General features: G+C 50.2%; 5 protein-coding genes across 5 annotated transcripts in view; 3 read left to right on the plus strand and 2 right to left on the minus strand.

Annotated features, from left to right (window-relative positions):
- Positions 1–3,837: 3,837 nt before the first annotated feature.
- HELZ2 (helicase with zinc finger 2) lies at positions 3,838–33,990 on the plus strand. The gene is made up of 19 exons (XM_038750016.1): positions 3,838–4,874; positions 6,429–6,612; positions 6,800–6,907; positions 7,141–7,661; positions 9,647–10,285; positions 11,611–12,394; positions 13,103–13,178; positions 17,286–20,853; positions 25,137–25,219; positions 25,551–25,685; positions 25,991–26,161; positions 26,941–27,085; positions 27,283–27,399; positions 28,078–28,270; positions 29,174–29,308; positions 29,773–29,991; positions 30,674–30,830; positions 31,606–31,773; positions 33,090–33,990. The coding sequence occupies exons 1-19, from the start codon at positions 3,838–3,840 to the stop codon at positions 33,212–33,214; spliced, it is 8,565 nt and encodes a 2,854-aa protein (XP_038605944.1). The 3' UTR covers positions 33,215–33,990.
- A 14,117-nt stretch (positions 33,991–48,107) lies between these two features.
- Positions 48,108–68,484, plus strand: LOC119931393 (Golgi-resident adenosine 3',5'-bisphosphate 3'-phosphatase-like). The gene is made up of 6 exons (XM_038750038.1): positions 48,108–48,137; positions 54,978–54,986; positions 55,729–55,897; positions 62,275–62,370; positions 63,086–63,327; positions 68,356–68,484. Exons 1-6 carry the CDS (start codon positions 48,108–48,110, stop codon positions 68,482–68,484), a joined length of 675 nt encoding a protein of 224 aa, XP_038605966.1.
- Positions 68,485–68,557: 73 nt separating this feature from the next.
- On the minus strand, positions 68,558–74,459 carry FNDC11 (fibronectin type III domain containing 11). The gene is made up of 2 exons (XM_038750039.1): positions 74,399–74,459; positions 68,558–69,554 (listed from the first exon to the last, which is right to left on the minus strand). The coding sequence occupies exon 2, from the start codon at positions 69,545–69,547 to the stop codon at positions 68,558–68,560; it is 990 nt and encodes a 329-aa protein (XP_038605967.1). The 5' UTR covers positions 69,548–69,554; positions 74,399–74,459.
- A 4,497-nt stretch (positions 74,460–78,956) lies between these two features.
- On the minus strand, positions 78,957–104,497 carry RAB5IF (RAB5 interacting factor). Its single transcript, XM_038750455.1, has 4 exons — positions 104,348–104,497; positions 86,209–86,312; positions 83,341–83,470; positions 78,957–81,469 (listed from the first exon to the last, which is right to left on the minus strand). The coding sequence occupies exons 1-4, from the start codon at positions 104,459–104,461 to the stop codon at positions 81,428–81,430; spliced, it is 390 nt and encodes a 129-aa protein (XP_038606383.1). The 5' UTR covers positions 104,462–104,497; the 3' UTR covers positions 78,957–81,427.
- A 10,988-nt stretch (positions 104,498–115,485) lies between these two features.
- The window catches only part of MYL9 (myosin light chain 9), a 22,290-nt gene continuing 6,299 nt past the window's right edge, over positions 115,486–131,476 (plus strand). The window contains exons 1-2 of the mRNA XM_038750496.1: positions 115,486–115,586; positions 130,499–130,703. Coding sequence (XP_038606424.1) covers positions 130,520–130,703 — 184 coding nt within the window. The 5' untranslated portion in view covers positions 115,486–115,586; positions 130,499–130,519. The remainder of the gene's footprint in view (positions 115,587–130,498; positions 130,704–131,476) is intronic.

Consider the following 131,476-nt stretch of genomic DNA (forward strand, 5'->3'; position numbering starts at 1 on the left):
CTCAATAAATAATAATAATGATAATAATAATAATGGCATTTGTTAAGCGCTTACTATGTGCCAAGCACTGTTCTAAGTGCTGGGGGGGAGGGGGATACAGGGTAATCAGGTTGTCCCACATGGGACTCACAGTCTTAATTCCCATTTTACAGATGAGGTAACTGAGGCCCATTCATTCATTCAATCGTATTTATTGAGCGCTTACTGTGTGCAGAGCACTGTACTAAGCACTTGGGAAGTACAAGTGGCAACATATAAGTGGCCCAGAGAAGTTAAGTGACTTGTCCAAAGTCACACAACTGACAAGTGGCGGAGCTGGGATTAGAACCCGTGACCTCTGACTCCCAAACCCATGCTCTGTACTGAATGGAGGAATGAAGAGGTGCCAGAGCTCACTTTCTCTTTTTTATGGTATTTGTTAAGCGCTTACTATGTGTCAAACACTGTCCTGAGTGCTGGAGTCATTAGTTTAATTAGGGCGGACACAGTCCCTGTCCCTCAAGGTGCTCACGGTGTAATTAGGAGGGAGAACAGGTATCCCCATTTTACAGTTGAGGAAACTGAGGCCCAGAGAAGTAAAGTGACTGGCCCAAGGTCACACCGCCGGCAAGGGGCAGAGCTGGGATTAGAACCCAGGTCCTTCTGACTTCCAGGCTGGTGCTTTCTCCCCTAGGCCAGGCTGTTTCTCTCTTGGGTTGCCGTCCCTTCCTTTGTCAAAGGTTCACCTCTCCAGCACACCGGGGAGTTGTGGGAGGCCGAGATCAGGAGACTAAGCGTTTGTTCCATCGGCCTGAGCTACTACCCTTTAATTTACAGCCGGGCTGAGGGATGGAATGTGCCATGGCATCGCTCTCCTCCTCCTCTTCCTCCACCTCCTCCTCGTCTTCCTTCTCCTCCCACAGAGAGGAACTCCAGGGCACAGGTGTCTCCATAGGAACCTTTCTCTCCACACACTGGGGCTTTCCGGATTCCCCGGAGAGAAAGTCAGGAGAGCCAGAGGAGCAGTTTCAGGACACCGGGCGGGATTTAGGGTTCCAGTCTCCCCCAGACCCCGGCCGCCTCCTCTGATGGGGTTCTCTGCAAGAAGGCAGGGAGTGAATGAGGTGGTGGAGAGGTGGTAGAGAGCCACCCCCCAGGGCTGGCAAATTGATTTCAAATTGAAAGTGGCCACCACTTGGGGTGAAGGGTTGATGGCTGGCATCTGAAGATTGAGTGCCAAGGCAGAGGACTTTTTTTTTTTTAATGGTATTTGTTAAGCATTTATTAGGTGCCGTCTAGACTGGAGTATAGGGATTCCTTCATTTTCATTCATTCATTCATTCAATCGTATTTATTGAGCGCTTACTGTGTGCAGAGCACTGTGCTAAGCGCTTGGGAAGTACAAGTTGGCAACATATAGAGACGGTCCCTACCCCACAACTGGCTCACAGTCTAGAATTAGGAGACAGACAACAAAACATATTATTATTATTGTAACCTCCCCAGTGCTTAGAACAGTGCTCTGCACATAGTAAATGCTTAATAAATGCCATTGTTATTATTATTATTATTATTGTAACCTCCCCAGTGCTTAGAACAGTGCTCTGCACATAGTAAGCGCTTAATAAATGCCATTACTCCCCAGCGCTTAGAACAGTGCTCTGCACATAGTAAGCACTTAATAAATGCCATTATTATTATCATTATTGTAACCTCCCCAGTGCTTAGAACAGTGCTCTGCACATGGAAAGCGCTTAATAAATGCCATTATTATTATCATTATTGTAACCTCCCCAGCGCTTAGAACAGTGCTCTGCACATAGTAAGCGCTTAATAAATGCCATTATTATTAACAAAATAAAATAGATAGAATAAATACATCCAAATAAAATAAATAAATAAATAAACCGGATTGTAAGATCCTTAAGGCAGAGCACTGTACTAAGCGCTTGGGAAGTACAAGTTGGCAACATATTGCAGTTGGCAACATTCCTTCATTCAGTTGTATTTGTTGAGCATTTCTTGTGGGCAAAACGCTGAACTAAGAGCTTGGAAGAGCGCAATAAAGCAATAAATAGGTACATTCCCTACCCACGAAGAGCTTCCAGTCTCCAGAGGGCAGGATCTGGGCTGCTCTTAAGGCTGTGTGACATGGCAGCCAGGCCCAGAGAAAGACAGAGAGAAAGACACACACATGCTCTTGTGCCGCCTGTGGCCTCCATCCGACGCTTGGCACAGGTACTCTGCACGCAGTAAGCGCTCAATAAATACGATTGAATGAATGAATGAATGCGGGAAGGCTCTGGAAGCGATCCCTGGCTAACCACGTCAAACCTCCAAGGCCAGGTCCACCGGAGATGAGTATTTTAGGAAGAGGGTTGTTTCGAGAGTCGAAATTCCTCTTCCGATCCGTCCGCAGGAGGAAAATCTCCCCCCTCGGGGTTCACCCACCCCTCCCCGGTGGGATCCCCAAACAGGGCGAGCGACTCTGAAATCAGTCAATCAAGCAACTGTACTTAAGAACAGTGCTTTGCACATAGTAAGAGACAGTGAGCCCACTGTTGGGTAGGGATTGTCTCTATATGTTGCCAACTTGTACTTCCCAAGCGCTTAGTACAGTGCTTTGCACACAGTAAGCGCTCAATAAATGCAATTGATTGATTAATAAATGCCATCATTATTATTATTATCATTACTGAGCACTTACCCTATGTGGAACGTTGTACTGAGCGCCTGGGAGAGTCCATTAGACAGAGTCGCTTAGACATAGCCACTTGTCAGCTGTGTGACTTTGGGCAAGCCACTTAACTTCTCTGTGCCTCAGTTACCTCATCTGTAAAATGGGGATGAAGACCTTGAGCCCCACCTGGGACAACCTGATCGCCTTGCATCTATCCCAGCGCTTAGAACAGTGCTTGCATAGTAAGCGCTTAACAGAAACCATCATTATTATTAAGAATAATAATTGAGGTGTTTGTTCGACGCTTAGTATGTACCAAACGCCTGGACAGACAAGTCAGTCGGTTGTATTTGTGGAGTGCTCATGCTGTCCTGTGGAGGACAATATAACATAAGAGACACATTCGCTGCCCACAATGAGCTTACGGTTTGGGGGAGGGTTTCAACTTCATCTGGAGCAGCCTGGCTCAGTGGAAATCAATCAATCAATCAATCAATCGTATTTATTGAGAGCTTACTATGTGCAGAGCACTGTACTAAGCGCTTGGGAAGTACAAATTGGCAACACATAGAGACAGTCCCTACCCAACAGTGGGCTCACAGTCTAAAAGGGGGAGACAGAGAACAGAACCAAACATACCAACGAAATAAAATAAATAGGATAGAAATGTACAAGTAAAATAAATAAATAAATAAATAAATAGAGTAATAAATGTGTACAACCATATATACATATATACAGGTGCTGTGGGGAAGGGAAGGAGGTAAGATGGGGGGATGGAGAGGGGGACGAGGGGGAAAGAGCATGGGCTTTGGAGTCAGAGGTCGTGGGTTCAAATCCCAGCCCCGCCAATTGTCAGCTGGGTGACTTTGGGCATGTCACTTCGCTTCTCTGGGCCTCAGTTCCCTCATCTGTAAAATGGGGATGAAGACTGTGAGCCCCCCGTGGGACAACCTGATCACCTTGTAACCACCCCAGCGCTTGGAACAGTGGTTTGCACATAGTAAGCGCTTAACAAATTATTATCATCATCTCTTGACTTTGACTTTCCTTTCCTCTTCAGGTTTCTGAAGTCGGGACCGCAGCCGGGAAGGACCAGCTGAAACCGGTGTGGGAAATCCTCCTCCTCCTCCCGAGGTCTCCCGTCCGGCCGAGTGCGGCCGGCGGTCGGAGGGGCGATGCCGCCGGCCAACGGGCCGGCCTCCGGGCCCCTGGGCGGGCTCCTCAGCCAGGTGGAGCTCTGCCTGGTATGCACCCGCTGCAGCGAGCGGGTGAACGAGAGCACGTACACCCTGCGGGAGGTGGAGCACGCCTGCCCGCGGGAGATCCTGCTGGCCCGGGCCAGGAAAGCCAAGAAGCAGGAGGAGTGGAGGAAGGTGGGCCGGAGGCCGGACTTCCCCCGGCCGGCCCGTTACGAGGTCTGCCGGTACTACAGCCCCCGGGACGGGTGCCGGAAACATCGCAACCAGTGCACATTTGCCCGCAGCCCCGAGGAGGCTCTGGTCTGGACCTTCGAGAGGGAGCACAACGTCAAGAGGCTGTGGCTCAAAGCCGAGGTGGCGGGAGCGCAGAGCCAGGCGGCCCGCGCCCCGGCCAGGGCCTCCGGCACGGGGGAGGAGATCCGCACTGAGTTCGGGGGGCGCTTCCAGGAGGTCTGCAAGCCCTGCTTCTACCAGCGCCCGGCCCGGATCTTCGCCGTGGGCCCCGGGGAGCAGTGCCCCGAGCACAAGACCCGACTGCCCGTCCTGGTGCACGTGACGGGCGAGAGCCGGAAGAAGAGGCGCTACACGGAGATCAGGCCCCTGCCCAAGGCCGGCCAGCAGCTGGACTTCTGCATGTACGTCTCGCGGGGCCAGCCGTGCCGTCACGGCGCCTCCCGCTGCCACTACGCCCACAGCGACGTGGAGATGGCGGTGTGGGAGGCCGAGCGAGCCCGGAGGCTCGTGCGCTCGGCTCTGCTCCGGCCCGAGGGGACGGCGGCCCCGGAGGCGGCGGGGGACCCGAAGGCGGCCCACGGGGCCGGCGGAGGCCCGGTCACCGGGCCCAAGGTGCAGCTCTATTGCCCCGCTTGCCTGGTGACCTGCAGCTCTCAGGAAAACTTTGAGAACCACTGTGCCACCCTGGAGCACACGCAGATGGTCTCCTACGACCAAGTCCCGCAGTGGCGCCACCGGGCACCGCCCTTTGGGTTGACCAAGTTCAAGCTCTGCAGCAGGTGAGGGGCTTCGGCTGGCAGCGGCCCCCGCGGGGCGAGGAGCGGGGCGGAAGGGGACGGGCCGTTGGATTCCCTTCCCGCGGTGCCCCCCAGATAATAATAATAATAATGATGGCATTTCTTAAGCGCTTACTATGTGCGAAGCACTGTCCTAAGCGCTGGGGTAGATACAGGATAACCAAGTTGTCCCACGTGGGGCTCACAGACGTAGTCCCCATTTTCCAGATGAGGGAACTGAGGACCAGAGAAGTGAAGTGACTTGCCCAAAGTCACACAGCTGACAAGTGGCGGAGCCGGGATTCGAACCCATGACCTCTGACTCCAAAGCCCGGGCTCTTTCCACTGAGCCACGCTGCTTCTCGCTGAGCCACGCTGCTTCTCAGATCTCTCGGTGTTCGGTCTGCCCTCCCCCGCTGACCTCTTCTTTCATTCATTCATCCATCCATTCATTCAACCGTATTTATTGAGCGCTTGCTGTGTGCAGAGCACTGTACTAAGCACTTGCGATGTACAAGTTGGCAACGTATAGAGACGGTCCCTACCCAACAGCGGGCTCACGGTCTAGAAGGGGGAGACAGACAACAAAACAAAACATATTAACAAAATAAAATAAACAGAATAAATATGTACAAGTAAAATAAATAATAAATATGTACAAACATATATACGTATATACAGGTATTCTTGACCTTATTAATTTAAATTTATATTTAATATATCTGTTAAGCACCTACTATGTGCCAGGCATCTGGGGTGGACACAAGATAATCAGGATGGACACAGTCCCCATCCCACATGGGCCTCACAGTCTTAATCGTGAGGCCAGTTGTCAGCTGTGTGACTTTGGGCAAGTCACTTAACTTCTCTGTGCCTCAGTTCCCTCATCTGTAAAATGGGGATTAAGACTGTGAGCCCCACGTGGGACAACCTGATCACCTTGTATCCCCCCAGCGCTTAGAACAGTGCTTTGCACATAGTAAGCGCTGAACAAGTACCATCATTATTATTATTAATTCCCATTTTATAGATGAGGCCCAGAGAAGTGAAGTGACTGGCCCGGGGTCATCACAATCAATCAATCAATCAATCGTATTTATTGAGCGCTTACTGTGTGCAAAGCACTGTACTAAGCGCTTGGGAAGTACAAATTGGCAACATATATCGCACAGCAGACAAGCTGGGATTGGGAGGAGCTGGGATTAGGACCCACGTCCTTCCGATTCCCAGGCCCGTAAGCCACGCCGCTTCTTGGCCCCTCTAGGTCTGATGCGGCTTCCTCGCAAGGCGTCCCTACAGGAGGAGGTGCCGGCCCCTGGAAGGGGCCTGCTGAACCTAGAGGGGAAGGAGGGTTAATGGGGAATAGCGTTCCCTTCCTCTCTAGCCTCCCGGAGCGTACGGGGTCCCTCCTCCACTCCCACTTCCCGCACCGCGTCCCAGATCTTCCTGGCGGCCAACCTGTCCCAGCCCCCACTCCCTTAGCCTGAGGCCAGAGCTAGGCTCCTCGAGTCCCCTGGGTCAGGTCCGGAGGCTCCTCTGACTTCCTTGACCGTGCAGGCCGGACATCTGCGTCTACGGAACGGGCTGTACGCAGGCCCACTCCCCGGAGGAGCTGCAGGAGTGGATCCAGCGGGCCCAGGCCACCAGGACCAAAGCCGAGTCGGCCCGGCAGGACGGGCTGCTCTCCTACTCAGACCGGCTCATCTTCGACTACCAGCACTGCAGCAACGAAGTCCTCGTTGTGAGTGGCTGCGTACGGCGGGCGGGAGGGGTGCCTGGGGTGCCCAACTGGAGGTGGTCCCCAATGTCATTCATTCATTCATTCGTATTTATTGAGCGTTGTCGCGGAGGCCGGGAGGCGGGGGGACGTCCGGGCGGGACGCGTGTTTCGGCGAGCTACCGGTTGACCCGTTGACCGTCTCCCCCAGATATCCGAGAAGGTGGAGAACGTGGTGGTTCTCTGCAAGCAGCCCCTGAGGGTCCATTCGGAAGACAGGAGGCTGAAGTACAAGTGGACGTTTATCATCAGCTCCATGGTGAGTTGGAGGGGCCTCCCCAAAACGTGCCTCTCGGACTGGTTCCCGTCAGCTCCGGGCGGCTCTCGGGGGGACACCTCGGTCCCTAGACCGTAAGCTCACTGTGGACCGTGATCACATCTCCCAACTCTGTTGTACTGTATCCTCCCCAGTGCTTAGTACAGCCCATTGATCGCTGACCGGCTCCCGCCCATGCCTGCAGCTGACCCCCAAGGCCTCCCTTCTCTCTGCAGGACCCTCTGTTGCACGTGGCTCTTCTGAAGAGGTTGACCGGGGCCACCTTCTCCCTGGTGGCCGAAGGGCTCCAGCGGGGAGTGAGCTATGCTCAGGGGGAGCGGTTCCACGTGCCGGGCACCGCGCTGACCTCCCAGGTAGAGGTCCGGATGGACTGCGTGACCTTCGGCGCCTACGAGCAGTGGGTGGTCTTTGATTTCGGCCACCGCCCCGTCCTGCTGCAGAAGTTACAGGTGACGGTGGGCCGGCGGGACAGCCCCTCGCCCCAGGCCCCGCCGCGGGATGAGGGTCGCTTCGTGGACTTGGCCCGCTGGCACGGGGGAAACCGACACATCATTCCCAGCGTGAAGAGGAGCAGCGACGACCTGCAGCTGCTGGCCAAATACAAGGTGCCCGCGCTTGCCCTGGAGTTCCGGCCGGGCGGCCTGGCCCAGGGCCCAGCCACCCGCTTCAACTATCGTGAGAAGATGCATCACTTCTTGTATCTGGAAGAGGAGACCCAGCAGCGGCTTGTGGCCAAGTGAGCCCGGCGAGACCGGGGATTCCGGATGGGCAGTGGGATGCTGGCTCTTAGGTGGGAAGGATGAGAGCGGGTCGCTGGGAGACCCAGGGACTCTGGCTATTCGGGAGCTGGGTTTGATTAAGCGCAAAGGTAGGCAGCTCGGCGGTCCTCATCGAGAATTAGGCACTTGTGGTTAGGCGAGTCCGAGAAAACCTATAAATTTCTGGGTCGCTCTCCGGCAAGGGGCTCACAGTCTAAAGGAGACCCTTAGAGGAGGCTGTCTGCAGAGAGGGAAAGCGGGAGGGGGACAAGCAGCGGCCTGTAATCATAATAACAGCAATAATAATCATTGTGGTATTTATTAATAATAACGATGGTATTTGTTAAGCGCTTACCATGTGCAAAGCACCGTTCTAAGCGCTGGGGAGGTTACAAAGTGATCAGGTTGTCCCATGGGGGGCTCACAGTTTTAATCCCCATTTTAGAGACGAGGGAACTGAGGCCCAGAGAGCTGAAGTGACTTGCCCCAAGTCACACAGCCACTGACGAGTGGCGGAGCGGGGATTTGAACCCATGACCTCTGACTCCAAAGCCCGGGCTCTGTCCGCTGAGCCACGCTGCTTCTCAGGCACTTACCCCGTGGCAGCACTTACCCTGTGCCGAGTGTTATGCTAAGCACTAGGGTAATGCAAGCGGATCAGACCCAATCCATGTCCTCCATGGGGCTCACAGTCCAATGGGGAGGGAAAACTGGAATGTTATCCCTTTTTTCCAGATGGGGAAACTGAGACCCGGGGCAGTTAAGGGAATTGCCCAGGGTCACACCACAGGCAAGTGTATATATACACTTATATATATATATATATACCTGTATATATGTTTGTACATATTTATTACTCTATTTATTTTACTTGTACATATCTATTCTATTTATTTTATTTTGTTAGTATGTTTGGTTTTGTTCTCTGTCTCCCCCTTTTAGACTGTGAGCCCACTGTTGGGTAGGGACTGTCTCTATGTTGCAAACTTGTACTTCCCAAGCGCTTAGCACAATGCTCTGCACACAGTAAGTACTCAATAAATATGATTGATGATGATGATGATGAAGTGGGGAGCCGGGATTAGAACCCAGGTCTCCTGATTCCCAGCCCTAGGCCCTTCCCATTAGGCCATCGTAGAGAGTGCTGCTTCTCCCCTGAGGGATTTAGCTGGCACGGGGAATGGGGAGGCGAGATTCCCAGAAGCAGGCACCATCCCTGGGAGATCCAGTTGGGGAGTGCAAGCCCACCGGGCTGCTTGGACAAGGGGAATTGTCCCAGGCCAGTTTGGTCATTGTTTACCAGCATTTATTAAGCGTTTACTACATGCCAGGCTACGTGCTAAGCGATGGGGTAGATCTAAGGTAATCAGGTTGGACCCGATCCATGCCCGACACGGGGCTCCCGGTCTTAATTGTACAGATGAGGTCACTGAGGCCTCGAGAAGTAAAGTGACTTGTCCAAGGTCCAACAGCAGACCCGGGGCAGGGCTGAGACTAGAATTCACTCATTCATTCAGCGATATTTACTGAGCGCTCACTGGGTGCCAAGCACTGTACTAAGCGCTTGGGAGAGTACGGTATAACAAGAAGCAGGCACAAGAAGCATCGTGGCTCAGTGGAAAGAGCACGGGCTTTGGAGTCAGAGGTCATGGGTTCAAATCCCTACTCCGCCACTTGTCAGCTGTGTGACTTTGGGCAAGTCACGTAACTTCTCTGGGCCTCAGTGACCTCATCTGTAAAATGGGGATTAAGACTGTGAGCCCGCTGTGGGACAACCTGATCACCTTGTAACCTCCCCAGCCTTAGAACAGTGCTTTGCACATAGTAAGCACTTAATAAATGCCATCGTTATTATTATTATTATTTCCTACCCTCAGTGGACCCATAGTGTAGGTGGACCTGGGCTCCGTCCACTAGGCCACCCCGTCCGTGGCCCGCTAACCCTCTCGTCTCCTTGCCCCAGGCTCAACCTCCAGGTCACGGTCTCGCTCATGTCGATGCTGCAGACGCTCGCCGTGGGCATGAAGTTCGCGCCCCCTGGGGAGCTGTATGCCGAGGTGCCCATCCCCTGCGCTCTGACGCCGGACACGGACCAGGGCTACCTGTTGAGCCGGGCGGTCAACACGGCCTACTTGGCGCCCGTCCCTGCGCCAGACAACCTGGTGTATGAGGTCTGCGTGGAGGGCAAGGCCACGAGCGAGCGCAGCGTGTGGCTGCAGCTGCCCGCCCGTTGCTGCGCGAAAATGGACCTGCGGGCGGGGACCACCTCCCAGGTGGAGGTCCAGTTCCAGATCGACCGGCTCCTGTTCCGCCGGTGGCACCAGGCCGTGGACACCCTGATGGACGAGAGGCTGGTGGTGCCCGACGTGCCCGCCTGCTCCCTGCCCCGACTGAAGCCGCCCCCCGCGACCCTCAATGGCAACCGGAAACAGAAGCTGGCCATCTCGTTCATCACCGGGGAGGCCGCTGGCATCCGCCAGGTGCCCCCTCTTCTCATCTACGGTCCTTTCGGAACGGGCAAGACCTACACCCTGGCCATGGCCACCCTGGAGATTATTAAACAGCCCCAGACCAAGGTGCTGATTTGTACCCACACCAACAGGTGAGGATTTCCTCTAGGCTGGTAGGGAGGGCGGGGACCCGGCCGATGCCACCGTTGACTAGGAAGGGCCTGGCCCGCCGTTGTCCTGATACCCTGGTAAGCTTCCCCTCTGAACGCCAAGCTCATCGCAGCCGTCACTTCTGGACTCTTAATAATAAGAAGAATTGTGGTATTCGTTAAGCACTCACTATGCGCCAGGCACTGCACAAATTGCTGGGGTGGATGCCAGCTAATCAGATCAGACCCAATCCCCATCCCATAAGGGGCTCACCCGTCTCTGTCCCCATTTTGCAGGTGAGGTAACCGAGGCACGGAGAAGTGAAGGGACTTGCCCGAGATCACACAGCAGACAAGTAAATGTCAGCCTAGTGAACAGTAGCTAAAACACATCAGGGAAACTCCTGATTTGTACTCAGGGATCGTTTGCTGTGAGTTCTTTGTACGTGAGGTCTGCAGTGAGTTTTTTTGTCCCGGTCCCCCCTCAACGCCAGCGCCCTACCTCCTTCCCCTCCCCACAGCACCTGTATATATGTTTGTACAGATTTATTACTCTATTTATTTGACTTGTACATATTTACCATTCTATTTATTTTATTTTGTTAATATGTGTTGTTTTGTTGTCTGTCTCCCCCTTCTAGACTGTGAGCCCATTACTGGGTAGGGACCGTCTCTATATGTTACCAACTTGTACTTCCCAAGCGCTTCGTACAGTGCTCTGCACACCGTAAGCGCTCAATAAATACGATTGAGTGAATGAAAAGTGGTGGAGCCGGGATTGGAACCCGTGACCTTCTGATTCCCGGGCCCGTGCTGTAGCCACTAGGCCACGTTGTTTCCTTCGCCTCTGTCGCTCTTCGGAGCAGGGCGTCTCATGTTGGCTTCTGGTTTCGGCAGTTGCCTAATACTTCCCCTTTCCTCTTGTTGGCCATTGGGACCGCTCTGTCCTCACGGTGTCATCTCATCCAGTCACCAGAGTTGCCCAATCTCCTGTCCCTGGAATATTACCTGACATGCCAACACATACCTGTTAAGGAATGTCCCTCCCCAAAGCCAACTCTCTCCAATCACACTCGGATGGGTCGCCTTCCAGTGCCTCTGATTTCCAGTTAACCCAGCCCAAAGCACCCATCTACCTTAATCAGCAAAGCCGCTTTCAGGCTCGTGTTTGCCTTGGCGCGTGCAGACCACCGAACTGAGGTTTTTCTTCGACAAGGGGTGGGGAGAGGGGGAGCGGGAGAGCCCCATTTCGCCCCGCCCCGCGCTTCCACTCTCCCCGCAGCCCTTCCCCGACCTCACCCTTCTTCATTTCTCCCTCGGGCCTCCAGCGCGGCCGACATCTACATCCGGGAGTACTTCCACGCCCACGTCACGGACGGGCACCCCGAGGCCGTCCCGCTGAGGGTCATTCCCAGCGACCGCTCCATCAGCCAGACCGACCCGATCACCCTGCAGTACTGCTGCCTCGCCGAGAACCAACTCTGTTTCCGCCAGCCCTCCCCGGCCGAGCTCGACCAGCACCGGGTCATCATCTCCACCACGACCCACTCCCGGGACCTCCGCGTGCCCGCCGGTTACTTCTCTCACATCCTTATCGACGAGGCGGCGCAGATGCTGGAGTGCGAGGCGCTGATCCCCCTGGCCTACGCCAACCTGGACACCCGCGTCGTGTTGGCCGGAGACCACATGCAGGTGACCCCCAAACTCTTCTCCGTGGGAAACGGGCAGTCGGCGGATCACACCCTGCTGAACCGGCTCTTCCAGTATTACCAGCGAGAGAAGCACGAGGTGGCTGTCCAGAGCCGGGTCATCTTCCACGAGAACTACCGCTCCACTGAGGGCATCGTCTCCTTCGTCTCCCGGCACTTCTACGTGGTGAAGGGCAACGCCATCCAGGCCAGCGGCCGCATCCCTCCCCACCCCGAGATGTACCCGCTGGCGTTCTGCCACGTGGCCGGCACGCCGGAGCGGGACATGTCCATGACCTCGTGGTTCAATGCCGCCGAGATCCTGCAGGTCATCGAGAAGGTGCAGGAGGTGTACCGGACGTGGCCCTGTGAGTGGGGGACCCCGGAGTTCAAGCGGATCTGCGTGGTGTCCCACGGGATGCAGGTAACCCTTCTCACTCCCGAGCGGCAGCGGGGCCTGGGAGGAGCGGTCCCTTCCCCTCGGCTCGACGGGGCCCTGGCCGGCTCAGAGGTCCGTTACGGGGGACTTCTCGGAGGACCCACTGGGGCGTGCCGTCCCGGGGCCGGTGCTCCTCGGGGCTTATAATAATATTAATATTTGTTAAGCGCTTACTATGTGCCAAGCATTGTTCTAAACCCTGGGGTAGGTACAGGGTAATCAGGTTGTCCCGCTCAGGGCTCACAACCTTAATCCCCATTTTACAGATGGGGTAACTGAGACCCAGAGAGGTTAAGTGACTTGTCCAAAGTCACGCAGCTGATAAGTGGTGGAGCCGGGATTAGGACCCACGACCGGAGCTTATCATCATCATCATCAATCGTATTTATTGAGTGCTTACTATGTGCAGAGCACTGTACTAAGCGCTTGGGAAGTACAAATTGGCAACATATAGAGACAGTCCCTACCCAACAGTGGACTCACAGTCTAAAAGGGGGAGACAGAGAACAAAACCAAACATACTAACAAAATAAAATAAATAGAATAGATATGTACAAATAAAATAGAGTAATAAATATGTACAAACATATATACATATATGTGCTAATGTGCTCAGAAGGGCGGGGGAGATCGCTGGCCAGAACCTTCCCTCTCCTCCGCCTGCCTCGCTGACTCCGCTGGCCTTTTCTCCAGGTGAATGTGATCCGGCAGGAGCTGAGGAAGAAATATTTGGGAGAAGTGGCGGTGGAGAACTTCGAGAACCTGCCAGGTGGGTCTCCCTTTGGACGGCGGGCGAAGCCTTCCGCTCTCTGCTCTTTACGATCCTCTGGGCCGGAAGCTCCTGGTCGGCGGGGAGCCTGTCTTCCGGCACTTAGCACGGTGCCCAGCCCACTGTGAGTGCTCAGCGAGGGCCACTGATTGGTCGATTTGCCGACCCTGGCCTCTGAGCGGTGTTCATAGAATAATAGTAATGATAATGATGATGGTATTTATTAAGTGCTTACTATGTGCCAAGCACTGTTCTAAGAGCTGGGGTAGATGCAAGGTAATCAGGTTGTCCCATGTGGGACTCACAGTCTGAATCCCCATTTTACGGATGAGGGAACTGAGGCCCAGAGAAGTGAAGTGACTTGCGACTTGCTGTGTGACTCTGGGCAAGTCACTTGACTTCTCTGGGCCTCAGTTACCTCACCTGTAAAATGGGGATTAAGACTGTGAGCCCGCTGTGGGACAACCTGATCACCTTCTATCCACCCCCCCAGCGCTTAGAACGGTGCTTTGCACATAGTAAGCGCTTAATAAATGCTATCATTATTATTATTACTTGCCGCGGGTCACACAGCTGACAATTGGCGGGGCCGGGATTAGCGCCCACGACCTCTGACTCCGAAGCCCGGGCTCTTTCCCCTAAACCACGCTGCTTCTCTACGTGCCAGGCACCGTTCTAAGCCCTGAGGGAGACATAAGATCATTGGGTTGGACACAGTCCCTGTCCCACGTGGGGCTCACAGTCATTCATTCGGTCATTCAGTCGTATTTATTGAGCGCTTACTGTGTGCAGAGCACTGTACTAAGCGCTTGGGAAGTACAAGTTGGCAACATAGACGGTCCCTACCCAACAGCAGGCTCACAGTCTAGAAGGAGGAGACAGAGAACAAAACATATTAACAAAATAAAATAAATAGAATAAATGTGTACAAATAAAATAAATAAATAAATAGCATTTATTAAGCACGTACTATTCATTCATTCATTCAATCGTATTTATTGAGCGCTTACTGTGTGCAGAGCACTGTACTAAGCGCTTGGGAAGTACAAGTGGGCAACATCTAGAGACAGTCCCTACCCAACAGTGGGCTCACAGTCTAAAAGGGGGAGACAGAGAACAAAACCAAACATACTAACAAAATAAAATAGATAGAATAAATAGAATAGATATGTAAGGATCTGGGTTCTAATGCCGGCTCCACCGTGTGTCTGCTGTGAGACCTTGGGCAAGTCACTTCACTTCTCCGGGCCTCAGTTACCTCATCTGTAAAACGGGGATTGAGACTGTGGAGCCCCACGTGGGACAGGGACTGTGTCCAACCCCGTTTCCTTGCCCCCACCCCAGCGCTTAGTACAGTGCCTGGCCCAAAGTAAGTGCTTAACAAATACCACAATTATTACTATTATTATTGATATGATTGATAAATATCATTGATTGATTGATTTTAACTGGCTGGGGCTCAGGCCGGGCTGGGACCACGGGCTGGATATTGGTCTTTTTGGCCAGTATCCTAACAGTAATAATAATAATAATGATGATGGCAATAATAAATATCGTTGATTGATTGATTTTAAGTGGTTGGGGCTCAGGCCGGGCTGGAACCACGGGCTGGATATTGGTCTTTTTGGCCAGTATCCTAACGGTAATAATAATGATGATGGCATATGTTAAGCGCTTACTATGTGCAAAGCACTGTTCCAAGTGCTGGAGGTGGGGAATACAAGGTGATCAGGATCATCATCATCATCATCATCAATCGTATTTATTGAGCGCTTACTATGTGCAGAGCACTGTACTAAGTGCTTGGGAAGTGCAAATTGGCAGCATATAGAGACAGTCCCTACCCAACAGTGGGCTCACAGTCTAAAAGGGGGAGACAGAGAACAAAACCAAACATACTAACAAAATAAAATAAATAGGATAGATATGTACAAGTAAAATAAATAAATGGAGTAATAAATATGTACAAACATATATACATATATACAGGTGCTGTGGGGAAGGGAAGGAGGTAAGATGGGGGGATGGAGGGGGAACGAGGGGGAGAGGAAGGAAGGGGCTCAGTCTGGGAAGGCCTCCTGGAGGAGGTGAGCTCTCAGCAGGGCCTTGAAGGGAGGAAGAGAGCTAGCTTGGCGGATGGGCAGAGGGAGGGCATTCCAGGCCCGGGGGATGACGTGGGCCGGGGGTCGATGGCGGGACAGGCGAGAACGAGGTAGGGTGAGGATGTCCCACGTGGGACAAATCCCCATCAGATGAGGTAACTGAGGCACAGAGAAGTTAAGTAACTTGCCCAAAGTCACACAGCTGACAAATGGGGGGTGTGTGGATTTGAACCCATGACCTCTGGCTCCCAAGCCCGGGCTCTTTCCACTGAGCCATGCAGCTTCTCTTACTGACCCAGTGCTTCTGGGTCAGTCAGGAGATATTTCAGAGGAGGAGCCTGGCCGTGCAGCCAACTCAGACTCCATTTGCGATTTACCTCAGGGATCGCTCGGGGATGGACCGGAGGGTCGGAGACGGGGAGAGGCCGGGCCCTTCCTGGCCAGATACCGGCCACCTGTGGTCAAATGTGATAGCCTCAGTTCAGCACCGTGCACCGCAGAGGGCCAGGGGGCCAACAGGCCGGTTTAGCCGTCCAACCCTCAGATCTCTCATTCAGCTCGGCCGGGGGCTTGAACCGAGGGAGGCGGCTAGCTCGGTTCTGCTTGCGGGGGAGGCTGTAGAAAGTGAATCCATGGCAACGGCAAATTAGCTGTCTGTGATTCCCCGGGACACCCCGAAGCTGTAAGAAAGGAGCCCTCTCCGAAATCCAGAGTGGCCTCCGGGCTTCGGGGCCTTGAGGGACCCACTGTCACACTGGGATTCCTAATCCGGGAGCTATTTTGGGGACCCCCGCCCCCTCACGTTCCCAAGGATGGCCTCGGGATGAGGAATGGCTCTGTCTGCACTTTGAGCCCAGTGGAGAAGGAAAGCCAGGTACTGTCTCCGGCTCCTGGGGTTCTCCGGCTTGTGGGGGTGGGTGGGAGCAGCCCCGCCTGGGGTGGGGGCTGCAGCGTGGCCGACCCCACATCGGATCCCATTCGGAACCAACGGAGCGTGGTTCTGGAGGCAGCGTGTTCCCTGAACGCCCCCTTGTTCGATCACTCATCCCCTCCCCGCCACCCGTCTGCTGTGTGATCTTGGGCAAGTCACTTCACTCCTCTGTGCCTCAGTTACCTCACCTGTAAAATGGGGATTGAGACCGTGAGCCCCACGTGAGATGGGGACTGTGTCCAACCCAATTACCTCGTATCCACCCCAGTGCTTAGTACAGTGCCTGGCCCATGGTAAGCGCTTCACAAATACCACAGTTGTTATAATAATAATAATGGTATTTGTTAAGCGCTTACTAGGTGCCAAGCACTGTTCTAAGTTCTAAATACAAGGTAATCAGGTGGTTCTGCGTGGGGCTCACAGTCTTAATCCCCATTGAGGTAACTGAGGCACAGAGAAGTTAAGTGACTTGCCTAAAGGCCCAAAGCTGATTAGTTGGAGCCAGTGTTAGAACCCACGACCTCTGACTCCCAAGCCTGTGCTCTTTCCACTGAGCCGCGCTGCTTATTATTAGTAGTAGTAGTAATAGTAGTAGTATCGTGAGTGGATGTCTGGACAAAACAGATCCCGCTTGCTGCTTGGAAGTCGTCCCTTTAAGGCCCCTGGGTAGCATGGGCCCTTACTGGCCCTCTCTGGAATCCCATCTCCTCCAGGAGGCCTCCCCAGATTAATTTCTCACCTTCCCACCTTATGCCATCCCCCCAACTCACTCGCCGCTGCCAAGCCACATAAGGGCTCAGGTACCCTCTCCCTTCGCCCCTGGTAATACTCGGGCACGTAACTTTATTCGCAGTCACGCCCTCCTGTGCGGAATTCACCTCGGCGCGTGTCTCTCCCGTTAGTTGGGAAGCTCCTTGAGGGCAGGAGTCGCGTCCGCTAAGTCTTCGGACCTCTCCCCAAGGGGCTCCCCGTTCAGGGGCCGCGCGCCCGAGAGGCGTCCAGGAAATTCCCCCCGATCAGTCGATCGACCTGCCCGGGGCCGGCTTCTCACGTCTGTTGCTTGGCTCCGGACAGGGCGGGAGTTCCGGGTGATCATCGTGAGCACCGTCCACAACCGAGACAGCCTCCTCAGCACCTCCGCTCCCAACCTGGAGTTCTTCAGCGAAGCCCGCGTGCTCAACACGGTGATGACCCGGGCTCAGTCCCAGGTCATCGCCGTGGGGGACGCCGTGGCCCTCTGCTCCTTCGGCCAGTGCAGCAGGGTGTGGAAGCACTTCATCCAGGAGTGTATCGAGAAGGGCAGCGTGTCTCCGGAAGGCCTGACCCTGGAGCAGATCAAGCAGGACGTAGCCGACAAGCAGCGCTGGGCCAGGGGCCCCGGGGAGCAGGCGGAGGAGCAGGAAGACGAGGACGACAGCGACGCCGTCTCCTGGTCGTCGGACGCCGAGCTCAACACGGACGACCCCATCCTCCGGGAGCTGCTGGATGAGAGCAAGAACGTGGCGGTGACCGTGACCGAGGACGGCCTGCTGGACGTGAAGGCGGGGACCTCCTCCCGCCTGTCGGGCCGGCAGGAGTACGTCAGCTTCCCCGCTTCGACGCTGAACCGGTACCTGCGCATGCACCCCAAGATGTACAAGAGGTGCGAGCTGGTCAAAGAGGCCTTCGAGAAGGCGTCCGCCTTCAGCCTGGACGACTCCCCGCCCCTGAACATTCAGATCAAAGGCCGGGTCAACTGCGGCACGGCCTTCACCGGGGACCGGGTCCTGGTGGAGCTGCTGAGCCCCGGCTCGGAAGACGGGGCGTCGCCCCGCCCCCACGGCCGCGTGGTGGGCGTCCTGGAGAAGGCGGAGAGGGCGCGCACCTTCATCTGCAAGATGGACGAGTTCGACCACCGCGTGATGATCCCCATCGACCCCTCGGTCACCAAGATCTTCGTGCCCGTGGTTAAGGCCAAGCCCCACCTGGTCCCCATCCGCCGCTTCAGCCGCGGGAAGATCCAGCTGGTCAGCTACGAGAGGATCACCGAGGAGACCAAGAGGAACCAGCTGTTCCACGTCCAGATCATCTCCTGGCGGGAGAGGTTCTACTACCCCCTGGGCATCATTCTGGAGATCCTGCCCCTGGCGCTGACCCTGGACCAGGGCTTGAAGATCCTGGACATGGAATACTGCCTGGCCCCCGGCCAGAAGTACCCGGCTCCGGTGACTAAGGAGGTGGCCAAGTTCCAGTCCGGCAAAGCCGCCGTCCCCCTGGGGCCCCGGCAGGACTTCCGCCCGTACCTGACCTTTACCGTGGACCCCCGGGGCTCGCGGGACCTAGACGACGCCATCAGCGTGCGGGACCTGGGCGGCCACTACGAGATCGGGATCCACATCGCCGACGTGGCCAGCTTCGTGCCCCAAGACGGGGCCTTGGACCGGGAGGCGAAGAAGCGGGGGGCCACCTACTACGCCCCAAGCAGGGAGCCCGTGGGCATGCTCCCCCCACAGCTGAGCCAGGACTTCTGCAGCCTCCTGCCCCAGCGGGACCGCCAGGCCGTCTCCCTGCTGCTCACCGTGGAGAAGAGCGGGGACAGGTTGGCGAAGCAGGACCTCGCCTCTTCCGTGATCCGCTCGGACCGGCAGCTGTCCTACGAGGAAGCCGAGGCGCTCATCAAGGGCCGCCCCGGCGACGCCCCGCTCCGGTTCGACACCTTGGAGGACTGCGTTTTCGTGGCCTACCACTTCTCCCACGTGTCCCGCAGGGCCCGCCTCCAGGGCGACTGCTACTACGAGCAGCTGGACGAAGAGAACTCCCTGGGGAATCGGGGCTCCCACCAGATGATCCAGGAGTACATGATCACGTTCAACAGCTTTGTGGCCGAGTTCCTGACCAACAAGGAGAACACCAGGAACATCACCCCTCTGCGGTGCCAGGCCCGGCCCAACCCGCAGCAGGCGGGGCAGCTGAGGAACAAGTACAGCCACCTGTTGCCCATGTCCATCCACCTCTCCCACCACCTCCGGGCCCCGGCGGGCGGGCCGGCCCCGGCGGCCGGCCCCGGGTTCGGCCTCCTCACCCCGCTGTGGGAGCACCTGCAGCTCGCCGCCCGCGCCCGGGACTACCACAAGATGGTGGACCTCATCGCCACCGACGACGTCCACCCGCAGCTGGCCCCGGCCAGCCTGGAGTTTCGCAAGCTGCTGAGCCGCTCCTACTTCAGCCGCTCCAACTCCACGGCCCTGGCCCAGGTGGGCCACTACTCCCTGCAGGTGGACTGGTACACCTGGGCCTCGTCCCCCATCCGCCGCTACATCGACCTGGTGCTCCAGCGGCAGCTCCTCGCCGCCCTGGGCTGGGCGCCTCTCGGCTACTCCTCCGACGACATCGACTTCCTGTGCCACGACTTCAACAGGAAGAACGGGCGGGCCCTGGCCTACGAGCGGCGGGCCCACTCCCTGCAGCTGGCCACGCAGCTCAAGGGCCAGGTGCTCCAGAAGCTGGCCTTCGTGGTCGGCGTGGAGCCGGAAAACCGCTTCTTCAAGGTGGTCTTCCCCATGAACCGGGACACCTTGCCGGACCCTCACCTGATCTACTACCGGGCGCTGCAGCTGGTCGAGCAGCCGGCCTTCGCCTCCGGCGACCGGGGCATCAGGCTGATGTGGAAGAGGAGGGTCTACTCCGCGGAGACCGGCAAGGAGTGCGCCCCGCTCCCCGGGAGGCTGCTGGACGACCAGACCACCCCCGTGAGCCCGTCCGTCTGGACCGACGTCCTCTCGGCCGTCCGGGCCGAGGAGTTCGGGCGGGCGGCCTCGCTGCTCCAGGGGAAGCAGGCGCCGCCTCCCCGGACGGTCGGGCTCGTGGCCCGGAGCAAGTGCTTCCACTACCTGGAACTGGCCCTGGAGCTGTGCGCCGGGGACGCCTTGACCATGCAGCTGACCGCCGACGTCCAGCGGGGCTTCCTGGTGCCCTCCATCCAGCTCTGGAGCCTCACCCCGGGGTTCGCCGTGTGTCTGGAGCACGCCGAGAAGCCCGTGGACTGCTTCACCCGCTACGCCACCCAGGCCACCAGGGACGCCTACAAGGACGCCCGGGAGTACTCCAGGGTGTGGGACCCTCTCTGCGCCATGGAGTCGGCCACCAGCGCCGTGGCCGAGAACGACCCCATCGTCCTGCGGGACGTCTGGATCGCCTGGGAGCGGAAGAGGAATCGCCAGGGGCAGCTGCAGGGCACCTTTTCCCTGGAGGACGACTTCCTGGAGGCCTGCGCCATCGACGTCAACTTCTCTTCTTGCTACCTCTGCGTCCGGCTGGAGGGGCTGAAGCTCGGGACCCCGTCGGAGGAGGAGGAGGAGGAGGAAGAGGGGGGCCTGAGCGGCCGGCTCCGGGAGCTCAGTTTGTCCGGGGGGGCCGCCGCCGCCGCCACCGCCGCCCCGACGGCCGACTCCGGGCTCCGCATCGACCCCGACACCTACACCTGGGTGGCCCACGGCCAGACGGAGGAGACGGACGGGGACGAATCCAAAGCCGACCGGAGGGAACGGAAGTACAAGGTGCAGTTCTACTTGAACCACGTGTCCATGGAGCACATGCCGCCGGAGGTCACCCGGCCCAGGGCCAAATTCACCATTGAGCTCATCCCCAAACTCCTCCCTGATGTGTAAGTCTTGGGGCAGGGGAGGGGCGGGAGGGCCGGGGGTCCAGCCGCCGACCCCGCCTGGACGGGGTGACGGGGAGCCAGGTGCGGCCTCATTCTCTCGGTCGCGTTTGTTGAGCGCTTACTAAGCGCAGAGCGCCGTACTGAGCGCTTGGAAAGTACGATGCGGCAACAAATAATAATAGTGGTGTTACGTGCTTACGACGTGCGTAGCACTGTTCTAAGCGCTGGGGGATACAAGGTGATTAGATTGTCCCACGTGGGGCTCACAGTCTTAATCCCCGTTTTCCAGATGAGGGAACTGAGGCACAGAGAATAATAATAATAATAATGATGGTATTTGTTAAGCGCTTACTATGTGCAAAGCACTGTTCTAAGCGCTGGGGGATACAAGGTGATTAGATTGTCCCACGTGGGGCTCACAGTCTTAATCCCCGTTTTCCAGATGAGGGAACTGAGGCACAGAGAATAATAATAATAATAATGATGGTATTTGTTAAGCGCTTACTATGTGCAAAGCACTGTTCTAAGCGCTGGGGGATACAAGGTGATTAGATTGTCCCACGTGGGGCTCACAGCCTTAATCCCCGTTCTCCAGATGAGGGAACTGAGGAACAGAGAATAATAATAATAATAATGATGGTATTTGTTAAGTGCTTACTATGTGCAAAGCACCGTTCTAAGTGCTGGGGGATACAAGGTGATTAGATTGTCCCACGTGGGGCTCACAGTATTAATCCCCGTTCTCCAGATGAGGGAACTGAGGCACAGAGAATAATAATAATAATGATGGTATTTGTTAAGTGCTTACTATGTGCAAAGCACCGTTCTAAGCACTGGAGGGATACAAGGTGATTAGATTGTCCCACGTGGGGCTCACAGCCTTAATCCCCATTCTCCAGATGAGGGAACTGAGGCACAGAGAATAATAATAATAATGATGGTATTTGTTAAGCGCTTACTGTGTGCAAAGCACTGTTCGAAGCGCTGGGGGATACAAGGTGAATAGATTGTCCCACGTGGGGCTCACAGCCTTAATCCCCATTTTCCAGATGAGGGAACTGAGGTACAGAGAATAATAATAATAATAATGATGGTATTTGTTAAGCGCTTACTGTGTGCAAAGCACTGTTCTAAGTGCTGGGGGATACAAGGTGATTAGATTGTCCCACGTGGGGTTTACAGCCTTAATCCCTGTTTTCCAGATGAAGGAACTGAGGCACAGGGAATAATAATAATAATGATGATGGTATTTGTTAAGCGCTTACTATATGCAAAGCACTGCTCTAAGCGCTGGGGGATACAAGGTGAATAGATTGTCCCACGTGGGGCTCACAGCCTTAATCCCCATTTTCCAGATGAGGGAACTGAGGCACAGAGAATAATAATAATAATAATGATGGTATTTGTTAAGCGCTTACTATGTGAAAAGCACTGTTCTAAGCGCTGGGGGATACAAGGTGATTAGATTGTCCCACGTGGGGCTCACAGTCTTAATCCCCGTTTTCCAGATGAGGGAACTGAGGCACAGAGAATAATAATAATAATAATGATGGTATTTGTTAAGCGCTTACTATATGCAAAGCACTGCTCTAAGCGCTGGGGGATACAAGGTGATTAGATTGTCCCACTTGGGGCTCACAGTCTTAATCCCCATTCTCCAGATGAGGGAACTGAGGCACAGAGAATAATAATAATAATAATAATGATGGTATTTGTTAAGCGCTTACTATGTGCAAAGCACTGTTCTAAGCGCTGGGGGATACAAGGTGATTAGATTGTCCCACGTGGGGCTCACAGTCTTAATCCCCATTCTCCAGATGAGGGAACTGAGGCACAGAGAATAATAATAATAATGATGGTATTTGTTAAGCGCTTACTGTGTGCAAAGCACTGTTCTAAGCGCCGGGGGATACAAGGTGATTAGATTGTCCCATGTGGGGCTCTTAATCCCCATTTTCCAGATGAGGTAACTGAGGGACAGAGAAGTTAAGTGACTTGCCCAAGTGAAGTGACTTGCCCAGAGTCACACAGCCGATAAGCGGCGGAGCCGGGATGAGAACCCATGACCTCTGACTCCCAAGCCCGGGCTCTTTAGACCAGGCCACGCTGCTTCTCTAAAAAAGAGAGACAATCCCTGCCCTCAACGGGTTTACGGTCTAGAAGGGGGGAGGCAGACATCACAACGAGAAACGGGCCTCAAAATGAACAAATAGGATCCGGAGGCTGGGTCCGGTTGGGATCGGTGCCCCAGGAGACCCCCGGCCCTGGCGGGGCGGTTCTGGGCTGGGTTCTGAGGAGGGTCGTTCTCGGTTCCCGTCCTCAGAAGCGGTCGGAAGCGCGGCCCTTCAGGGTAATGGGAGAGTCATTCATTCATTCAATCGTATGTACTGAGCGCTTACGGTGTGCAGAGCACTGGACCAAGCGCTTGGGAAGAACAAGTTGGCAAGGCTACCCCAGCAGGGCTGGGAAAAGCAGCGTGGCTTAGTGGATCCATCACCGGCCTGGGAGTGAGAAGGAACCTGGGTTCTAATTTCATTCATTCATTCGATCGTATTTATTGAGCGCTTACTGTGTGCAGAGCACTGGACTAAGCGCTTGGGAAGAACAAGTTGGCAAGGCTACCCCAGCAGGGCTGGGAAAAGCAGCGGGGCTTAGTGGATCCATCACCGGCTTGGGAGTGAGAAGGAACCTGAGTTCTAATTTCATTTATTCATTCAATCGTATTTATTGAGCGCTTACTGTGTGCAGAGCACTGGACTAAGCGCTTGGGAAGAACAAGTTGGCAAGGCTACCCCAGCAGGGCTGAGAAAAGCAGCGTGGCTTAGTGGATCCATCACCGGCCTGGGAGTGAGAAGGAACCTGGGTTCTAATTTCATTCATTCAGTCGTATTTATTGAGCGCTTACTGTGTGCAGAGCACTGTACTAAGCTCTTGGGAAGTACAAGTTGGCAACATATGCCGCGTGTCTGCTGTGTGACCTTGGGCAAGTCACTTCACTGGGCAAGTCACTGGGGAAGCAGCTTGGCTCGGTGGAAAGAGCATGGGCTTTGGAGTCCGAGGTCATGGGTTCTAATCCCGGCTCCACCAACTGTCAGCTGTGTGACTTTGGGCAAGTCACTTCACTTCTCTGGGACTCAGTTACCTCATCTGTAAAATGGGGATTAAGATTGTGAGCCCCCTGTGGGACAACCTGATCACCTTGTAACCTCCCCAGCGCTTAGAACAGTGCTTTGCACATAGTAAGTGCTTAGTAAATGCCATTATTATTATTATTATCTGTCTCCTTCTCTAGACCATAAACCCCCTGTGGGCAGGGATCTTGTCTACAAACACTGTTGTACTTTACCCAGCACTTAGAACAGTGCTTTGCACATAGTAAGCACTTAATAAATGCCATTGTTATTATTATTATTACTTCACTCCTCTGGGCCTCAGTTGCCTCATCTGTAAAGTGGGGATTAAGACCAGGAGCCCCGTGTGGGACCAGGGACTGTGTCCAACCTGTTTAACTTGTATATACCCCAGCACTTAGAACAGTGCACTCCTCTGGGCCTCAGTTGCCTCATCTGTAAAGTGGGGATGAAGACCGGGAGCCCCATCTGGGACCAGGGACTGTGTCCAACCTGATTAACTTGTATCTACCCCAGCGCTTAAAACAGTGCTTGGCGGAGAGTGAGCACTTAAGTACCATAATAATAATAATAATGATAATTATTATTACCGTTATCCCGGCCCGCTTGAACCGGGATCTGAGCCCTTGTGGGAACCGGGATCCTCGGGCCTGTGACTCCCTGAGGTTCCCGGTGACTGGATCCGACTCTCCCGGCAGGAGAGCTGCAGATCAGACTGTTCTTAGCTCAAGGACTCGTCTCCGGAAAGCAACAAGATCAACAGCTAGCCAAATTACAGCATACGGCTACTAGAAGGTCGGCCTCAGAGGCGGCTGACGGCTCCCGTTCCCCGGCAAACGCTGGAACCGTCGGGAGCCTGGGCAACGCGCCCTCTTATCCTGACCCCTCGGTGACAGTTGGGTCTGGGCCAGCGAAGCCACAGAGGTCCAACTTCCGTCTTGGAGCCCAACCCCGTGACCTCGCGGGGCATGAGCCTTGGGCTGGTGTTCCAAGAATTCTCCGGGTAGACTGATAAGATCACAGGCCGGAGCCTCTCCTGAGGGAACAACGTTGTTTCCTTACAAACGCTTCCCAGAATTGGTACTAAGTGTCTTCCTCGCCCTTTGCCGGAGTGGGCTCTGTGCTAAATGTCATCCGTTTCCTTCCAACCAGCCGGAGGGAAGAGGCCATTTGGAAACTGCAGTGGTCATCTTCCCTTGTCACCAGTATCGCCCTGGGCCAGCCACTTCAGGAAGGTAGGTGACCGGCTGTGTGTTCGTGACCCAGCGCCCGAGGGCTCTCTGGGCTCGGTCAAGGCGCTGGAAGCGGTCGATGGGGAGGGCCCTGAGGGCAGCTCTCCAATCGGTCTGAGTTCAGACCGAGGGAAGGACGTAGGGGGAAGTGCTTGGGACTCCTTAGGGAGCCTACTGGGAGCGGAGCACTGTACTAAGCGCCTGGGAGCCCAATAAAAGTTGGGTTCCCTGCCCTTGAGGAGCGCCCAGTGGAATCGGTGGAAGCAGCAGGCTTAACTGAATAGGGGTGTCCTCTCACGGGACTCCTCTCTTTGCTCTCTTTCTCGGACGTTAGCGGTGACCAAGTCGAGCCTCCTGAAACAGAAGATCTTTGATGTACCCCGGGGCCAGCACAGGCTCAACAAGAGCCAGAACCGCGCCGTGCTGGAGGCTCTGCAGAAACCCTTCACCCTCATCCAGGGCCCTCCAGGTAAAAGCCGAGAGCCTCTCTGCCGGCGACGGGCGGCTGTTTGAACGGTGGCCGCGATTCCCCCGCGCCCGCTTCCAGGAATTGTCTTTCCAAGGACCCCGCTCAGTGCAGGAACCCCGACGAGGGACTCCGTGTGGAATGAACGACGTGGAAGGGCACTCACTGCATTCTCCTCAGTCCTCTGCCCACCACCTTGGGATGCCAGGGGAGGGAGAGGAGAGCCGGGAATCGGGGCCGGGCTGCCTCTTTGGCCCCCGACTCAGCTCCCCTGAGGGCCGGCTCACTTCCCTTTCCCGGCTCTGTAGGCACTGGGAAGACTGTGGTTGGAGTCCACATTGTGTACTGGTTTCACCAGCTGAACCAGGAGAAGCAGCAAGATTGGCAGCCCCTGGAAGGCGAGAAGAAGAAGAAGGAGACAAAGGAGAAATGCATCCTGTACTGTGGGCCTTCTAACAAGTCTGTTGACGTCGTCGCCGGTAAGTCCTTCCGGCTTATGTTCAGGGGTTAAGGTTTAGGGGTGAGGGGACGTTTTCCCCTCATGGTGCCTCCCTTCCCTCCCCTCTCAGATGAGGATCAGGGAAGTAAAATCTCTATCTAGAATGAACCAGATCCTGAGTGTTCTTTGTTATTATTACTAATAACGATGATAGTAAGACTAATGGTACTGGTTAAGCACTGCTCTGAGTGCTGGGGTAGATACAAGTTAACCAGCTGGGACTCAGTCCCTGTCCCACGTGGGGTTTAGAGTCTAAGTAGAAGGGAATAGGATTTAATCCTCATTTTTTTCAAAAAAAAAAAAAGATGAAGTAACTGAACCATAGAGAAGTGAAGTGACTTGCCCAAGGTCACCCCGCAGACACGTGGCAGAGCGGGGATTAGAACCCAGCTCCTCTGACTCACATGCTCTTTCCACCAGGCCACACTGCTTCTCAGAGGGATGGGGAGCGGCAGATTACAGATGGTGCCCCTCATAAGGGAAAGGAATAATTTCCTTTCCTTTGGGCCAGGGAGAGGCCTGACCCCCTCATCTTCCCCCGCATCCGTCAGTCGCCCCGGGAGAGCCTACGGGTCTTGTATCCCACCCTGCGGGGCCCGGGTGCTTGGGTGTTATGGGAAGCAGCTTGGTCTAGTGGACAGAGCACAGGCTTGGGAGTCCGAAGGACCTGAGTTCTGATCCCGGCTCTGCCACTTGTCTCCAGGTTGACCTTGGTCAAGTCATTGAACTTCCTCTGAGACCCGACTGCTTTCTCCCTAGAAATCCTGTTGAGAATGAGGGGTTCCCTGCGGCCTCTCCGGGTGTACAGCGAGCAGGTGGAAGCCATGGAGTTCCCTCCTCCCGGAAGCTGCCGGAACTTATCCCGGAAACACATTCGGGAAGGGAAGCCAAAGCCAGAGCTCAGGTAAGGGGACCGGTTGGTGATGGCGAGTGGGGCTGGGGTGAGACCCTTCCGCCTCCCTCCTGGTGGGAGAAGGAGGGGGACGGACAGCACCCCCCGCCAAGCCCCCGGGGGGGACCTTCTGGCTGCTCGACATGGAGCAGGAGGGGGGCCTCGGCCCGCTTGCGGCTGTAGTGAGGCTGGACTCTCCCCCCTCGCAGGGAAATCATCCTTCACCATCGCATCCGGCTGCCGTCCAACCCGTGTTTTCATGAGCTCATCGAGTTTGACAAGAGAGTGAAGAAAGGAGATCTGTTTACGAGTAACGAAATTGAGATGTGAGTCATGCCGGATGCCGAGGGTCAGCGTGGCCCGGGTGCCTCCGCCGAGGCCCGCGGGGGGTCGGCAGGGACTCGAAGGGAGCCTCCTCATCGGCCGGTCAGAGTTCGGGGACCCGGCAGCTCGGACGAGGCTCAGTGGAGAGGTGGAGTGACCTCTCCAGCTCTCCTGTTTCCTCCTCTCTCTGCTTCTCAGAATCTGCTCTATTATTATTATTATTCATTTTTTAATGGTATTTGTTAAGCACTTACTATGTTCCAGGTGCTGTACTAAGCTCTGTGGTAGATGCTGGCTAATCAGGGTGGACATAGTTCATGTTCCACCCAGAGCTCACAGTCTTAATCCTCTCTTTACAGATGAGGTCACCGAGGCACAGAGAAGTTCAGTGACTTGCCCAGGGTCACCCTGGAGACAAGTGGTGGAGCCGGGTTCTTCTGATTCCCAGACCCGTGCTCTGTCCGTTAGGCCATAATGCCCAGGCGCCCCAGCCCCATGGGTTGGGGCACAAATGGGGGGACCCGCACGCTCTCCCGGGGCGACCGACAGATAGGGGAAGACCTTGAAGTCAGGCCTCTCCCTCGCCCAAAGGAAAGGAAATTATTCCTTTCTCTTCTGAGGGACACCGTCCGGGAGATGGGGGTTTGGGTTTTGACCATCTCCTCTGCCTGGTCCTGCAGATTTAAGACAGTTCTCTCAAAGGCCAAAAGCTACGAGCTGTCCAGACACGATGTCATCCTCTGCACCTGCTCCTGTGCGGCCTCCAACATCCTGACCAAGCTGAACACCAAGCAGATCCTCATCGATGAGTGCAGCATGTCCACGGAACCCGAGACGCTCATCCCCCTGGTCAACCATTCCCGGGCTGAGAAGGTCAGTGGGGAGGCACGGATGGAGGGTGACCCTGCTTGTAAAGTCAAATTCCAGTAAGCCCAGTCCCATTTTATTCTGATGACTGGACACCTGCCCACATGTTTTGTTTTGTTGTCTGTCTCCCCCTTCTAGACTCTGAGCCCGTTGTTGGGTAGAGACCGTCTCTCTATGTTGCCAACTTGTACTTCCCAAGCGCTTAGTACAGTGCTCTGCACACAGTAAGCGCTTAATAAATACGATTGAATGAATGAATGAATCGCCGGTAGGGTTGGGATGAATTATTAGTGTTATTATTATTGTATTTGTTATCTACTTACTATGTATTAAACATTGTTCTAAGCCCTGGGGTAGATACAAGTTAATCAGGTTGGACACATTACCCACCCCACATGGGGCTCATGGTCTAAGTACGAGGGAGGAAGATTGAATCCCCATTTTACAGTTGAGGAAACTGAGGTACAGAGAAGTTAAGCGACTTGCCCAAAGTCACACAGAAGGCGCGTGGACGAGCTGGAATTCGAACCCCAGGTCCTCTAATTTTCTGGCCCGTGAATGGAAAGGGGACATACTTAATAGCACTGGAAGGGGAAGCGGGGGGAGAGGAGGAGGAAGAGAGAGAGAGAGAGATACAGTGAGGGTCTTTGAAACACGAAAAAACAGTCAGTACAGTCACAATAACCCAGGTTCAGTCACTGGCTGGAAATCTGGATGGCAAATTGTGCCCAGGGGCTCACAGTTCAGTTGGAGTGAATTTTCAGCCGTCAGTGGAGGAATCCTTGTGGCCTTTCTCTAAAGAATCTTAGGTGGCCAGCATGCCTAGGGCCCTGCTGGGTGCTTGGGGGTGGGGAGGGCGGGGTTAGGCTAGGCGGAGGACTGATTGGCCTGAATCCCGGTGTGTTTCAGGTGGTGTTACTGGGGGATCACAAACAGCTGCGGCCCGTAGTCAACAACGACGCCTGCCGGAGCCTGGGAATGGAAAAGTCCCTGTTTGAGCGCTATCAGAGCCAAGCCCTGATGCTGGACACACAGTACCGGATGGTAAGGGTGCTGCCCCCCTGCCCCTTGGACCCTGTTGGGACAGGAAGAGAGAGGATCCCTGACTGGGTCTGGTTTTTGCAGACTTGGCAGTGTGGGGATTGATTATTTGGGGTGCTCCGTCCCACCCTAGGCTTCTGGGGAGAGGACTTCTTGGAGGGCAAGAATGGGACATTCTGGGGAGCCCACAGGCTGTGGATGAGGAGGCTATTAAATGGCAGTTGGGAGATAATAGTAAAGGGCGGAGAGAGGGATCGCAGAAGAGCAGGGGGTGGAATAGAGGGAAATAGGACATTTGAGAAAGGCCTCAGGGGTTGTGAAAAGTTTCCCCAAACCTTAGTACTGAGGTGAGCGTATCACTTTTTCTGAACCAGAGCCTCAGGAGAAGAAGAAGCCCACAGAACTCGACATTACCCCCGATTTCCCACTCCTCCAGTTCACTCCTGACGTCTTTCCCTTCTCCACAGCACAAGGATATCTGCAGGTTTCCTTCGAAGGAGTTTTATAACAACAGGCTTCAGACCTGCCCTGATCTGAAATGGCCCCCAAGTGTCTTTTTCCACAAAGAGAAAGCCTGCTGCCCCATCATCTTTGGTTACATCGAGGGGAAGGAGCAGAGCCTCCTCGTCTCCACGGACGAGGGGAATGAGAATTCTAGAGCCAACCTGGAGGAGGTGGAGCAGGTGGTAAGTGCTCTGGGGGAATAATAATAATAATGATAATTGTGGTATTTGTTAAGCGCTCACTATGTGCCAGACACCGTTTTAAGCTCTGGGGTAAATATAAGATAATCGGGTTGGATACAGTCCCTGTCCCACATAGGGCTTACAGTCTTAATCTCCATTTTATAGATGAGGGAACTGTGGCCTAAAGAAGTGAAGTAGATACGGGTTAATCAAGTCCCACATGGGGCTTGCAATCTAAGTTGGGGGGAGCACAGGTGTCAAATTCCCATTTTGCAGATGAGAGAACTGAGGCACAGAGAAGGTAATGCCTTGCCCAAAGTCACATAGCAGACGCGTGGCAGAGCCGGGACTAGAAACTAGGTCCTCAGATTCCCAGGCCCGTGCTCTTTTCACGTGTGCATGCCTCCTGCCCATCCTAACAATTGTGCTATTTTTTAGGCATTTACTATGTGACAACTTAGAGCCATACTAAGTGATGGGGTAAGAGACGAGATAATCAGGTCAGACACAGTGTAAGTGGGAGGGAAAACAGGTATTAAATCCCTGTTTTATTGCCACTGATTCTACCTCTGTGCTCTGTTTGGAGGAGTCTTTCCATCCACCCAAAGCTAGGTTTTGGTTTAGCGCTCTAGGGGAGAGAGCAGAGGCCTTGAATTTACCAGTGCCTCTCTCTCCCCTCAAGGTGCGGATAGCGAAACAGCTAACTCTGGATGGCACCATTAAGCCCAAGAATATTGCCATCCTAAGCCCCTACAATGCCCAGGTGGCCGAAATCAACAAGCGTCTCCTGAAGGAGGGGATGGTTGGAGTCACCGTCTCTTCCATCATGAAGAGCCAAGGTAAGGCTCCCTCCCCCAGCCGAATCCCAGTAGACTGGGGAGTGGGTGAAGAGATTGTTGCTTTTCTGAGTGTATTTGAGAGTCTTTGGAGATGATACCATTGCGTGATAGGTGGGGAGCAATCCTCGCCTTCACATAAGCAGGGAAGGCTTTCTGGAAGAGGTGGGATTGGAGAAGCTAGAAAGAGGTGAAGGAGCGAGGTTGCTGAGTGGAGCGGGAGGTCATTCTAAGTGTTAGCCATGGCAGGGGAGAGGCTGTGGAGATGGGAATGCTGGTCGGGGCGATGGGTGGAAGGCTAGGATGGTTGCTTCCTTGGGAATAGAACAGGCTCACACGCTGTCTTTAGCTCCAGGTCCTAGTCAGGCATCACCTGTGGCATAATAATAATTATTGTGATATTTAAGTGCTCACTATGTGCCAAACCATATGCTCAGTGCTGGGGTAGATGCGAGATAATTAGATTGAACGCAGTTCCTGTCCCACATGGGGCTCACAGTCTAATTGGGAGGGAGAACAGGTCAGTTATCCCCTTTGTACAGCTGAGGAAACGGAGGCTCAGAAAAGGTAAATGACTTACCCCACAGCAAGTCTTGACTTGTTCACACAGCAGGCAGATGATGGAGCCGGGATTAGAGCCCAGGTCTCCCGACTCCCGGGCTCTTTCCCCTAGGCCACACTGCTTCTCCACCTGGCCAGCTAGGGCAGTTTGGGATTCTGAGGGAGGTGAGAGGGTTCAGTGGTCCCCCGACCGGTGTCCTCGCTGTCCATCTTCCAGGGAGCGAGTGGAAGTACGTGATTCTCAGCATTGTGCGGTCCTGCCCCCGCTCGGACATTGACAGGAAGCCCACCAAGAGCTGGCTGAAGAAGCACCTGGGATTTGTCACCGATCCCAACCAGGTCAACGTAGGCATCACCCGAGCACAGGAGGGATTGTGCATCATTGGTGAGTGAGGGGAGTCTGGGGAGGGAGAGTGGGGTGGTGGAAGGTGCGAAAGGGGACCAGAGACCAGCCTTCTCTTTCCACCCAGGCCTCCCAAGCAGGGATTTGTTTTTTAATGGTATTTTGGTATTTGTTAAATGCTTATTATGTGCCAGGCACCATACTAAGCACTGGGGTAGATATAAGCTAATCAGGTTGGAGATGGTCCTTGTCCCACCTAATAATAATTATGGTATTTGTTAAGCACTTACTGTGTGCCAAGCACTGTTCTAAGCGCTGAGGTAGATACAGGGTAATCAGGTTGTCCCACGTGGAGCTCACAGTTTTAATCCCCATTTTCCAGATGAGTAACTGAGGCACAAAGAAGTTAAGTGACTTGCCCAAGGTGATACAGCAGACAAGTGGCGGGGCCGGGATTAGAATCCATGTCCCCTGACTCCCAAGCCCGGGCTCTTTCCACTAAGCCACGCTGCGTGGGGCTCACGGCTTAATCCCCATTTTACAGATGAGGTAACTCAGGCCCAGAGAAGTGAAGTGACTTGCCCAAGGTCACACAGCAGATAAGCGGCAGAGCTGGGATTAGAACCCAGGTCCTTCTGACGCCCAGGCCCGGGCTCTATCGACTAGGCCACACCGCTTTTCAGCATGGCTCAGGCCCTGGCTGACAGTTGAGATGAGAGCCCCAGTGTATAGCTAGGGGATCTGTGTTTCTGTAGGTTCGTGGGGAGGAGAAGCAGGGTGGTCTAGTGGATAGAGCACAGGCTTGGGAGTCAAAAGGATCTGGGTTCTAATTCCAGCTCTGCCGCATACCTGTTGTGTGACCTTGGGCAAGTCACCTCACTTCTCTGTGCCTCAGTCCCCTCATAATAATAATAATAATAATGGCATTTATTAAGCGCTTACTATGTGCAAAGCACTGTTCTAAGCGCCGGGGAGGTTACAAGGTGATCAGGCTGTCCCACGTGGGGCTCACGGTCTTAATCTCCATTGTACAGATGAGGTAACTGAGGCCCAGAGAAGTGAAGTGTCTTGCCCAAAGTCACACGGCTGACAAGTGGCAGAGCCGGGATTTGAACCCAAGACCTCTGACCCCAAAGCCCGGGCTCTTTCCACTGAGCCACGCTGCTTCTGCATCTGTAAAATGGGGATGAAGATTGTGAGCCCCATGTGGGACAGAAACTGCGTTCCACCTAATTTGATTGTATCCACCCCACCGCTGGGCTCATAGTAGGCGCTTAACAAAGGCCACAGTTATTATTATTATTATTATGTCTGATGGTCGTTCTCCCATTCTCCCTTGGCTTCCCGTTCTCCCACAGGAAACCACTGCCTCTTGAAGTGCTGCCCGCTTTGGAAGCGGCTGCTGGATTTCTATCACCAGGAAGGTTGCTGTGTCCCAGCTCCTAACGTGTGCGTTAGAAAGAGGCCGGCCTTCCTCCCGTAAGGCTGGGCTCGCAGCCAGGACAGCAGGTGGGAAGACCAGGACCGGCCTTGAAGCCAGGCGACCTCTCCTCTCCTCGAGCCACTGGATCATTACAGTGCCCTCCCCCCAGCATCTCCTGATTCCCCTCAGTACATCTATCGAAGTTTTCGCCTTGGACGCTCTAAGCTCCAACATTTTACACTTTTCTTATGAAAACAAACAGAAAAAACAACCAAAAAAAGTTTTATGGAAACTGCCCCCACCGCGGGAGCCTCCCTCAGTTGCTCCCCAGGTGCCTTCCGGGACGGTGGCTTTGCCTCAAGGACCAAAAGGACGCGCCCCAGCTCAGCAGAGCCACCCGACCGCTTTGGCCCACAGGGCTTCGGCCCTCCTGTCAGGGACCAGCCTTCCGAGAACCAGCAATCCCTTCGAACGCCTATGTAAAGTCTCTCCCCTGGCCCCGAGAGAAGGACACCGGGCGCTGGAAGGCCATTTTATTTATTAAAGCAGAAGGACCATTTGGTTTTAACCTGAAGGGAGAAGCAGGAAGAGATTGTGATCCTCTTGGCCCTTTTTTTTGGTTTGTTTTTTAAGTGCTCTTAATTGAAATTGTAAATATCCATTTGTGAGCAAGGGGACTGGAGGCGCACTGAACTCCTCCCAACCTGGGCGACAAAGAGGAATTCTGAGAGAAGTGGATTTCCATCGCAGACTGCGTGTCCAAGCCCTGTCCTGTGCGCTTTACTTGAAAGATCCAAGAAAGAGATAATTTTTATAAATGCTTTTTTTTTAACTTATTATCTCTGGACCTCTTTTGGTTTCTGATCTGTGGCCCTGATGTTCCTCTCGTGTCGTACGTCAGATGTGTTCTCTCTGTGTTCTTTTTAAACAGCCAAATTCCGGCCGGAGGAAGGGGAGCACGAGATGGATTCGGGGCTGGTGAGGCCCCACCTGACCGAGGGGTTTTGCTTTCTGCGGGGCCGAAGCGCTCCGCTGGAGGAGGGGGAACATTGTCCAGGATTCCACTGCCGACAGTGTTCCACCAGATTCAAAACCTCACACATCCTGGCCGGCTTAAACCCTTCTTCGCAGATACCTCCTGAGATGGAGGTGAGGCTTCTGGGGCAGCAATTTTAAACCAAATTCAAAGAAAACTCGCGGTGTTTGCACTAGTAACTTCAGGAGCGCTCCTGTGGTAATGTGAAGGAATCGTGCAATAAACCCTCTCCCCGAGGGGAAGCCACTGGCCTCCAGGCAGCTGCACCGGGGCGCTCGGGGCTGGAATTCCTCACAGGTGGAACGGGCGGCCCAGCGGGACCAGTCCAAGTTCGAGTGGCGACAGACGGCAAGGAACCTTGGGGACCAAACTTTTTCAGCTTCCCTCGCCGCCGCTGTAAGAGCCGCCACTTCCTTCATCCGCAACCGAACTCCGAGACCCTCGGGCACCTCACCGGGGAGGGTTGGGGTCGAGAGGTGAGATGAGGAGAAGACACCGAGCCCCGCAGTTCCCTCAGCGGGGAGGGGAGCGGATTTAGAGTTCCGACCCGGCCACGAGTCAGTGGTTTCCGAGCCTGCTGTGCCCAGGGAGTTGGCAGCTATCCCACTGCAGAATTTCTCTCTCTGTCGCTCTCTCTGTCTCACCTTCAACGCTCTCCTGCCCAGTCCTCTGTGCGCGTACTGTATGTAGGCACCTGTGGGATTCTGTTACCTGTGAGAAAGCACCCAACTTGCCCTTCGCTCGGGGTGAAAGTCAGAGTCGTTAGTACATGAGCCAGGATTCGGGGTTTCGTTGAGCGTGCGTATTCACCCTCCGGGTTCCATTTCAAGCATTTTGGGGCGGGGGCATCTGTTCGTGCAAAGTTATTGTAATACCTGCTGCTTTTCTAAAACAAATCTGGCACTTACTACCTACCTATGCATTCTTCATAGTGCCTGGCACCCTGGACCCTCAGTGAACGAGTGAGGCGGGAATGGTCAAAGTTACTGGGCACCGTCTATTTACGAGGAGATCCGTTGGCATCTGGTTGCGGTTTTTGTCATTTGGTTTACCTGGGTCACGAGGGCCCGAAATCCTCCCTCCTACCTAAGGCAGAGACAGCTCTCCCTTTCAGGCTCTCTCTCTCTCTTATTCTTGCCCTCTCTCTTTCCCTCTCCCCCGGCAATCTGGGGTTCTTGTGGTTTTGGCTGGAAAAAGCCCTCAGCGTTGTGGCTGCAGTTATTTCCCAGATAGCAACCGGCTAGCATCTTTCCTGCTCAGGAGGGAATGTGTCTCCGCGCCCCGGCCAGCGTAGTGAGCCCCATTCTCCTAGTCGGAGATAAAAACCTCAGCCTTCCGTTGGCATTGCCTTCTCGTGACTTCTCTCCCCTCCCTAACCACTTCCCCCGGCCCCCCGCCCTGGCCTACCAGCTAGTTTCCCCCCCCCCCCCCCCCCCCGGGGAATCCGGGTTTTCCCTCGAGGGGCTCTGCACTGTGGAGAGGAGGGAGCCATAGCCTGCCTGAGGGGAAGTCCGGGCAAGGTGGCACACAGCCCTGGGTAGCGGGGGGCAGGTGGGCTGGTCCTGATGTCTCTCCTCCGGGACTTCCCCTCGCCGCGCCCGTGCAATAATAATGGATTCCGAACAGTCTCTGAGATGCAAACCGAGGCCCCTGGACGGGAACAGGTTTGATATATACGTATTTTAGAGTCTTTGTATACTTCCCCCCCACCCCCCCACCTCCCGATTTGTGACTTCTACTGGCTTTAGGACCCTTTTGGAAAACGGTGTATTCTGGCTGATTCTCTTGTTTTTTTAAATCAAGGACGCGCAGGCTTCCTCATCCCTTTTGATACCCGAAACGTGACTGTATGGACTGCTCTGATTGGACATTAAATTAATTTTATTACAAAGACAATACCCGGGTGCTTTTTTCGTGCCCCCTTCAGTGTGGTTTGGGGTGTTTTTGTGACCTCTGGGGGTGGCAGGGAAGCTTTAAAGAGCTGGGCGGGTCCTCCCGACTGAAAAGAAGTTTTGATGTGAAGAGGCAGGGACCAAAGAAAGAACCATCCCAGCTATTTCCCTGTTCAGTCAGTCAAGGATTTTCCTCGAGAGCGTACTGCCAGCAGAACACTGCTGAGGGAAGGTACAGCGCAGGCTCTGGGCTGGAGGGGTACAGTGCTCAGCGCTTAGATCAGTGCTTGGCACGTAGTAAGTGCTTAACAAATACCATCGTTATTATTACAGTCCCGACACTCTGCTCCAAGTTTGGGGATCCCAGCTATCAGGGGAGGAAGGGCAGAGGGGCTTGAGGACACAGCCCAGACGCTTTCTACATTCACAGCTGCCTTCCCTGTAGACTAGGGGCAGCTGAGGGCAGGACAATGTGACTACACAGTAGCAAGCAGGACTGGGGCAGACCCTTAGAACAGTGCTTCGCACATAGTAAGTGCTTAACAAATGCTATTATTATTATTGTTAATAATAATAATCTCTGTTACCTCTCTAGCCCACCAAGCATTTCCCATGTAGAGCACTGAGAAGCTGTGTGGCCTAGCGGAAAGAGCACGAGCCTGGGAAACAGAAGGACCTGGGTTCTAATCCCTACTCCACCACTTCTCCGCTGGATGACCTTGGGCAATTCATTTACCTTCTCTGTTCCTCAGATACCTCTTCTGTAAAATGGGGTTTAAGACTTTGAGCCCCATGTGAGACGTGGACTGTGTGTCCAAACTGTTTATATTGTATCTGCTCCAGCGCTTAGCACAGTGCCTGGCACATAGTAAGCATTTGACAAATACCATTTTAAAAATCAGGATGCCTTGCCCATTGGAATCAATCCCTGACCCAACTACCCCATGCACTTCACCACAGCCCTGTCTGATTTAATAATAATGATAATTATGGTATTTATTGAGCACTTTCTATGTGCCAGGCACTGTACTAACCACTGGGTGGATACCAGCAAATTGGACTGGACACGGTCCCTGTCCCAGGTGGGGCTCGCTCTCAATCAATAGAGAAGCAGCGTGGCTCAGTGGAAAGAGCACGGGTTTGGGAGTCAGGGGTGATGGGTTCAAATCCCACCTCCACCAACTGTCAGCTTAACTTCTCTGTGCCTCAGTTACCTCATCTGTAAAATGGGGATTAAGACTGTGAGCCCCACGTGGGACAACCTAATCACCTTGTATCCTCAACAGTGCTTTGAACACAATAAGCGCTTAACAAATGCCATTGTTATTATTATTAATCCCCATTTTACAGAAGAGGTAACCGAGGCTCTGTGAAGTGAATTGGTCACACAGCAGATAAGTGGCGGAGCTGGGATTAGAACCCATGACCTTCTTTCTCCGGGGCCTGAGCTCTTTCCATAATGCCACACTGCTTCTCAGGGCCAATGTGGACAGGTAGGTGGACAGAGAGGGCAGGGATAGCTCTTCCTGCAGAACTGGAGAAGGAAACCTGGGGCTTCTCTGCTGCCCTATAGTTCCACCTCGATGCCCGCGGACCAGGAAGCTGGACCTAGCGTTGGTGTGTAAAATGGAGATTTTAAAGAGCCCGGCAACAAGGTTTGCCAGCTGACCACTAAATTTTCCAGGAAGGTGGCCAGATTTGGGTGGGAGAGAGGGGAATAAGTGTAATCTAGTGGAAAGAGAGCACATATTAGGGAGGTGGAGGACTTGTATCTTAATTCCCGCCCCGACACTGGCCTGCTTTGAGACCTTGGGCAATCTCAGCTGTGCATCTCGGTTTCTTCATCTGTAAAATGGGAAGAATAATGCCCATTCCTCACTACCTCCCGGGGGTCTTTTAAGGATACAAATCAGATAGGTAATATGAAAGCACTTTGTAAAATGAGAGTGCCAAGACTGTGAGCCCACTGTTGGGTAGGGACTGTCTCTATATATTGCCAACTTGTACTTCCCAAGCGCTTAGTACAGTGCTCTGCACACAGTAAGCGCTCAGTAAATACGATTGATGATGATGCAGCTATTATTTTGGGGAGCTCAAAGTAGGCTGAAGGGAAGGAAGGTGGGAGATACAAAATGAGAGACAGAGATGTGTAGAGAAAACAAAAGTTGAGGGTAGGACACATCAGGAGGACAACAGATGGAGAAGACACACTCCCTGCCCTCCAGGAGTTTACAATCTAAAGGAAAAGAGAAGAAAGCACAGATCAACAAACAATAGGCAAAAGGGTAAGGAAACATAGGACTGTTAAAAAAAAATAAGCGTTTAAACATGTGAATTAAGGGTGTGATGGCAGGGAGGTAAGTTATCTGTGTTTCTTTTCCCTTAATCTGCTTCTAGAGAAGTATGGTGGTTGAGTGGAAAAAGCACAGGCCTGGGAATCAGAAGACCTGGGTTCTAATCAGCGTGGCTCAGTGGAAAGAGCTCGGGCTTTGGAGTCAGAGGTTATGGGTTCGAATCCTGGGTCCGCCACATGTCTGCTGTGTGACCTTGGGCAAGTCATTTAACTTCTCTGAGCCTGTTACCTCATCTATAAAATGGGGATGAAGACTGTGAGCCCCCCGTGGGACAATCTGATCACCTTGTAATCTTCCCCAGCGCTTAGAACAGTGCTTTGCACATAGTAAGCGCTTAATAAATGCCATTATTATTATTATTATTAATCCCTGCTCCACCCCTTGTCTGCTGGTGAGCTTGGGCAAATCACTTAATTTCTCTGTGCCTCAATTCCCTCCTCTGTAAAATGAGGATTGACGGTGAGCCCCACATGGGACATGGATTGGGTCCCACCTGATTATCTTGTACCTACCCCAGTGCTTAGTACAGTGCCTGGCATACGGCTGAGGGAACTGAGATTTGTATTAGGTAGAGTGTTAGTTCTGCTTTTGTGAGACCCGTTGGCAAGAAGAGTAGTCGGCTTGCTCCCCGCATGCAAACTATAAAAGTGTTCTCTAGAGATTATAGAGTGCTGCTCGGGTAGCGGCCTGCACAGGTGTTGAGGGACGGATTGCCCTGTATCAGAATTGGTTCTGAAGGAAGGTTGGAAAATGGAAATCTGGATGAGTGAAATTTGGTGGAGAGGATTAAAAGGAACACCCAGATTTTCACTTCATGGAGAATCCATGGTGTGGCATAACATTGACCATCCCCAATCAATCAATCGTATTTATTGAGCGCTTACTGTGTGCAGAGCACTGTACTAAGCGCTTGGGAAGCACAAGTTGGCAACATCTAGAGACGGTCCCTACCCAACAGTGGGCTCACAGTCGAGAAGTCTAGTTTAGTCTGTATCTAAATGTATAGTTACAGGAAAACACTAGTAAAACATTCAAACCCTAAAGCCAAAGAGCATGAGCATTTTTTCCCCAATTGGTCGGGAGTATACCCAACCTCATCTGAGCATATAATTGCACATTTAAATAAACATACATTCCACATTTATTATAGTGTGCTTACTTTCATTCATTCATTCATTCAATCGTATTGAATGCTTACTGTGTGCAGAGCACTGTACTAAGCGCTTGGGAAGTACAAATTGGCAACATATAGAGACGGTCCCTACCCAACAGTGGGCTTACACATATCACACATTTCATAAGTTTATTTTTGCTAATTATAACAATTTCTATATAGATATCTACATTTAGAGGCTGTATATTCATTCAGTCGAATTTATTGAGCACTTACTATGTGCAGAGCACCGTACAAGAATAAACACACTCCTTGCCCACAAATGTACATGGCAATATATTTCTGTTAAATGGATCTATCTAATATTTTGAGTGCCATGCTAGGAAAATCTATATATATATATATATTTTTTTTTGTCCAGGTTTTGATAGCTCTGGAAGCTTTCTCCTATGTGAAAAACATTAAGGAAATAACTAATGATTAAAATAGTCCTGATTTAAACTGGACTATTTAAACATAGTCCTGATTTAAACAGAAAAGCTCTGTGGCCTAAGTAGATAGAGCACGGGCTTGGGAGTCGGAAGGACCTGGTTTCTAATCCCACTCTGCCACTTGTCGGCTGTGTGACCTTGGACAAGTCACTTCTCTGTACCTGTTACCTCATCTGTAAAATAATAATAAGTGCCAAGCACTGTTCTAAGCACTGGGTGGGGATTAAGACTGTGAGCCCTATGTGGGATGCAGACTGTGTCCAAGCCAAGTAACTTGTACCTATCCCAGCGCTTAGTACAGTGCCTGGCAAATAGTAAGCGCTTAACAAACACCATAAAAAAATATTGGAAAATTACAAAATAACTTCATTTTAGCCCGAAACCTGGGTAGGTCTGTTAGCACTCTGTTGGATGAGAAGCACAGAAATATGCTATTCACAGGGGCTACTGGGCCTTGAAACCCTGGTGTGGAAGTAGAAGTTTCTGGCAACAGCCACTGTGATTTCTGTGGGCCACAGTGCTGTTTGTTTTTCCCTTCCTTTATTCATTCAATCGTATTTATTGAGCGCTTACTGTGTGCAGAGCACTTTACTTTTCCCCATTCTTACCTCAGGTTACCCTAAATTGGACCTGTGTGTTGGACTGTGTGGACGTTCTTGGACGGGCCCTGCGCTCCTCCCTTTGGTCACAGGTTATTCATTGTTTAACAGTACAATGTAAGCTGGGAGAGGGCGGGATAGCCCTTTTTTTGAAGTATGAGGGAATGTGTAGAAAAGCCAAATCTTTTCCTCCTACAGTGAAAAATTAATTGAGAGAACAGGCTTTGTTAAAGAGGTACCGCCCAGCGGCTGGTCCGCAGCACAGTAAAGCTTCGTGAAATTATTTTCAGGTCCTGTAAGTGCAAAGGACGCAGGAGTACGAAGAAGCAGCGTGGCTCAGTAGAAAGAGCACGGGCTTGGGAATCATCATCATCAATCGTATTTACTGAGCGCTTACTATGTGCAGAGCACTGTACTAAGCGCTTGGGAAGTACAAATTGGCAACATATAGAGACAGTCCCTACCCAACAGTGGGCTCACAGTCTAAAAGGGGGAGACAGAGAACAAAACCAAACATACTAACAAAATAAAATAAATAGAATAGATATGTACAAGTAAAATAAATAAATAGGGTAATAAATATGTACAAACATATATACATATATACAGGTGCTGTGGGGAAGGGAAGGAGGTAAGATGGGGGGATGGAGAGGGGGACGAGGGGGAGAGGAAGGAAGGGGCTCAGTCTGGGAAGGCCTCCTGGAGGAGGTGAGCTCTCAGCAGAGGTCATGGGTTCTAATCCCGGCTCCGCCACATTCATTCATTTATTCAATTGTATTTATTGAGCGCTTACTGTGTGCAGAGAACTGTACTAAGCGCTTGGGAAGTACAAGTTGGCAACGTATGTCATGTCAGCAACATGTCTGTTGGGTGACCTTGGGCAAGTCACTTAACTTCTCTGAGCCTCAGTTACCTCACCTGTAAAATGGGGATTAAGAGTGTGAGCCTCATGTGGGACAGAGACTGTGTCCAACCTGATAACCTTGTATCTACTCCAGCGTTTAGAACAAGGCTTGGCACATAGTAAGTGCTTAGCAAATAACATAATTGTTATTATTATTACCCAAGTACTTAGTACGTGGCTTGACACATAGTAAGTGCTTAACAAATACCACAACTATTATTATTATTATTGTTATGATATGACCCAGAGAATGAAGGGGAGATGAAAGAGCTATAGAAGAAAGAAGAGTGATGTTTTGCCAGGGCAGAGCTGGAAAGGAGCTCCATAGAGGAGGAAAGAAATGAGACAGGGGAGTCGGGAGGGATTCAAATGTTCTGATTATCATTTTGTAATAACAAAGCAGTAATGGCTTTAGCATATGTCCTCTAGACTGTGAGTCCACTGTTGGGTAGGGACCGTCTCTATATGTTGCCAACTTGTACTTCCCAAGCGCTTAGTACAGTGCTCTGCACACAGTAAGCGCTCAAATACGATTGAATGAATGTACTGGGCCAGAGATGATGGTTATTTACAAAGAAAATCAAACCATTCGTTCATTCAATCCTATTTACTGTATGCAGAGCACTGTACTAAGTGCTTGAGAAGTACAAGTCGGCAACAAATAGAGACGGTCCCTACCCAACAACGGGCTCACAGTCTAGAAGGAGGAGACAGACAACAAAACAAAACATGTAGACAGGGGTCAAAACCGTCAGAATAAAAGATGGAGAGACAGGGAGACGGAGAGAGACAGAGACAAATAGGGAGACGGAGAGATGGGGAGAGACACAGAGGAAGACAGGGAGATGAAGAGAGACAGATACAGCGGGAGACAGGGAGATGGAGAGAGACAGAAACAAATAGAGACAGAGAGAGACAGGGAGACGGAGAGAGACAGAGACAAATAGAGAGACAGAGAGATGGGGAGAGACACAGAGGGAGACAGGGAGATGGAGAGAGACAGAAACAAATAGAGACAGAGAGAGACAGGGAGATGGAGAGAGAGACACGGAGACAGGGAGATCAATCAATCAATCGTATTGAGCGCTTACTATGTGCAGAGCACTGTACTAAGCGCTTGGGAAGTACAAATTGGCAACATATAGAGACAGTCCCTACCCAACAGTGGGCTCACAGTCTAAAAGGGGGAGATGGAAAGAGTCAGAGACAAATAGAGATACAGAGACAGACAGGGAGACGGAGAGAGAGACAGAGAGACATAGAGACAGGGAGATTCAGACACCAAAGTTAAAGAAAAACTCTGAATCCTCTGCAGGATTCAGTTGGCAGAAATCTGGCTGAGTTTCCAATGCTCCTGTTCGTCAGAATTGACTTCTTCCCAGAAACCTTCAAATCCATAAGGGATTCTGGGAAACGTAATTCCCAGTCAAGGCCTGAATGGGCTTCTAGGAATAGGCTTCGTATTTCCTAGGCCTCTGGTCAAAAGTTGCCCACAACCAAGATGATGATGATAATAATGGTATTTGTTAAGCATTTACTACGTGCCAGGCACTGTACTAAGCGCTGAGGTGGACACAAGCAAATCAGGTTGGACACAAATAAAAATAAGAATAATTTTGGTATTTGTTAAGCGCTTACCATGTGCCAAGCACTGTTCTAAGCGCTGGGGGAGATACGTGGTGCTCACAGTCTTAATCCCCATTTTCCAGATGAGGTCACTGAGGCCCAGAGAGGTTAAGTGACTTGCCCAAAGTCACGCAGCTGATAAGCGGTGGAGCTGGGATTAGAACCCATGACCTCTGACTCCCAAGCCCGGGCTCTTTCCACTGAGCCACGCTGCTTTTCAAAGCCAGCAGTATTTGAACTCTGATCCTTTTAGATCCTGTACCTTCCTTTTGGGTATCACAACCCAAACTGCGGAGTTTCCCCTACTTGGACTGTGAACCCCATGCAGGAAAGGGACTGTGTCCAACCTAATAATTAATTTGTATCTACCCTAGCGCTTAAAACAGGGTTTGACACACAGTAAGCGCTTAACAAATACCCAATAAAGACAAAAAACTCAAAACTTGGGCAAATACTATCGTCTCTAATTTCCATTCATTCAATCAATTGTATTTATTGAGCGCTTAATGTGTGCAGAGCACTGGACTAAGCGCTTGGGAAGTACAAGTTGGTAACATATAGAGACGGTCCCTACCCAATAGCGGTCTCACAGTCTAGAAGGGGGAGACAGACAACAAAACAACACATATTAACAAAATAAAATAATTAGAATAGTAAATATGTACAAGTAAAATAAATGGAGTAATAAACCTGTACAAATATATATGTATATGCATTCGGTAGGTGCCCGGTAAATGCCCTGGTTGCTTGATTCTCTACGTTCTGCCGATTTCGGAAAAGATTCTGTACGATGTCATTACGTTATGCTGTGGTACCTGAGTAATTCGCGTGATGGGATGTTTGCCCGGTACTTCCAGGTTGGAAAATCAGGGCCATCAGTTGCCATTCTTGCCGAGGAGCATGTAGGCTGGCCAATTGCCCCGTTTTATGCTAGACGGTCCCTTTCAGGCACCTTTATAGTAATAATAGTGGTGATGATAATAATAAGAATAATAATAACATTTAAAAATCTCAAATAGGTACTTAATTCTTGGCCTTGGGCACCCCCTTGCCTCTGATCTGATCCTAGTGATTCGGGGGATAATGGCTCTCCCCCTCATCCCCCTTTCCATCCCCCCCCATCTTACCTCCTTCCCTTCCCCACAGCACCTGTATAAATGTATATATGTTTGTACATATTTATTACTCTATTTTACTTGTACGTATCTATTCTATTTATTTTATTTTGTTAGTATGTTTGGTTTTGTTGTCTGTCTCCCCCTTCTAGACTGTGAGCCCACTGTTGGGTAGGGACTGTCTCTATATGTTGCCAACTTGTACTTCCCAAGCGCTTAGTCCAGTGCTCTGCACACATTAAGCGCTCAATAAATACAATTGATTGATTGATTGATTGATGGCTTCTTTAAAGAGCTGGTCCATCGCAAGCTCTCCACAAACAATATGGTGGCCAGCCCTCCCTCCACCAAATACCCGCGATGTCATATGTGTTGGGCCGGGCAAACAGCGCAACATGATGGCAACATAGGCACTCTGTGGCTCAGTGGAAAGAGCATGGGCTTGGGAGTCAGAGGTCATGGGTTCAAATCCCAGCCCCGCCACTTGTCAGCTGTGTGACTTTGGCCAAGTCACTTCACATCTCTGGGCCTCAGTTACCTCACCTGTCAAATGGGGATGAAGGCTGTGAGCCCCCTGAGGGACAACCTGATCACCTTGTAACCTCCCCAGCGCTTAGAACAGTGCTAAGCGCTTAATAAATGCCATCATCATTATTTAATGGAAGTTTGTACAAGGCCGCCCGAAGCTAGGGTGTGGGGGTTGGGGGGTGGGGACCCTGATCCCCCTCCCCACTTGGCTCCAGAGCTGTTGTGTTCCCCTCCGTGTTCCCCTGGACGCAGGCGTGGCTTCTGAACCACAAAAGTGGTCTCTTAAAATAGAAACCCTGGATAGAAAAAGGATTTAAGAGAAGCTACATGGCCTAGTGGAAGAGCGCAGGCTTGGGAGACAGAGGACACCCCCCTGCCTTACCTCCTTTCCTTCCCCACAGCACCTGTATATATGTATATATGTTTGTAAGTATTTATTACTCTATTTATTTTACTCGTACATATCTATTTTATTTATTTTGTTTGGTTTTGTTCTCTGTCTCCCCCTTCTAGACTGTGAGCCCACTGTTGGGTAGGGACCGTCTCTATATGTTGCCAACTTGGACTTCCCAAGCGCTTAGTACAGTGCTCTGCACACAGTAAGTGCTCAATAAATACGATTGATTGATTGACATGGGTTCTTGTCCTCTAGAGGACAACAGGACATGTCCTCTTGAGAACATGTCTCTTGTCTTCTGTTAGAGGTCACACAGCAGACATGTGGTGGAGCCGGGATTAGAACCCATGACTTCTGACTCCCAAGCCCGTGATCTTGCCACTGAGCCACGCTGCTCCTCATTGTTTGAATTTATTTATTACTCTATTTTATTTGTGCATATTTATTCTATTTATTTTATTTTGTTAATATGTTTTGTTTTGTTCTCTGTCTCCCCCTTCTAGACTGTGAGCCCACTGTTGGGTAGGGACCGTCTCTATAATGTTGCCAACTTGTACTTCCCAAGCGCTTAGTATGGTGCTCTGCACACAGTAAGCACTCAATAAATACAATTGAATGAATGAATGAATTGTTAAAGTGCTTACTATGTGTCAGGCACTACGCTAAGGTGGGTACAAGCGAATTCTAGCCTGTGAGACCACTGTTGGGTAGGGACCGTCTCTAGATGTTGCCAACTTGTACTTCCCAAGTGCTTAGTACAGTGCTCCGCACACAGTAAGCGCTCAATAAATATGACTGAATGAATGATTAAAGTGCTTACTATGTGCCAGGCACTACGCTAAGGTGGATCCAAGCAAATTCTAGACTGTGAGCCCACTGTTGGGTAGGGACCGTCTCTATAGGTTGCCAACTTGTACTTCCCAAGTGCTTCGTACAGTGCTCTGCACACAGTAAGTGCTCAATAAATACGATTTATACGATAAATAAAGTGCTTATGAATGAATTGTTAAAGTGCTTACTATGTGCCAGGCACTACGCTAAGGTGGATCCAAGCAAATTCTAGCCTGTGAGCCCACTGTTGGGTAGGGGCCGTCTCTAGATGTTGCCAACTTGGACTTCCCCAGCGCTTGAGCACAGTAAGTGAAGCAGCGTGGCTCAGTGGATAAAGCCCGGACTTTGGAGTCGGAGGTCATGGGTTCAAATCCCTGCTCCGCCACATGTCTGCTGTGTGACCTTGGGCAAGTCACTTCTCTGAGCCTCAGTTCCCTCATCTGTAAAATGGGGATTAAGACCGTGAGCTCCCCGTGGGACAACCTGATCACTTTGTATCTCCACCCCCAGCGCTTAGAACAGGTGCTTGGCACATAGTAAGCGCTTAACAAATGCCATAATCATCATCAATCGTATTTATTGAGCGCTTACTATGTGCAGAGCACTGTACTGAGCGCTTGGGAAGTACAAATTGGCAACATATAGAGACAGTCCCTACCCAACAGTGGGCTCACAGTCTAAAAGGGGGAGACAGAGAACAAAACCAAACGTACTAATGAAATAAAATTCGCCCTTTCGTCTCCATCCAAACTGCTACCCTGCTCATTCAAGTTCTCATCCTATCCCGTCTGGACTACTGCACCAGCCTTCTCTCTGATCTCCCATCCTCGTGTCTCTCTCCACTTCAATCCATACTTCATGCTGCTGCCTGGATTATCTTTGTCCAGAAACGCTCTGGGCATATTACTCCCCTCCTCAAAAATCTCCAGTGGCTACCAATCAATCTGCGCATCAGGCAGAAACTCCTCACCCTGGGCTTCAAGGCTGTCCATCCCCTCGCCCCCTCCTACCTCACCTCCCTTCTCTCCTTCTACTGCCCAGCCCGCACCCTCCGCTCCTCCACCACTAATCTCCTCACTGTCCCTCGCTCTCGCCTGTCCCGCCATCGACCCCCGGCCCACGTCATCCCCCGGGCCTGGAATGCCCTCCCTCTGCCCATCCGCCAAGCTAGCTCTCTTCCTCCCTTCAAGGCCCTGCTGAGAGCTCACCTCCTCCAGGAGGCCTTCCCAGACTGAGCCCCTTCCTTCCTCTCCCCCTCGTCCCCCTCTCCATCCCCCATCTTACCTCCTTCCCTTCCCCACAGCACCTGTATATATGTATATATGGTTGTACATATTTATTACTCTATTTATTTATTTATTTATTTTACTTGTACATTTCTATCCTATTTATTTTATTTTGTTGGTATGTTTGGTTCTGTTCTCTGTCTCCCCCTTTTAGACTGTGAGCCCACTGTTGGGTAGGGACTGTCTCTATGTGTTGCCAATTTGTACTTCCCAAGCGCTTAGTACAGTGCTCTGCACATAGTAAGCGCTCAATAAATACGATTGATTGATTGATTGATAAAATAAATAGAATAGATATGTACAAATCTGTACAATGATGATTATTATTAGTAGTAGTAAGTGCTCAATAAATACGATTGGAGGAATGAATGAAATCAGGTGGGGCACAGTCCCCGGCCCACCGGAAGCCACTTTGCCGCTGTTGGCTGGCGAGGAGGGGGAGAAAGGGAGGAGGGGGCCGAGAGAGGAGAAAAGGAAGGAGGAGGAAGTGTCAGGGTTGGCGTTTGTCCCGGCGGCTCTCTGCGACGATGGCCGTCCTCCTGGGCGGCCCCGCTCCCGCTCCTGGCCTTGGCCCTGCTGGGCTGCGGCCTCCTGGTCCTGCTGTCCGGGGGTCCGGCCGGCGGGGCCCGGGTGCAGCTGCGGCAGCCGCTGGCCCTGGCGGTGGCGGCGGCCGAGGCGGGCGGCCGGGAGGTGTGGGCGGTCAGGCACGCGGCCGGCGAGGGCACCGCCGGGGACTTTCTGAAGGCCGGGGCCCCGCGGTCCCACCGCTGCATGGCCGGCATGTGGGCCCACGCCTTTCCCGCCATCCCGGTGAGGGGGCCGCCCGGGCCCTGAGGAGAGGCGGGGGGCGATCCCTCCATCAGCCGCACTTATTGAGCGCTTCCTGGGAGCCGAGCGAGCAGCAGCGTGGCTCAGTGGTTGGAGCGAGGGCCCGCGAGTCTGTCCTCCTGGATAGAGCACGGCCTTGGGAGTCAGAAAGACCCGGGTTCTAACGCCTCGTGATAATAATAATAATAATGGCATAGTGTTCGAGCAGCCCTATTTGAGGACACCCTAAACAGGAAAGGGGCTAAAAAGACACCTGAAGCGTCACCTGAGTCGCCGGCAGCTTGGTGAACTTTAATCTTGTGGTGCAGTAACAAAACAGATTGATCCTTACTCGCAGAGGCTTGGCTTACTACATAATACGGATGGCGTTTGTTAAGCACTTACTATGTCATAATGATGGCATTGGTTACGCTCTTACTATGTAATAATGATGGCATTGGTTACGCTCTTACTATGTGATGATGGCATTTGTTAAGCGCTTACTATGTAATAATGATGGCGTTTGTTAAGTGCTTACTATGTAATAATGATCAATCAATCAATCGTATTTATTGAGCGCTTACTGTGTGCAGAGCACTGGACTAAGCGCTTGGGAAGTCCAAGTTGGCAACATAGAGAGATGGTCCCTGCCCAACAGTGGGCTCACAGTCTAAAGGGGGAGACAGAGAACAAAACCAAACGTACTAACAAAATAAAATAAGTAGAATAGATATGTACAAGTAAAATAAATAAATCAATAGAGTAATAAATCAATAGAGTAATAAATCAATAGAGTAATGATGGCATGTTACGCTCTTACTATGTAATAATGATGGCATTTGTTAAACGCTTACTATGTAATAATGATAGCATTTGTTAAGCGCTTACTATGTAATAATGATGGCATTTGTTAAGCACTTACTATGTAATAACGATGGCATTTGTTAAGCGCTTACTATGTAATAATGATGGCATTGGTTACACTCTTACTAAGTAATAATGATGGCATTTGTTAAGCGCTTACTATGTAATAACGATGGCATTGGTTACGCTCTTACTACATAATAATGATGGCATTTGTTAAGCACTTACTATGTAATAATGATGGCATTGGTTACGCTCTTACTATGTAATAATGATGGCATTTGTTAAGCGCTTACTATGTAATAATGATGGCATTTGTTAAGCGCTTACTATGTAATAATGATGGCATTTGTTAAGCTCTTACTATGTAATAATGATGGCATTTGTTAAGCGCTTACCATGTATTAATGATGGCATTTGTTACGCTCTTACTATGTAATAATGATGACATTTGTTAAGCGCTTACTATGTAATAATGATGGCATTTGTTAAGCTCTTACTATGTAATAATGATGGCATTTGTTAAGCGCTTACCATGTATTAATGATGGCATTTGTTACGCTCTTACTATGTAATAATGATGGCATTTGTTAAGCTCTTACTATGTAGTAATGATGGCATTTGTTAAGCTCTTACTATGTAGTAATGATGGCATTTGTTAAGCTCTTACTATGTAGTAATGATGACATTTGTTAAGCTCTTACTATGTAGTAGTGATGGCATTTGTTAAGCTCTTACTATGTAGTAATGATGGCATTTGTTAAGCTCATACTATGTAGTAATGATGACATTTGTTAAGCTCTTACTATGTAGTAATGATGGCATTTGTTAAGCTCTTACTATGTAGTAATGATGGCATTTGTTAAGCTCTTACTATGTAGTAATGATGGCATTTGTTAAGCTCTTACTATGTAGTAATGATGGCATTTGTTAAGCTCTTACTATGTAGTAATGATGGCATTTGTTAAGCTCTTACTATGTAATAATGATGGCATTTGTTAAGCACTTACTATGTAATAATGATGACATTTGTTAAGCGCTTACTATGTAATAATGATGGCATTTGTTAAGCTCTTACTATGTAATAATGATGGCATTTGTTAAGCGCTTACCATGTATTAATGATGGCATTTGTTACGCTCTTAGTATGTAATAATGATGGCATTTGTTAAGCGCTTACTATGTAATAATGATGGCATTTGTTAAGCGCTTACTATGTAATAATGATGGCATTTGTTAAGCTCTTACTATGTAATAATGATGGCATTTGTTAAGCGCTTACCATGTATTAATGATGGCATTTGTTACGCTCTTACTATGTAATAATGATGACATTTGTTAAGCGCTTACTATGTAATAATGATGGCATTTGTTAAGCTCTTACTATGTAATAATGATGGCATTTGTTAAGCGCTTACCATGTATTAATGATGGCATTTGTTACGCTCTTACTATGTAATAATGATGGCATTTGTTAAGCTCTTACTATGTAGTAATGATGACATTTGTTAAGCTCTTACTATGTAGTAGTGATGGCATTTGTTAAGCTCTTACTATGTAGTAATGATGGCATTTGTTAAGCTCTTACTATGTAGTAATGATGACATTTGTTAAGCTCTTACTATGTAGTAATGATGGCATTTGTTAAGCTCTTACTATGTAGTAATGATGGCATTTGTTAAGCTCTTACTATGTAGTAATGATGGCATTTGTTAAGCTCTTACTATGTAGTAATGATGGCATTTGTTAAGCTCTTACTATGTAGTAATGATGGCATTTGTTAAGCTCTTACTATGTAATAATGATGGCATTTGTTAAGCACTTACTATGTAATAATGATGACATTTGTTAAGCGCTTACTATGTAATAATGATGGCATTTGTTAAGCTCTTACTATGTAATAATGATGGCATTTGTTAAGCGCTTACCATGTATTAATGATGGCATTTGTTACGCTCTTACTATGTAATAATGGTGACATTTGTTAAGCGCTTACTATGTAATAATGATGGCATTTGTTAAGCTCTTACTATGTAATAATGATGGCATTTGTTAAGCGCTTACCATGTATTAATGATGGCATTTGTTACGCTCTTACTATGTAATAATGATGGCATTTGTTAAGCTCTTACTATGTAGTAATGATGGCATTTGTTAAGCTCTTACTATGTAGTAATGATGGCATTTGTTAAGCTCTTACTATGTAGTAATGATGGCATTTGTTAAGCTCTTACTATGTAGTAATGATGGCATTTGTTAAGCTCTTACTATGTAGTAATGATGGCATTTGTTAAGCTCTTACTATGTAGTAATGATGGCATTTGTTAAGCTCTTACTATGTAGTAATGATGGCATTTGTTAAGCTCTTACTATGTAGTAATGATGGCATTTGTTAAGCTCTTACTATGTAGTAATGATGGCATTTGTTAAGTGCTTACTACGTGCAAAGCACTGTTCTAAGCACTGGGAGGGATACAAGGTGATCAGGTTGTCCTACGTGGGGCTCACAGTCTTAATCCCCATTTTCCAGATGAGGGAACTGAGGCCCAGAGAAGTGAAGTGACTTGCCCAAAGTCACGCAGCTGACAATTAGCGGAGCCGGGATTTGAACCCATGACCTCTGACTCCCAAGCCCGGGCTCTTTCCACTGAGCCACGCTGTGTGAAGCACTGTCCTAAGTGCCGGGGGGATACAAGGTGATCAGGTTGTCCCATGTGGGGCTCAGAGTCTTAATTCCCATTTTACAGATGAGGTAGCTGAGGCTCAGAGAAGTTAAGTGACTTGCCCAAGGCCACGCAGCAGACACGTGGTGGAGCCAGGATTAGAACCCATGACCTCCTATTCCCATGCCTGGGCTCTTTCCACTGAGCCACTGCTGTGTGACTTTGGGCAAGTCACTTCCCTTCTCTGGGCCTCAGTTAACTCATCTGGAAAACGGGGATTAAGAGTGGGAGCCCCAGGTAGGACAGGGACCGTATCCAATCTGATTAACTTGTATCAGCCCCAGTGCTTAGAACACGGCTTGTCACATAGTAGGCGCTTAATAAGTACCATCATTGTTATCATTATTACTAAGTCCTCGGAGGGTAGGGTACAACCATGTTGCCAGCTTGTACTTGCCAAGCGCTTAGTACAGTGCTCTGCACACAGTAAGTGCTCAATAAATATGATTGATTGATTACAACAGAGTTGGTGGACATGTTCCCTGCCCATAAGGAGAAATCAAGGGCTGTGTGAGACAGGAGCATTCGTGTGGGGCTCAGGGGGCTGGTGTGATTTCCCTCTTATCTGTTTAGGGACTGTCTCTATATGTTGCCGACTTGTACTTCCCAAGCGCTTAGTACAGTACTCTGCACACAGTAAGCGCTCAATAAATACAATTGATTGAATGAATGAATCTGTTGCTCATGGAGATATAATAATAATCATAACGATGGTACTTGTTAAGCATTTGCTATGTGCCAAGCATTGTTCTAAGCGCTTGAGTAAACACAAGTTAATCGGGTTGGACACAGTCCCTGTCCCACCTGGAGCTAACACTTTTAATCTCCATTTTACAGATGAGGGAACTGAGGCCCCGAGAAGGAAAGTGACTTGTCCAAGGTCATACAGCAGACAAGTCCGAGAAGTGAAGTGACTTGTCCAAGGTCATACAGCAGGCAAGTGGCAGAGCCGGGATTAGAACCCAGGTCCTTCTCACTCCCGGGCCTTTGCTCTATCCACTAAACCATGCTGTTTGCACTCCGGAACCAGCTCTCAGGCAGGCGTCGAGGGACACTGAGGCGCAGAGAATAATAATGATAATGATGGCATTTATTAAGCGCTTACTATGTGCAAAGCACTGTTCTAAGCGCTGGGGAGGTTACAAGGTGATCAGATTGTCCCAAAGGGGGCTCACAGTCTTAATCCTCATTTTACAGATGAGGTAACTGAGGCCCAGAGAAGTTAAGTGACTTGCCCAAAGCCACACAGCTGACAATTGGCGGAGCCAGGATTTGAACCTATTCATTCAATTGTATTTATTGAGCGCTTACTGTGTGCAGAGCACTGTACTAAGCGCTTAGTAACTATGACCTCTGACTCCAAAGCCCGGGCTCTTTCCACTGAGCCATGCTGTGCAGGTGGTTCATTCAGCACAGCACAGCAGTGGCCGATCAGGGATCAAAATCCAGACCCCTTAATGCCCAGCTTTTAGCCTTTTTTAATGATGATTATTAAGGTGCTTGTCATTCATCCAGTCATTCATTCATTCAATCGTATTTATTGAGTGCTTACTGTGTGCTAAGCGCTTGGGTAGTACAATTTGGCAACATTCATTCATTCAATCGTATTGAGCGCTTACTGTGTGCTTGTATCCAGACCCCTTAATGCCCAGCTTTTAGCCTTTTTTAATAATGATGATTAAGGTGCTTGTCATTCATCCAGTCATTCATTCATTCAATCGTATTTATTGAGCGCTTACTGTGTGCTAAGCGCTTGGGTAGTGCAATTTGGCAACATTCATTCAATCGAATTTATTGAGCACTTACTGTGTGCAGAGCACTGTACTAACCGCTTGGGAAGTCCAAGTTGGCAACATATAGAGACGGTCCCTGCCCAACAGTGGGCTCATAGTCTAGAAGAGGGAGACAGAGAACAAAACAAAACATAGTAATAAAATAAATAGAATAAACGTACAAATAAAATAGAGTAATAAATACGTACAAACATATTTACATATATACAGGTGCTGTGGAGAGACAATCCCTACCCAACAGCAGGCTCAAGCACTTACTATGTGCCAAGCACTGTTCTAAGCACTGGGGTAGATAGAGGTTAATCAGGTATGCAAGATTCATTCATTCATTCTATCGGATTTATTGGGCGCTTACTGTGTGCAGAGCACTGTACTAAGCGCTTGGGAAGTACAAGTCGGCAACATATAGAGATGGTCCCTACCCAGTCACCTGTGCAGTAGGCCCTTGCTGGCCGCAGGGTGATCAGGAAAGTGTGTGGATGAGTCTGTGTAAACCATCACCACCATTGGAAAAACAAGTCATATTCTGGGAAGGAGGCCTTCCCAGACTGAGCCCCTTCCTTCCTCTCCCCCTCGTCCCCCTCTCCATCCCCCCATCTTACCTCCTTCCCTTCCCCACAGCACCTGTATATATGTATATATGTTTGTACATATTTATTACTCTATTTATTTTACTTGTACATATCTATTCTATTTTATTTTGTTAGTATGTTTGGTTTTGTTCTCTGTCTCCCCCTTTTAGACTGTGAGCCCACTGTTGGGTAGGGTCTCTAGATGTTGCCAACTTGTACTTCCCAAGCGCTTAGTACAGTGCTCTGCACACAGTAAGTGCTCAATAAATACGATTGATGATGATGATGATGAAGTCAAGCCCATTTCCCGCCCCTGATGGTAGGAGCCCCCTTCATGCCTCACGCGGCTCAGGATATTGGTCGTTCGATCGCTGATGTGGTAGACTTGGTGCTTGGAGACAATTCTGAGTGTTTGCGCAGCCCTATTTGAGGACACCCTAAACAGGAAAGGGGCTAAAAAGACACTTGAAACGTCACCTGAGTCACCAAATGCAAAACTGGCTCGCCGGAGCTTGATGAACTTTAATCCTGTGGTGCAATAACAAAACAGGTTTATCCTTACTTGTAAATATTGTGGGAGAGTGTGACAATCCCCCATCAATAAACCAATCAATGGTATTCATTGAGCGCTTACAGTGTGCAGAGCACTGTACTAAGCACTTGGGAGAATACGACAGTTAGTAGACTCATCCCCTGCCCACAACGAGCACGGATTTTTCTAGCCACGTTCGCCCCTAAGGCTACGATTTCACCTCCAGTGGTGCCATTTTAAGATACGAGGAAGAGTTACGTTGTACTTGCCCTAACTCCTGTCAGCCGAAAGGACTGTCACCTCTCCTTTGAGGATTTTTTCTGAAATTCCAGGACACCCGGTTTCCCGCATCTTCTCAGGCTTTGGGGGTAAGACACCCACTCACCCAATTCTTTCCTCCCCGACATTTCAGGATCTGCTCCTCACTCTACATTCAAATGGCCGCCACACTGGTCCAAAGTGCTTGTACTATCTCTCCCCGTGACCCAGTGGGAGTAAACTGAGGCAAGGGGAGGAGCAGAAGAGCACACTCACAGTAATCCCCGACCCTGGAAGCCACTAGTTTTTTGTGTACTTGTTTTTAATCGTACTTGTCAATCAATTGCATTTGAGCACTTACGATTACTGCATCACCCTTTCTTTTTAATGGTATTTTTTAGGTGCCTTCTATGCATCAAGTACTGTTCTAAGCACTTTGTATAATCAGTTTGGTCCCAATCCCTGTCCCCCATGAGGCTCGCAGTCTTAATCCCCATTTTACAGGTGAGGGAACTCGCCCAAGGTCACACAACAGACGAGTGGCGGAGGTGGGATTAGAACCCAGTTCCTTTCGACTCTCAGGCCCATCCACTAGACTTCTGGCTTCTTGCTGTGTGACCCTGGACAGGTCACTTAACTTCTCTATGCTTCAGTTCTTCCTCCTACTTGGATTGTGAGCCCCATGTGTCCAACCTAATTCATTTGCAGCTACCCCAGACACTCAGAACAGTTGGACACACATAAACGCTTAACAAATACCATAAAAAAAAATATGGTATTCAATGAGTGTTTACTCTGGGCCAAGCTAAGCGTTTGGAGGGGTTCCAGCGACAAACTTCTCTTCCACCGCAGGTCATTTCTGGAGAACGTGAAAACAGCAGTGGGGACAGGGATTCCTCCGAGCCGTGGAACCACGAAATCCCGGCTGACATCCAGGAGAGAATCTCCCACCTCAGGACGGTGCCTGCGGACAAAGTGACTGTCTGGATCGATCCCCTGGATGCCATGCAGGAGTACAGAGGTAATAATAATAATAATAATAATAATAATAACTCAATCTTCTATGCTTGCCAACCCTGGTTTTAACCAAATAAATCTGAGAAGACACGGATGACAATGGAAAGGAACAGAGTTTCAAGTATAAAAGATCAGTAGCCCAGCAGTGGCTCAGTAAGGTTTAATTACCTGCTGGGCCTGTCTACTTGAAGGTTCTTCCTTCCCAGGAATATTTTGTAATCTATCTATGGTCTTCTCACGTAAGATAACGCTTCCGGACCTCAAGCATTTTAATTTAGTTTTACATTCCTGTTACATCGTACTCTTCCAAGCTCTTAGTACAGTGCTCTGTACATAGTAAGTGCCCAGTAAATACCATTGATTGATGGATTTTCAACAAAAAGTCTAGCTCGGGTAGCATAATCAAAGGGAAAATTAAATTTCAGATGTAGTAACTACTTGTACATATTTACTATTCCATTTATTTTGTTAATGATGTGCATTAAATTTCAGATGTAGTAACTACTTGTACATATTTACTATTCCATTTATTTTGTTAATGATGTGCATATAGATGTGATGTGATGTGATGATGTGCATGGAGAAGCAGCATGGCTCAGTGGAAAGAGCCCGGGCTTTGGAGTCAGAGGTCACGGGTTCAAATCCCTGCTCTGCCAACTGTCAGCTGTGTGACTTTGGGCAAGTCACTTAACTTCTCTGTGCCTCAGTGACCTCATCTGGAAAATGGGGATTAAAACCGTGATCCCCCTGTGGGACAACCTGATCACTTTGTATCCTCCCCAGTGCTTAGAACGGTGCTTTGTACATGGTAAGCGCTTTACAAATACCATTATTATTATTATATTGCTTTAATTCTATTTGTTCTGATGACTTTGACGCCTGTCTGCGTGTTTTGTTTTGTTGTCTGTCTCCCCCTTCTAGACTGTGAGCCCGTTGTTGGGTAGGGACCGTCTCTATATGTTGTCAACTTGTACTTCCCAAGCGCTTAGTACGATGCTCTGCACACCGTAAGCGCTCAATAAATACGATTGAATGAATGAATGAATAATAATAGTAATAATAATAATAATAATAACTCTGGTACCCATTAAGCTCTTACTATGTGCCAAGCACTGTTGAAAGCACTGGGGTAGATGCAAGTTAATCAGATTGGACGCAATCCCTGTTCCACATGAGGCTCACACTCTTCCACCGGCTAACTCTGATCCCAAAGTTGCCCCGGGAAGCAGTGTGGCCTGGTGGATCGAGATCCTGCCTGGGAATCAGTAGGACCTGGGTTCTAATCCCGAATCCACCACGTCTGCTGTGTGACTTGCCTAACCCTGGGACTCAGTTACTCACCTGTAAAATGGGGATTAAGACTGTGAACTCTACGTGGGACAGGGACTGTGCCTGACCAGATTATCTTGTATCTACTCCAGCACTTAGTACAGTGCCTGACACAAAGTAAGCCCTTAAGAAATACCACAATTACTGGTACTATTATTATTATAGGCAAGCAGCGTGGCTCAGCGGAAAGAGCCCGGGTTTAGGAGTCAGAGGTCATGGGTTCAAATCCTAGCTCCGCCGCTTGTCAGCTGTGTGACTTTGGGCAAGTCACTTCACTTCTCTGGGCCTCAGTTACCTCATCTGGAAAATGGGGATTAAGACTGTGAGTCCCACGTGGGACAACCTGATTACCTTGTATGATGATAATAATAATGGCGTTTATTAAGCGCTTACTATGTGCAAAGCACTGTTCTAAGTGCTGGGGAGGATACAAGTTGATCAGGTCATCCCACGAGGGGCTCACAGTCTTAATCCCCATTTTCCAGATGAGGTAACTGAGGCCCAGAGAAGTGAAATGACTTGCCATCAGGTTGGAGAAGCAGCGTGGCTCAGCGGAAAGAGCCCGGGCTTTGGAGTCAGAGGTCATGGGTTCAAATCCCAGCTCCGCCACTTGTCAGCTGTGTGACTTTGGGCAAGTCACTTAACTTCTCTGGGCCTCAGTTCCCTCATCTGTAAAATGGGGATTAAGACTGTGAGCCCCCCGTGGGACAACCTGATCACCTTGTAACCTCCCCAGCGCTTAGAATAGTGCTTTGCACATAGTAAGCGCTTAATAAATGCTATATATGTATAAAAAAAAGCGGCAGAGCAGGGATTTGAACCCATGACCACATCTCCCTCAGCGCTTAGAACAGTGCTTGGCACATAGTAAGCGCTTAACAAATACTAAACTTATTAAATTACTATTATTATTAGGCGCTCCTACAGCCTCATCCTGTATCCTCTCTGAAGTTAAACCCGCCCATCCCCTGGACCCAGTTGGTTTCTGTCTGTGTCATAGCTCCAACCCTGAGCTTCTTTTCTCTGTCCCTCTTCCTGCTTTCTTTAGCCCTACAGGTTCTGCCAGAATATTGGACCTCCCTTTTCCTTCTCCCCCAGGAGCCAGTGGGTTATTTCTTTCAGTGGTTTTGAAATCAATTTATGGAGCGCTTACTGTTTCAAAATCAATTTGTGCAGCCTTGCAGTGAACCTTTGGCATGGGGCAACCTAGCCCTCAGAGGGGGTTGGGGAGGGGCAGATTAGACTGTAAAAGCCCTTTTGGGCAGGGAATGAATTAGTCAATCATATTTATTGAGCACTTATTGTGTGCGGAGCACTGTACGAAGCTCTTGGAAGAGTCCAGTATAACCATGTAGCCGACGCATTCCCGGCCCACTACAAGCTTACAGTCCAGAGGAGTATTTTGTTAATATGTTTTGTCATCTGTCTCCCCCTTCTAGACTGTGAGCCCGCTGTTGGGTAGGGACCGTCTCTATATGTTGCCGACTTGTACTTCCCAAGCGCTTAGTACAATGCTCTGCACACAGTAAGCGCTCAATAAATACGACTGATTGATTGATTGAGTCTATGTTCATTCATTCAATCGTATTTACTGAGCGCTTACCGTGTGCAGAGCAGTTCTACCCTCCAAAGTGCTTAGCACAGTTCTCTGCACACGGTAAGCGCTCAATAAATACAATCGATTGATTGATTTGGTCTGTTTCTGGAGCCATCTTGGCACTGCAAGGTTGTGAGCCTTTCATTCCCTTCCCCTTGCTGCAAGTCAAAACCCACCCGTGCTGGGCAACAGCGGTTTGGGAGAGAATCGGGGGCAGGGACTCAATTTTACTGTGTGCAAGGAAGCAATGGTAAACATTCTTTAAATGGCAAACAGTCTTTTAGACTGTGAGCCCACTGTTGGGTAGGGACTGTCTTTATATGTTGCCAACTTGTACTTCCCAAGTGCTTAGTACAGTGCTCTGCACACAGTAAGCACTCAATAAATACGATTGATGATAAACAACTTCATTTTTGACCAAGAAAACTCTCTGGATACACCGCCAGAACGAGGCGGGCCACTTTGGGATGGCATCGCTATGGGCCGGAGGCGACTCCACAGAATAAGGCTCTCCCAAGCACTTAGTACTATACTCTGCACAGAATCAGGGCTCAGTGCCCATCATTGATTGATTCATTGCATTTACCAGTTCCCCCATGGAGTAGTATGTCTCTCCCCGTGACCCAGTGGGAGTAAACTGAGGCAAGGGGAGGAGCAGAAGAGCCCACTCACAGTAATCCCCAACCCTGGAAGCCACTCGTTTTTTGTTTACTTGTTTTTAATCATCCTTGTTAATCAGCTGCATTTGTTGAGTGCTTATTTAGTACAGAGCACCGTACTAAGAACTAGGGAACTAGCTGGAAGGCATGTTAAGTGCTTACTATGCGCCAGGTGCTGTACTAAGCACTGGGCTACATACAAGCCAATCAGGTTGGATGCATCATCATCATCATCATCATCAATCGTATTTATTGAGCGCTTACTATGTGCAGAGCACTGTACTAAGCGCTTGGGAAGGACAAATTGGCAACACATAGAGACAGTCCCTACCCAACAGTGGGCTCACAGTCTAAAAGGGGGAGACGGAGAACAAAACCAAACATACTGACAAAATAAAATAAGTAGAATAGATATGTACAAAATAAATAAATAAATAAATAGAGTAAAAAATATGTACAAACATATATACATATATACAGGTGCTGTGGGGAAGGGAAGGAGGTAAGATGGGGGGGATGGAGAGGGGGACGAGGGGGAGAGGAAGGAAGGAGCTCAGTCTGGGAGGAAGGGGCTCTGTTTGGGATGCAAATCCCAAGCGTTTAGTACCGTGCTCTGCACACAGTAAGCGCTCAATAAATACAACTGAATGAATGAATGAATCCACGTCCCGCATGGGACTCACGGTCTTAATCCCCGTTTTCTGAGGGAACTGAGGCACAGAGAAGACAAGCGACTTGCCCAAGGTGGCCCAGCAGACAGGTGGCAGAGCCGGGACCAGAACCCAGGTCCTCCTGGCTCTCAGATCCATCGGGCCACGCTGTCTCTCTCAGTTGTCACAGGTGGAGTCTGGGGAGGTTCGTTTGTCCTCTAATTTATGTCTTTATGTCTAGCCTGCCCTCTGTCATGCTCAGAACCCCCCCGGGGGTCTCTGCTCTGGGCTGAGGAGTCTCTCCCTGATGGCTTTTTTAGCTCTGAGTTTCACGGAAGCCCCCCGGCCTTCAGCTCTCAGAGCCGACCTCCTGGGCCGGGCGACGGGGGACTGGCTTCTGTTGGCCGTCTTGCAGGATCTCCGGGTGGTCGCCTCCTGCTTTTTCTGGCTCTAGGTCTCAATCAATCAATCAATCGTATTTATTGAGCGCTTACTGTGTGCAGAGCACTGTACTAAGCGCTTGGGAAGCCCAAGTTGGCAACATAGAGAGACGGTCCCTACCCAAAAGTGGGCTCACAGTCTCCTTCTCAGTGCTTTCCCCTGTTGCCTCGTGGTCTTCGGCTGCCTCACGGAGAATCAAGTTGTTGCATGTTTTTACTGTCCTCTGAAACAACATCAGCTGCAACTGATGTGCATTTAGCTTTAATTCTATTTGTAATAATAATAATGGTATTTATTAAGTGCCTACTATGTGCAAAGCACTGTTCTAAGCGCTGGGGAGGTTACAAGGTGAACAGGTTGTCCCACAGGGGGCTCACAGTCTTAATTCCCATTTTACAGATGAGGTAACCGGGGCCCAGGGAAGTGAAGTGACTTGCCCAAAGTCACACAGCTGACAATTGGCGGAGCCGGGATTTGAACCCATGACCTCTGACTCCAAAGCCCGTGATCTTTCCACTGAGCCACACTGCTTCTCACATTGTTCTGACGACTTGACACCTGTCCACTTGTTTTGTTGTCTGTCCCCCACTTCTAGACCATTCTTGGGTAGGGACCGTCTCTAGATGTTGCCAACTTGTACCTCCCAAGCGCTTAGTACAGTGCTCTGCACACAGTAAGCGCTCAATAAATATAATTGAAGGAATGAATGATGATGATGATTATTATTCTCTGTGCCTCAGTTTCCTCAACTGCACAATCCAATACCCGTTCTCCCTCCTATTTAGATTGGGAGTCCCACCGGGGACAGGGACCGGGTCCGACCTGATTAACTTGAATCCACCCTAGCACTTGGTAAGGTGCTCGGCACATAATAAGCACTTAACAGATAACATTAAAAATGACATTTATTTTACCTGTACATATCTATTCTATTTATTTTATTTTGTTAGTATGTTTGGTTTTGTTCTCTGTCTCCTCCTTTTAGACTGTGAGCCCACTGTTGGGTAGGGACTGTCTCTATATGTTGCCAATTTGTACTTCCCAAGCGCTTAGTACAGTGCTCTGCACACAGTAAGCGCTCAATAAATACGATTGATGATGATGATTAAAAAACGCTGCCTGAGAGGTGATAAAGATGACAATTCATAATAATAATAATAATGTTGGCATTTGTTAAGTGCTTACTATGTGCAAAGCACTGTTCTAAGCGCTGGGGGGATACAAAGTGATCAGGTTGTCCCACGGGGGGCTCGCAGTCTTCACCCCCATTTTACAGATGAGGTAACGGAGGCTCAGAGAAGTTAAGTGACTTGCCCAGGGTCACACAGCAGACAGGGGGCAGAGCCAGGATTCAAACCCGTGACCTCGGACTCCAAAGCCCGGGCTCTTTCCACTGAGCCACGCTGCTTCAGTTCACAAATATTGCCCTTTCGAATGTAGAGTGTAACAAAATAGCGCTATTATAATAGCCAGAGAAGCGCTCAATAAATACGATCGAATGAATGAATGCAACACACACACACACACACACACACATTCTCTCCCCGTTTCTCTCTTGCTTGCTCTTTTTCTATTTTCTGTGTCTCTCTACCTCTCTCGCTCTCCCCGCCGTCCCATCCCCGGGTGGTCACTGGTTGGGGGGGTGTCGTCTCACATGGAGTCAACCAAAATGGGACTGAACTGAGCTCCTCTCTTACATTTGCAGAGGGCCTCCTGTCCTACGTGAGCACGATGGTGTGCGTGGCTGTAGACGGGAAGCCGGTCATCGGAGTCATTCACAAACCCTTCTCGGGGTTCACAGGTGGGGAAGGCGTCTTGCTCCACGGTGCTCTCTCTTCAAGCCCTGGAATCCGGCCCTAGATATGTTGCCAACTTGTACTTCCCAAGCGCTTAGTACAGTGCTCTGCACACAGTGAGCGCTCAATAAATACGATTGATTGATTGATGGGGGCCAAAAGGACAGGCCTAGAATTGATGCCCTGAAATGGCTTCTGACCCACAGAGTCCCCAGTCTCGGCCCCCACGTAGGGAGGGGCGGACAAACAGTGCCCAGCGCTTAGAACAGTGCTTTGCACAGAGTAAGTGCTCAATAAATGCTATTATTATTATTATTCTTGGGGAGGAGCTGGGCCTTTTCTGGACAAAAAGGAAATTCATTCATTCGTTCACTCAATCGTATTTATTGAGCGCCCACTGTGAGCGCTTGGGAAGTACAAGTTGGCAACATATAGAGACGGTCCCTACCCAACAGTGGGCTCACAGTCTGGAAATAATAATAATAATATTGGCATTTATTAAGCGCTTACTGTGTGCTGAATATGTTTTGTTTTGTTGTCTGTCTCCCCCTTCTAGACTGTGAGCCCGCTGTTGGGTAGGGACCGTCTCTCTATGTTGCCGACTTGTACTTCCCAAGCGCTTAGTCCAGTGCTCCGCACACAGTAAGCGCTCAATAAATACGATTGATGATGATGATGATGATTATCATTATTATTCGCAAGGACCGTCTGCATCCCCAGGGTACAAAGTGCTCTCCCTCCTGGAACTCGAGCGGGCCGAGCAGCCGGACCAGGCGGACGGCTACGTCCACGTCACCTCCATCGCCAAGTGGGACGTCTGTGCGGGCCACGCGCTGCTCGCCGCCCTCGGGGGCCGGGTGACCACCCTGTCGGGCCAGGACATCCATTATCGGGACTCGCCGGTCAACAAGGAGGGGCTGATCGCCAGCGTGGGCCTGGATCCCCGCGACCTCGTGAGGAAGGTCAGGGGGACTGAGCGGTAAGCGTCTTGTTGTATTGTCCTTTCCCGAGCGCTTACTACAGTGCCCTGCATCCGGAGAAATGGCACGGCGTAGCGGCTGGAGCACAGGTCTGCGATTCAGAGGGGTCGTGGGTTCTAATCAATCAATCATCAATCGTATCTATTGAGCGCTTACTGCGTGCAGAGCACTGGACTAAGCGCTTGGGAAGTACAGGTCGGCAACACCTAGAGACAGTCCCTACCCAACGGCGGGCTCGCAGTCTAGAAGGGGGAGACGGAGAACAAAACAAAACATAATCCCATGAAGCAGCGTGGCTCAGTGGAAAGAGTCAGAGGGCAGAGGTTCAAATCCCGGCTCTGCCGATTGTCAGCTGCGTGGCTTTGGCCAAGTCACTTCACTTCTCTGGGCCTCAGTTCCCTCATCTGGAAAACGGGGATGAAGACTGTGAGCCCCCGGTGGGGCAACCTGATCGCCTTGTAACCTCCCCAGCGCTTAGAACAGTAAGCGCTTAATAAATGCCATCATTATTATTATTATTATTATTATTAATCCCGCATGTGCTACTTGTCTGCTGTGTGACCACGGGCAAGTCACTTCACTTCTCTGGGCCTCAGTTCCCTCATCTGTTAAATGGGGATTCAGCCTTGGAGCCCCATATGGGACTGGGACTGCGTCCCGCTCCATTTGTTTTTATCCACCCCAGCGCTTAGAACAGTGCCTGGCACAAAGTAAATGCTTAACAGATACTATCATTATCATTATTATAATTCCAGTAAGTGCTTAATAAATATGTTGAATGAATGAACGGCTGGCACTGTTCCAACCTCTCACAGGGGATGGGAGGCCGGGAAGGAATCCAAGGGGCAATTCCATGTCTCTCAGAAACACCAACACACCCCCACACACCTTCCTTGGAGTCAACTTCAGTGGCAAGGAAAGAGGAAAGGGCTTGGAAGCAATATTTTTTTTTAAATAAACAGGAACCTAGGCTATTGAGAATTTGCTGGATTCTGGCATGTCTTCTCCTATTCACTGTGTCTGTCTCCAGGATTTCCCTTTCTCCCGTTCCTTCCTCTCTGAATCTTTTTGAGCCTCTCATTTCTCCTTCCTTTCCCCTCCCTTTCCCTCCTCCATTTCTCCCCACTCTAGACTGTAAACTCGCGGCCAGGAGATGCGTCTACCGACCCTGTGGTACTGTACTCTCCCAAGCGCTTAGTGCAGTGCACACAGTAAGTGCTCAATAAGTACGATTGATTGATTGCCTGACTCCTTCCCTCTTCCTCCCTGCTCCTACCTTGGCCTAAGTGGAAGATCGGGCCCGGGGGTCCGAAAGCGCTGGGTTCTAATCCTGGCTCTGCCACTTGTCTGCTGGGTGACTTTGGGCAAGTCACTATGCCTCAGTTTCCTCATCTGTAAAATGGGGGTTAGGAGTGTGAGTCTCACGTGGGGCAGGGACTGTGCCCAACCCGATTTGCCTGGGTCCACCCCGGCATCTGGCACAGAGTAAGCGCTTAACACCCCAGAATTAGAGAAGCAGCGTGGCTCAGTGGAAAGAGCCCGGGCTTTGGAGTCAGAGGTCATGGGTTCAAATCCCGGCTCCACCACTCGTCAGCTGTGTGACTTGGGGCAAGTCACTTAACTTCTCTGGGCCTCAGTTACCTCATCTGTAAAATGGGGATTAAGACCGTGAGCCCCACATGGGGCAACCTGATCACCTTGTAAATTCCCCAGCGCTTAGAACAGTGCTCTGCACATAGTAAGCGCTTAATAAATGCCATTATTATTATTATTATTATTTACCCACTTCTGCCCGCCCGCTCCCACCCTGCTTCTAGCCCCCGCCACCTCTGCTGGCCCTGCTGCTTCAGCTCAGCTTTTCCCTGTCTCCGATGCCATCCAGGCTCTGGGATCAGAGGTCATGGGTTCAAATCCCAGCTCTGCCAATTGCCAGCTGTGTGACTCTGGGCAAGTCACTTCTCTGGGCCTCAGTTCCCTCATCTGGAAAATGGGGATGAAGACTGTGAGCCCCCCGTGGGACAACCTGATTGCTTTGTGACCTCCCCAGCGCTTAGAACAGTGCTTTGCACATAGTAAGTGCTTAAAAAATGCTATCATTATTCTTATTATTATTATCAGCAACTCCAGACTCTTCCTGCCACGTGCCACCAGTCTCCGCCAGTTGGGCTTTTCCAATTCAGGCTCTCCTTGACCATCATCAATCGTATTTATTGTCAATCGTATTTATTGAGCGCTTACTATGTGCAGACCACAAGCTCCCCGCTCTGCCCCAGCCCTAAACCCCATTTTCTCCCCTCCTGCCTTCCTCCATCCCCATCCTCTCCACTCTCCTCGTGGAATTCTGGTTTGGGCTCTTGCGTAGCTTCTGTCCTCCCACTATCTGCCGCCCCATAATAATAACAATAACGATGGTATTTGTTAAGCGTTTACAATGTGCAAAGCACTGTTCTAAGCGCTGGTGGGGAGACAAGGTGATCAGGTTGTCCCACGTGGGGCTCACAGTCTTCATCTCTGGGCCTCAGTTCCCTCGCCTGTAAAATGAGGATTAAGACTGTGAGTCCCCCGTGGGGCAACCGGATCACCTTCTAACCTCCCCAGCGCTTAGAACAGTGATTTGCACATAGTAAGTGCTTAATAAATGCCATTATTATTATTATTCCCCTTTTATAGATGAGGGAACTGAGGCCCAGAGAAGTGAATTGACTTGCCCAAGATCACACAGCTGACAATTGGCGGAGCCGGGATTTGAACCCATGACCTCTGACTCCAAAGCCCGTACTCTTTTCACTGAGCCACGCTGCTTCTCCAAAATACCAAGCAAAACCCCATGCACGCTCAGTGTATGCATGTATGAGAAGCAGCGGGGCGTCTAGGCTCTGCCACTTAGCTGTGTGACTTTAGGCAAGTCACTTAACTTCTCTGGGCCTCAGTTACCTCATCTGTAAAATGGGGATGAAGACTGTGAGCCCCCTGTGGGACAACCTGATCACCTTGTATACCCCCAGCGCTTAGAACAGTGCCTTGCATAGTAAGCGCTTAATAAATGCCATTATTATTATTAGTGAAAAGAGGTCGTGGGTTCTAATCCCGGCTCTGCCACTCGTCCGCTGTGTGTCCTTGGGCGAGCCACTTAACTTCTCTGTGCCTCAGTGACCCCGTCTGAAAAGTGGGGATTAAGACTGTGAGCCCCACGTGGGACAACCTCATTACCTTGTATCCATCCCAGCACTTAGAACAGTGCTTGGGACGTAGTAAGCGCTTAACAAATACCGTCCTTATTATGCGTGCTCCGTGTAGGCTGGGACGGAACGTAGTCTACTAATCCTAACTCGTTTTGTACCGTAGAAGGGAAATCAATCAATCAATCGATCGTATTTATTGAGCGCTTACCGTGTGCAGAGCACTGTGCTAAGGGAAGGTTGGAGGGGAAGCTCCTTCCCTTCCCCACAGCACCTGTATATGTGTATATATGGTTGTACATATTTATTACTCTATTTTATTTATTTATTTTACTTGTACATTTCTATCCTATTTATTTTATTTTGTTGGTATGTTTGGTTCTGTTCTCTGTCTCCCCCTTTTAGACTGTGAACCCACTGTTGGGTAGGGACTGTCTCTATATGTTGCCAATTTGTACTTCCCAAGCGCTTAGTACAGTGCTCTGCACATAGTAAGCGCTCAATAAATACAATTGATTGATTGATTGATTGGGAAGGGAGATCTCAGGAATCTGGCTGGCCCAGCCTTGTTCGCTGAGACCACATTGCTGCCACGCTCGGCACACGGTAAGCGCTCAATAAATACGACTGAATGCATGAACGACTCATGAGGGGCGTTCCTACGTGGGGGGCTTCAGGGAATCGGATAACCAAGAGAGGCAGCGTGGCCTCGTGGTGTCAGAAGGACCTGAGTTCTAATCCAGGTTCCGCCACTTCCCGGCTATATGACCTCGGGGAAGTCACTTCGCTTCTCTGGGCCCCGGTAACTTCATCTGTAAAATAATAATAATGATGGCATTTATTAAGCGCTTACTATGTGCAAAGCACTGCTCTAAGCGCTGGGGAGGTTACAAGGTGATCAGGTTGTCCCACGGGGGGCTCACAGTCTTAACCCCCATTTTACAGATGAAGGAACTGAGGCATAGAGGAGTTAAATGACTTGCCCAAGGTCCCACAGCAGGCAATTGGCGGAGCCAGGATTTGAACCCGTGACCTCTGACTCCAAAGCCCGGGCTCTTAGGACTGGGAACCCCATGTGGGACATGGACGGTGTCCAGCTCGATTAGCTCTTCTCTTTCCCAGTGCCTGGCACATAGTAAGCGCTTAACAAATACCATTTAAAAAAAAAAAGCTCGGAGAGACACAAAAATGAGGGCAGTTTCTCAGGGAGAATACAAATAATAATAGCGGTGGTATCTGTTAAGCACTTTACTATGCCTCACTTTGTTAAATGAGAAGCAGGGTGGCTCAGTGGAAAGAGCCCGGGCTTTGGAGTCAGATCATGGGTTCAAATCCTGGCTCCAACAATTGTCAGCTGTCTGATTTTGGGCAAGTCACGTCTCTGGGCCTCAGTTACCTCATCTGGAAAATGAGGATTAAGACCGCGAGCCCCCCGTGGGACAGCCTGATCACCTTGTAACCTCCCCAGTGCTTTGCACATAGTAAGTAACAAATGCCATTATTATTATTATGGGGATTAAGACTGTGAGCCCCACGTGGGACAACCTGATCACCTCGTAACCTCCCCAGTGCTTAGAACAGTGCTTTGCACATAGTAAATGCTTAATAAATGCCATCATCATTATTATCATTAATAATAAACACTGGCACAGTGAATACAAACTAATCCCCGTCCCACACGGATTCATAGATTAAGGGAGAGGGAGAGCCGGGATTGAACTCCCCTTTTACAGATGAGGGAGCCGAGGCCCAGAGAAGTTAAGCGACCTGCCTAAAGTCACACAGCGAGCAAGGGGTGGAGCCCGGATTAGAAGCCGGCCGCATTCCGGAGGTCAGCCGGGCCGCCGGAAGCCGTGGGAGAAACGACGAGGGAATCCGTGGGGCGCTCCTCGGGGAGTCCGTGGGGCGGGATCGGAGCGGGAAAAGAAACCGGCGTGGCCGCTGGGATCTTGAAAGATAAGTTTGGGGGTTTTTTTTGTTTTTTTTTTTTTAATTTTACCTCTTTAAAAAGGGCGGCGGGCCAGGCTCCGAGCTCAGGCCTCCGGCGGGCCGGGGCGGCCGTCGGGGGCCCGGGGCCCCCCGTCCGGGGCCCGGGACCCCCCGTCCAGGCCCGCCCGGGTCCTCAGGGTGAGGCTGTCCCTCCAGGGCTCGTACACCAGGGTGTAGCTCTCGGCCCTCGTCACGGTGAACCTGTAGGCCCGGTCGGGCAGCAGGTCCCGCACCTCGAAGGAGCAGGCGGCCACGGGGACGGCCCCGCCCTGGGAGCGCTCCTGCTGGCTCCGCGGCTCCAGCAGCCCGAAGCGCAGCTCGAACCGCTCCGGCCCGGCCGGCTGGACGCCGACGAACCACCGGAGGCTGGCCCAGCTGTCGTGGGCCACCGAGGCCTGGCGGTCGAACAGGACGGGCATCTTGGCGCTGAGCATGAGGCGGACGTGGGGGATCTTGGCGGCCCCGACGTCCGCCACCAGGCGATGCTTGACGTGCAGCCGGCCGGGCACCACGGTGGCCAGGAAGCTGTCCATGGCGGCGGTCAGGTCGGCCACCCGCCGCTCCACGGCCTCCCAGCGCGCCAGGAAGGGCAGGGTGTCGGGGGACTCCAGGAGCCGCGCCAGCTTGGCCCGGCCCAGCTCCAGCTGCTCCAGCAGCTCGCCCAGGAGCAGCAGCTGGATCTGGGTCTGGGCCGTGCCCACCTTCTTCATGCGCTGGAACTTCCGCGGGTCGATGAGCTGGAACATGGCGTTGGGCAGCGTCAGGGGGCTCTGGTCGCCCGGCGCCAAGTGCTTGGGCAGGATCTCGATGTAGTAGGAGCATTTCTTCAACAGCTCCAGGCGGGCGCGGTGGCGTTTCAGGAGGTGGGGGCTCAGGCTGGAGTTGAGGAACTCCCTCAGGCTGCTTCTCCTCTCCATGTAGGTTCTCCAGGTGACGTTGTCCGGCTCCTCCCGGGGGGGCTCCACGCTCGGCCGGCTGCCCGCTTTCGTCTTGCTCGTCGGGCCCGCGTCCGTCGGCGTCCGGCTCGAGTTCATCCTCTCTCTGCGGGAGGGACCCGGGTGGGGGTGTGTGTGACTCGGCTGGCCCCGAGCCCCCCTTTCCCGGGAGGGAAGGCGGCTCGGGAAGCCGCGGGGAGGGTGTTGTCTCCCGGTTTTCCCAACTGGGCCTGATTGCCGGAGGACGGACAGGCTGGGTTCGACCTCCAGTTAGCGGACGGGACCGTCTCTATACGTTGCCAACTTGGACTTCCCAAGCGCTTAGTCCAGCACACAGGAAGCGCTCAATAAGTACGATTGAATGAATGAATGAATGAATGAATGGTTCCTGGGACTCGGCTGAACACGGGGCTCCCGGGACTCTGGCCTAGAGAAGCAGCGTGGCTCAGTGGAAAGAGCCTGGGCTTTGGAGTCAGAGGTCATGGGTTCAAATCCCCGCTCCGCCACTTGTCAGCTGGGTGACTTTGGGCAAGGCACTTCACTTCTCTGGGCCTCAGTTCCCTCGTCTGTAAAATGGGGATGAAGACGGTGAGCCCCCCGGGGGACAACCTGATCAATCAATCATATTTATTGAGCGCTTACTGTGTGCAGAGCACTGGACTAAGCGCTTGGGAAGTACAAGTTGGCAACATATACAGTCACTACCCAACAGTGGGCTCACAGTCTAAAAGGGGGAGACAGAGAACAAAACCAAACATACTAACAAAATAAAATAAATAGAATAGATATGTACAAGTAAAATAGAGTAATAAATATGTACAAACATATATACATACATACAGGTGCTGTGGGGAAGGGAAGGAGGTAAGATGGGGGGGATGGAGAGGGGGACGAGGGGGAGAGGAAGGAAGGGGCTCAGTCTGGGAAGGCTGAAACCTGGTCACCCTGTAACCTCCCCAGTGCTTGGAACAGTGCTTTGCACATAGCAATTGCTTAAAAAATGCCGTCATTATTATTATTATTATTTTTACAAAGAGGTTCTGGGACTCTGGTATGCGCAGGGCACCCAGGACTCTGGTGTACACAGGCCTCAATCTGTTCCCGAGGTGGGGCAGTGAGGGAAGGACAAGGCCCGTTGCCTCTTCTGCTACACGACACGAAAGCAGTTCTTCTGGACAAAGGAAACTGAGGCAATCTGGGGGGAAGGACAGGCCTGCTCTTGGGCACGCTGCCACTGCCAGAGCTTTGGACGCCCCTGAGAGCGCTTGCCCGGGGTCCCCCGGGCAGCCTGAGAGGACCCAGGAGACCTGAGAAGCAGCGTGGCAGCAGTGGAAACAGCCTGGGCTTTGGAGTCAGTGGTCATGGGTTCAAATCCCGGCTCTGCCAATTGTCAGCTGTGTGACTTTGGGCAAGTCACTTTACTTCTCTGGGCCTCAGTTCCCTCATCTGGAAAATGGGGATTAAGACTGTGTGCCCCCCGTGGGACAACCTGATCATCTTGTAACCTCCCCAGCGCTTAGAACAGTGCTCTGCACGTAGTAAGTGCTTAATAAATACCATTATTGTTATTATTACCTGAGGTGTGGAGGGGCTGGGAGCCCCTCGGGGGACTCTGCTGCGAAAACCAGCCTCCCTCCCCCCGACGCCAAACACAGTCCTTTTGTGCATAGATGGATACTCAGTTTTTCATCTCGACCACTCTCTAATCGTACGTACTTTTGTATTTGTCTTCCCTGCTAGGGCATTTCCCAGCCTTTGAGGGCTGGGAAAATGTCACTTGATTATTCTTTACTTCCCAAATGGCTAGTACAGTACACTGCATGCTATTGATGCTCAATAACCTATAGCACTTACCACCACCACTACTACTACTACTACTCCATCTACTACATAATAATAATAATAATGGCATTTATTAAGCGCTTACTATGTGCAAAGCCCTGCTCTAAGCACTGGGGAGGTTACAAGGTGATCAGGTTGTCCCACGGGGGGCTCACAGTCTTCACCCCCATTTTACAGATGAGGGAACTGAGGCCCAGAGAAGTGAAGTGACTTGCCCAAAGTCACACAACTGACAAGTGGCAGAGCCGGGATTTGAACCCACGACCTCTGACTCCAAAGCCGTCTAAACACCTTGAACTGGGAATCGTACCAAGTAGTTGCTCAGTAAATACTATTTACTATATTACTACTACTATTACTACTTTTAATAATAATAATTGTGGTATTAAGCACTTACAGGTCAAGCACTGTACTAAGTACTGGGATAGATATGAGAATAACCGAGCGCTTAGAACAGTGCTTTGCACATAGTAAGCGCTTAATAAATGGCATTAAAAAGAAAAAGTCCCACATGGGGCTTACAGACTAAGCAGGAGGAAGACAGGACAGTGCTCTGCACACCATAAGCGTTCAATAAATACGATTGAATGAATGAATCCCCATTTTGCGGATGAGGGAACCGAGGCACAGGGAAGTTAAATGACTTGCCCGAGGTTACACAGCAGGCACGGGGCGGAGTCGGGATTGGAATCCAGGTCCTCTGAATCCCAGGTCTGTGCTCTGTCTTCTAGGCCTCGCTGCCTCCCACTTGGGAGTCAGAGGTCCTGGGTTCGAATCCCCGCTCCACCACGTCTGCTGTGCGACTTTGGGCAAGTAACGTAACTTCTCTCGGCCTCAGTTACCGCATCTGTAAAACGGGGGTGAAGACTGTGAGCCCCACATGGTACAATCTGATCACCTTGTATCCCCCCCCAGCTCTTAGAACGGTGCTTTGCACGTAGTAAGCGCTTAACAAATGACATTATTATTATTATTATTATTATTATTATTATTACAATGGCTACTGTTATTGCTCCTACAGTGACTTCTGCTACTGTTACTCCGGCTTCACGCAGCTTTGGAGGCTGCTAGGGACTGTTGCCTCTGCAGAATTGGCACTTCTGCCAAGCGGGAGGCCTTCAGAGGAGCCCCCGAAAGCTGTTCTCTACACAGTAGGGACACGAGACGAGAGGCCCTCTGAGTTAAGGCCATCATTATTATTAATCAATCAATCAATCGTAATTATTGAGCGCTTACTGTGTGCAGACCACTGTACTAAGTGCTTGGGAAGTCCAAGTTGGCAACATCTAGAGACGGTCCCTACCCAACAGCGGGCTCACAGTCTAGAAGGGGGAGACAGAGAACAAAACCAAACGTATTCACAAAATAAAATAAATAGAATAGATATGTACAAGTAAAATAAATAGAGTAATAAATACGTACAAACATATATACAGGTGCTGTGGGGAAGGGAAGGAGGTAAGATGGGGGGATGGAGAGGGGGGCGAGGGGGAGAGAGCAGCCAATTGTATTTATTGAGCACTTACTATGTGCAGAGCACTGTACTAAGCGTGTGGGAGAGTACATTATAACAATAAACAGACTCATTCCTGTCTACCAGAAGCAGCGTGGCTCCGTGGAAAGAGCCTGGGCTTTGGAGTCAGAGGTCATGGGTTCGAACCCCTGCTCCGCCACTTAATAATAATAATGATGGCATTTATTAAGCGCTTACTATGTGCAAAGCACTGCTCTAAGCGCTAGGGAGGTTACAAGGTAACCTGTCAGCTGTGTGACTTTGGGCAAGTCCCTTCACTTCTCTGGGCCTCAGTTCCCTCATCTGGAAAATGGGGATGAAGACTGTGAGCTCGCCGTGGGACAACCTGATCACCTTGTAACCCCCCCAGCGCTTAGATCAGTGCTTTGCACACAGTAAGCGCTTAATAAATGCCATTATTATTATTATTATTATTATTATTATTATTACCAACTGTTATATTGTACTCTAACCAAGCACTTAGTACATTACTCTATACACAGTAAGCACTCAATAAATACCACAGATTGACTAGGGCGGCCACTGACAGCACTAGAGAATACCACACACCCTTCGCCAACCTGGAAATAAAGGTCAAACTTTGCATTATGGTCCTTGTGTAAAGTTAAAGCAGGTGATGGTATCAGGAGAAGCAGAACGCCCTAATGGGTACAGTCCGGGCTTGGGAGTCGTAAGTCGTGGGTTCGAATCCCACCCCGCCACTTGTCTGCTGTGACACTTTGGGCAAGTCGCTTAATAATAATGCTGATACTTGTTAAGCACTTACTACTACTACTAATAATGATGATGGCATTTATTAAGTGCTTACTATGTGCAAAACACTGTTCTAAGCGCTGTGGAGGTTACAAGGTGATCAGGTTGTCCCTCGGGGGCACGCAGTCTTAATCCCCATTTTCCAGATGAGGTCACTGAGGCCCAGAGAAGTGACTTGCCCGAAGTCACACAGCTGACAATTGGCAGAGCCGGGATTTGAACCCATGACCTCTGACTCCAAAGCCCGGGCTCTTTCCACTGAGCCACGCTGCTTCTCTAACTATGCGCCAAGCACTGTTCTAAGCGCTGGGGGAGACACAAGGTCATCAGGTTGTCCCACGTGGGACTCGCAGTCATAATCCTCATTTTACGGCTGAGGTAACTGAGGCCCAGAGGAGTGACTTGCCCACAGTAAGCGCTTAACAAGTACCATCGTTATCACCAAGCGCTTAGCCCAGCGCTCTGCACACAGTAAGCGCTCCATAAATACGGTTGAATGAATGAATGATCACTGTGCTTCCCTACGGGTAACTGAGGCCCGGAGAAGTTAATGATTTGCCCACGGTGACCCAGCAGACAAGTGGCGGGGGTGGTAGCAGACCCCAGGCCCTTTAGACTGTGAGCCCACTGTTGGGTAGGGACTGTCTCTATGTGTTGCCAATTTGTACTTCCCAAGCGCTTAGTACAGTGCTCTGCACATAGTAAGCGCTCAATAAATACGATTGATTGATTGATTCTGACGCCTCGGCCCGGGCTCTACCCACTAGGCCGCACTGCCAACCCTTGCTGTCCGCCGGCTCCCCAACCGTCCCCCTACCCACCACCGGCTGCACCCCCGCCCCACAGTGCTGGGCAGCTCGATCCCGGTACTTGCCGCTATTTCCCGGGGCGTCCCGGGCTCCTCCGGTCCCGGCCGGAGCCAGGGGCGGCGGGATTGCCATGGTGACCCCCGGAGCACTGTGATGTCACCGACCCCTCAAAAATCTCCAGTGGCTACCAATCAATCTGCGCATCGGGCAGAAACTCCTCACCCTGGGCTTCAAGGCTGTCCATCACCTCGCCCCCTCCTACCTCACCTCCCTTCTCTCCTTCTCCAGCCCAGCCCGCACCCTCCGCTCCTCCGCCGCTCATCTCCTCACCGTACCTCGCTCTCGCCTGTCCCGCCATCGACCCCCGGCCCACGTCCTCCCCCTGTCCCGTAATGTCCTCCCTCTGCCCATCCGCCAAGCTCGCTCTCTTCCTCCCTTCAAGGCCCTGCTGAGAGCTCACCTCCTCCAGGAGGCCTTCCCAGACTGAGCCCCTTCCTTCCTCTCCCCCTCGTCCCCCTCTCCATCCCCCCATCTTACCTCCTTCCCTTCCCCACAGCACCTGTATATATGTATATACGTTTGTACATATTTATTACTCTATTTATTTTACTTGTACGTATCTATTCTATGTATTTTATTTTGTTGGGATGTTTGGTTTTGTTCTCTGTCTCCCCCTTTTAGACTGTGAGCCCACTGTTGGGTAGGGACTGTCTCTATGTGTTGCCAATTTGTACTTCCCAAGCGCTTAGTACAGTGCTCTGCACATAGTAAGCGCTCAATATATACGATTGATGATGATGATGACCCCTGGGGCGGCTGCCCACCCAGGGCAGGGCCAAGACACCAACGCGGGCGGCAGGGACTCCATTCAACCATCCATCCACCCGTCGATCAATCAATCGATCGATTCTATTTCTGGCGTACCACCCAGAGCACGGGTCAGGGGTTCTAATCCCAGCTCTGCCACTGCTCTGCTGTGTGACCTTGGGTAAGTCATTTAACTTATATATGTATATATGTTTGTACATATTTATTTTACTTGTACATATCTATTCTATTGATTTTATTTTGTTAGTATGTTTGGTTTTGTTCTCTGTCTCATCATCATCATCATCAATCGTATTTATTGAGCGCTTACTATGTGCAGAGCACTGTACTAAGCACCTGGGAAGTACAAATTGGCAACATATAGAGACAGTCCCTACCCAACAGTGGGCTCACAGTCTAAAAGGGGGAGAAAGAGAACAAAACCAAACATACTAACAAAATAAAATAAATAGGATAGATATGTACAAGTAAAATAAATAAATAAATAAATAAATAGAGTAATAATAAATAAATAGAGTAATAATAAATAAATAGAGTAATAGTCTCCCCCTTTTAGACTGTGAGCCCACTGTTGGGTAGGGACTGTCTCTATATGTTGCCAATTTGTACTTCCCAAGCGCTTAGTACAGTGCTCTGCACATAGTAAGCGCTCAATAAATACGATTGATTGATTGATTGATTGATTTAATTTCCCTGTGCCTCGGTTCCCTCCCTTGGGAAGTACAAGTTGGCAACATACAGAACGTGGGCAAGTCACTTCACTTCTCCGGGCCTCAGGTATCTCATCTGTCTAATAATAACGATGGTATTTTTTAAGCGCTTACTTTGTGCCAAGCACCGGCAGATACAAAGTAATCGGGTTGCTCCTTGTGGGGCTCACACTCTTCATCAATCAATCAATCGTATTTATTGAGCGCTTACTGTGTGCAGAGCACTGTACTGAGCGCTTGGGAAGTACAAGTTGGACTCGTGCCATCTTCATTTTGCAGACGGTATTTGGTAAGCGCTTACTATGTGCCAGGCACTGGGGTGGATACAAGCAAATTAGCTTGGACACAATCCCTGTCCCACGTGGGCCTCACGGTCTCAATCCCCATTTTACAGATGAGGGAACTGAGGCCCAGAGAAGTGAAGTGACTTGCCCACGTTCTATATGTTGCCAACTTGTACTTCCCAAGTGCTTAGTACAGTGCTCTGCACACAGTAAGCGCTCAATAAATACGATTGAATGAATGAATGAATGGTCACACAGCAGATCAGTGGCGGAGGCGGGATTAGAACCCACGACCTTCTAACCCCCAAGCCCATGCTCCCTCATGGGGCTTGAGACCGTGAGCCCCATGTGGAGCAGGGACTGTGTCCAACCTGATTTGATTGTATCTGCCCCAGCGCTTAGTACAGTGCCTGGCAGATAGTAAGAGCTTAACAAATACCATCATTATAATACCATCATTATAATAATAATAATGGCATTTATTAAGCGCTTACTATGTGCAAAGCACTGTTCTAAGCGCTGGGGAGGTTACAAGGTGATCAGGTTGTCTCCCGGGGGGCTCACAGTCTTAATCCCCATTTTACAGATGAGGTCACTGAGGCACAGAGAAGTGACTTGCCTAAAGTCACACAGCTGACAATTGCCAGCGCAGGGATTTGAACCCGTGACCTCTGACTCCAAAGCCCGGGCTCTTTCCACTGAGCCACGCTGCTTCTCTGTACTATCATTAACTGAGCACTTACAACGAGCAGAGCACTGTACTAAGCTCTTGGGAGAGTATCTTACAACAAAACTAGTAGACACTTACCATGTCCAAAAAGATCTTGGTTCCAGCCCCAGTTCCTCCGCGGGGTCTTTGTGCAGGGAGCGGCTTGGCCTAGTGGATAGAGAACGGGCCTGGGAGTAGAAAGGACCTGGGTTCTAATTCTGCTCCTCCACCCTTCTGCTGTATGCCCTTGGCCAAGTCATTTAGCTGTGCACTACGCCTCGGTGACCTCACCTGTAAAATGGGGATTAAGACTTTGAGACCCATGTGGGATGGCGCTTAGTACGGTGCTCTGCACACAGTCACGTCTGCTGTGTGACCTTGGGCAAGCCGCTTAACTTCTCTGGGCCTCAGTTACCTCATCTGTAAAATGGGGTTGAAGACTGTGAGCCCCCCGTGGGACAACTTGATCACCTTTGTATTCCCCCCAGCGCTTAGAACAGTGCTGTGCACATAGTAAGCGCTTAACAAATGCCATCATTATTATTATTATTATTATTACAGTGAGCGCTCAATAAATACGATTGAATCATCATCATCATCAATCGTATTTATTGAGCGCTTACTATGTGCAGAGCACTGTACTAAGCGCTTGGGAAGTACAAATTGGCAATATATAGAGACAGTCCCTACCCAACAGTGGGCTCACAGTCTAAATGAATGAATGACTGCATACAAACTGATTGGTTTGGATTCACCCCAGTGCTTAGTACAGTGCTTGGCACATGGACTGTAGACTGTAGACTGCAAGCTCATTGTGGGCAGGGAATGCGTCTGCTTCTTGTCGTATTGTACCCTCCAAAGGGCTTAGTAATAATAATAATGATAATAATAATGATGATGATGTTGGTATTTGTTAAGCACTTACTATGTGCCAAACACTGTTCTAAGCGCTGAGGGAGATACAAGGCGATCAGGTTGCCCCAGATGGGGCTCACAGTTTTAATCATCATCATCAATCGGATTTATTGAGCGCTTACTGTGTGCAGAGCACTGTACTAAGCGCTTGGGAAGTACAAGTGGGCAACATAGAGAGACGGTTCCCACCCAACAGCGGGCTCACAGTCTAGAAGGGGGAGACAGACAACAAAACAACACATATTAACAAAATAAAATAAATAGAATAGTAAATACAGATGATTCTACAGATGAGGTAACGGAGATGAGAGAACTACTACACTGAGCAGCATGGCTCAGTGGAAAGAGCATGGGCTTGGGAGTCAGAGGTCATGGGTTCGACTCCAGCTCCGCCACTTAGCTGTGTGACTTTGGGCAAGTCACTTAACTTCTCTGGGCCTCAGTTCCCTCATCTGTAAAAAGGGGATTAAGACTGTGGGCCCCATGTGGGACAGGGACTGTGTCCAAATTGATTAGTTCCTATCTACCCAGCCCTTAGAACAGTGCCTGGCGCTTTCATTCATTCAGTCGTATTTATTGAGCGCTTACTGTGTGCAGAGCACTGTACTAAGCGCTTGGGAAGTACAAGTTGGCAACATATAGAGACGGTTCCCACCCGACAGCGGGCTCACAGTCTAGAAGAATCATCTACAGATGATTTTACAGATGAGGTAACTGAGATGAGATTACTACACTGGGCAGCATGGCTCAGTGGAAAGAGCTTGGGAGTCAGAGGTCATGGGTTCGAATCCAGCTCCGCCACTTTGTCAGCTCTGTGACTTTGGGCAAGTCACTTCTCTGTGCCTCAGTTCCCTCATCTGTAAAATGGGGATTAAGACTGTTAGTCCCATGTGGGACAACCTGATCACCTTGTATCCCCCACCCAGAGCTTAAAACAGTGCTTCACATAGTAAGCACTTAAATACCAAAATTATTATTATTAGCTTAGATCTGCCCAGCGCTTAGTACAGTGCCCGGCCCACGGTAAGCGCTGAACTAACGCCGTTAAAAAACCCCACCAAAACTCCCACCCGGCCCAGCGGTGACTCTCAGCGACCACATTAAGAAGGCGATGGTTAAAGATGAGGTCAAATAGGGTTTAATGGAGATGTAGCGAGAACGTTCACAGAACAGACCTGGAAGCTCCCTCCACCGTCATCGGCGATACCGATTCGACCACTTTCTCACTTCTCTTAAGTGCTTGGCTCCCAGTCCGCTCCTGGGCAGGCTGAGAGTCCTGAAAGGGCTCCTTTTGTCCCAAGTGAGGCTCCCACGGACAACCCGGGCCCCTGCCACTCGGCTCTTACTGCCTTCATCCGGTGCAATTCCTGGGTTTCTCTCCTCAGGGCTCTTCCATCTAAGGACGTTCATTCCAGGGTGGATCGCCGACGAGGGAACACTTCAATCTTCGGAAGACGGTGGAGCCCTCGATTTCCCGACGTCTCCTCGCTGAGGTGGTTCCCACCATCGCAGGGCTCTCCGAGATGAAGGCCGACCCGAAAACCAGACGGTTCTTTTTCCGGTCTGAGCAGAGACCCCCCCTCAAATCATTCAAACCACCGCTACCTCGTTCTCCGTCATCCTTCCCGACAAAGACCCCTGAACCTCAGCTTCCCCTAGCCCGATACTAAAGTTACCGACCCCGGGGACCACCCGAAGTCTACTTCACGAGCCTGACGGCTGCGAGACACAACCAGGACGGCTTTTTTTACTGCTAACGCACCACGGTAGACATTCTGTAACGGTGAAGGGGGCAGAGCTAGTTTTGGAGGAGAAAAGGGTAAAGGGATCAACCAAACAGGAAAGACCCTTTTCAGGAGTTAAGGTATAAATCTGGCAAACTTGGAGGAGCTGGTGGACAGAGTATCATAGCACGTTCTCTAGAATTTCTCCACAGTTGGTCTGTAAAAAAAAGCCATAACTGGCTTGCCCCATTTGGGGAAGGCCTGATCTCTTTTGTTTTGTTTTACGGTATTTGTTAGGTGCTTACTGTGTGTTCTAAGCACTGGGGTACATACACATTTATTAGTCCCTGTCCCCACGTGGGGATCACAGTCTGAGTAGGATTTAATCCCCATTTTAGAGGGTCTATCAAAGCGGGAGTGACCCAGGGCCGCTACAAAATGCTTTGGAGAAGAGTCTTGCAGAATGATCCTCAAAAAAAGAGGGAAAAGCCCCCAGCCTCGGGTATCTTTCTTGAGGCCTGGGCCAAATCCAGATATAGCCTGGTCATGTGACCCCAAACCATGCTAACACCTGACTCTCCCAACAGCACGGAGCTCTGTGGAAGCTATTATTCCGCAGCATTGTTCCTCCTGGAGTTCGAATGTTCCACCCACACTCATTCCAGATTTCCAAGACAAAAGAAAGAAAAAAAACCCAAAGTAGCCCGATCTGGAGAGTCATTTACATTTAGCACACGGAACAGGGGTTCAGTATAAGACGGAATTCAATACTGACGTTATTGGGAGAAATACCCATACAAAAATATGGCCCTGAGTCAAAGGCAGCCAAGTCTGTCCGAGTAAACTTGATACTTCCATTAAAACTTCCAAGAGATTATGAATTTAGTCAACTGCCTTCTCTTTATTCAATCACAGCCGATGAATGGGCTTGTAAAACTGCCCAATCTAGCGATCTCAGCTCCTCTGTACGATCATATCGCTAACCCTGATTTTACTTTATAGACTACAAGTTTTAAATATCAGAACCTATCTCTTTACAAACCTTAGAGGTATTATTCAAATGATTTTCTATCACTTATGCTATTCAATTCAGGTGGGCTGTGAAAATTGCTGTACGTAGCTTGCTTGATTGGCTTTAAGCATACTGACTGTTTAAAATGAGATCGCTCCCCCTTAAATCAAAGAAAGATAAACACCAATGGACAGTTCTATGTTTTAGAGATCTTGGACTCTAATGAGGAGAAAACAACATATATCTTAACAGGGGACTCGATTAAAGACTTGACTTATTCAAGTTATCGTTAAGCACTCTAAAATGGAAATTGAGGGCCGCTACTGGCTGCCATGTACTACGAAGCACAACCCTATTGCCACGTTGACTGCATAAAATGACTTTAAATACTTGAATGTACTGTTTCTAAAAATCGGGTGCCTGGAGGACGACTGGAAGACAGACCAACTCGCGCTTCATCCACATTTTAGGGGAGTAAAACGCAAGTTAAATCACTAGATCCATTCAACAAACTGGTGCTTAGCGACAATTCAACGAAGACCTGGACAACAGCTGGTAATTGAGTAGTCCTGACCGGTTTCAAACGGGAAAAAACAAAAACTGATGGTTTTTAAAAAGTTCCAAGATGCGGTATTGGGGTTTTTTTGGTTGGTTTTTTTTTTTTTTATAAAACAGTGATAACCAACAGGCTTCTCAGTTCAGGAGAATTGGTTTTCCCAAGCTCCATGTAGTTGAAATGCCCCTCTGACTATTATTAGTACAAAAGGCTATTCACTCCCCCTCGCCCCAGTCCTCTGCAGGCTGAAATTGTAATGTTCTTTGCTCTGACAGCTTTGGCAGGTGCGGACGGTAGACCGAGTCAATCGTAATGGATGGCGGTGTAAAAGATTATCCAAACAACCTAGAGAAAAGAGAAAGGAAACAGAAATCGGCAAGTTTACCCAGTGCGGAAGGTCCGGGAATTTCAATGAGTTATTTAGCGTGGCTTCGCGGATACAGCCCGGGCCCGGGAGTCAGAAGGACCTGGGTTCCGATCCCGCCTGTCTGCGGTGTGACCTTGGGCAAGTCGCTTCACTTCTCTGTGCCTCAGTTACCTCATCTGGAAGATGGGGATTAAAGCTGTGAGCCCCACGTGGGACGTGGACTGTGCCCAACCTAATGACCTTGTATCTACCCCGGTGCTTAGTACAGTGCCCGGCACATAGTAGGTGCTCAACAAATACTATTAAAAACAAGGTTCCTCTAGACTGTAACCTCATTGAGGGGAAGGAACGTGTCTCCCAACTCTGTTACACTGTACTCTCCCAAGCGCTTAGTACAGTGCTCTGCACACAGTAAGCGCTCAATAAATACAACGGGATAAATACACTGAGTTATTGATTACGACCCTGGCTCTGCCCTTGTTTCCAACGCTGAAATGAGGGGCGACTCTACTACGGGGGATCTCAGCCACTCGGGGTGGGGGGGTCAGGTTGGAAAGCTGCCCAGATCAGCACCTGCATTCACTCATTCCATCGCATTTATTGAGCGCTTACTGCCTGCAGAGCACTGTACTAAGCGCCTGGAAAGTACAATTCAGCAACAGAGAGAGACGATCCCCGGCCACAGTGGGCTCACAGTCTAGAAAGGGGGAGACGGACATCAAAACAAGTAAACAGGCATCAGCAGCATTAATATAGACAGAATTAGAGATATACATTCACATCAGAACAAGTAAAACAGGTATAAATATAAATAAATAGAATTATGGATACGTACATATATACACAAGTGTTGTCGGGGGGGAAGGGTGTAAGGAAAGGGAGCGAGTTGGGGCGACGGGGAGGGGACGGGGAGCTGAGGAAAAGGGGGGCGTCAGTCTGGGAAGGCCTCCTGGAGGAGGTGAGCATTCAGTAGGGCTTTGAAAGGGGGGGAAGTGAGATGGACGGACAGACGGAGACAGACACTTGGACAGATGGACGGACAGATGGACAGAGGGACGGACAGACATTGGGACAGACGGACATTTGGACAGAGGGACGGGCGGATGCGTCCGAGGAAAGCTCGTGAGGGGGAAGCCAGTGCTTTAGCGTCCCGCTTCTCTTCTTAGGAGGTCTCCTCGGGACAAATACCGACACGTGCCTGGGCCCGGAGCCGCCCCAAGAAGTGGCTTTTAGGATTCTACGAAGGGCCAGTAGTCTAAGCACCTGCCACGGCCTGACCCCAGGGGGTCACCTCACAGCTCCTTCCCCTCTTTGCTCCGAAAGTGGCCACATCTGGACCATTTTGGGGGCTGGGAGGGGGTGCGTGGCCAGCTACTAATTTGTGCACTGCCACCTAATTAACAGGACGGGGATTCTAGGGTTTAAAATTTTCTTTCAAAATTTCTGTCAAAATTCAAAAACTCAAAATTTTCTGTCTCTGACTGCCCTGAAAATTCTAGTCCTTGTGGGCAGGGAGCATGTCTACCAACTCTACTGTACTGTACTTTCCCACGGCTTAGTACAGTGCTCTACAAATACCACGGATTGATTCCCAACTTTGTTTGATTTTAAACACTAAAGGGTACGGTTGAATAGTGTCACTGTACTCTCTCCCAAGCGCTTAGATCAGTGCTTTGCACCCAGTCAGCGCTCGATAAATATGATTGAATTAATAAATCCCTAGTGTCATTGTACTCTCTCCCAAGCGCTTAGATCAGTGCTTTGCACACAGTCAGCGCTCGATAAATATGACTGAATGAATAAATCCCTAGCAGGTTCTACATGCAGTTTAAAAGAGGACTAGAAGTACCAAAAACAGTGCAAAAGACGTCATAAATCCTTCTTTTGTCAGTTCCCATGTTCCACCATACTCTTCCTCGTCTATCTGTTGGAAGCTGCTGAAGTACAGGTACAGGATTCCAGCGTTGATCAAGCAGAATCTGAAGAGGAAAATAAAATGTGGTTCATTAAAGATTCAGGAAATAACAACAAAAAACCCAACCTCGTCAGGAAAGTCTAGCCTAGGACCAAGAATAGCCTTTTTCCCCAAGAGTCAAAAAAGAGGATTTTCCTCTAAGGGGCATGGGATTAGACCATAAAACCCTGTGAGTTGTGTATGCTTGATTAAAACAGGCTGATTTTCACTGTTTCGTGCTTCAGAGGAGCAGTGTGGCCTAATGGGAGCCAGGAGACCTGGGCTCTAATAATGGCATTTTTTAAGTGCTTACTATGTGCAAAACACTGTTCTAAGCGCTGGGGAGGTTACAAGGTGATCAGGTTGTGCCCCGTGGGGCTCCCGGCCTTCATTCCCATTTTACAGATGAGGTAACTGAGACCCAGAGAAGTTAAGTGGCTTGCCCAAAGTCACACAGCTGACAATTGGCGGAGCAGGGATTTGAACCCATGACCTCTGACTCCAAAGCTTGTGCTCTTTCCACGGAGCCACGCAGCTTCCCTAATACAGGCTCTGCCATTTGCCTGCCGTGTGACCTTGGGCAAATCACTTCTCTGCACCTCACCTGTAAAATGGAGTTAAGATACCCATTCTCCCTCCCCCTGAAAGCGTGAGTCCCATGTCGGGCAGGGATCGCGTTCGATCTGATTATCCCGCATCGACTCCAGTGCTTGGTACGTAGTGTGTGTTTCACAAATACCCTATTTCTCTAGCCCGGTCACCCTACACACCTCTGGCCCCGTGGGGTCGGAGGAATGCTGTTTCCCCAGTCGGCAATCAACCGCTGAGGGATTGGATTTCGGGTGCATCTTTCGGAGTATGATTAATGATTGTCCAAAGTAGCAGGGGCCGGGAGAGCCTGCCCGGCAGCTTGGACTCTGCTCTCTCACACCATATATGCGAGCACAGCTCCACGTTTGTTGAAGCTCACCAGCAAGACCTCGGGGCACTCGGAACACGATGGCAGTCCATTTTACTTGCCACTCTCTCCCACCCCAGAGGGGCTTAGCTTTGAGAACCGTGAGCACAGAATAATAGTTAAATCCCCGCCCGGCCTCCCCTGTTGTTCGCACTCCACAGAGCCGTCTGATCCTCTCAAAAATCCGATCCCCTTAAAACCTGAAATGTTTAAGCAGCCAGCCCCTGCCCACTCCAGCCCGCTGGCTCCTCATTCATTCAATCGTATTTATTGAGCACTTACTGTGTGCGGAGCACACTGTGCTAAGCTCCCTCTTCCTTACTGTCCCCAAGGCCTACGTCTTGTCCTAAGTACTGGCTGGCTACCCGATTTGCTCTCTGGGGTTAAAGAGGAGGAGAGGCAGAAGCCAGCTTGTGACCCTGCACCTTTCCAGACCATTCATTCTGTTGTATTTATTGAGCAGTTACTGTGTGCACAGCACTGAACTAAGCGCTTGGGAAAGTACAATACAACAGTAAGCAGTGATATTCCCTCCTCACAGTGAGCTTACCGTCTAGAGGGGGGTAGATTACAAATCAAATACAAATCAAATTACAGATATGGAAGTGCTGTACATAAATGGGGCTCGGAGCAGGAGGGGATAACAAAGGGCAAGGAGAGGCCGAAGGGAGTGGGAGAAGAGGAAAGGGTCAGCTTGGTCGGGGAAGGCCTCTTGGAAGAGATGTGCCTTCAATAAGACTTTTAAGGTCGGGGGAGAGTAATTTCCCGTCAGATTTGCAGAGGGAGGGTGTGCCAGGCCAGAGGCAGGATGTGGGTTGGGGCTGATGGAGAGACAGGTGAGATCGAGGCACCGTGAGAAGGTTAGCACTAGAGAAGCGTGGGCGGGCCAGACTGTACAAGGAGAGAAGCGAGGTGAGGTAGGAGGGGACAAGGTGATGGACTGCTTTAAAGTGAGGAGTTTTTGTTCGATATGGCAGTGGATGGGCAACCACTGGAGTTTTCTGAGGACGGGGTGACACGTCCTGAACGTTTTCGTCACTTTTATGACCCGTTCTTTACGAACAAACACATATTTTGATAAATTTCCACTCGAAAACCCCCAGGCAGTTATAGAACCCAGGTGTTAACTATCAGATCTGACAGGTTTAAAAGATAAAGTAATCATCACCGGATAGTTTTACACAGGCAATGGGGGTGGTAACGAAGGGGGCCGCATGTTAGTTCATTCAGACCTCTGGGGAAGAGAACAAATAAAACCACCCCCTTGTCCCAGTCACTGTTGGGACTTTAGGATGAAGACCAGAAACAGTCCACTTTAAGGCACCCTTGTAGCCACAAGAGGATCCTTTTAGGAGACCATTAATAAAAGGAGCTAGACTAAATCATGAACAGACTGGATTCTAAGATCATTATGGGCAGGGAACTTATCTACCAACCCTGTTGTATTATACTCTCTCAAGGGCTTAGTACAGTGCTCTGCACACAGTGCGTGCTCAAGAAATATCACTGACCGATCGATCTTTTCTCCCACAGCAGGAGAGAGTGGCACACTGAGAAACCACGTGGTCGAACCTAGCGGCATCTGTGGCTCCCTCCTTCAAACTGACCATCCTTGGGAGGGAACCAAGGCAAAACAAAGTTTTGGTGTGCCTGATAGTTTGAAGTACATTCCAACTGAACAGCACTCCACTTGCGGTCACGTATTCCTACACTTAAAAAAGCAGGGCACTTTATGACACTGCAGAAAAAAAAATCACGATTTTAGAAGTCACACGATGGCGGGGCGTTGGAAATGCGCCACTTACATTGCGATGCCTATGAATCCCTTCAGTGGCACGACTCCCCAGATAACTCCCAAGATGACGGCAATGATTTGTCGGAACCAGTAGATGACATCTAAAAATTCATCCTGCGGAAAAGACAGTTCGATTTAGAGCATTATCTTACCTTCAGTTTGCAGGATATTTTATCCTAGGGCCTCACACTTCATTTTTGGGGGGGAAAACACCCAAATCTTAGGGTAACTAAGGAGCACTGGACATAATGGAACAGTTTTTTTTATTCAATCAATAGCATCTACTGTGTGCTTACTGGGGGCAGAGTTTAGGAGACTATTATAAAATTAGCAGACGTGTTCCCGGCCTTCACGGAGCTTACAACCTAGCACTGGGATGGAGTGACCTCAAAGTAAATTATGAGTTTGAGAAAGCGGTAGTCTATATGTATATAAATGCTATGGTGGGAGAGAGGAGTACCCAAAAAGTGGGAATATGCTGAAATTCTTCAGATAAATAATAATTCTGGTATTGTTGCACACTTTACTATGTGGGGTAGATGCAAGATTATTAGGTTGGACACAGTCCCTGACCCACACGGGGCTCACAGTCTAAATGGAAGGAAGAACAGGTATTTAATTCCCATTTTACAGATGAGAAAACAGGCAGAGAGAAGGTAAGTGACTTGCCCAAGGTCACATAGCAGGCAAGAAGCAGAGCCAGGAATAAAACACAGGTCCACTGACTCTCGGGCCTGTGCTCTTTCCATTAGACTACGCTGCTTCTTTTCATTCATTCATTCATTCGTATTTACTGAGCGCTTACCGTGTGCAGAGCACTGTACTAAGCACTTGGAAAGTACAATTCGGCAACAGATGGAGACAACTGAAAGCTGGTTATTTAAAAGTCGATTATTTGATTTGAAATTGTGATTCTTTTATTTGAAAGGCAACCAAAAAAAAAAAATTTCTCCAAATAGCTGACAATTATATGCATTAGAAAACGTACGATTATTTTTTGAGCTTTCCCACAAATATTAAAGTTAGAATTTCTGGCAATTTTGAGCACCTTGGCCTCATTTTCTCTATTAAGAGCCTACGGACGTATCTTTAACCAGACAGGAGAAGCGTGGAAAAAGGGAGGAAAATGGAAGGACAGATTTAGGAAGATTTCCATGTGGAAAGGCCCCTTTTATATCCGCTGAAGCTCTGCTAGAGTTTATACTCTCTTCTCCCCGAAGACAAATTCCTAGAGTGACTAGCCCTCAGCGGTGTATTTGATAACTCACAGCTAAAATTCCTTCCCAGTTTTCAATTAATTTAGTCAGATTTTGGAAGCAAGTAACTTTCAGTGACTTCAAAATGGATCTGTAGAATCATGTTCGATATAAAAGATTCCTTTCCAAAAGCGAAAAGGCTAGCAGTCATTTCTACGGGCAATCTGATTACGGAACGTGAATTTGGTTCACATCAAATTTTACCATTTTTTGTGGTGTTTGTTAAGCGTTAACTATATGCCAGGGACTGTTCTAAGTGCTGGGGTAGGTATAAGATAATCAGGTTGGACACAATCCGACTTCTGTAATATAGGGAACTCACTCTGGGACCCAAAATGGGTATGTGGTATAGTTTTTTGTTTTTTTTTTTTTTTAATTGGGATTCAGGAGATGTTCATACTCCCTCCTACTTGGAACGTGAGCGCTGTGTAAAAGACGAACTGTGTCCAATCTGATTATCTTGCATTTACCCCAGCATTTAGTACAGTGCTTGGCACAAGAGTATGTGCTTATAAAGTACCATACCACCATCAACTGCATTTATTGTGCACTTGCCATGTGCAGAGCGCTCGGGAGAGTACAATATAACGGAGAAGCAGCGTGACAGCTGACAGAACCCAGGCTTTGGAGTCAGAAGGACCTGGGTTCCAATCCTGACTCCGTCCCTTGTCTGCTGTGTGATCTTGGGCAAGTCACTTAACTTCTCCGCTGTGCTTGCTACCTTATCTGTAAACCCGCTGTTGGGTAGGGACCGTCTCTATAGGTTGCCAACTTGTACTTCCCAAGCGCTTAGTACAGTGCTCCGCACACAGTCGGCGCTCAATAAATACGATTGAATGAAGGAATGTAAAATGGCAATTAAGACTGTGTCCCCCGTGATTAGCTTGTATCTACTCCAGCATTGAGTGTGGGCAGGGAATGTTTCTGTTTATTGTTACACTGTACTCTCCCAAGGGCTTAATACAGGGCTCCGCACACAGTAAGCGCTCAATAAATACGAACGAGAGGCACATTGCAGGCCTTAACAAATACCATAAAAAGAAACAATGTCGTCAGAAACATTCTCTGCCTCTCTTACGGTCTAGAGAGGGTGTAGGAGAAGCAGCGTGGCTCAGTGAAAAGAGCCCGGGCTTGGGAGTAGGAGGTCAAGGGTTCAAATCCCGGCTCCGCCACTTGTCAGCTGTGTGACACTGGGCAAGCCACTTACCTTCTCTGTGCCTCAGTTACCTCATCTGTAAAATGGGGATCAAGACTGGGAGTCCCACGTGGGACGACCTGATCACCTTGTATCCCCCCAGTGCTTAGCACATAGTAAGTGCTTAACAAGTGCCATTATTATTCCAACTTGTACTTCCCAAGTGCTGAGTATAGTGCTCTGCACACAGTAAGCGCTCAATAAATACGACTGAATGAATGACAGACATTAGCATAGTTTAATGTCTAAGCTAATTAGACATTAGCTAATACAATTTATAGATAGGTACATAATAAAACTGGCAAATGGGGGGCATACCACATCGAAGATGGAAAGAGCCCGGGCTTTGGAGTCAGATGTCACGAGTTCAAATCCCGGTTCTGCCAACTGTCAGCTGTGTGGCTTTGGGCCAGTCACTTCACTTCTCTGAGCCTCCATTACCTCATCTGTAAAATGGGGGTGAAGACTGGGAGCCCCCTGTGGGACAACCTGATCACCTTGCAACCTCCCCAGCGCTTAGAACAGTGCTTTGCACATAGAAAGCGCTTAATAAATGCCATCATCATTATTTAATCAATCAATCAATCGTATCTGTTGAGCGCTTACTGTGTGCAGAGCACTGTACGAAGCGCTTGGGAAGTCCAAGTTGGCAACATATAGAGACAGTCCCTACCCAACAGTGGGCTCACAGTCTAGAAGACTTATTCATTATTATTATATTATTATTATAGTATTATTAAGTACTGCGGAAGAACGTCTCAGAGGCTAATGAAAAATCCGGTTCTCTGTCATGTACTTAAATTTACAAATGGCTTTTCATTTTCTGCTCATCAGGCGAGAAAGGGGTGAGGCGGCTTTTGGGAGGAGACGGACGAGACCCAGAAATGCTGGTGCCGATGTTGCAAAATCTGGGCTGGGCTGCGGAGCCAGTGCCCGAGGTATCTCTGGGCTGGGGAGGGGCCGGGGCTGCCTGTTTCGACCTCGGGGGCCAAAGTCCAGCTGCAGAGAGGGTCACCCCGCGGCCGCAGCGAGCCCCGGGGCCCCGGTGGGCACCTCAGCCCTCCCAGTAAAAGCACCGTGGCCTTGTGGATTTTCCACGGGCTTCGGAGTCGGAGGACCTGGGTTCTAATCCCGGCTCTGCCACTCATTCATTCAATCGTATTTCTTGAGCGCTTACCGTGTGCGGAGCACTGCACTTGTCCGTTGTGTAACCTCGGGCTGGTCACCTCGCTTCTCTGCGCCTCATTTTCCTCGACTAAAATTTTCTCTCTCCCCCTTTTAGACTGTGAGCCCGCTGTTGGGTAGGGACCGCCTCTATATGTTGCCAACTTGTACTTCCCAAGCGCTTAGTACAGTGCTCTGCACATAGTAAGCGCTCAATAAATACGATTGATGATGATGATGACCTGGGTTCTAATCCCGGCTCTGCCACTCATTCATTCAATCGTATTTCTTGAGCGCTTACCGTGTGCGGAGCACTGCACTTGTCCGTTGTGTAACCTCGGGCTGGTCACCTCGCTTCTCTGCGCCTCATTTTCCTCGACTAAAATTTTCTCTCTCCCCCTTTTAGACTGTGAGCCCGCTGTTGGGTAGGGACCGCCTCTATATGTTGCCAACTTGTACTTCCCAAGCGCTTAGTACAGTGCTCTGCACATAGTAAGCGCTCAATAAATACGATTGATGATGACCTGGGTTCTAATCCCGGCTCTGCCACTCATTCATTCAATCGTATTTCTTGAGCGCTTACCGTGTGCGGAGCACTGCACTTGTCCGTTGTGTAACCTCGGGCTGGTCACCTCGCTTCTCTGCGCCTCATTTTCCTCGACTAAAATTTTCTCTCTCCCCCTTTTAGACTGTGAGCCCGCTGTTGGGTAGGGACCGCCTCTATATGTTGCCAACTTGTACTTCCCAAGCGCTTAGTACAGTGCTCTGCACATAGTAAGCGCTCAATAAATACGATTGATGATGATGATGACCTGGGTTCTAATCCCGGCTCTGCCACTCATTCATTCAATCGTATTTCTTGAGCGCTTACCGTGTGCGGAGCACTGCACTTGTCCGTTGTGTAACCTCGGGCTGGTCACCTCGCTTCTCTGCGCCTCATTTTCCTCGACTAAAATTTTCTCTCTCCCCCTTTTAGACTGTGAGCCCGCTGTTGGGTAGGGACCGCCTCTATATGTTGCCAACTTGTACTTCCCGAGCGCTTAGTACAGTGCTCTGCACGTAGTAAGCGCTCAATAAATACGATTGATGATGATGATGACCTGGGTTCTAATCCCGGCTCTGCCACTCATTCATTCAATCGTATTTCTTGAGCGCTTACCGTGTGCGGAGCACTGCACTTGTCCGTTGTGTAACCTCGGGCTGGTCACCTCGCTTCTCTGCGCCTCATTTTCCTCGACTAAAATTTTCTCTCTCCCCCTTTTAGACTGTGAGCCCGCTGTTGGGTAGGGACCGCCTCTATATGTTGCCAACTTGTACTTCCCAAGCGCTTAGTACAGTGCTCTGCACGTAGTAAGCGCTCAATAAATACGATTGATGATGATGATGACCTGGGTTCTAATCCCGGCTCTGCCACTCATTCATTCAATCGTATTTCTTGAGCGCTTACCGTGTGCGGAGCACTGCACTTGTCCGTTGTGTAACCTCGGGCTGGTCACCTCGCTTCTCTGCGCCTCATTTTCCTCGACTAAAATTTTCTCTCTCCCCCTTTTAGACTGTGAGCCCGCTGTTGGGTAGGGACCGCCTCTATATGTTGCCAACTTGTACTTCCCAAGCGCTTAGTACAGTGCTCTGCACATAGTAAGCGCTCAATAAATACGATTGATGATGATGATGACCTGGGTTCTAATCCCGGCTCTGCCATTCATTCATTCAATCGTATTTATTGAGCGCTTACCGTGTGCGGAGCACTGCACTTGTCCGTTGTGTAACCTCGGGCTGGTCACCTCGCTTCTCTGCGCCTCATTTTCCTCGACTAAAATTTTCTCTCTCCCCCTTTTAGACTGTGAGCCCGCTGTTGGGTAGGGACCGCCTCTATATGTTGCCAACTTGTACTTCCCAAGCGCTTAGTACAGTGCTCTGCACATAGTAAGCGCTCAATAAATACGATTGATGATGATGATGACCTGGGTTCTAATCCCGGCTCTGCCACTCATTCATTCAATCGTATTTCTTGAGCGCTTACCGTGTGCGGAGCACTGCACTTGTCCGTTGTGTAACCTCGGGCTGGTCACCTCGCTTCTCTGCGCCTCATTTTCCTCGACTAAAATTTTCTCTCTCCCCCTTTTAGACTGTGAGCCCGCTGTTGGGTAGGGACCGCCTCTATATGTTGCCAACTTGTACTTCCCGAGCGCTTAGTACAGTGCTCTGCACGTAGTAAGCGCTCAATAAATACGATTGATGATGATGATGACCTGGGTTCTAATCCCGGCTCTGCCACTCATTCATTCAATCGTATTTCTTGAGCGCTTACCGTGTGCGGAGCACTGCACTTGTCCGTTGTGTAACCTCGGGCTGGTCACCTCGCTTCTCTGCGCCTCATTTTCCTCGACTAAAATTTTCTCTCTCCCCCTTTTAGACTGTGAGCCCGCTGTTGGGTAGGGACCGCCTCTATATGTTGCCAACTTGTACTTCCCAAGCGCTTAGTACAGTGCTCTGCACGTAGTAAGCGCTCAATAAATACGATTGATGATGATGATGACCTGGGTTCTAATCCCGGCTCTGCCACTCATTCATTCAATCGTATTTCTTGAGCGCTTACCGTGTGCGGAGCACTGCACTTGTCCGTTGTGTAACCTCGGGCTGGTCACCTCGCTTCTCTGCGCCTCATTTTCCTCGACTAAAATTTTCTCTCTCCCCCTTTTAGACTGTGAGCCCGCTGTTGGGTAGGGACCGCCTCTATATGTTGCCAACTTGTACTTCCCAAGCGCTTAGTACAGTGCTCTGCACATAGTAAGCGCTCAATAAATACGATTGATGATGATGATGACCTGGGTTCTAATCCCGGCTCTGCCATTCATTCATTCAATCGTATTTATTGAGCGCTTACCGTGTGCGGAGCACTGCACTTGTCCGTTGTGTAACCTCGGGCTGGTCACCTCGCTTCTCTGCGCCTCATTTTCCTCGACTAAAATTTTCTCTCTCCCCCTTTTAGACTGTGAGCCCGCTGTTGGGTAGGGACCGCCTCTATATGTTGCCAACTTGTACTTCCCAAGCGCTTAGTACAGTGCTCTGCACATAGTAAGCGCTCAATAAATACGATTGATGATGATGATGACCTGGGTTCTAATCCCGGCTCTGCCACTCATTCATTCAATCGTATTTATTGAGCGCTTACCGTGTGCGGAGCACTGCACTTGTCCGTTGTGTAACCTCGGGCTGGTCACCTCGCTTCTCTGAGCCTCATTTTCCTCGACTAAAATCTTTTCTCTCCCCCTTTTAGACTGTAAGCCCGCTGTTGGGTAGGGACTGTCTCTATATGTTGCCAATTTGTACTTCCCAAGCGCTTAGTACAGTGCTCTGCACATAGTAAGCGCTCAATAAATACGATTGATGATGACGATGACTAAAATGGGGACGAAATATCCGTTCTCTCTCCAACTTAGGCTGTGAACCCCGTGTGGGTCAGGGACTGAATCCAACCCGATTAACCTGCGTTGCCTTCCCCAGCGTTTAATATGCACCGTCGGCACTTAAACCCCATCGTCAATCAATCAATCGTATTTATTGAGCGCTTACTGTGGGCAGAGCACTGGACTAAGCGCTTGGGAAGTCCAAGTTGGCAACATCTAGAGACGGTCCCTACCCAACAGTGGGTTCACAGTCTAAAAGGGGGAGACAGAGAACAAAGCCAAACATACTAACAAAATAAAATAAATAGGATAGATAGGTACAAGCAAAATAAATAAATAGATGGAGTAATAAATATGTACAAACATATATACAGGTGCTGTGGGGAAGGGAAGGAGGTAAGATGGGTAATCCAACCCGATTAACCTGCGTTGCCTTCCCCAGCGTTTAATACAGTGCCTGACACACCGTCGGCACTTAATAAACCCCATCGTCATCATCATCATCATCATCAATCGTATTTATTGAGCGCTTACTGTGGGCAGAGCACTGTACTGAGCGCTTGGGAAGTACAAATTGGCAACATATAGAGACAGTCCCTACCCAACAGTGGGCTCACAGTCTAAAAGGGGGAGACAGAGAACAAAACCAAACATACTAACAAAATAAAATAAATAGAATAGATATGTCCAAATAAACTAAATAAATAAATAAATAGAGTAATAAATATGTACAAACATATATACATATATACAAGTCATCATCAGGAAAGGGCAGGAAGGGCTCTGGGTGGGCTGAGGGCTTGACTCGAAAGGCCCACCTTGTGAGAAGAGCATGGGATTGGGAGCCAGGGGTCGTGGGTTCTAATCCTGGCTCTGCCGCTTGTCTGCTGTGTGACCTTGGGCAAGTCACTTCACCGGGCTTCAGCTACCTTATCTGTAAAATGGGGATGAAGCCTGTGAGCCCCGCAGCGGGCAACCTGATCACCTTGTACCTCCCCCAGCGATTAGGACAGTGCTTTGCACACAGTAAGCGCGTAACAAATACCATCATTATTATTAGGGACTGTCTCTAGATGTTGCCAACTTGTACTTCCCAAGCGCTTAGTACAGTGCTCTGCATACAGTAAGCGCTCAATAAATACGATTGATTGATTGTTGTCTCTCCCGCTCCTAGACTGTGAGTCTGCTGTGGGGTAGGGACGGTCTCTATCTGTGGCCGACTTGCCCTCTCCCAAGCGCTTAGTCCAGTGGCTCCTCCACTTGTCAGCTGCGTGACTGTGGGCAAGTCACTTCATTCATTCATTCAATCGTATTTATTGAGCGCTTACTGTGTGCAGAGCACTGTACTAAGCGTTGGGGAAGTACAAGTCGGCAACATACAGAGACGGTCCCTACCCAGCAACGGGCTCACAGTCTAGAAGGGGGAGACAGACAACAAAACAAAACATGGAGACGGGTGTCAAAATCGCCAGAACAAATAGAATTAAAGCGCCTCAGTTCCCTCATCTGTAAAATGGGGATAAAGACCGTGAGCCCCACGAGGAACAACCTGATGACCTTATAGACTGTGAGCCCACTGTTGGGTAGGGACTGTCTCTATATGTTGCCATCTGGTACTTCCCAAGCGCTTAGTACAGTGCTCTGCACACAGTAAGCGCTCAATAAATACGATTGATTGATTGATTATATCCCCCACAGTGCTTAAAACAGTGCTTGGCACCTAGTAAGCACTTAACAAATACCATTATTATCTCCTAGCTTGTGAGCCCGTTGTTGGGTAGGGACCGTCTCTGTTGCCGACTCGTACTTCCCAAGCGCTTAGTCCAGTGCTCTTCACACAGTGCTCAGTAAATACGACTGAATGAATGAATAGGGACCGTCTCTGTTGCCAACTTGTACTTCCCAAGCGCTTAGTCCAGTGCTCTGCACACAGTCAGCGCTCAATAAATACGACTGAAGGAATGAATGCTCTGCACACAGTAGGTGCTCAATAAATACGACCGAATGCTCTGCACAGTCAGCGCTCAATAAATACGACTGAATGAATGAATGGATAGGGACCGTCTCTGTTGCCGACTTGTACTTCCCAAGCGCTTAGTACAGTGCTCTGCACACAGTAAGCGCTCAATACAACTGAAGCAGCGTGGCTCAATGGAAAGGGCACGGGCTTGGGAATCAGAGGTCATGGGTTCAAATCCCGGCTCCACCAACTGTCAGCTGGGCGACCTTGGGCAAGTCACTTCACTTCTCTGGGCCTCAGTTCCCTCATCTGTATAATGGGGATGAAGACTGTGAGCCCCCCCGTGGGACAACCTGATCACCCTGTATCCCCCTCCAGCGCTTAGAACAGTGCTTGGCACATACTAAGCGCTTAACAAATGCCATTATTATTATTATTATTATTGAAGGCATGAATGAATGCTCAGCACATAGTCAGCGCTCAATAGGTACGACTGAATGAATGAATGCTCTGCGCAGTCAGCGCTCAATAAATATGACTGAATGAAGGAATGCTCTGCACATAGTAAGCGCTCAATAAATGTGACTGAGTGAATGAATGACTGCTCTGCACACAGTCAGCGCTCAGTAAATAGGACTGACTGAATGAATGACTGCTCCGCACACGGTCAGCGCTCAGTAAATGGGGTTGACTGACTGAATGACTGCTCCGCACAGTCGGCGCTCAGTAAATAGGACTGAATGAATGAATGACTGCTCCGCACACGGTCAGCGCTCAATAAATACGATTGAATGAATGCTCCTCACACGGTCAGCGCTCAATACATAGGGCTGACAATGAATGAGTGCTCCGCACACGGTCAGCGCTCAGTAAATAGGGCTGACTGACTGAATGGCTGCTCCGCACACGGTCGGCGCTCAGTAAATAGGACTGACTGAATGACTGCTCCACACACGGTCAGCACTCAATAAACAGGGCTGACTGACTGAATGACTGCTCCGCACACGGTCGGCGCTCAATAAATAGGGCTGACTGACTGCTCCGTACACGGTCAGCGCTCAGTACATAGGACTGACTGCTCCGCACACGGTCGGCGCTCAGTACATAGGACTGACCGCTCCGCCCACGGTCAGCGCTCAGTAAATAGGACTGACTGACTGCTCTGCACAGTCAGCGCTCAGTAAATAGGACTGACTGACTGCTCCGCACACGGTTAGCGCTCAATAAATACGACTGATTGCTCTGCACACAGTCAGCGCTCAGTAAACAGGGTGGACTGACTGAATGACTGCTCCGAACACGGTCAGCGCTCAGTAAATAGGGCTGACTGCTCCGCACACGGTCGGCGCTCAGTAAATAGCACTGACTGACCGCTCCGCACACGGTCAGCGCTCAGTAAATAGGACTGACTGACCGCTCCGCACAAGGTCGGCACTCAGTAAATACCACTGACTGACTGACTGCTCCGCACACGGTCGGCGCTCAGTACATAGGACTAACCGCTCCGCACACGGTCAGCGCTCAGTACATAGGGCTGACTGCTCCGCACACGGTGGGCGCTCAGTAAATAGGACTGACTGACTGCTCCGCACACGGTCGGCGCTCAATAAATAGGACTGACTGAATGATTGCTCCGCCAGCGTTCAGTAAATAGGACTGACTGCTCCGCACATGGTCAGCGCTCAGTAAATAGGACTGACTACTCCGCAGACGGTGGGCGCTCAGTAAATAGCACTGACTGACTGACTGCTCCGCACACGGTCGGCGCTCAGTAAATAGGACTGACTGCTCCGCACACGGTCGGCGCTCAATAAATAGGACTGACTGAATGATTGCTCCGCCAGCGTTCAGTAAATAGGGCGGACTGCTCCGCACACGGTCGGCGCTCAGTAAATAGCACTGACTGACCGCTCTGCACAAGGTCGGCGCTCAGTACATAGGACTGACTGACTGCTCCGCACACGGTCAGCGCTCAGTAAATAGCACTGACTGACTGACTGACTGCTCCGCACACGGTCGGCGCTCAATAAATAGGACTGACTGAATGATTGCTCCGCCAGCGTTCAGTAAATAGGACTGACCGCTCCGCACATGGTCAGCGCTCAGTAAATAGGACTGACTACTCCGCAGACGGTGGGCGCTCAGTAAATAGCACTGACTGACTGACTGCTCCGCACACGGTCGGCGCTCAGTAAATAGGACTGACTGCTCCGCACACGGTCGGCGCTCAATAAATAGGACTGACTGAATGATTGCTCCGCCAGCGTTCAGTAAATAGGGCGGACTGCTCCGCACACGGTCGGCGCTCAGTAAATAGCACTGACTGACCGCTCTGCACAAGGTCGGCGCTCAGTACATAGGACTGACTGACTGCTCCGCACACGGTCAGCGCTCAGTAAATAGCACTGACTGACTGACTGACTGCTCCGCACACGGTCGGCGCTCAATAAATAGGACTGACTGAATGATTGCTCCGCCAGCGTTCAGTAAATAGGACTGACCGCTCCGCACATGGTCAGCGCTCAGTAAATAGGACTGACTACTCCGCAGACGGTGGGCGCTCAGTAAATAGCACTGACTGACTGACTGCTCCGCACACGGTCAGCGCTCAGTAAATAGCACTGACTGACTGACCGCTCCGCACACGGTCAGCGCTCAGTACATAGGACTGACCGCTCCGCACACGGTCGGCGCTCAGTACATAGGGCTGACTGCTCCGCAGATGGTGGGCGCTCAGTAAATAGCACTGACTGACGGCTCCGCACACGGTCAGCGCTCAGTAAATAGGACTGACTGCTCCGCACACGGTGGGCGCTCAGTAAATAGCACTGACTGACTGCTCCGCACACGGTCAGCGCTCAGTAAATAGCACTGACTGACTGACTGACTGCTCCGCACACGGTCGGCGCTCAATAAATAGGACTGACTGAATGATTGCTCCGCCAGCGTTCAGTAAATAGGACTGACCGCTCCGCACATGGTCAGCGCTCAGTAAATAGGACTGACTGCTCCGCAGACGGTGGGCGCTCAGTAAATAGCACTGACTGACTGACTGCTCCGCACACGGTCGGCGCTCAGTAAATAGCACTGACTGACTGACTGACTGCCCCGCACACGGTCAGCGCTCAGTACATAGGACTAACCGCTCCGCACACGGTCAGCGCTCAGTACATAGGGCTGACTGCTCCGCAGATGGTGGGCGCTCAGTAAATAGCACTGACTGACGGCTCCGCACACGGTCGGCGCTCAATAAATAGGGCTGACTGAATGAATGAATGACTGGTCCGCACACGGTGGGCGCTCAGTAAATAGGACTGAGTGCTCCGCAGGCGGTGGGCGCTCAGTACATAGGACTGACCGCTCCGCACACGGTCAGCGCTCAGTACATAGGGCTGACTGCTCCGCACACGGTGGGCGCTCAGTAAATAGCACTGACGGACGGCTCCGCACACGGTCGGCGCTCAATAAATAGGGCTGACTGAATGAATGAATGACTGGTCCGCACACGGTGGGCGCTCAGTAAATAGGACTGAGTGCTCCGCAGGCGGTGGGCGCTCAGTAAATAGGACTGACCGCTCCGCACGCGGTCGGCGCTCAGTAAATAGGACTGACTGACCGCTCCGCACACGGTCAGCGCTCAGTACATAGGGCTGACTGCTCCGCACACGGTGGGCGCTCAGTAAATAGGACTGACTGCTCCGCACACGGTCGGCGCTCAATAAATAGGGCTGACTGAATGAATGAATGACTGGTCCGCACACGGTGGGCGCTCAGTAAATAGGACTGAGTGCTCCGCAGGCGGTGGGCGCTCAGTAAATAGGACTGACCGCTCCGCACACGGTCAGCGCTCAGTACATAGGGCTGACTGCTCCGCACACGGTGGGCGCTCAGTAAATAGGACTGACCGACTGCTCCGCACACGGTCGGCGCTCAATAAATAGGGCTGACTGAATGAATGAATGACTGGTCCGCACACGGTGGGCGCTCAGTAAATAGGACTGAGTGCTCCGCAGGCGGTGGGCGCTCAGTAAATAGGACTGACCGCTCCGCACACGGTCAGCGCTCAGTAAATAGGACTGACTGACTGCTCCGCACACGGTCAGCGCTCAGTACATAGGGATGACTGCTCCGCACACGGTCGGCGCTCAGTAAATAGGACTGACTGCTCCGCACACGGTCGGCGCTCAATAAATAGGGCTGACTGAATGAATGAATGACTGGTCCGCACACGGTGGGCGCTCAGTAAATAGGACTGACCGCTCCGCACACGGTCGGCGCTCAGTAAATAGGACTGACTGACTGCTCCGCACACGGTCAGCGCTCAGTACATAGGGCTGACTGCTCCGCACACGGTGGGCGCTCAGTAAATAGGACTGACCGACGGCTCCGCACACGGTCGGCGCTCAATAAATAGGGCTGACTGAATGAATGAATGACTGGTCCGCACACGGTGGGCGCTCAGTAAATAGGACTGAGTGCTCCGCAGGCGGTGGGCGCTCAGTAAATAGGACTGACCGCTCCGCACACGGTGGGCGCTCAGTAAATAGGACTGACTGACCGCTCCGCACACGGTCGGCGCTCAATAAATAGGGCTGACTGAATGAATGAATGACTGGTCCGCACACGGTCGGCGCTCAGTAAATAGGACTGAGTGCTCCGCAGGCGGTGGGCGCTCAGTAAATAGGACTGACCGCTCCGCACACGGTGGGCGCTCAGTAAATAGGACTGACTGACCGCTCCGCACACGGTCGGCGCTCAATAAATAGGGCTGACTGAATGAATGAATGACTGGTCCGCACACGGTGGGCGCTCAGTAAATAGGACTGAGTGCTCCGCAGGCGGTGGGCGCTCAGTAAATAGGACTGACCGCTCCGCACACGGTCAGCGCTCAGTAAATAGGACTGACTGACCGCTCCGCACACGGTCAGCGCTCAGTACATAGGGCTGACTGCTCCGCACACGGTGGGCGCTCAGTAAATAGGACTGACCGACGGCTCCGCACACGGTCGGCGCTCAATAAATAGGGCTGACTGACTGAATGAATGACTGGTCCGCACACGGTCGGCGCTCAGTAAATAGGACTGAGTGCTCCGCAGGCGGTGGGCGCTCAGTAAATAGGACTGACCGCTCCGCACGCGGTCAGCGCTCAGTAAATAGGACTGACTGACCGCTCCGCACACGGTCAGCGCTCAGTACATAGGGCTGACTGCTGCGCACACGGTGGGCGCTCAGTAAATAGGACTGACTGCTCCGCACACGGTCGGCGCTCAATAAATAGGGCTGACTGAATGATTGCTCCGCACACGGTCGGCGCTCAGTAAATAGGACTGACTGCTCCGCACACGGTCGGCGCTCAATAAATAGGGCTGACTGACTGAATGACCGCTCCGCACACGGTCGGCGCTCAATAAATAGGACTGACTGAATGATTGCTCCGCCAGCGTTCAGTAAATAGGACTGACTGCTCCGCACACGGTCGGCGCTCAGTAAATAGCACTGACTGACTGCTCCGCACACGGTCAGCGCTCAGTACATAGGACTAACCGCTCCGCACACGGTCAGCGCTCAGTACATAGGGCTGACTGCTCCGCAGACGGTGGGCGCTCAGTAAATAGCACTGACCGACGGCTCCGCACACGGTCGGCGCTCAATAAATAGGGCTGACTGAATGAATGAATGACTGGTCCGCACACGGTGGGCGCTCAGTAAATAGGACTGAGTGCTCCGCAGGCGGTGGGCGCTCAGTACATAGGGCTGACCGCTCCGCACACGGTCGGCGCTCAGTAAATAGGACTGACTGACCGCTCCGCACACGGTCAGCGCTCAGTACATAGGGCTGACTGAATGAATGAATGACTGGTCCGCACACGGTGGGCGCTCAGTAAATAGGACTGAGTGCTCCGCAGGCGGTGGGCGCTCAGTAAATAGGACTGACCGCTCCGCACACGGTGGGCGCTCAGTAAATAGCACTGACTGACCGCTCCGCACACGGTCGGCGCTCAATAAATAGGGCTGACTGAATGAATGAATGACTGGTCCGCACACGGTGGGCGCTCAGTAAATAGGACTGAGTGCTCCGCAGGCGGTGGGCGCTCAGTAAATAGGACTGACCGCTCCGCACACGGTCAGCGCTCAGTAAATAGGACTGACTGACCGCTCCGCACACGGTCAGCGCTCAGTACATAGGGCTGACTGCTCCGCACACGGTGGGCGCTCAGTAAATAGGACTGACCGACGGCTCCGCACACGGTCGGCGCTCAATAAATAGGGCTGACTGAATGAATGAATGACTGGTCCGCACACGGTCGGCGCTCAGTAAATAGGACTGAGTGCTCCGCAGGCGGTGGGCGCTCAGTAAATAGGACTGACCGCTCCGCACACGGTCGGCGCTCAGTAAATAGGACTGACTGACCGCTCCCCACAAGGTCGGCGCTCAGTACATAGGGCTGACTGCTCCGCACACGGTGGGCGCTCAGTAAATAGGACTGACCGACGGCTCCGCACACGGTCGGCGCTCAATAAATAGGGCTGACTGAATGAATGAATGACTGGTCCGCACACGGTGGGCGCTCAGTAAATAGGACTGAGTGCTCCGCAGGCGGTGGGCGCTCAGTAAATAGGACTGACCGCTCCGCACACGGTGGGCGCTCAGTAAATAGCACTGACTGACTGCTCCGCACACGGTCGGCGCTCAATAAATAGGGCTGACTGAATGAATGAATGACTGGTCCGCACACGGTCGGCGCTCAGTAAATAGGACTGAGTGCTCCGCAGGCGGTGGGCGCTCAGTAAATAGGACTGACCGACGGCTCCGCACACGGTCGGCGCTCAATAAATAGGGCTGACTGAATGAATGAATGACTGGTCCGCACACGGTCAGCGCTCAGTACATAGGACTGACCGCTCCGTACACGGTCAGCGCTCAGTACATAGGGCTGACTGCTCCGCACACGGTCGGCGCTCAGTAAATAGGGCTGACTGCTCCGCACACGGTCGGCGCTCAGTAAATAGCACTGACTGACCGCTCCGCACACGGTCAGCGCTCAGTAAATAGGACTGACTGACTGCTCCGCACACGGTCGGCGCTCAATAAATAGGACTGACTGAATGATTGCTCCGCCAGCGTTCAGTAAATAGGACTGACTGCTCCGCACACGGTCGGCGCTCAGTAAATAGCACTGACTGACTGCTCCGCACACGGTCAGCGCTCAGTACATAGGACTGACCGCTCCGCACACGGTCAGCGCTCAGTACATAGGGCTGACTGCTCCGCACACGGTCGGCGCTCAATAAATAGGGCTGACTGAATGAATGAATGACTGGTCCGCACACGGTGGGCGCTCAGTAAATAGGACTGAGTGCTCCGCAGGCGGTGGGCGCTCAGTAAATAGGACTGACCGCTCCGCACGCGGTCGGCGCTCAGTAAATAGGACTGACTGACCGCTCCGCACACGGTCAGCGCTCAGTACATAGGGCTGACTGCTCCGCACACGGTGGGCGCTCAGTAAATAGGACTGACTGCTCCGCACACGGTCGGCGCTCAATAAATAGGGCTGACTGACTGAATGACCGCTCCGCACACGGTCGGCGCTCAATAAATAGGACTGACTGAATGATTGCTCCGCCAGCGTTCAGTAAATAGGACTGACTGCTCCGCACACGGTCGGCGCTCAATAAATAGCACTGACTGACTGCCCCGCACACGGTCAGCGCTCAGTACATAGGACTAACCGCTCCGCACACGGTCAGCGCTCAGTACATAGGGCTGACTGCTCCGCAGATGGTGGGCGCTCAGTAAATAGCACTGACTGACGGCTCCGCACACGGTCAGCGCTCAATAAATAGGGCTGACTGAATGAATGAATGACTGGTCCGCACACGGTGGGCGCTCAGTAAATAGGACTGAGTGCTCCGCAGGCGGTGGGCGCTCAGTACATAGGGCTGACCGCTCCGCACACGGTCAGCGCTCAGTACATAGGGCTGACTGCTCCGCACACGGTGGGCGCTCAGTAAATAGGACTGACCGACGGCTCCGCACACGGTCGGCGCTCAATAAATAGGGCTGACTGAATGAATGAATGACTGGTCCGCACACGGTGGGCGCTCAGTAAATAGGACTGAGTGCTCCGCAGGCGGTGGGCGCTCAGTAAATAGGACTGACCGCTCCGCACACGGTCGGCGCTCAGTAAATAGGACTGACTGACCGCTCCCCACAAGGTCGGCGCTCAGTACATAGGGCTGACTGCTCTGCACACGGTGGGCGCTCAGTAAATAGGACTGACCGACGGCTCCGCACACGGTCGGCGCTCAATAAATAGGGCTGACTGAATGAATGAATGACTGGTCCGCACACGGTGGGCGCTCAGTAAATAGGACTGAGTGCTCCGCAGGCGGTGGGCGCTCAGTAAATAGGACTGACCGCTCCGCACACGGTCAGCGCTCAGTACATAGGGCTGACTGCTCCGCACACGGTGGGCGCTCAGTAAATAGGACTGACCGACTGCTCCGCACACGGTCGGCGCTCAATAAATAGGGCTGACTGAATGAATGAATGACTGGTCCGCACACGGTGGGCGCTCAGTAAATAGGACTGAGTGCTCCGCAGGCGGTGGGCGCTCAGTAAATAGGACTGACCGCTCCGCACACGGTCAGCGCTCAGTACATAGGGCTGACTGCTCCGCACACGGTGGGCGCTCAGTAAATAGCACTGACCGACCGCTCCGCACACGGTCGGCGCTCAATAAATAGGGCTGACTGAATGAATGAATGACTGGTCCGCACACGGTGGGCGCTCAGTAAATACGACTGAGTGCTCCGCAGGCGGTGGGCGCTCAGTAAATAGGACTGACCGCTCCGCACACGGTGGGCGCTCAGTAAATAGGACTGACTGACCGCTCCGCACACGGTCAGCGCTCAGTACATAGGGCTGACTGAATGAATGAATGACTGGTCCGCACACGGTGGGCGCTCAGTAAATAGGACTGAGTGCTCCGCAGGCGGTGGGCGCTCAGTACATAGGGCTGACTGACTGACTGACTGCAGGCAGGGTGACCTTGGGCGCCTCCCTCCCGCCCGGCCCGCCGCGCGCGCGCGCGCGCGCGGTCGGTCGGTCGGGCCCGGTCCGATCCGGTCCGATCCGGCCCGATCCGGTCCGATCCGGTCACCTTGTCGTCCCAGGCGGCGTCGCTCCTCAGCGCCTTGGCCCAGGCCTTGGCCCGGACCGCCCCGTTGGCCACGGGCGACTGAGGCGATTCCTCCTTCCGCCGCCCGCCGCTCATCCTCTCGCGCTCCCTGAGGGGGGGGTCAGGGGTCACAGGTCGCGGGGGGGGTCAAAGGTCAGCGCGCGCCGCTCCCCTCTCGCCCCGCCGGCCCACGGAGCAGCGGGCGAGGCCGGCGTGCTGCGTCACCGCGGCTCGGCCAATCAGGAGCGCGGGGGGGCGGTCACGTGACGGAGCCCCTCCCTTTCACCTCCCCCCGCACGTGACGAGGGAGACGGGGCGCGGAGCCCCGAGGACGGCGGGCGGCGGGGGACGAACTTAAACGGATCGCGAAGCTGATCATAATACGACTACTACTAGTCATTCATTCAATCGTATTTATTGAGCGCTTACTGTGTGCAGAGCACCGTACTAAGCGCTTGGGAAGTCCAAGTTGGCAACATACAGAGACGGTCCCTACCCAACTCATTCATTCATTCAATCGTATTTATTGAGCGCTTACTGTGTGCAGAGCACTGTGCTAAGCGCTTGGGAAGTCCAAGTTGGCAACATACAGAGACGGTCCCTACCCAGCTCATTCATTCATTCATTCAATCGTATTTATTGAGCGCTTACTGTGTGCAGAGCACTGGACTAAGCGCTTGGGAAGCACAAGTTGGCAACATATCATCATCATCAATCGTATTTATTGAGCGCTTACTGTGTGCAGAGCACTGTGCTAAGCGCTTGGGAAGTCCAAGTTGGCAACATACAGAGACGGTCCCTACCCAGCTCATTCACTCATTCATTCAATCGTATTTATTGAGCGCTTACTGTGTGCAGAACGCTGTACTAAGCGCTTGGGAAGCACAAGTTGGCAACATATCATCATCATCAATCGTATTTATTGAGCGCTTACTGTGTGCAGAGCACTGGACTAAGCGCTTGGGAAATCCAAGTTGGCAACATATAGAGACGGTCCCGACCCAGCTCATTCATTCATTCATTCAATTGTATTTATTGAGCGCTTACTGTGTGCAGAGCACTGGACTAAGCGCTTGGGAAGCACAAGTTGGCAACATATCATCATCATCAATCGTATTTATTGAGCGCTTACTGTGTGCAGAGCACTGTGCTAAGCGCTTGGGAAGTCCAAGTTGGCAACATACAGAGACGGTCCCTACCCAGCTCATTCATTCATTCATTCAATCGTATTTATTGAGCGCTTACTGTGTGCAGAGCACTGGACTAAGCGCTTGGGAAGTACAAGTTGGCAACATATCATCATCATCAATCGTATTTATTGAGCGCTTACTGTGTGCAGAGCACTGGACTAAGCGCTTGGGAAGTCCAAGTTGGCAACATATCATCATCATCAATCGTATTTATTGAGCGCTTACTGTGTGCAGAGCACTGTACTAAGCGCTTGGGAAATCCAAGTTGGCAACATATAGAGACGGTCCCTACCCAGCTCATTCATTCATTCATTCAATCGTATTTATTGAGCGCTTACTGTGTGCAGAGCACTGTGCTAAGCGCTTGGGAAGTACAAGTTGGCAACATATCATCATCATCAATCGTATTTATTGAGCGCTTACTGTGTGCAGAGCACTGGACTAAGCGCTTGGGAAGTACAAGTTGGCAACATATCATCATCATCAATCGTATTTATTGAGCGCTTACTGTGTGCAGAGCACTGGACTAAGCGCTTGGGAAGTACAAGTTGGCAACATATCATCATCATCAATCGTATTTATTGAGCGCTTACTGTGTGCAGAGCACTGGACTAAGCGCTTCGGAAGTACAAGTTGGCAACATATCATCATCAATCGTATTTATTGAGCGCTTACTGTGTGCAGAGCACTGTACTAGGCGCTTGGGAAGTACAAGTGGGCAACATACAGAGACGGTCCCTACCCAACAGTGGGCTCACAGTCTAGAAGGGGGAGACAGAGAACAAAAATCGTCTTTATTGAGCGCTCACTGTGTGCAGAGCACCGTACCAAGCGCTTCGGAAGTCCAAGTTGGCAACATACAGAGACGGTCCCTACCCTACTCATTCATTCAATCGTCTTTTTTGAGCGCTCACTGTGTGCAGAGCACTGTACTAAGCGCTTGGGAAGTCCAAGTTGGCAACATACAGAGACAGTCCCTACCCAACTCATTCATTCAATCGTCTTTATTGAGCGCTCACTGTGTGCAGAGCACCGTACTAAGAGCTTGGGAAGTCCAAGTTGGCAACATAGAGAGACGGTCCCTACCCAACAGTGGGCTCACAGTCTAGAAGATAATAATACGATTCATTCATTCAATCGTCTTTATTGAGCTCTCACTGTATGCAGACCACCGTACTAAGCGCTTGGGAAGTACAAGTTGGCAACATAAAGAGACAGTCCCTACCCAACAGTGGGCTCACAGTCTAGAAGATAATAATACGGTTCATTCATTCAATCGCATTTATTGAGCGTTTACTTTCATTCATTCATTCATTCATTCATTCAATCAATCGTATTTATTGAGCGCTCACTGTGTGCAGAGCACTGTACTAAACGCTTGGGAAGTCCAAGTTGACAACATAGAGAGACGGTCCCTACCCAACAGTGGGCTCACAGTCTAGAAGATAATAATACTATTCATTCATTCAATCGTATTTATTGAGCGCTTACTGTGTGCAGAGCACTGTACTGAGCGCTTGGGAAGTACAAGTTGGCAACATATAGAGACGGTCTCTACCCAACAGTGGGCTCGCAGTCTAGAAGGGGGAGACAGACAACAAAACAAAACATATTAACAAAATAAAATAAATAGAATAAATATGTACAAATAAAATAAATTAAATAGAGTAATAAATCCGTACAAACATATATAGATATATACCTGTATATATATGTATGTATATATATATACCTGTATATATATACAGGTGCTGTGGGGAGGGGAAGGAGGGAGCTCAGTCTGGGAAGGCCTCCTGGAGGAGGCCTGAGCATTAGCTCTCAGTACAGTGCTCTGCACACAGTAAGCGCTCAATAAATACGATTGAGTGAATGAATTTATTCGTTCGTTCGTTCATTCATTCACTCAACTGTTAATCGGTTCATTCATTCATTCATCATTAGTGCGCAGTACAGTGCTCTGCACACAGTAAGTGCTCAATAAATACAATTAAATTCATTCAATTGTTCATTCACTCATTCATTCAATTGTTCATTCGTTCATCCATTCATTTGTTCGTTCATTCATTCATTCATTAGCGCTCAGTACAGTGCTCTGCACACAGTAAGCGCTCAATAAATACTAGTGAGCGAATGAATTTATTCGTTCGTTCGTTCATTCATTCACTCAATTGCTCATTAGTTCGTTCATTCATTCATTAGCGCTCAGTACAGCGCTCTGCACACAGTAAGCACTCAATAAATACAACTGAATGAATGAATTCGTTCATTCATTCGTTCGTTCACTCATTCATTCCATTGTTCATTCGTTCATTCATTCAATTGTTCATTCGTTCATCCATTCATTTGTTCGTTCATTCATTCATTCATTAGCGCTCAGTACAGTGCTCTGCACACAGTAAGCGCTCAAAAAATACGATTGAATGAATGAATGAATGCGTTTGTTCATTCATTCAATTGTTCATTAGTTCATTCATTCGTTCATTCGTTCGCTCGTGCATTCATTCATTCGTTCATTCATTCATTCAATTGTTCATCATCATCATCAATCGTATTTATTGAGCGCTTACTGCGTGCAGAGCACTGTACTAAGCGCTTGGGAAGTACAAATTGGCAACATAGAGGGACAGTCCCTACCCAACAGTGGGCTCACAGTCTAAAAGGAGGAGACAGAGAACAAAACCAAACGTACTAACAAAATAAAATAAATAGAATAGATAGGTACAAGTAAAATAAATAAATAAATGGAGTAATAAATCTGTACGAACACATATATATATTATATACTATATATATTATATAAAATTCATTCGTTCATTTGTTCATTCATTCACTCATTCATTCATTCGTTTGCTCGTTCATTCCTTCAGTCATATTTATTGAGCGCTTACTGTGTTCAGAGCACTGTACTAAGCGCTTGGGAAGTCCAAGTTGGCAACATCTAGAGACGGTCCCTACCCAACAGTGGGCTCACAGTCTACTGCTGTGTGGCCTTAGGCAAGTCATTTTAACTTCTCTATGCCTCAGTTACCTCATCTGTAAAATGGGGATTAAGACGGCGGCGAGTCCTATGTGTGACAGGGATTGTGTTCAACCCGATTATCTTATAATAATAATAATAATAATAATAATAATAATGTTGGTATTTGTTAAGCGCTTACTATGTGCCAAGCACTGTTCCAAGCGCTGGGGTAGATACAAGGTAATCAGGTTGTCCCACGTGGGGCTCACAGGCTTATCTTGTATCTACTTTAGTGCTTAGTACAGTGCCTGAAATATAGAGGGATTGCGTTCAACCCGATTATCTTATATCTACTTTGGTGCTTAGTACAGTGCCTGAAATATAGTAAGCGCTTAACAAATAGCATCCATTTTTTTAATAAAAAGCGCACAGGAACTGAGGTCACCAGATGGGGCCCTGATTCACACAGTTGAGTTTTGCGTGGCCTGGCCTGTCGGTCAGTGCGCAGAGCACTGTACTAAGCGCTCCCTACCAATATACTAGATGCATCCCCTGCCCACAGTGAGCTGATAGCCTAGACGGACATTGACATAAAATTACAGATATGTACATTAGTGCTGTGGGGCTGGGAGGGGGGATGGATGAAAGTCAGGGCGATGCGGAAGGGGTTGGGAGAAGAGGAACGGAGGATTTAGTGAGGGAAGCCCTCTTGGAGAAGATGGGCCCAAACAGCGCGTGGCACATGGTGGGCGCTTAACAAATACCATATCATCATCATCAATCGTATTTATTGAGCGCTTACTACGTGCAGAGCACTGTACTAAGCGCTTGGGAAGTACAAACTGGCAACACATAGAGACAGTCCCTACCCAACAGTGGGCTCACAGTCTAAAAGGGGGAGACAGAGAACAGAACCAAACATACCAACAAAATAAAACAAATAGGATAGATATGTACAAGTAAAATAAATAAATAAATAGAGTAATAAATATGTACAACCATATATACAGGTGCTGTGGGGAAGGGAAGGAGGTAAGATGGGGGGATGGAGAGGGGGACGAGGGGGAGAGGAAGGAAGGGGCTCAGTCTGGGAGCCCCTCATCGTTATTAGATACTAACCATCATCGTTATTAGAAAGGATTTGAAGGAGGGGAGAGTAACGGCGGGATACGAAGCGGGAAGTCATCCCAGCCCAGAGGCAGGGCGTGGAGGAGAGTTATGGACGCTGTGTGACCTTGGGCGAGTCACTTAACTTCTCTGCGCCTCAGTTCCCTCATCTGTAAAATGGGAATTAAGACTGTGACAACCTGATCAGCTTGTATCCCCCCCCCCGCCCCCGCCAGCGCTTAGAACGGTGCTCCGCACCTAGTAAGCGTTTAACAAATGCCAACATCGTCATTATTATTATTAGACGGTAGAGATAGATGAAACTGAGGCACAGTGAGGAGGAGGTCGGCGTGAGAGGAGTGACGGCTGCGAGCTGGCGAGGCCTCCTCCAGGAGGCCTTCCCAGGCTGAGCCCCTTCCTTCCTCTCCCCCTCGTCCCCCCTCCATCCCCCCCATCTTACCTCCTTCCCTTCCCCACAGCACCTGTATATATGTAGATATGTTTGTACATATTTATTACTCTATTTTACTTGTACACATCTATTCTATTTATTTTATTTTGTTAGTATGTTTGGTTTTGTTCTCTGTCTCCCCCTTTTCGACTGTAAGCCCACTGTTGGGTAGGGACTGTCTCTATACGTTGCCAACTTGGACTTCCCAAGCGCTTAGTACAGTGCTCTGCACACAGTAAGCGCTCAATAAATACGATCGATGATGATGATGATGATGTGAGGTGGGAGGGGGCAAGGTGACTGAGTACCTTAAAGCTGAGGGTGAGGAGTTTCTGTTTGACGTGGAGGTGGATGGGCGACCGCCGGAGATTCAATCAATCAATCAATCGTATTTATTGAGCGCTTACTATGTGCAGAGCACAGATTCCTGAGGAGGGGGGAAACGTGGACTGAACGTTTTTATAGAAAAAGGATCCCGGCAGCAGAGCGAAGAATGGACTGGAGTGGGGAGGGACGGGAGGCAAGGAGGTCAACTGGGAGGCCAAACCAAACCAAAACCAAACATACTAAAAAAATAAAATAAATAGAATAGATATGTACAAGTAAAATAAATAGAGTAATAAATACGTACAAACATATATACATATATACAGGTACTCTCCCAAGCTCTCAGTACAGTGCTCTGCACTCAAGAAGTGCTCAATCAGTACGATTGACTTACAGGAGCTCAAGTATTTGGGAAAGAGCCCATTTTTTTATGGTATTTAAGCACTTAGTAAGTGCCTGGTCTTGTACTAAGCATTGGGGTGGTTACAGGCTAATCAGGTTGGACCCAGTCTTTTAGACTGTGAGCCCACTGTTGGGTAGGGACTGTCTCTATGTGATGCCAATTTGTACTTCCCAAGCGCTTAGTACAGTGCTCTGCACATAGTAGGCGCTCAATAAATACGATTGATTGATTGATTGATTGATTGACCCAGTCCATGTCGAAACGGAGTTCACAGTCTTGATCTCCAGTTTACAGATGAGGCATCAGGCCCAGAGGAAGTGAAGTGACTGGCTCAGGGTCACACGGCAGGAGAAGATAAGCTCTTGAATTCACGTGTTGCCTGTCTCCCCCTTCTAGACTGTGAGCCTGCTGTTGGGTAGGGACCGTCTCTACGCATTGCCGACTTGTACTTCCCAGGCGCTTAGTGCAGTGCTCTGCACGCAGTAAGCGCTCAATAAATACGAATGAATGAACGGATGAGTCCCCGCGTTGCCTGCTTTTGTCAGGGAAGGAAAGGTGTTGGATTCCTCTGGACCGAAGGTGGGGAGAGGAACTGTGGGATATGAAGAAGGAAGGCGTCCCAGCCCAGAGGCAGGACGTGGAGGAGAGGTATGGACCTAGGAAAGGTGTTGGATTCTTCTAGACTGTAAGCCCGTTGTGGGCCGGAAATGTCTGTTATATTGTTGTATTGGATCAATCAATCAATCGTATTTATTGAGCGCTTACTGTGTGCAGAGCACTGTACTAAGCACTTGGGAAGTCCAAGGTGGCAACATATAGAGACAGTCCCTACCCAACAGTGGGCTCACAGTCTAAAAGGGGGAGACAGAGAACGAAACCAAACATCCTAACAAAATAAAATAAATAGAATAGATATGTACAAGTAAAATAAATAAATAGAGTAATAAATATGTACAAACATATATACATATATACAGGTACTCTCCCAAGCGCTCAGTACAGTGCTCTGCGCTCAATAAGTGCTCAATCAGTACGACTGACTTACAGGAGCTCAAGTATTTGGGAAAGAGCCCGTTTTTTTATGGAATTTAAGCACTTAGTAAGCGCCTGGTATTGTACTAAGCACTGGGGTGGTTACAGGCTAATCAGTTTGGACCCAGTCCATGTCGAAACGGAGTTCACGGTCTTGATCTCCATTTTACAGATGAGGCATCAGGCCCAGAGGAAGTGAAGTGACTGGCTCAGGGTCACACGGCAGACAGGTGGTGAAGCCGGGGTTACAAACCCAGATCCCGCTGACACACAGCCCCGTGGTCTTTCTGCTACTGTAATTGGTAATGGGTTGCATCAACCTGTACTTCCCAAGCGCTTAGTACAGTGCTCTGCACACAGTAAGCGCTCAGTAAATACGATTGAATGAATGAATGAATGGTAGCAGTTTGGATGGTCTGCAGAAGTCACTGCTCCTGATCCTGTGGGTTTAATAATAATAATAATAATGATGATTATGGCATTTATTAAGCGCTTACTATGTGCAAAGCACTGTTCTAAGCACTGGGGGGGAGTACAAGGTGATCAGGTTGGACCACGTGGGGCTCACAGTCCATTTTACAGATGAGGTGGAGTGGGGCTGGCACACAGGTCGACCCTCCTGGCCTCTCCCACTCTCCCATTTCAGACCAAGGGGAGCTGAAGTCCTACGGGTTGGGAAAAAGCCTGGGATGAACTCAAAGGGGATATATCCCTCACATCTCCGGCACTTGCCCTGGGGTTCTTGGACATGGGAAATTGTTTTTTGCTTGTTTTTTTAAAATGTTTTTTATTAATAGTATTTCTTAAGCCCTTACTATGTGCCAGGCACTGTAATAATAATAATAATAATGATGGCATTTATTAAGCGCTTACCATGTGCAAAGCACTGTTCTAAGCGCTGGGGAATTTACAAGGTGATCAGGCTGTCCCACGTGGGGCTCACAGTCTTAATCCCCATTTTCCAGAGGAGGTAACTGAGGCCCAGAGAAGTGAAGTGACTTGCCCAGAGTCACACAGCTGACAAGTGGCAGAGCTGGGATTTGAACCCATGACCTCTGACTGCAAAGCCCGGGCTCTTTCCACTGAGCCACGCTGCTTCCCTGTACTAAACGCTGGTGTAGAGACTTGACACCTGTCCACATGTTTTGTTTTGTTGTCTGTCTCTCCCTTCTAGACTGTGAGCCCGTTGTTGGGTAGGGACCGTCTCTATCCGTTGCCGACTTGTACTGCCCAAGCGCTTAGTACAATGCTCTGCACACAGTAAGCGCTCAATAAATACGATTGAATGAATGAATGAATACAAGCTGTACAGTTTTGACTGTGGGGCTCACAGTCTTCATCCCCATGTTGCAGATGAGGGGACTGAGGCACGGAGAACTGAATCGACTTGCCCAAGATCACGGAGCAGACAAATGGCGGAGCTGGGATTAGAATCCAGGTCTTCTGATTCCCAGGTCTGTGCTCTTTCCACTAGGCCATGCTGCTTCTAATCAATCAATCAATCAATCAATCGTATTTATTGAGCGCTTACGGGGTGCAGAGCACTGTACTAAGCTCTTGGGAAGTACAAGATGGCAACATAGAGAGACAGTCCCTACCCAACAGTGGGCTCACAGTCTAAAAGGGGGAGACAGAGAACAAAACCAAACATACTGACAAAATAAAATAAATAGAATAGATATGTACAAGTAAAATAAGTAAATAAATAGAGTAATAAATATGTACAGACGTACCCTGGACTACTGAGAATCCCAGAAGGCCTGAGGGGGCAACTGCATAGTAATACCCTGCTGGGAGGGAGGCTATTTGGAATCCAGACCTGTCTGGACACTACGCTTTTAGGCCACGGTCAGGCTTGGATGGAGCTCTTTGGCCATGAATCAATCAATCGTATTTATTGAGCGCTTACTGTGTGCAGAGCACTGCACTAAGCGCTTGGGAAGTACAAGTTGGCAACATATAGAGACAGTCCCTACCCAACAGTGGGCTCACGGTCTAAATGGCTCCCTTACAGCTCAGTGAGTCGGAAGCAGCGTGGTTTAATGGATAGAGCCAGAGCCTGGGAATCAGGAGGACCTGGATTCTAATCCCGGCTCCACCGCTTGTCTGCTGTGGGACCCTGGGCAAGTCACTTCACGTCTCTGCGGTTCAGTTACCTCGTATGTAAAATGGGAATTAAGACAGTGAGCCCCACGTGGGACATGGACTGAGTCCCAACTGATGGTCTTATGTCTACCCCAGCATTTAGTACAATGCCTGGCACATAGTAAGTGCTTAATAAATACCATTTTTTTTTTTAAAAGCTGTTGCTTCTTGGGCCAGAGGTTCCCATTTAAGGGGAGACCCCCCCCTGGGAGAGCCCAACCATCCAGGCTTCAATGGTCATCCCTGGGAATGGGAGGCGGGAATGTGGGCTGCCTTTAGGGAGGGTGTAGAAGGCCTTTCAATCATTCAATTCAATTGTATTTATTGAGCCCTTACTGTGTGCAGAGCACTCTCAGTGCTTGGGAGAGCACAACAAAAAACAGACAGATTCCCTGCCCACAATGAGCTTTAAGTCTAGACGGGGGTGGGGAGGGGGACAGACATTAATATTAAAAAATTTACGGACAAGTACATAAGTGCTGTGGGGCTGGGAGGGGGAAGAACAAGGGAGCAAGTCAGGGCGATGCAGAAGGGAGTGGGAGAAGAGGAAAGGGGGGGCTTAGTCAGGGAAGACCTCCTGGAGGAGATGTGCCTTCAATAAGGATTTGAAGTGGGGGAGAGTAACTATCTGTCAGCGTGGCTGAGTGGAAGGAGCCCGGGCTTGGGAGTCAGAGGTCATGGGTTCTAATCCCGGCTCCGCCACTTGTCAGCTGTGTGACTTTGGGCGAGTCACTTCACTTCTCTGTGCCTCAGTTACCTCATCTGTAAAATGGGGATTAAGACTGTGAGCCCCATGTGGGACAACCTGATGACCTCGTATCCCCCCCTGCGCTTAGAACAGCGCTCGGCACATAGTAAGCGCTTAACAAATGCCATCGTCATCATCATCATCAAATGAGGAGGGAGGGCGTTCCAAGCCTGGTCTCCTTGGGGCTTCTGGCACCAGCCTGGATGTCCGGGGCTGCTGTCGACAGGCCCGGTGGCTCTGGGCTCCGCTAGTGCCGATGATTCTGCTAGGACCGGACCTGCCTCAGGCCGACAGCGAGTCGGGCAGGGCCAGATCCAGCTCAGCTTTCTGCTTCGCGCCTCGACCCCTCCGCTCTCGTCCACAGTTCCTGCCCGCCACCTTCCTCAGCACCGGGATGTGGCGGGGGGACACGAGGCCTACTCGGCTCGTGAGGGAGGGGGAAACCATGGGTCAAGGAGAACTCCGAGTCCGGGCCCCCCACACTCCTTCTCTGTTGCTTACTTTTCCGTCCCCATTTCTATATAAGGCAGAATCATCCCTTCCCCTAGAGCCCCCCGCCCCCCCACCTCCAACCCCACCCCCGTCCTGGGCCGTTCTGTTCCCATCCTCAAACCCAGAGCCCGGGAGCCGGCTGCAACCCTGTACTCGCTCACACATTCTTCTGCCTTGTATGGCCAAATCCTCCCGGGTGGGAGGGTGGGGATGGGGTCGGAGGGAAACTCCCTCCCGGATTGGCTGCCCCGCTGCCCGGGCCCGGCTCCTTCTAGGCAGCCAGATTAAAACTGCCCCTCCGTCCCTTCTATTTTCCAGGAGACTGAAGTGCCTCCAGGACCTCTGCCTTCCTTCCCGTTAGGCCCAGGTAGGAACTGCCTCTTCCTCTTCCCTCCCAAGATTCCCACCCATCCCCAGGGACGGGACTCTGGGCAGTGGGGCCGGTGGTCTGGCGGTCTGTCATCCCCGTGAAGGGAAGCGGTGGTCGGGGTCTCCCAGGCTCACGCACAGGCCCGAGGGCCATTTTAGAAGCGGAGGGAGAGTCCCTGCTCTCTCTCTCTAGGCGGGAATCTCGTGGGCAGAGGTCAGCCCGGAGTCCAGATCCATTCTGTGCGGATGCTGGGTTCGCAGGAGGCGATGTGCCTGGCCCCGTCCCAGAGTCCCGCCTTTATCCGAAGAACGGGTGGAAGTCCCTCGGCGAGAAGGAGGCGGGAGTCCCATGGGGGTGAAAACAGGAGCAGGGCACCAGCTGGGTGAGAGTGGGAGCGAAGGGCAGGGAGGCTGCCCTGGGCTGGCACGATGGGCCGGATATTCCGTGATTCCCTCTTTGGAGCAGTGTGTCCTCCCCGCTGCTTCACCTCTCTCGGAGCCACACATCCGTGGAGGGCACGCGTTCTGTCCGCCTGCCCGCCTGCCTGAACTCCTGCCCACAGGATCGCACGCATCCCCACCCCCTGCCAGGGTCAAGCTGAAAGGCAGCTCTTGGGGGAGGGGTCAGAGCCCCAGGACTGCCACCTCCCATGATGATGCGGGAAGCTGGCCTGGGCAAGCCTTTTCATCATCTGCTTGCCTTTGTTGGGCTCGCTGTAATAATAATAATAATGGTACCCATTAAGCGCTTGCTACGTGCCAGGCACTGAACTAAGTGCTGAGATGGGTACAAGATGGATACAAGCATGGATGGTCATGGGTTCAAATCCCAGCTCCGCCGCTTGTCAGCTGTGTGACTTTGGGCAAGTCACTTAACTTCTCTGTGCCTCAGTTACCTCATCTGTAAAATGGGGATTAAGATTGTGAGCCCCACGTGGGACAACCTGATCACCTTGTATCCTCCTCAGTGCTTAGAGCAGTGCTTTGCATATAGTAAGCGCTTAATAATTATTAAATTATTATTACAAGCAAATCGGGTTGGACAGAGTCCTCATTCCATGTGGGGCTCACAATCTTAATCCCACTTTTACAGATGAGGGAACTGGAGCACAGAGAAGCAAAGTGACTTGCCCAGGGTCACACACCAGACAAAGCGGCAGAGGCGGACTTAGAAACCAGGTCCTTCTGACTCCCCGCAGACCTGTGCTCTATATAGTAGGCCATGCCACCTCTCTTCTCGCAGCGCCGTTGGACCCCCTGAGCACTGTGCTCCCGGCCCTCTCACTGACACGGGCCACATTTGCAGGCCACGTCTTCCCTGGGCCAGCTCGTCACTGGTACGTCCTCACTGGGCCGTGTTCTCGCCCGTCCCGCCATCGACCCCCGGCCCACGTCCTCCCCCTGGCCCGGAATGCCCTCCCTCCGCACATCCGCCAAACTAGCTCTCTTCCTCCCTTCAAAGCCCTACTGAGAGCTCACCTCCTCCAAGAGGCCTTCCCAGACTGAGCCCCCTTTATCCTCTCCTCCTCCACATCCCCCCATCCTACCTCCTTCCCCTCCCCACAGCACCCGTATATATGTTTGTACAGATTTATTACTCTATTTATCTTACTCATACATATTTACTGTTCTATTTCTTTTGTTAATGATGTACATTTGGCTTTAATTCTATTTGTTCTGATGACTTGACACCTGTCCACATGTTTTCTTTTGTTGTCTGTCTCCCCCTTCTAGACTGTGAGCCCGTTGTTGGGTAGGGACCGTCTCTATATGTTGCCAGCTTGTACTTCCCAAGCGCTTAGTACAGTGCTCTGCACACAGTAAGCGCTCAATAAATACGATTGAATGAATGAATGGTACATTCTCTGGCCCCACTCCCTGCCCAGCTGAGGTACGATTTTCACCCAACAGTGGGAAAACATCTGAGAACGATCCTCAACTCCTGTCTAGCTTGGGGAAGGTCAAGTCAGAGCTTTGTTCAGTCTGGGTAGTGGGGTTCATTCATTCAATCATATTTATTGAGCGCTTACTGTGTGCAGAGCACTGGCCTAAGCGTTTGGGAGAGTACAATGTAACAATATATAGACCCGTTCCCTGCCCACAACGAGGTTACAGTCTAGAGGTCCCAGGACGGCCGGGAGCTCAGCCTCTCCACATGGTGCAGTGGGTGTCTCAGCAAGGCTTGCCACTCCTTCCTTCATTCATTCATTCAATAGTATTTATTGAGTGCTTACTGTGTGCAGAGCACTGTACTAAGCACTTGGGAAGTATAAGTTGGCGACGTGTAGAGACGGTCCCTACCCAACAATGGGCTCACAGTCTAGAAGGGGGAGACAGACATCAAAACAAAACATCTGGACAGGTGTCAAGTCATCAGAACAAATAGAATTAAAGCTAAATGCACATCATTACCAAAATAAATAGAATAGTAAATATGCACAAGTAAAATAAATAGAGTAATAAATCTGTACAAGCATATATATAGGTGCTGTGGGGAGGGGAAGGAGGTAGGGCGGGGGGATGGGGAGGAGGAGAGAAAAAGGGGGCTCAATCTGGGAAGGCCTCTTGGAGGAGGTGAGCTCTCAGTAGGGCTTTGAAGGAAGGAAGAGAGCTTGGCGATGTGCAGAGAGAGGGCATTCCGGGCCAAGGGGAGGACGTGGGCTGGGGGTTGACGGCAGGACAGGCGAGAACGAGGTACAGTGAGGAGGTTAGCCGTTCTGGCCTGGTCTTAACAGTCTGCTCTGGTCTGGGGCTGGCTCTGGTCTGGTCCCTGGGGGTCCAGTCTAGCTCCAGCAATCCCTGATCAGTGCGGTGACAGGGGCCCGAGGGGCTAAGTGTGGTTCTGGGCTGGATTTTAGGAGACCGGATGGGGCCGCCCATCCAGTCACTTATCCTGTCCTGCCTTGATTACCGTATCAGCCTCCCTGCTGACCTCCCAGCCTCCTGTCTCTCCCCACTCTGGTCCATACTTCCCTCAGCTGCCTGGATCATTTTTCTACAGAAATGTTCCGGACAACGTTTCCCCATTCCTCAGGAAACTCCAGTGGTTGTCCATTCGCCTCCACGTCAAACAGAAACTCCTCACCTTTGGCTTTAAAGCACTCAATCCCCCTGCCCCTTCCAACTTCACCTCTCTACTCTACTAGTAAACACTTCGCTCCTCCATTGCCAAACTTCTCACTGTACCTGGACCTCGGCTATCTCGTCGCCGACCTCTCACCCACGTCAAGCCCCTGGCTTTGAATGCCCTCCCTTCTCACATCCGACAGACAATTACCCTCCCCCATGTTCAAAGCCTGATGGAAGGCCCATCTCCTCCAAAAGACCTTCCCTAAGTCCTCTTTCCTCTTCTCCCACTCCCTTCTACATCACCCTGACTTGCTGAGACCCATGTCCACTTTGCTTGTTGAGGCCCTGGGGGACGGGGGCGGGTGAGGCCAGAAGTTTGGAGGGGGAAGAGCGGATGAATGTGTCCCTCAGCCGGAGATAAATAGACTGAAGAAATACAGTCCATCAACAAGGACAGAGACTTGGGCTGAATGAAAAGACCAGAGTGGCAACAGTAGCAGTAACAGTATTTACTTAGCGCTTACGGAGTTCAGGACCCTGTACTTGGTGTTTGGAAAGGTACGGCAGACACCGCAAGATACATCCCAGGGTCCCACTTCTAGAAAACTTGTAAGTCTGGTGCATTTGATTCTTTTCTTTGAATTGGAAATTAAGGATTCATTGTCTTTAATCTCAATCTGACAGGCGAACTGATTTATAACTCGTTCAGGTGGCCTTATAAGAACGTATTTTCTCCCCTTTAAATCTCTGTATGAAGTCTTCCCATCAGGGACTAGTCAGTCCAGTTCTTAAGGAAGTCCCTGTCAAGTATTTGTTTTATATATCAATATAATAAATATACATTTATACTGTCCTTCGTGTTCAAAAAAGACACCATTTCCAGACCCAACCCCAGAGCATTCAGATACATATCCTTATATTCTCATTGCTTTTCCTATCTAATTTATTTTATTGGCTGTCTCCCCCACTAGATTGCAAGCTTCTTGTTGGCAGGCATCCTGTCTACCAACTGGAATGTACTCTGTTAAGAGCTTAATTCGGTGTTCTGCACACAATTAATACTCAGTAGGTACCACTGATTGCTTGGTTGACGGTGAAGTTCATCTATGAGTTTGTGAGGCAGAAAAGGCCAATACGAGATCCGCAGTACTGTTCACATAAGGCACACAAAAAAGTTGTCCTTTGTTGTGGTGTCCTGCATAGTGTTTGTAGTGCCTATGGTGGTTTTCTCTTTTCCCTCCTTATCTCTCTTTCCAGGCTAAATGTTCACTCAATGAGAGTCCCTCCCTTTTTGATAAGCAGTGGACTCTCATTTTCAGCTGGGAGGCGCAGAATTGCCCAGGGCTTTGTTTTTACTGCATCCTTAAACCAATCAATAGATCAAACAGTCATATTTATTGGGCGCTTACTGTATGCACAGCTCTGTACTAAGCAATAGGTGCAAAACAAGAGATTTGATAGACATTCCCTGCCCAAAATGAAAGTACATTCTAGAGGGGAAGACAGACAGTCTGGGGTGGGGGGAGAGAGGAAAGACATTGTCTTCTTTAATAATCACGCTATTTCTCAAGTGCTTGCTATGTGCTAAGCACAGTACTGAGCTCCGGGGTAGACCCCAGATAAGCAGGTTGGACAAAATCCCTGGCCCTCGTGGGGTTTGCAGTCTAGGTAGGAGGAAGAACAGTTACAGATGAGGAAACTGAGGCACAGGGAAGCTAAGTGACTGGCTCAAGGTAACACGGCAGGAAAGTGGCAAAGCCGGGATTAAAACCCAGGGCCCCTTACTTCCGTGCTTAGGTTCTTTCCACTAGGCCATACCACTCATTCATTCATTCATTCATTCAGTGGTATTTATTGAGCTCTTACTGTGTGCAAAGCACTGTACTAAGCGCTTGGGAAGTACAATTCAGCAACAAAAAGAGAAAATCCCTTCCCACAGCGGGTTCACAGTCTAGAAGACTCCACTTTGCCGGAGCAACAGAGCTCCATAGAGCAGTTGTTTGGGTGTCCTGCTCATTCTCAGGCTTAGAACAGTGCCAGCGCTTAGAACAGTGCTTTGCACATAGTAAGCGCTTAACAAATGCCATCATTATTATTCTCCTCAAATGTGCCATTCAGAGTAGCCGCATAAAGGTGAGCGTAGCTCATTGTTCGTGACTTTGCTTAATTTTAGTAAAAGCATTTATTAGGCGCTTACTGCAGCAAGAGCTCTGAACTAAGTACTGGGAAAAAAAAACACGGAAACGGGAACTAGACATGGCCCCTGGCCCTCAAGAGGCACATACTCTAAAAAAATTAGGGAGGCCCAGGAAAATTAATGGAATTTGTGGATCCGTTCCTACTTCCTCTTCCCTCCTACCTCATTCATTCATTCATTCGATCGTATTTATTGAGAGCTTACTGTGTGCATGGCACCACTGGGTAAGTCACTTAACTTCTCTGTGCTTCAGTTCCCTCATCTGTAAAATGGAGATTAAGACTGTGAGCCCCCCGTGGGACAACCTGATCACCTTGTAACCTCCCCAGTGCTTTGCACATAGTAAGTGCTTAATAAATGCCATCGTCATTATTATTATGGCAGAGCCCGGATTAGAACCCACAATCTCTGACTCTCAAGCCCGTGCTCTTTCCACCAAGCCATGCTGCTTCAGGGGAATGTCAGCCAGACCCAGCAAGTCCAGTGCACACAAATCAATGTTATTTATTGAGCGCTTACTCCGTACTAAGCGCTTGGGAGGGCACGATACAATGAGGTGACAGTCTAGAGCTGTGCTTCCAGCTCTGGGCTTCTCTCTTCATTCTCTGCCCAGAAAAGTAACACAGTGTATCAGGTACTTTCCTGGACGAGCCAGCAAGAGAGAAGAGGAGGAGAGAGAGTCGACTCCGGGGGACCTTTGGGGAGGATAGGGATGGGAGCTGAGTGTCTTCAGAGCTCATCACAGCCCTTCCACTCCCTGGGCACGGGGAGGCGGAGGTTCGGGAAGAGGGGAGGGAGAGCGAACACTTTGCTTTGAGTCGATCGCCTTTCCTTGTCTTGCCTTATGCTGTTGAGTTGTTTCCGACCCATAGCGACTCCACTGACGCATCTCTCCCAGAGTGCCCCGACTCCATCGGCAATCAATCAGGTAGGGAATCTGTAGGGTTCCTTGGTAAAAATATGGAAGTGGTTTACTACTGCCTTCCCCGCGCAATAAACTTGAGTCTCCTCCTCAACTCCCTCCATGCCGCTGCCGCCCAGCACAGGTGAGTTTTGACCCGTTGCCGATTTGCCTTCCGCTCGCTAGCCACAGGCCAAGCTAGGAATGGAATGGGTAGGCCTCTGCTTGACTCTCCCTCCCGTAGCCGAGACTGGTAGAAGTACTGGAAACTCTCCAGGTGCAATCCTGAGAGGGGAGCCTCCCCTACATGTAATTTATTTTAATGTCTGTCTCCCCCACTGGATTGTAAACTCCTCGAGGGCAAGGAGTGTGTCTACTTACTCTATTGTACCCTCCCAAGTGCCTAGGACTGTGCTGTGTAAACAGAAGGTGCTTAATAAATACCACAAGCTCCCCACAACCTAGCTGGATGGGTGTCTCCCTGGCCTTACTGCCTCTCCTTCCCTAAGCTCCTGGGTCTGCTCTCTCAGCTATCTTTCCTCTCCCCACATCTGCCATCCTTCTCCCGGCTTCTGGTCATTCGAAAGAGCCCCGAGACTGGTGACTTTATTGAATCCATACGCAACTGCTGGATTAGAGAGGCACTGGCCGCTCTCTCTGGGGCCTTTTCCTTCCTCTCTTCCTGTAAATCTTTTCATCACTCCCATTTCCCTCCACCCCCCCGCTTCTCTCCCCAGTCTGGAAATGGAGGCGGAAATGGCGGTGGCAGCTATGTAGTGGTTGTGGTTCCCTCCGAGAGCCCTTTGAGGAGTCTCCCCGCCTCACTCGGGACTCGTCCGTGGATCGGCACGGCTAATCTTTTCAGGGTTAATGCCTCCCGTAAACATTCCCACTCTGTAGAGTCTGTCTCTTGGGATTTTACAAACTCAAGTCCAGAGGAAGCCTCTACCACCATCTGAGGCAAGGAGGGGGAAAGCTTGCTGTCGCTCAATCACTGGCATTTATTGAGCACTGACTGCAGGCAGAGCACTCTATCGATCAATCAATCATATTTACTAAGTGCTTACTGTGTGCAGAGCACTGTACTAAGTGCTTGGGAGAATACAATATAACGATATACCAGAGTTGGTAGACACATTCCCATCCCACAGTGAGCTGACAGTCTAGAGGGGGAGGTGGACATTAAGATAGATAAATAAATTATGGATATGGATATAAGTGCTGTGGGGCTGGGGACTGGTGAATAATAATGACGGCATTTAATAAGTGCTTACTATGTGCAAAGCACTGTTCTAAGCGCTGGGGAGGTTACAAGGTAATCAGGTTGTCCTATGGGGGACTCAAAGTCTCAATCCCCATTTTACAGATGAGGTAACTGAGGCACAGAGAAGTCACTTGCCCAAAGTCACACAGCTGACAACTGGAGGAGCCGGGATTTGAACCCGTGACCTCTGACTCCAAAGCCCGGGCTCTTTCCGCCGAGCCACGATAGGGTGATGAAGAAGGGAGTGGGAGAAGAGGAAACGAAGGCTTAGTCAGGAAAGGCCTTTTGGAGGAGATGTGCCTTCTGCAAGGCTTTGAAGGTAGGGAGAGTAATTTCTGGTTGGGGGAGGTGGTCGCGTAACTGTACTAAGCGCTTAGAAGAGTACAATGCAGTACAGTTGGGAGACATGATCTCCACTCTCCAGGAGCTTACAGTCTAGTTGGGGAGACACAGTTTAGGTTTGAGAATATGAGTCAATGCCTCTGTGCCTGCAGTGAAACCAAAAACCTGGCTGGTTTCAGGAATCACCCTTGGGCAGCTTATAGAGTTGGACTCAGTGATTCTAAGAAATAAATGTGATACAATCAGTTCCCTCCCAGCATTCATCCACTCCACTCTGTCCGAGACAATGGCACAGTAGAGAACAGAGATATTCAGGATCAACTGACAAACCTGGTGGGGAATGAGAGAAGACAGGAGTTTGGTTAACCAGGGGAGAGCCTCGATCTCTTTAGTCGGGGGACCAGTGCTTGGCTGGAGGGCACTGGACAGCCACTGGGGCTAGGAGAAGGAGGAGGAGGAGGAGGAGAAATGGTATTCATTGAGTACCCGAGGAGTACAGTTGACTGGACTAAACGTTTGGGAAAACACCACAAAGCAGGGAAGTGACGTGGCCCGAAGGCAAGCAGAGAAATGCTTTCGGCTGCAATGGACCGCCTGATCTGGAACTAGAGGTGGATGTAGACTGGACAACAGCAAGGAAAGGTAACTCGAGTCCAGACCGGAGTTAGACAGTGGGAACAGGGAGGAGCTGGGGCCCTTTGATGACATCGTGAGGGCCCAGAAATCAAACGTTAGCCTAGAATACACCTGATGAATTTTTTGCAACTCAAATTAACACTAGAGAAGAGAGGGCCTCTTCACTCCTCCTCCTCCCGGGCCTGATATTTTAGAAAAAACCCTCAGAGCTGCCACAATTTTAGCTGGAAGTTGGAGCTTCACGCCTTGTCCTGGGACTACTGTCAGAGAGCTTTAATGCTGAAATTTGTTAAGTGCTTGCTATGTGTCAAGCACTGTTCCAGGCACTGGGGTAGATCCAAGCTAATCAGGTTGGACGCGGTTCCTGTACCGCATGAGGCTCACGGTCTTCTTCCCCATTTTAAAGATGAGGTAACTGAGGCACAGAGAAGTTAAGTGACTTGCCCGAGGTCAAACAGCAGGCAAGTGGCAGAGCCGGAATTAGAACCCAGGTCCTTCTCTCAGACCCACAATCTATCTGCTAGGCCAGACTGGTTCTCTGTCCTATTTGTTTGCAAAGCCAGAAAGAGGTTAAAAATAAGCCCTAGAGTGGAATTTTTGTTCCAGCTTTCACGGTGACCTTGGCCATGGCCATCATCATCCTAACATCTGCAGCAATGCAGCCCGGGAGGAAAGGAGGAGGCTATTTTGGTCCTCTGACTCCAGGGCACTTAGTCCCTGTCAGACTTCACAAATTTCCTGGGAGTGAAAAAAAAAGTCACTTCAGTTCTGTGGGCCTCAGTTACCTCATCTGGAAAATGGGGATGAAGACTGTGAGCCCCCCGTGGGACAACCTGATCACCATGTAACCTCCCCAGCTCTTAGACCGGTGCTTTGCACATAGTAAGCGCTTAATAAATGCCATCATTATTATTATTATTATCATTATTATTATTAATAACCCCCGGGGCCAGGGGGAGAGGGAGGTGACCTCCTATAGGAACCACTACTGAGAGCTCACCTACTCCAGGAGGCCTTCCCAGACTGAGCCCCTTCCTTCCTCTCCCCCTCGTCCCCTTCTCCATCCCCCCATCTTACCTCCTTCCCTTCCCCACAGCACCTACATATATGTATATATGTTTGTACATATTTATTACTCTATTTATTTATTTATTTATTTTACTTGTACATATCTATTCTATTTTATTTTGTTAGTATGTTTGTTTTTGTTCTCTGTCTCCCCCTTTTAGACTGTGAGCCCCCTGTTGGGTAGGGACTTCTCTATATGTTGCCAACTTGTACTTCCCAAGCGCTTAGTACAGTGCTCTGCACACAGTAAGTGCTCAATAAATACGATTAATGATGATGATTGATGATGGCTATTTATCCTGTGGGCTAGTCACAGTGCCTGATCCCCAAAGGAGAGAGAGACAGAGAGAGACAAAGTGTGTGTGTCTAAATGTGTGTATAGATATCAATATCACAGACACATTGTGAGCCCCCCGTGGGACAGTCTGATCACCCTGTAACCTCCCCGGCGCTTAGAACAGTGCTTTGCACATCATAAGCACTTAATAAATGCCATTATTATTATTATTCCCTAGGCACTGCAAACTTCCCATCTAGTGCTGACAGACTAGAGAATAGTACATAATATGGAAAAAGCAATCAAGAAGCCATAGCTTTAGAGATCTCTCCCCCTTTTAGACTGTGAGCCCACTGTTGGGTAGGGACTGTCTCTATATGTTGCCAACTCGTACTTCCCAAGCGCTTAGTACAGTGCTCTGCACACAGTAAGCGCTCAATAAATACGATTGATTGATTGATTGATTGATTGATACCAAAATGGGCTATGATCTGCCTCCTGGCCTGGAATGCCCTCCACCCTCTAATTACACTCCCTGGCTTCAAAGGCTTTTCGAAGGCCCACCTCCTCCAAGAGGCCTTCCCAGACTAAGCCCCACCTTTCCTCATCTCCCACTCCCTTCTGCGTTGCCCTGATTTGCTCCCTTTGCTCTCCCCCGCAACCCCAGTCGCAAAACACTTATATACATATCTGTCATTTTATTTACTTGCATTAATTGCTGTCTCCCCTACTCTAGACTGTGAGCTCCTTGAGGGCAGGGAATGCCACAGTCTTTTAGACTGTGAGCCCACTGTTGGGTAGGGACTGTCTCTATATGTTGCCAACTTGTACTTCCCAAGCGCTTAGTACAGTGCTCTGCACACAGTAAGCGCTCAATAAATATGATTGATGATGATGATGATTATTATTATTGTTGTGGTGTACTTTCCTGAGTGCTTAGTACAGTGGCACATTGGAGTCAGAGGTCATGGGTTCAAATCCCCGCTCTGCTAATTGTCAGCTGTGTGACTTTGGGCAAGTCACAACTTCTCTGGGCCTCAGTTACCTCATCTGTAAAATGGGGATTAAGACTGTGAGCCCCCCGTGGGACAACCTGATCACCTTGTAACCTCCCCAGTGCTTAGAACAGTGCTTTGCGTGGCTCACTGGAAAGAGCCTGGGCTTTGGAGCCAGAGGTTATGGGTTCAAATCTCAGCTCTGCCACTGGTCAGCAGTGTGACTTCGGGCAAGTCACTTCACTTCTCTGGGCCTCAGTTCCCTCATCTGTAAAATTGGGATGAAGGCTGTGAGACCCCGTGGGACAACCTCATCACCTTGTAACCTCCCCAGCACTTAGAACAGTGCTTTGCACAGAGTAAGTGCTTAATAAATGCTATCATTATTATATTATTATTTATTGAATGCTTACTGTGTTCAGAGCACTGTAGTAAGTGCTTAATAAATAATAATAATAATGATAGCATTTATAAATGTCATCCTTATTATTCAGCGCTAGAACAGTGCTTCGCACATAGTAAAGCACTTGAAAAATGCCATTATTATTATTATTAGAGTAAGCACTCAATAGATATGATTGAATGAATAAATGATCCATTATGTCCCTCCCCAAGCATGGGATCATTGGTACAGATTTATGGAAATGATCCACCAGGAAACCAATCCAGTCCTGGCAGGTTAGCTGAGGAAGGAATCTGGGGGATTTCCCACTATAGAAAATTTAGATTTCCCCACCCCTTAGGGTCCCCCTAGGGCTGCAGAGCACTGTGGTAAGCGCTTAATAAATAATAATAATAATAGCATTTATAAATGTCATCATTATTATTCAGCGCTTAGAACAGTGCTTTGCACATAGTAAAGCACTTGATAAGTGCCACTATTATTATTATTAGAGTAAGCACTCAATAGATACGATTGAATGAATAAATGATCCATTATGTCCCTCCCCAGGCATGGGATCACTGGTACAGATTTATGGAAATGATCCACCAGGAAACCAATCCAGTCCTGGCAGGTTAGCTGAGGAAGGAATCCGGGGGATTTTCCACAATAGAAAATGTAGATTTCCCCACTCCTTAGGGTCCCCCTTGGGCTGCAGAGCACTGTAGTAAGCGCTTAATAAATAATAATAATGATATCATTTATAAATGTCATCATTATTATGCAGCCCTTAGAACAGTGCTTTGCACATAGTAAAGTGCTTGATAAATGCCACTATTATTATTATTAGAGTAAGCACTCAATAGACATGATTGAATGAATAAATGAATAATTTGAGTCCCTCCCCAGGCATGGGATCAGTGGTACAGATTTATGGAAATGATCCACCAGGAAACCAATCCAGTCCTGACAGGTTAGCTGAGGAAGGAATCAGGGGGATTTCCCATGATAGAAAATGTAGATTTCCCCACCCCTTAGGGTCCCCCTAGGGTTGCAGAGCACTGTAGTAAGTGCTTAATAAATAATAATAATGATAGCATTTATAAATGTCATCATTATTATGCAGCCCTTAGAACAGTGATTTGCACATAGCAAAGCTCTTGATAAATGCCATTATTATTATTATTAGAGTAAGCACTCAATAGATACGATTGAATGAATAAATGATCCATTATGTCCCTCCCCAGGCATGGGATCATTGGTACAGATTTATGGAGATGATCTACCAGGAAACCAATCCAGTCCTGGCAGGTTAGCTGAGGAAGGAATCAGGGGGATTTCCCACAATAGAAAATGTAGATTTCCCCACCCCTTAGGGTCCCCCCTGGGCCAAGTTTGCTGATCTCCTGTCCCAACCCATCCGGTAGATCCCGCCTCTGGACTCCAGCCTCTGCCTCAGTTCCCCAGCTGGAGACAGATCTGGCCTTTCCGAGATATCCTGTGGGTGCTGTTTTCTTGAGGAGAATGGTGGGTGGGGTCTGGGGGCTCCTGAAGAGGGGAAGGCAGGCCCCAAGGGGATCAGATCAAGTTCTCCCTCTTTCTCTGAGAGACTCAAAGTCCCTGTCCTAGAATTCCCCTCCCCAGGCCCCCCAGCAGTTCCTTCTCTGTAGCCTGTTGTGTCTGGAAAAACAAAGAGGATGGAGGAGGGGAGGGGAGCGGAGCAGCCTGGAATGCCAGGAATGTGTGAGGAGCACAGAGTGGCTTGGTGCTGGGAACAGGGCCTGTGTGCTGAATCCGACTGTGCTCAGAGGATGTGGGGAAGAATAACAATAATTATGTTGGTATTTGTTAAGCGCTTACTATGTGCAAAGCACGGTTCTAAGCACTGGGGTAGATTCAAGGTAATCAGGTTGTCCCACGAGGGGCTCACAGTCTTCACCCCCATTTTCCAGATGAGGGAACTGAGGCCCAGAGAAGTCAAGTGACTTGCCCAAAGCCACACAGCTGACAGGTGGCGGAGCCGGGATTTGAACCCATGGCCTCTGACTCCAAAGCCCCTGCTCTTTCCACTGAGCCACGCTGCTTCCCGACAGAGGAAAGAAGCCTGCCCAACTCCCGGCTCCACCAATTGTCAGCTGTGTGACTTTGGGCAAGTCACTTCACTTCTCTGGGCCTCAGTTGCCAAATCTGTAAAATGGGGATTAAGACTGTGAGCCCCCACCATGGGACAACCTGATCACCTTGTAACCTCCCCAGCGCTTAGTACAGTGCTTTGCACATACTAAGCGCTTAATAAATGCCATCGTATTATTGTTATTGGGTCCCCAGGAGGTAAGCAGCTCACACTTCAGAGCCCCTCAAGTCCCTAGCGGGTCCCTGCTACCTCTATAGGCAAAGCAAAGCAGCATGGCATTGTGGAAAGCGCACTGGCCTGAGAGTCAGGGGACCTGGGTTCCAATCATGCTCCGTCACTTGATTGATGTGTGACCTTGGTTAAATCACTTCACTTCTCTCATTCATTCAATCGTACAGTGCTCTGCACACAGTAAGTGCTCAATAAATACGATTGATTGATTGATGAGTGCTTTCTGTGTGCAGAGCACTGGACTAAGTGCTTGGGAAGTACAAGTTGGCAACCTATAGAGACGGTCCCTACCCAACAGTGGGCTCACAATCTAGAAGGGGGAGACAGACAACAAAACAAAACATATTAACAAAATAAAATAAATAGAATAAATATGTACAAATAAAATAGAGTAATAAATATGTACAAACATACAGGTGCTGTGGGGAGGGGAAGGAGGTAAGGCGGGGGGATGGGAAGGGGGAGGCGGGGGGGAGGAAGGAGGGGGCTCAGTCTGGGAAGGCCTCCTGGAGGAGGTGAGCTTTCAGTAGGGCTTTGAAGGGAGGAAGAGAGCTTCTCTCACTTTCCTCGAACTGTAAAATGGGGATTAAATACCCCTTTTCTTTTCCCCTTGGAATGTGAGCCTGGCGTGGTTCAGGGACTGTGTCTGACCCACAGTGTTTAGCACACAGTAAATACTTAATGAAATACCACTACTATTCAGCAGTCCTGGCTGCTTTGAGTCATGGCGGTCCTGTCCCACCCGGCCACTGACCCCAATACTGCCCACCGCTGTGGGAAAGGGCAGAGGACAAATTTACCTATGAGATGGAGCAGACGCTGGTCGTTCTGAGTCACGACTGCCATTCGCCAATCCCCATTTTCCAGCCTTGACCGAGAGCAGGGGCAGAGAGAGAGTCTGCTGTGGATGGAAAAGATGGCAGGAAGGGGCGGCTTCCCCCAGCTCTGCCCAGCCAACACCAGGATTTGTCCTCTAGGCAGCAACTCCGCCCTGACCCCTTTCACGATGGTGCTTCCAATCAATCAATCAATCAATCAATCAATTAATCCTGTTTGTTGAGCAACTACTGTAGGTGTTTAGAACACTGAACTAAATGCTTCAGAGAACACAAGTAGAAAGAAAGACCTAATTCCTACCCTCAAGGGTAGGATGTTGTGAACAGGAGAGACAAATAAAAAGAAAGTTAGAGATAGGAGGAAAAAGAGAATGAAAGATGGAGCGGTAACTAAGTAAGTGCTTAAAACATAGAGTAAGTGAATTGTTATGTACAAAGGTGCTAGGGTTTCCTGTGAGGTTATGACCTGGGGGAGATCTGATTATCTTGACTCTACCCCAGTACTTAGTACAGTGTCCGGCATATAGTAAATGTTTAATAAATACCACAATTATTATTATTGTTGTTTCACTTCTCAGATCAGCTCCAGAGAAGCCAAGATGTCCAGCAAGCGGGCCAAAGCCAAGACCACCAAGAAGCGTCCCCAGCGCGCCACCTCCAATGTCTTCGCCATGTTTGACCAGTCTCAGATCCAGGAGTTCAAGGAGGCCTTCAACATGATAGACCAGAACCGGGACGGCTTCATCGACAAGGAGGACCTGCACGACATGCTAGCCTCGCTAGGTAGACCGGGGGGCTCCGGGCCAGGGGAGGGTCCCCACCCCCAGGCTCCAAAGGGGGAAAGCTTTGGCTTGCTCTGGTCTCTCCGGATCTGCATCCGACGGCATCTTTCCCCTCCTCTGCCTGCTCCTCGCTGAATGGAGCCAAGGGAACGGGGAGCAGCGGGGGCCGGGCCAGGGGAGAACCAGTTGGAGACACAGATGAAGGGGAAAAAAAAAAATCACTGACTTCAAACTCCACCCCGAGTGCTTTTAAATGAGAAAAATAGTCTTCCCTAACTTTCCAGGAGAAGGGAATATGGGGTGGGGGTGTCCAGACTTGGGAGTGTGAGTGGAGGACTCATTTTTTATGGTATTTGTGTTAGGCACTGTACTAAGTGCTGGGGTAGAGACAAGACAATCAGTTTGGACAGAAAATGATCAGGAGGAGGGGCCAGTGGGGGTTAACTATGGAGAGGGGAATCATTCATTCATTCAATTGTATTTATTGAGCACTTACTGTGTGCAGAGCACTGTACGAAGCGCTTGGGAAGTGCAAGTTGGCAACATATAGAGACGGTCCCTACCCAACAGTGGGCTCACAGTCTAGAAGGGGGAGACAGAGAACAAAACAAAACATATTAACAAAATAAAATAAATAGGATAAATATGTATAAATAAAATAAATAAATAAATAGATGACTCTAGCTTTCAAACACAAACTGGAGCCATCGCTAGGTATCAGCTGGGTGGGCCCCTAAAAAGTCTTGCTGTTTGGGTCTTGCTGGGACAGCTTTG

The sequence above is a fragment of the Tachyglossus aculeatus genome, chromosome 8 (genome assembly GCF_015852505.1).
Source record: "Tachyglossus aculeatus isolate mTacAcu1 chromosome 8, mTacAcu1.pri, whole genome shotgun sequence".
NCBI classification, from domain to species: domain Eukaryota; kingdom Metazoa; phylum Chordata; class Mammalia; order Monotremata; family Tachyglossidae; genus Tachyglossus; species Tachyglossus aculeatus.

What these genes read in the sequence shown, in the direction of transcription:
- HELZ2 (XM_038750016.1), top strand. Translation starts at nt 3,838, where the DNA reads ATGCCGCCGGCCAACGGGCCGGCCTCCGGGCCCCTGGGCGGGCTCCTC. An exon ending in CAGCAGCGGCTTGTGGCCAA is followed by an intron (nt 7,662 to 9,646) that starts GTGAGCCCGGCG and finishes TCCTTGCCCCAG; the next exon opens with GCTCAACCTCCAGGTCACGG. An exon ending in CCTCATCCAGGGCCCTCCAG is followed by an intron (nt 25,686 to 25,990) that starts GTAAAAGCCGAG and finishes CCGGCTCTGTAG; the next exon opens with GCACTGGGAAGACTGTGGTT.
- LOC119931393 (XM_038750038.1), top strand. Translation starts at nt 48,108, where the DNA reads ATGTGGGCCCACGCCTTTCCCGCCATCCCG. An exon ending in ACCCTTCTCGGGGTTCACAG is followed by an intron (nt 62,371 to 63,085) that starts GTGGGGAAGGCG and finishes CTGCATCCCCAG; the next exon opens with GGTACAAAGTGCTCTCCCTC. An exon ending in CCCGCGACCTCGTGAGGAAG is followed by an intron (nt 63,328 to 68,355) that starts GTCAGGGGGACT and finishes CGCATTCCGGAG; the next exon opens with GTCAGCCGGGCCGCCGGAAG.
- FNDC11 (XM_038750039.1), bottom strand. Translation starts at nt 69,547, where the DNA reads ATGAACTCGAGCCGGACGCCGACGGACGCGGGCCCGACGAGCAAGACG.
- RAB5IF (XM_038750455.1), bottom strand. Translation starts at nt 104,461, where the DNA reads ATGAGCGGCGGGCGGCGGAAGGAGGAATCGCCTCAGTCGCCCGTGGCC. An exon ending in GGATTCATAGGCATCGCAAT is followed by an intron (nt 83,471 to 86,208) that starts GTAAGTGGCGCA and finishes TTTCCTCTTCAG; the next exon opens with ATTCTGCTTGATCAACGCTG. An exon ending in CGTCTTTTGCACTGTTTTTG is followed by an intron (nt 81,470 to 83,340) that starts GTACTTCTAGTC and finishes TCTTTTCTCTAG; the next exon opens with GTTGTTTGGATAATCTTTTA.